This window comes from Impatiens glandulifera, chromosome 3 (genome assembly GCF_907164915.1).
Source record: "Impatiens glandulifera chromosome 3, dImpGla2.1, whole genome shotgun sequence".
Taxonomy (NCBI): domain Eukaryota; kingdom Viridiplantae; phylum Streptophyta; class Magnoliopsida; order Ericales; family Balsaminaceae; genus Impatiens; species Impatiens glandulifera.
The window spans coordinates 42777619-42921797 of NC_061864.1; the positions used below are offsets into that span (position 1 = coordinate 42777619).

At 34.3% G+C, this 144179-nt stretch overlaps 7 protein-coding genes across 9 annotated transcripts; 4 read left to right on the forward strand and 3 right to left on the reverse strand.

The window, feature by feature from the left end:
* The first annotated feature begins 42117 nt into the window (after positions 1-42117).
* On the forward strand, positions 42118-43863 carry LOC124931321 (soluble scavenger receptor cysteine-rich domain-containing protein SSC5D-like). Its single transcript, XM_047471756.1, has one exon. The coding sequence runs from the start codon at positions 42218-42220 to the stop codon at positions 43619-43621; it is 1404 nt and encodes a 467-aa protein (XP_047327712.1). The 5' UTR covers positions 42118-42217; the 3' UTR covers positions 43622-43863.
* A 265-nt stretch (positions 43864-44128) lies between these two features.
* LOC124930241 (glycine-rich domain-containing protein 1-like) lies at positions 44129-47601 on the reverse strand. Its single transcript, XM_047470599.1, has 7 exons — positions 47585-47601; positions 47356-47515; positions 46910-47030; positions 45459-46606; positions 45250-45385; positions 45024-45179; positions 44129-44944 (listed from the first exon to the last, which is right to left on the reverse strand). Exons 2-7 carry the CDS (start codon positions 47511-47513, stop codon positions 44129-44131), a joined length of 2535 nt encoding a protein of 844 aa, XP_047326555.1. The 5' UTR covers positions 47514-47515; positions 47585-47601.
* Positions 47602-69725: 22124 nt separating this feature from the next.
* LOC124931749 (CBL-interacting serine/threonine-protein kinase 8-like) lies at positions 69726-77851 on the forward strand. Its single transcript, XM_047472301.1, has 15 exons — positions 69726-69921; positions 70073-70294; positions 73861-73923; positions 74018-74089; positions 74163-74270; positions 74350-74424; positions 74509-74562; positions 75230-75355; positions 75436-75525; positions 75783-75905; positions 75991-76110; positions 76194-76310; positions 76402-76458; positions 77288-77368; positions 77447-77851. Exons 2-15 carry the CDS (start codon positions 70136-70138, stop codon positions 77552-77554), a joined length of 1353 nt encoding a protein of 450 aa, XP_047328257.1. The 5' UTR covers positions 69726-69921; positions 70073-70135; the 3' UTR covers positions 77555-77851.
* Positions 77852-85175: 7324 nt separating this feature from the next.
* Positions 85176-92683, reverse strand: LOC124930712 (serine hydroxymethyltransferase, mitochondrial-like). Of its 2 annotated transcripts, none has more exons than XM_047471056.1 (16): positions 92508-92683; positions 92331-92381; positions 92136-92222; positions 91860-91981; positions 91696-91772; positions 90728-90852; positions 90447-90539; positions 89745-89837; positions 89456-89653; positions 88519-88623; positions 88375-88440; positions 87861-87938; positions 87622-87733; positions 87423-87533; positions 87150-87318; positions 85176-85454 (listed from the first exon to the last, which is right to left on the reverse strand). In XM_047471056.1, exons 1-15 carry the CDS (start codon positions 92589-92591, stop codon positions 87173-87175), a joined length of 1548 nt encoding a protein of 515 aa, XP_047327012.1. In that variant the 5' UTR covers positions 92592-92683; the 3' UTR covers positions 85176-85454; positions 87150-87172. The 2 variants fall into 2 exon arrangements, with proteins under 2 accessions (XP_047327012.1, XP_047327013.1); XM_047471057.1 differs by having other exon boundaries at positions 85176-85457.
* A 14177-nt stretch (positions 92684-106860) lies between these two features.
* Positions 106861-107465, forward strand: LOC124930242 (protein FERTILITY RESTORER RF2, mitochondrial-like). The gene has a single exon (XM_047470600.1). The coding sequence runs from the start codon at positions 106944-106946 to the stop codon at positions 107463-107465; it is 522 nt and encodes a 173-aa protein (XP_047326556.1). The 5' UTR covers positions 106861-106943.
* An 8657-nt stretch (positions 107466-116122) lies between these two features.
* Positions 116123-118755, forward strand: LOC124931484 (pentatricopeptide repeat-containing protein At1g11290, chloroplastic). Its single transcript, XM_047471962.1, has one exon. It carries the CDS (start codon positions 116182-116184, stop codon positions 118627-118629), a length of 2448 nt encoding a protein of 815 aa, XP_047327918.1. The 5' UTR covers positions 116123-116181; the 3' UTR covers positions 118630-118755.
* A 1492-nt stretch (positions 118756-120247) lies between these two features.
* LOC124928737 (auxilin-related protein 1-like) lies at positions 120248-125792 on the reverse strand. Of its 2 annotated transcripts, none has more exons than XM_047468984.1 (8): positions 124972-125792; positions 123509-123818; positions 123326-123422; positions 123135-123232; positions 122023-122088; positions 121801-121890; positions 121451-121627; positions 120248-120534 (listed from the first exon to the last, which is right to left on the reverse strand). In XM_047468984.1, the coding sequence occupies exons 1-8, from the start codon at positions 125517-125519 to the stop codon at positions 120496-120498; spliced, it is 1425 nt and encodes a 474-aa protein (XP_047324940.1). In that variant the 5' UTR covers positions 125520-125792; the 3' UTR covers positions 120248-120495. The 2 variants fall into 2 exon arrangements, with proteins under 2 accessions (XP_047324940.1, XP_047324939.1); XM_047468983.1 differs by having other exon boundaries at positions 123326-123425.
* Between the last annotated feature and the right edge of the window lie 18387 nt (positions 125793-144179).

Here is a 144179-nt window from a genome sequence, read left to right on the forward strand (position 1 = left end):
TTCCTATAATCCAGTTCTGCATTCTCGGGCAAAGCACATTGAAATCAGGCATCATTTCATCCGAGAACACGTCAATCAGAAGCAAATTCGTCTTGAACATGTTTCTACAGATCAACAAACTACGACATTTTCACGAAACCTCTACCGGAAGCTAAGTTTTCTCATTTTAGAAACATGCTAGGTCTTGTTGATCTTGATTGACGTAATTATGTGCATAAATTGAGGGGGAACGTATTGTTCAAAACTCAACTGAACAGATATGAAAGACGGAGGTCTTAATTTGTCCTAAGGATTCAGAGTTCTAAGAAACACAGCTACTTAGACTCTCTTCTACCATTAGCAGTTTCACCTCTGTATGAAATCATTGTCTTGGTTATTTTAACATGCCATGTTAGACGTATACTTTTATTAGACGGACACGTCTAATAGATGTTAGACGTTTTTATGTCATGAACAAGAGGATGCTCACGTCTAATCAGACACGCGTGTCTCACGTGATGTTATAGCATAATTAGACGTATACGTCTAATAGACTGATTTTCAAAAAGAAATTGAAAATGTGAAAAGGAAAATAAAACGTCTAACTACTGATGTAATTAGACTCTTCATCTTCTGGCTTTTCGGACAGCTGTCTTTTAATTATTTCTGTTTGAGTCTCCTTTCCCGCCGAAAAATAAATCAGTCATTCTTCAAAAGAATTGAAGACACGTGTCTCTCAATATACAAGGAATGACTAATATTTCTGACAACTTTTGCTTGTACACTTAGTATTAAACGTTCTATTTCATGCTAACATTAAATGCTATGTTTATTGGGAACTGTCTTTTGAAATTCTTGACGGTAGGAGCAATCATTAGCTTTCTTCTACATGATTAAAACCCTGATATTGATAGGATCATTCACTCTAAGAAATAGAAGACCCTTGAAATCAATCTCTCTTTCTCTCTTTAGAAGTCGAATCGTTCAAACTCTTGTTCATCAAATCAAAATGCTGCCCTTTCGACCAAAATCGATTCAAGTGGACTTTCAATCCGTATCCACTCTTTAATCTCCGGGCATGCTTAGGATGTTCGAATCATTAAAAGATTCTGGGCTGAGAAGATTCCTCATCCCTCATGAAACCTATCATGAACAGCTAGCTTCTATCAAGATAGTGTTATTGCTGGAGCCGTAATGGGTCAGATGCTATGGATAACTGAAGAATCTTTTGGTGCATTTTTTCATCTCCCAAAAGAAGGTATTGATGATTTCTCAACCACCCCTCCTAGTCTAATGATCACGATGATGAAAGTCTTTTCCGATTCCCTTGAAGTAGATATTCATGGGAAGAAAAATCTCCTGAAGGTTGAATATGCGCTCTTAAGCGATATCATTTCGAAATCCCTTTTGTCTAAAGAAGCTTCTTACAAGTATTGTACAAAGGTCTTTCAAATCATGGTGGCTATCACTAGGGGAGTTCCGGTGAACTGGACAAGCCTCCTCTTCGGGAATCTTGTTAGAATGGTTGTCGCAAGGAAGAAGATTTTCGGCTTTTATGGCTCTCTCAACTCTTTTCTCTGTCATCATCTGAACGAACCCGGTAAGAGCTTTCCCCTTCCTTCTAAGATCCTGAACTACCAGAAAGTGGTAAATTACATTCAAAGGGTGGAAACGCTCAAGTCTAAGAAACGGAAAAGTAAAGACTCCAACTCCCCTCTAACTGTAGTATTAGAGATCTCTTAGGTTGAAGTCTATCCTCTCCAGAAGTCATGACCAGGAAAAAGAAGAAGAAGACTAGTGATTAAGATGTATTTTCGAAATTATTTTTGAATGTTTTTATAATATTTTGGTAAACTTATCTTGGTTACATTGAACAACGTTTTGAGTGTTTCTTCTGAAAACACTCATATGTGATTAACTTGGATGTTTTTGAATGATTACTTGCATTGTGTTTGTTTATTTGTATGATGAATGCATGTTTTGATATAGGTATGCATGTCTGCAATTTCTTCATCAAAAAGGGGGAAATTGTTGGGTCAAATTATTTTGACTAAGTGTTGAAATAATTTACTCTCTGATATTTTGATGATGAAATAACTTATGAGTTTCGATACAGGGTGTATTGAGACAATACGTTATAAGACTTGGATCTAATGAGGGTCATTAGACCGATTTTGATTTTCATTCGCATAAAATTAGACGCACAGTCTAACTCATCGGAGTTAGACGTGCAGTCTAATAGACGTGTAAATTAGACGGACGGTCTAATAGTTACACGAAATTAGACGTGAGTCTAATGGAATTAGGCGTAAGTCTAATATATTCGGAATTAGACGTACAGTCTAACTCATCGAAGTTAGACGTGTAGTCTAATAGATGTGTAAAGAACTAGACGCAAGTCTAATGAATACACAGAATTAGACGTGAGTCTAATGGAATTAGACGTAAGTCTAATATATTCGGAATTAGACGTGAGTCTAATGGAATTAGACGTAAGTCTAATATATTCGGAATTAGACGTGAGTCTAATGGAATTAGACGTAAGTCTAATATATTCGGAATTAGACGTACAGTTAGACGTGTAGTCTAATATATTTGTAATTAGACGGATAGTCTAATTAGTGAAAGTAAGACGTAAGTCTAACTCCTTCAGACAAGTCTGAGGTAGAACCGGAATTAGACGTGCAGTCTAACTCAGTGGAGTTAGACGTGCCGGTCTAATGGTTATTGAATAATTAGACGTGTAGTCTAATTAGTGAAAGTTAGATTTAAGTCTAACTCCTTCAGACAAGTCTGAGGTAGAACCGGAATTAGACGTGCAATCTAACTCAGTGGAGTTAGACGTGACGGTCTAATGGTTATTGAATAATTAGACGAGTGGTCTAATTAGTGAAAGTTAGACGTGCGTCTAACTCCTTCAGACATGTCTGAGGTAGAACCGGAATTAGACGTGTAGTCTAAGTCAGTGGAGTTAGACGTGCCGGTCTAATGGTTATTGAATAATTAGACGGGTAGTCTAATTAGTGAAAGTTAGACGTAAGTCTAACTCCTTCAGACAAGTCTGAGGTAGAACCGGAATTAGACGTGCAGTCTAACTCAGTGGAGTTAGTCGTGCCGGTCTAATGGTTATTGTAATTAAACGCAAGTCTAATTCTATTAGACCAGGAGGTCTAATAGACGTTTTTCTGTTAGAAGGAGTTGACTTATTTCATTAAACTGATTTTCACAATTCGTCTAACTGAAATACGTCTAATGCTCAGTTTAAGTAGTACGCTTAAATCTAGCATTTCTCCTACCCACGTGCTATAGCTGTACCCTACTTCAGCTCTACTTTTTTGTGAAGATTAGTACAGAAGCTATATGCATCCAATCAAGGAATGTCACGTAAGAGAATTTTCCTCACATTACCCGTTTTGCAAGTACATCCTTGATGGAATATTCGGCGCACTACCAGTTGTGTACAGCCACGATCCTTGTGCTCATAACCTGCTGTGTACAATGGAGGATTTCAATGGAAGAGTGTCACGTATCATTCTTGAAGATTCGACCGTTAGCTCCTGCTCAGTATTTAATCAATCCTAAGGACAACAAACAATCTGCCTTAACAACTTTGAACTTTTGCCTTACGAACAAGCAATCTGACTTTGCAGGGAGAGACTACTCAATCATCTTGCTTACTGAACTTATTCCGTGAAGCTTCTTTCTGATTGTACTATGTGTGAATCAAGAAAGAGAGAGCTAGAATCAAAACACTTTTAGCTGAGTGATATTCTTCATTATGTAATTGAACAGAACGTGTTCTGTTCAATAGTGAGCTAAGTGTGTGTAAACTGTATTTGATTCTCATCATATTATAGTGAATCCTTCCGGTGGTTGGAAGAAGGGGTGACGTAGAAGAGTTTCTCCGAACATCCATAAACAAACTGTTGTGTTCTTCATTTCTGTCATCTTTTCATATTTCATCTTGTGCTTCAAACCCAAGTAAACAATTCCGCCTTGAATCTGTTTCAAGTGTTTACAAAATTTTGCGTAAAATAGAAAGAGATATTAATCCCTAACAGGATTTCTATCAAACCGTTTTTCATAAGCCTTCATCCTTAGCCAGACCCCCGTCTCTAACGATAAAGCCGATCCTATCAGGGTTTTATCCACTATTCCAACAACAAAATCATGATCAAACAAGAAATTGGTTAGAGTGTTATACCAAGCTCTAGGAGCTTGTTTTAGACCATACAATGCTTTGTTAAGCCTATAAACATGATTTGGAAAAACATGATCTACGAAACTAGGGGTTGTTCAACATATACTTCTTCACTTAATTTTCCATTTAAAAATGCACTTTTCACATCCATTTGAAAAACTTTAAAGTTCTTAAATGATGCATATGCTAGGAAGATTCTGATTGCCTTTAGTCTTGCAACCGGTGCAAAAGACTCATCAAAATCAATACATTCCTCTTGTCTGTATCCTTGAGCAACTAAACGAGCTTTGTTTCTAATGACTAAGCCATCTTAACTAAGTTTGTTTCTAAATACCCATCTTGTTCCTATGACTGACCTGTCAGTTGGTCTAGGAGTAAGATACCACACTTTATTTCTATCAAATTGGTTTAACTCCTCTTGCATAACATTGATCAAATCTGGATCAACTATAGCTTCACCAATCTTCTTTGGTTCAATTTGAGAAATAAATGCAGAATTGGCCATTTCATCCATCAGTTTACGTCTTGTCCTTTGAGGAGAAAAAGGATTTCCGATTATCAGTTCTGGTGGATGGTTTTTGTTCCATCTGAAGTTGGAACCAAGGGGATTGGTCATCTGAACTGGTGACACCGCGACATCCAAACTCTCAACTTCTTGTTGAACAGGAGTTTGTACATCTGGTTGAGCTTCAACCGGATCAGCTACAGGATCAGATAGAGCCATCCGCTTGTCCAAGATTTCTTCTTCTTCTCTTACAGACTCAAGACTAGCCGCTTATAGTTTGTCAGCAAGATCAATGGGTTCATTGGATTTGCTCTCAACAGGCTCATCAAAAGCTACATGAAGGGATTCTTCAACAGTTTGTGTTCTTTTGTTGTATACTCTGTAAGACTTGCTTACTGATGAGTATCCCAACATGAATCCCTCATCTACTTTAGCATCAAAAGCAGTCAAATAAACTTTACATTGTTATGGATAACACTTACACCCAAATATCTTAAAATAAGAAACTATGGGAATTCTCCCATAATACAGTTCATGGGGAGTTTTATCAAAACGTTTGTTGATTATTGACAGATTTTTTGTATAGCAAGCAGTACTAATTGCTTCCGCCCAGAACCTCTGAGGAACATCTGATTCAGCAAGCATAAATCTCGCTGCTTCTTTCAGAGTTCTCACACTTCATTCAGCAATGCCGTTTTGCTGTGGAGTTTTGGCACTAGACAACTCGTGCCTAATTCCAGTCTCCTCAAGATAAGATGATAGGTATCTGTTAGTGAATTCATTTCCCTGATCACTTCTAATACATGTGATATTTAAAGATTTCTGATTTTGAATTCCTCTAAATATCTTAATCAAGTTTTCAGCAGTTTTATCTTTTGATGGTAAAAATGCAACCCATATAAAACGTGAAAAGTCATCGATAACAATTAAGGCTTTCCAATGGAAGAGTGCCACGTATCATTCTTGAAGATTCGACCGTTAGCTCCTGCTCAGTATTTAATCAATCCTAAGGACAACGGACAATCTGCCTTAACAAGTCTTACGAACAAGCAATCTGATTTTGCAAAGAGAGACTACTCAATCATCTTGTTTACTGAACTTATTCTGTGAAGCTTCTTTCTGATTGTACTGTGTGTGAATCAAGAGAGAGAGAGCTAGAATCAAAACACCATTAGCTGAGTGATATTCTTCATCTTGTAATTGAACAGAAAGTGTTCTGTTCAATAGTGAGCCAAGTGTGTAAATTGTATTTGATTCTCATTATATTATAGTGAATCCTTCCGGTGGTTGGAAGAAGGGGTGACGTATGAGAGTTTCTCCGAACATCCATAAGCAAACTGTTGTGTTCTTCATTTCTGTCATCTTTTCATATTTCATATTGTGCTTCAAACCCAAGTAAACAATTCCGCCTTGAATCTGTTTCAAGTGTTTACACAAGTTTGCGTAGAATAGAAAGAGATATTAATCCCTGACAGGATTTCTATCAAACCGTTTTTCATAAGCCTTTATCCTTAGCCAGACCCCGTCTCTATCGATAAAGCCAATCCTATCATATTATTATTATTATATATATGATTATTATTTAGGAAAATAAAATTTGTAATTTTATTATCAGTTTAATAAATCATATTAAATGTTATTATATATTTATATAATAAATATATTATATTATATTATAAATATATTATATAGTATTATTTTGTATATTATAAATAATTTTTATAATATTAATTAGGAAAAAAATAGTAATTATAAAATGAGAGATAAATTAGTAATTATTATTAAAGAAAATTTGGGAATTATTATTATTATTATTATAAATATTTGTAAAAGAGAAATTAAGATAGAAAATATATATATATATATATATATATATATATATATATATATTAGGTGAGAGAAAATAATTAATATAGAGTAGGAAAGAGAGAAAATTTAAAATTATTAATTATATTAGGTGACAGAATATATATATTATTAAAGAAATGAATGAGGAAGGGAAATTGTGAGAGAAAATTTTAAAGAGAATGACGTGGCGCATTCTGATTGGTCGAAAAAATAATAAAATTTCTATGATTATTATTTAGGAAAAAAGAAATTTATAATTTTATTGTAAGTTTAATAAATTATAAATATTTTATATAATATTATTTTGTATATTATAATTTTTTTTTATAATATTAATTAGAAAAAAAAATTAGTAATTATAGAAGGAGAGATAAATTAATAATTATTAATAGAGAAAATTTGGGGATTATTATTATTATTATAAATATTTGTAAAAGAAAAATTAAGAGAGAAAATAATTAATATAGAGTGTGAAAGAGAAAAATAATAAAAATTATTATTTATATTAGGTGAGAAAAAATATATATATTATTATATATATGATTAATATTTAGGAAAGAAATTTGTAATTTTATATGGTACAATGACTAGATTATAATTGATGATTAAGAGTAAATTAAAAATAGATAATAAAAAATAATTTATTTGAATTAAAAAAATTTAATAAGTAGAATAATTAAGTTATATATATATATATATATATCCATTAAACAAAGAAACAAAATAATAAACACAAAAAAAAAGTTTCTTATACAAAATTTATTTAGGATAACACAAAATCCATCAATTACATTAATAAGTTTGAGAATTAAATTATTAAATATTATCAATATCTTCAAGTTCTTCACAAAAGATTGACTTCAATCTTATGTATATTAAAAATAATCCCGCATTGGTTATCTCTAGAATCACAGAGAGAGAAAACTACAGCCGTGTTAATGAAAACCGTCTTCACCGGCCGACTCCATCCAAAATCCGTCTCATACAACTCAAAACGCATCAACCCACCAATGCCATACAATTTTGGACCGGCAAAGGCTAAATCTGCATCAGATAACCAGTTCTCTACCCCCTTCACAGATCCTTTAGCAAATCTTACAATCGCCTCTAGAATCGCAGTTAATGCCATCGCCATCACCAAACCTTCTCCCCTTTCAAAGATGCAACATTTATCGTTGCTATCTGAAACTTTACGCATTTTCCAATCCATGGGGACTCCGAGTTGAATATTCTCGGTTGTAATATCTTCCCCATCTACTTTAACTAGACAAATAAAATTTTTAAGAAAAGAAGAGTAAGAGAGGAGGAAGAAAATATTAGTGTTTCTTGATTGGTTGTTGCATTATAAGTAGAAAAATATTTGGGTGGAGAAGAAAATGAAAAGTCTGGTTTAATTAGTTTAATTGCAAGATTTTATAATTAATATTTAATACTAAATTAATGAGAATTCATGTTATTGTTGTTGGAGGTTTTATAATTAATATTTTATTATACGTTTTTGTTGGAGGTTTTATAATTGATATTTTATGAAAATTTTGAATTAATATTAATATAATTTAATTAAGAAAAATAGAGTAGGAGAATTATTGTGAATTTTTATTGTTAATTTAATAAATTATATTAAACGTTATTATATATAAATATAAAGAAATGTTTATTAATATATGATGAGTTTGTATATAAACCTCCATATTAATACAGTAAGCATTATTTTATACATTGTTATTATTAAATATAAAAATAAATATGTTATGTAATATAATATATTTTAATATAAAAATTATTAATAAAAAATAATTTATATTATTAGTGTGAAAAATAAATATAAATATCTATGGTAAAGAGAGAGAAAAAATACTGAAATATATATATATATATATATATATATATATATATATATATATATATATATATATATATATATATATATATATATATATATATATATATATATATATATATATATATATTAGGAAAGAAATTTATATATATATATATATATATATATATATATATATATATATTAGGAGAGAGAAATTAATTAAAATAAATAAATTAGGAAAGAGAAATTACATGATTTGTGGATGATTTTGGAAATAACGTATAGTACACCTCCAACATTTTAAATTAAGCGTCATTAGATATATATAGATGATGCTTAATTTTTAAAGTGTCCGGATTGACTAGTCGAGAGATGTGGTTATTCGAACTTGTAACATAACAAAACAAGTACAACCCTTTAACCAATTAGGCTAATAACACTTTATATTTTAAATTCAACACCAAATTTGATGAACGAGGGACATTTTAACAATATAAGTTCAACTTTTTAACTAATATATATATATATATAATGATTAACTAACTAATAATATTTTAAAAATTAAGACACTTTAAAAATTAAGCATCATTATATAGAGAGAGATTAGTTAGTTAAAAAGTTGAACTTATATAGTTAAAATTTCCCGCGTTCATCAAATTTGGTGTTGATTTTAAAATATGAAGAGTTATTAGCTTAGTTGGTTAAAGGATTGTAATTGTTTTGTTAGGTTACAAGTTCGAACCATACCTATAGCATTTTTAATTTTATTTTTAACCGTTTTAAGTTTATGGGCGAGTCAACCCACAATCCGATTCAAATATCCATTTACTCTCACATATATATCCAAATTAACCACAGTTCTCGACCCGGTAATCCGGATACTTTAAAAATTAAGTATCATTATATATATAGATTAGTTAGTTAAAAAGTTGAACTTATATTATTAAAATGTCCCGCGTTCATCAAATTTGGTGTTGAATTTAAAATATGAAGAGTTATTAGCTTAGTTGGTTAAATGAATGTACTTGTTTTGTTAGGTTGCAAGTTCGAACCATACCTATAGCATTTTTATTTTTATTTTTAACCATTTTAAGTTTATGAGCGGGTCAACCCACAATCCGACCCAAGTATCTATTACTCTCACATATATATTTAAATTAACCACAACTCTCAACCCGACAATTCAGACACTTTAAAAATTAAGCATCATTATATATATATATATTAGTTAGTTAAAAAGTTGAACTTATATTGTTAAAATATCCCGCGTTCATCAAATTTGGTATTGAATTTAAAATATGAAGAGTTATTAGCTTAGTTGGTTAAAAAGTTGTACTTGTTTTTGTTATGTTACAAGTTCGAACCATACCTATAGCATTTTTATTTTTATTTTTAACCGTTTTAAGTGTATGGACGAGTCAACCCACAATCCGATCCAAGTATCCATTTACTCTCACATATATATTCAAATTAACCACAACTCTCGACCCGGTAATCTGGACACTTTAAAAATTAAGCATCATTATACATATATAAATTATTATAGTTTGGTTGTCTCTAATGTAGACCCTTCATAAAATTAGAAATGCCATTAGGTATTCTTAATTTATATTCATAACAAATACACCACCATAAACTTAATTTTCACATTGGATCACATTATTTTAACTTATATTAAAGATGACATTTTTATAATTATATATTATACTAGTGACCCTATAAATTTCAACAGGAATAATTTAGATACTGTACTAAGACATAAGTATAATCATTTTAAGAAGAAATGATATTAGGTTTTGGATTTAAATTTAAAATAAAATTTATGTAACTTGTAATGATAAAATCAAAAAGGTCAAATTTATTTCGGAATAGAGACCGTCTATTTGGATGGGCGTGTGGGTCATAACGCCGATGCCATTTCCCACCCGTTACCAAGCATTTCTCAAAATAAATTTCTAAAATTTTTCTTTATTAGTTTTTTGAAAAATAAACTAAGTGGAAACACTTAAATAAATAGCCAAAAATATGTTTAACTATTGTTAAGCTCTATTTTGGTTCCTTATTTAAATTTAAGATGAGACGATTCTCAAGAGAGCCCATTTCTTGTTTCATTTTACTAGATTTGAGAGAATGTTAAGACACATGACTTAGCAAAGTAATCGATTAAAACATTTTTCTAAAAATTACTCGGGTTGAGTTTACCATTAAAATATTGTGTCTTTGATCGCGGGAGCATTCGAACGGAAGGTAAGACATGAGACTTAGACCAATTACGAGGTACGAACCACCCTTAAAGACGATGACAACCATTTAAATTTTAAATGGAGCGAAAAGATAGGCATACGAGGATAAAACCATATACACTAGAATTATTTGATTAAGGAGTTTCTATGCTAGCCGAAACTGCATTGTTCATTCACCAATGCTTCTAATCAAAATCGAAACTTAAACAATTAGAATACCTTATAAACGGAGAAATATAAACCCTATGCAATTTGAATATATAATCAGTTTGAATACCTAAATCAAACCTGTTGGGAAAAATTAAGCAAAGAATTAATTAACTTAAAAGAAAACTGTTGGGAAAATTAAGTAAAGAGTTAATTAAACGGAAATTATGAAATATTAAACAACTGAGTTTTGATGATGTTTAAATATGAATAAAGTTAAGTTGTCTAATTGTTTCTATGTAGGTGCATCAGATTTGGCTAACTTAGACGTGGTCTAAGTAGACTAATTAGACGTGTTACGTAGTTAGACGTTGAAGTCTAACAGATACGTAGTTAGACGTTGAGATTTTACTCTATTAGACGCGGTAATCTAATGGGTAACGTAGTTAGACGTTGGTGTCTAAATTCTTTAGACAAGTCCGAAGTGGTACGTAGTTAGACGTTGAAGTCTAACAAATATGTAGTTAGACGTTGAAGTCTAACAGATACGTAGTTAGACGTTGAGGTCTAACTCCATTAGACGCAATAGTCTAATGGGTAACGTAGTTAGAAGTTGGCATCTAACTCCTTCAGACAAGTCTGAAGTGGTATGTAGTTAGATGTTGAAGTCTAACAAATACATAGTTAATCGTTGAGGTCTAACTTCATTAGACGCGGTAGACTAATGGGTAACGTAGTTAGACGTTGGCGTCTAACTCCTTTAGAAAAGTCTGAAGGGATGTGTAGTTAGACATTGCAGTCTAACTCCATTATATGTGTCGGTCTAATGGAACACGCTATTAGACGTTGACGTCTAACTCCCTTAGACTATGTAGTCTAATGGAGCACATCTAATGCCTTGCTTCAGCAGTCATTTGAAGTTAGCATACATACTCACGATCAACTAGCTGTCTGTTACTCTGTTCCACTCACTCCTATGTTGTCTGAAAAACCAACTAATTGCATCTAATGAACGAAAGCCATGTACACAAATATCCTTCCAACGGTTTGTTCAATACATGACAATATCAGAGAGGATATTCGGCCACTACCAGTTCGGTACGGCCATGATCCATTTGCTCAAAGTCTATTATACTCTTGTCCTTTGGGAGGCCTTCCAATGGACGCTTACCACGTGTCCATAAAGAAGATTCGACCGTTAGTGTCCTACTACAAATAGATGCTCAAGGACAACAGCCGAATCACTGGTTACTTTGCTCTTCTCACTGTCTTACCGAATCACTCTTGTCTTACTGATTTTACATCTTCCAAGTTCAATAGAGAAAAATAAAAAATTGTCTAGTTGAGAGAATATTGTTCTTAATATTGTAAGTTGAACAAAGGTTGTTTTGTTCAACAGAGTGTTAGCTAGATCAATAAACTGTATTTGATTCAAAGAGTTTAGTGAAATCCTTCCGGTTGTGGAAGAAGGGGTGACATAGGAGGGTTTGCTCTGAACATCCATAAATAACTCCTTGTGTTCTTTACTTTCTATATTTCATCTGTCATTGGTTCAAAGCTTCAAATCCGACGAACACTTCTGCACTTGAAATCGTTTCAAGAGTTCAAAAGATTTATGAAGAATAGAAACAGATTTTAACTTCTAATAGAGTTATAAGTTGTTATCAATAGCCAGACCTTAGTCTCTAATGTTAGCACCGATCCTATCAATTAGTATCAGAGCCTTGTTTTCTATTCTCAAGCCTTTAAAGAACCAGAATCATGTCGAAAGATGCTAGCTCTTCCAAGATCCCCATGTTTTCGAAAGAAACTACATGGTGTGGAAGAAAAGAGTTCGTGTTCATCTTGCTTCCTTGCACGATGACATGTGGAGTGTTGTTACCAAAGGACCTATCAAGATTGAGAAAGACAAATCTGAATGAATAAGTGAAGATAAGAGGAAAAACAACCTCGACAACTTGGCCATGGAGATTTTGTACAGATCCCTTGATGACAGCATGTTCAACTTCATCATATGTTGCGAGTCTGCCAAAGAAATTTGGGACAGACTCACTCAACTCTGTGAAGGCAACGCGCAAACCAAAGAGAACAAGATTACAGTTGCCACCCAGCAGTTTGACAACTTTAAGATGTGTCTTGGAGAGACGATGATTGAGTTTGATGCAAGATTCAGTCAGATTATTACCACCCTATCTATTATGTGCAAGACCTATAGTAACATAGAAATTACTATAAAGGTCATACGAGCTTTGCCAAGGGAGTGGGACATCAAGACTATGACGATGAGGGAGTCCAAAGACCTTAATAAGATGGAGCTCTTCGACTTGCTTTTCGATCTGAAAGTTTATGAGTTCGAGTTAAACTCTAGGATTGAAGAGGAGCACCCCACATCCGCCATCATAACCAAGGCTTTGATGACTGCCGATGAGTCACTAGTTGCCACTAAAGTAACAATAGCTGCTCAGTAGCTCAGTAGCGACGCAATGACACTTTTCGTGAAGAAATTCGGCAAATCCATGAAGAAGAAGAGCAATTTTAACTCAAACTCCTCTAATAACACCAATGATGATAAAGCTAAATGTAAGGCTAATGTTAAATGATTTAACTTTGGTATTTTAGGTCATTACAAATCGGAGTGTAGAAAGCCGAAGTGTGATGAGAAGATGAAAGACAATGAAAATGAGTTGAAGGCCCTCATGGCAGTTGACAGCAAGGCCAAGAGGATGCAAAGTGACTCAGATTATTCATCATCCAGCGACAGTGATGATGAAGAGGTTGCTTTCTTCATGGAAAGAGAAGAGGAAGAGTCTGATGTATTAGATTTCTCTTCTATAAAAATTCTCACGAGATGAATTAGTGTCTACACTAAATGAAATGGTCTCGGAGTACAAAAAGCTATCAGAAATTAAAAATGAAACAAGTTTAAAATCTTAAAATGATTAATCTATTTTTTCTCAAACCTCCGAGCCAAAAGTTTTTGAAAACTTGAATGAGCTTTCATTTGAAAATGAGACGCTCAAGGAAAAGATTCAAACTCTTTCTTCTAAAAACCAACGTTTAACATATGTTGTTAGTTCTTGGACAAGGTCTGGAGAAGCTGTCAAATATCAGATTAGTCTGTTGAGGCCTGCTGGATGCAAATCCGATCTAGGATTTGATAGCGATGACTCAGACAAGTTCTATAAGAAGTTAAACTTAGCAACTAACAAACTTAAGCCAATAAGCTTTATCAAAGAGAGTTTAACTAAAAATGGAACTGATCCAAGATGTGTGGACCAAACTTTAAAGGATGAGATAACTTATGTTCTGCCAACTATTAGTTGGCTGAAACCTAGGTTAGAAGCAGCCAACAAGTCTGGCATATCAAAACCTGACAGGAAGTCAATGAGTTTTAAACAAAAATCATCCTTTAAAGTTAAGGGATCAGCTGCTAGTAGGAAGAAGTCTGCTAAACCTAAATCATATGCACTTATCACTACACAAAATGAAAAATCCATCAAGATAACTTAAATATGGATCCCTAAGGGACTGATTGATCGAGGACCCAAGTGAATGTGAGTACCAAAAGATGTAAATTCATTTTTGTGTAGGTAATACATGGTAGCTGCATGGAGAAAACGTGGAGCACATTCTTTTGAGAACATGCTCCACATTCTTTTGAGAACATGCTCCAGAAGATCAACAAGTGGCACATTTTCCATTTTCACGGACTAAGTGTTTCTTTCTTAAAAATATTTTTGGTCTTGAGGGCCTCAAAACATTCATTTATTCATTCTGTAAATATGCATAAATTGAAGGGAAAATTTAATGTTTAAATAGATGAACATAGACGAAAACTTTAATCAGTCTATTAGACGAGGACGTATAAAAGAAAAGCAAGTACTTAGACATACATCTGCTTACACAGTCTGTGCTTCTGACTTGAAATGTCTTGGTTTAAAACCTACGCGGTTAGACGTTGAAGTCTAATAGACATTTAGACGTTTAGACGTTTATGAGACTAGCGCAGTTAGACGCTAACGTCTAACCAAACACATGTCTAATACGTTCCGTCCATGTGTAATTAGACTTCTACGTCTAATAGACGCTTAGACTTTTATAAGATAAGCGTAATTAGACGTCTACGTCTAATAGATTCATGTGTCTAATAGACGTCTATTCAACTTAGATGCTAGAATGTAGAAGCAAAGGACACATCTAACTACGTGTGCAAATAGACGCTTCATCTTCGGACTAATTGAGGACGGTTGTCTTCTTGCATAGTTATCTAATTTTCCCGCTCAAACATTAAAGCAGTCATTTATTAATGACTTGAGACGCGTGTCATTCAATGTCAAGGAAAATGACTAATATACCATTTAATATGAAATTATTATCGGTTTAAACTCAGTTAATGATGAGTCTCTAGAGTCAGAAACAATGGGGGAACCCTTAAAGGAGACTGATTCCGAGAAGATTTCCTCTACTGAGGGGGAACAAGCTGACAAGGAGGAGTCTTCCTTATCCTCATCTTCGGAAGAAAACCCTATTCCATCTTCCCCTTCAACCCCGATCATAACACTAGTAGATGTTATTGACAAAGTTGCTGAATTACCTCTTCATTCTGAAGGTATTTCAGAACAAATTCATCAAGTATGTGATGATATCCTCAATAACTAAGAGCAATCAAAGGATCCCTCTTCTCACTCCAAAGATAAAGAACTAGAGCTTTCTTTATAAGTTAATGTGCATGTCAGCCCGATTCGTATTGCTCTAGCTTGCTCTTAGTCTGTGTCCTCTACTGCTCTAAGAAGCCTCTTCTAGAGGAGCAAAATTTTACGATTCCATGTTGGACGCAATGAGCTCAATTCAACAGAATATACAGGATATGCAATCCAAACTAGCCAATCTTGTGAAGGGCTCAATTTCTAGAAAGGAAGAGGTGGCTTCCATTCTTGCTTCTCAAAAGGAATTGGAGAAGACTATGAAGAGAAATACTTATGAAGTCAACATAGTTAACACTATGCACACGAAGTTTGAGAAGAATTTCTTCAATAGACAATCAGAGCAATTTGTTGAATCTAAATCTCTCACCCTAGAGCTTCATCAAGATGTTATATCAGCAATGGATCTTCTTAAAACTTAAATGATGGAGGTGTCTAATGCAATGAGTAGAGCTGAAGCTGAAAGAATGGAGCAAGCAGACTCATTTGCAAGGTCTATTCAAGTTGCTGAAGAAGTTGAGGCTGCTGCTGCTAAAGAGAAAGCCCTTATTGAAGCTGATAATGTTAAAAATGGGGAAGGTAACTCTAGAGGTGGTATCTCAAGAGGTGGAGCTGTTAGAGGAACCCGATCAAAATCTAAATGCAAAGATTCAAAAGAGATCGAAGCAGGTTGCAGACCAGCAAAGAAAGGTCCAGGTCATGAAGGCGACAAAGATGATGGAAGTGGAGGCTGTCGAGGTGCTATCACTCGATTTCACGACCTTGTAATGGGAAACTCTCTACTAGGAGAAGAAGCTGATCCAAACGTGAAAAAGGAAGGACCATAAATCTCTTTCTTTGCTTTTCATATTTTAAAACTTATGTTGGAATATTTTTGTGAACTACTTTGATTTCAATCGTATTTGATGGGTGTTTACATTGCTTTATTAAGATTGCATGGTTTTAACATCATCAAAAGAGGAAATTTTTGGATTAAATCATGAACTCATCGGATTTTGATAAATTAGATTAAATAATCAAAAGGGGGGAAATTGATGAGAAAAATTAAGCAAAAAATTAATTAACTTAGAAGAAAACTATTTGGAAAGTTAAGTAAAGAGTAATTAAATGGAAATTATGAAATATTAAACAACTGAGTTTTGATGATGTTTAAATATGAATAAAGCTAAGTTGTCTAATTGTTTCTATGCATGTGCATCAGATTTGGCTAACTTAGACGTGGTCTAAGAAGACTAATTAGACGTATTACGTAGTAAGACGTTGAAGTCTAACAGATACGTAGTTAGACGTTGTGGTCTAACTCCATTAGACGCGGTAGTATAATGGGTAACGTAGTTAGACATTGGCGTCTAACTCCTTCAGACAAGTCCGAAGTGGTACGTAGTTAGACGTTGAAGTCTAATAGATACGTAGTTAGACGTTGAAGTCTAATAGATACGTAGTTAGACGTTGAAGTCTAACATATATGTAATTAGACGTTGAGGTCTAACTCCATTAGACGCGGTAGTCTAATGGGTAACGTAGTTAGACATTGGCGTCTAACTCCTTCAGACAAGTCTGAAGTGGTGTGTAGTTAGACGTTGAAGTCTAATATTGTTAGATAAAATTAGACCGGTTCACAAAACTTAACACATAAACCTTTCATGCAGGAACAAGGAACCAGACCGGTCAAACAAATGAACCGGTTAAGAAGATTAACCGGTCAAGTTACTAAACCGACCAGGAACATTCGAAACATGACCGCACAAAGAAATGATCGGCCAAAGCTAAAAACCGGAAACACCAGACAGCCGATCAGCTAGAAGGCAAAGGAATAACCGGAAGCTGTGCGGTTAAACCAATTACACCGGAAGCCATCCGGTGAAAAGCCAAATGACCGACCAGCACAAGAAGTTACTTTGGGTATCTGTTAAGAATGATACCAAAGGAACAGACTGAACATTTCCATATCCATACAAGTCTGAGGAAAGTCTGTAGGCTGCAGAAGACAGTCCTACAGGATCTTTCCACTTTCAGGATAAATCAGAGGCAATCTTCCAAGTACAGACAACTGTCTAACCAACAGTTACCACATTGAGTAAAAGACAAACCTAGCAGGTTTGTCTTACACACCGGAAGAACAGACTGCAAAGTCTGTAGAGTTGACCGCCAGGTCTGAAAAGATGACCGCAGGTCTGAATCACTGAACCTCTGCTCAGCCAATCAAAATCAAGGAAGTGAAATATGATCGTTAGCATATTTCACCTATAAAAGGAGCATCTGAAGAGGAGTAAAGGTGGGACACAATATGGGACAAGTGAGATATATGAGACACAAGAGATTTCAAGAAAGACACAGTAAGCAAGTAACAAGAGTGTGTTCTCTCTCTAGAGAAGCTTAAGAGCTAAGTTGAAGTGTGTACTTACAATTTCGGTGTAAATTGTACGAGTGTTATCGAGCAGAAAATAAGTCTCGATCGGATTGTATTTGTATTCCTTAGTGAATATCCTTCTCGCGGTTTCGAGAGGAAGGGGTAACGTAGGAGTTTTATCTCCGAACATCCATAAAAATTTGTTTTGTTATTTACTTTCCGTCTGATTTACTTTATAACCGACCTGCACTAACCTATCTACACTGATTTAACCGACTCTACACCACCTAAACCGAATCACCAAGTTACAAAAACCGACCCATCAATTTCCAAACATGTCCTACTCAAAACTGGTTCTGCCTATCTTGTGAGTGTGCTGCTTCAACCTGAAACAAACCTCTTCCGCGTTTGAACCTAGTTCAAGGGTTTGTGACAGTTTGTGTAGTATTGAAACCCCGGTGTTAATCTCTAACCGGATTAATCACCACCCTTTGAGTGAGACGCGCTAACCGGCCCAACCCCGGTCCTCTAGCGACGACCTAGATCCTAACAATTGGTATCAGAGCAGTTAGTTTCAATACTCAAGCAAGCATGTCTTTCGATAGGCCTCCAATGCTAGAAGGTGATGATTTTGCCAACTGGAAGGCACGCATGCACCTACACTTAATCACCTTGGATGATGAGATGGATCTCATTCTGGCCGAAGGACCGATAATTATTGATAAGGACAGAAAGGAATGGACAGCTGAAGATAGGAGAAGAAATAACCTGGACAACCATGTTAGAAACCGGATCTCCAACAGTGTGGACAGAAACACATACTGCAAGATCAGAGACTACAAAACCGCAAAGGAAACATGGGACACGGTTATTCAGATTTTTGAGGGAAATGAAAGAACCAAGGAAAACAAGGTAATGGTAGCTACTCAGAAGTTTGAAAGCATCAAGATGAAACCGGGAGAAACAATGAGGGAATACAGTGACCGGTTCACTGGTGTGTTAGATGAGCTAGCAACTCTTGGCAAGAGATATGACAACAAGGAGGTCATCATGAAAGCTTTAAGATCTCTTCCAAGTGCGTGGGACATAAAAACAATGGTGATGAGGGAATCAAACTGCCTAAGTAAGATGAAACTACATGATGTATTCGAAGATCTTAAGGCATACGAGTTCGAAATGAGATCTAGGACTGAAGAAGAAGTCTCGGCCTCGACCTCGACTAGAGCACTGATCACATCCACAGAACCGGTCGCACCTGCACCTGCACCGATCAGAACTGCCGAACAGTTCACCGAGGATGCCATGGAAATGCTTGCACAGAAGTTTGGGAGGTTTATTAAAAGAAGCCAACCAACAAACTACAACTATGGTGATAAATCCAATGTAAGGTGTTATAACTGCAACTGTTTGTGACATTTCAAGTGGGAATGCAGAAAACAGAGGAGGGATGACCGGAAACCGGATTACCAAAATAACCGAAATAACTACCAACAACCCGGTGAAGGGAGTGAGGTTCATCAAGCACTGATAGCCGACGATGGAGGAAGTCTATGGGCTCACAGTGACAGTGATGATGAACTCACATGCCTCATGGCAAATGAAGAACAGGTATTTGACTCTCCCAGTGAAGAATTTACTAAAGATGAGTTATATAATGCATTGAATGATATGGTAGAAGAGTATAAGAACCTGCTAGCCATGTTACCTAAGCAACTCAATCTTAGAACCGATCCTATAGTACCCATTCTAACCGAACCAGAGATCATAGAACCTGATAAAGTCCCTACCTTAGAAACCTAGTTAGCACCTGAACCATCACTCAAGACCGAACAGTTTAGTGAACCAGTTAGAGAATTAACCGAGGAGGAAAATGCCCGACTCCAGTATAAGATGACCGCATATAAAAGATCTAGTGATATGGTGAACAAGATGTGTAGTTACAAAAGACATCCTACTTGCATGTTCGGTTTAGGATACATAAACGATAGATCCAAAAACCATAAACCCGTAGAAAGAGTAAGGTTCTCAAAGAACGACCTCCCTCTTATAAGTTTTATTAGAAGTTCCTTAACCGCTGAAGAGGAACTGACCGCATACTATACGGAAGAAAAACTAACCTATGTAGGTCCAACTGCCTCTGAGAAATGGCTTGACCCTGAGAAAAGAAAAGCCGACCTGCTCAAAAATAGGAGAGCCAATCATCGACCGCGTAGGACAAATTACAAATCACCCCCATTTAAGGCCTTCACAGGAAAACCGAAGTATCCAAAACTAAGTACCAAAAGGACGGTTAAGACCTTAGCAAAGAAAGCTGTCCGGTTTGTCAAAGTTTGGATGCCCAAGGGACTAACCGCATGTGGACCCAAGTGAATGTGGGTACCAAATAATTGTAAATATGTACATTTTGCAGGATATAAAGAAACGGTTAGGAAACTCTGAATGGTACTTGGACAGTGGTTGCTCCAGGCATATGACCGGGAACAACAACCTGCTAACCGACATCAAAATAGAAACCGGTGCACTAATCACTTTCGGTGACAACTCAAAAGGTAGAACTGTGGGCAAGGGTAAGATTGTCCATGGTAACCTAACAATTGATAATGTGCTCTTAGTAGAAAACCTACGTTTTAACTTGCTAAGTATTAATCAAATGTGTGATGCTGGATACACGGTAGAATTTCTTAAACATGAATGCTTAGTTAAGAACTCTCAAGGCACCATACTACTAACCGGAAATAGGCTAGGAAATATCTACAAGGTAGACTGGAAAACTAAGGTAGAATATCATGTATGCATGATAGCTAAGACTGATCAAACCTGATTATGGCATAAGAGACTAAACCATCTGAACATGAAAACCTTAAACTACATTCGCGGTAAAAAGCTAGTTGAAGGTATTCCTGACATAGTATTTAATAAGGATAAGGTTTGTTCAGCATGTCAAATGGGTAAACAGACTAAGTCAACCTTTAAAAGTAAAGGAAATATTTAATATAACTGATGCTTAGATCTCCTTCACATGGACTTATTTGGACCGATTCAGGTCATTAGCCTAGGAGGTATGCTTTACACCATGGTAGTTATTGATGATTACTCTAGATTTACATGGGTAATATTCTTACCATCCAAACGTGAAACCGCAGCAAACTTGATCATACTACTTAAACGTTTGCAAAATGAAAAATCAACCCGCATTAATAGCATTAGAAGTGATAGAGGTACCGAATTTACCAACAGCACTTTAACCGCATTTCTTGATGAATCCGGTATTAGACACGAGTTGTCTAGTGCTAGGACTCCTCAAAAAAATGGCCTGGCCGAGAGAAGAAACCGAACTCTCAAGGAAGCCGCACGGTCCATGATAGCCGATTCGGGTATTGCTCAAAAGTTTTGGGCTGAGACTATCAACACTGCATGTTATACACAAAAACGGTCTCTAATTAACAAGTTTCACAATAAAACACCGTATGAGGTATACTTTAATAGGGTTCCCAACCTTAAGTACCTTAAGATTTTCGGTTGTAAATTCTACATTCACATAAATGGCAAAACCTATCTTTCTTCTTTTGATGCAAAAACCGATACTGGGATCATGTTAGGTTACTCAGCAGTGAGTAAAGCATATAGAGTGTACAACAATAGAACCTTAACCATGGAGGAATCACTTCATGTTGTCTTCGACGAATCGGTCGAAAGCAATACTGCATCATGCCTTGATCTACACAACAGATTGGAAAATAACAATATCCATTCTGATGGTGAAGATGAAATTCCGGTTTTCAGGCGGTTTGTCCATGACCAAATGGGTAATGATGAAACCCACTCGGATCAAGTTGTCCCACAACAGGAAGCTGACACTTTGGTTCGAACCGAGGAAATCGGTCGGTCTGACAATCTCGTTCAGCCTACCGATATGTCTAGCCTTGATCATATAAACGGTAAATTGGTAGACACCCCTGAACCGAATTTCAAAAGAAACACCAAGCATCCTCCTGAGCAAATTATAGGTGACCCTTCAGAACCTGTTCGAACTAGGCGTCAAATTCGGGAGGAATACTTTAATTCCGCCTTTATATCCCAGATTGAGCCGAAAAGAATAGATGAAGCATTGTCAGATCCGGATTGGATCTTGGGAATGCAAGAAGAATTAAACCAGTTCGAGAGTAACAAAGTCTGGTACCTAGTCCCTAGACCGAAAGATCAACCGGTCATAGGAACAAGATGGTTATTTAGAAATAAACTCAATGAAGACGGTTTGGTCACGAGGAACAAAGCCAGATTAGTGGCACAAGGTTACAAACAGGAAGAAGGCATTGTTTTTGAAGAATCATTTGCCCCTGTAGCTAGGATTGAAGCTATTAGGATTTTTCTAGCATTTGCTGCATTCAAAAACTTTAAGGTTTTTCAAATGGATGTTAAAAGTGCATTTTTGAATGGTGACCTACGTGAAGAGGTGTATGTTGAACAACCACCCGGCTTCAAAAGTGCTGAATTTCCAAACCATGTATACCGGTTAAATAAAGCTTTATACGGTCTAAAGCAAGCACCTAGAGCCTGGTATGACACACTAACCGCATTTTTACTAGAACATGACTTCACCATCGGATCGGTGGACAAAACACTTTTCAAGTTTGAGAAAAAGGGACATATCTTACTTGTTCAAATTTATGTAGATAATATCATCTTCGGATCAACCGATCCTAAGTTATGTGATAAATTTTCAATCCTGATGACTAACAAGTTTGAAATGAGTATGATGGGAGAATTAAGTTTCTTCCTAGGTCTTCAGGTTAAACAACTTAAAGAAGGAACGTTCATAAGCCAACCCAAGTACACCAAGGAGCTTCTAAATAAATTTGGGATGGACACATGTTCCTCAGCGGCTACTCCAATGAGCTCATTGGTTAAATTGGACAAGGATGATGAGGGTCAATCTGTAGACCAGATCGCTTACCGGGGCATCATCGGTTCTCTCCTATACCTGACAGCAATTAGACCGGATATTCTATTCGCAGTCGGTGTGTGTGAAAGATTTCAATCCAATTCAAAACAATCCCACTACACAGCTGCAAAGAGGATCTTGAAATACCTAAAGGGGACACCTGATGTCGGCCTGTGGTACCCAAAGGATTCATCCTTTAACCTAACGAGCTATTCAGATGCAAACTACGCAGGTTGCAAGATCGATAGAAAAAGCACCAGCGGAACATGCCAATTCCTAGGTGACCGGCTTGTTTCATGGCATAGAAAGAAACAAACATCAGTGGCCACATCCACCGCAGAAGCTGAATACCTGGCGGCCGGAAGCTGTTGGTCACAACTTCTTTAGATCCAACAACAACTGAAGGATTTCGGTGTCACAGCCGAAGAGTCTCCGATCTTTTGTGACAACACAAGTGCCATAGCAATCACCTACAATCCAGATCTACACTTCAGAACCAAGCATATCGACATAAGGCACCACTTCATTCGGGAACATGTCATGCTGAAGCATATCCGGTTGGAATACGTACCAACAGATCAACAAGTAGTCGATATCTTCACCAAGCCTCTATAGGAAGCTAAGTTCTCTCAATTCAGACTTACACTCGGTTTAACCGATATTAGTCAGATCATCCCTAAGGATGTTTAAAAGGAAAATCGGTTCGGACAGACAAAACCGGTAGTTCCTCCTAAACTGTTGGATTTCAAATTTCCCAGAGTATCTATGGAAGAACCGCTTGGTTCATCAGTCAGAGTAAACCGACCGGTTATTTGGTGCATGCACCAAATAACCGCATCGGGACGAACAACTGATAACTGACCGGTTCGGAAATAGGTCATCTTAGATTATTTGAACTTCAAACAAAAGTGGAATAATTATCTATGTTTAAACTTATCTGTTCTGAAACATATCCTTTTCAAAGTAAAATGGTCGCACCTAAAAAGACGTGAAGATTTGGTATCTTTCATGGTCCAGGTCTATGACCAGCACCCCTAGGCTGTAGACATGCTTATTTTATGCAAAACCTTTTACCCTATAGATAATAGACATTATCACCTGTGATACCTGGATAATAGGGTTCTCTCTCCACTAGTATATAAGATGAACAAACCTTAATCAAAACAATCACAAGTCATAACTCAATCTCTCACTAAGACAAAAATGTCTCAGTTTCCAAACATCTTCCAAGTGGACTTCAAATCTGTAAAGAGTACTGAACACTATGATGTGTTCAAGATGATCAAATCACTTGAAGACACAGGTCTTCAATACTTTTTGGATGATAAGTATGTCATCTATCCAGAATCTGTTCTAGAATTCTTGTACAACGCAAGAGTTTTCAGAGGCACACCGCACTTTGACACCCATATCTAGTCCAAGGTGGGCGGTGTAGTATTCGACTTCACGGAGAATGACTTTGGGAGGTGCTTTGGGCTTCCAAAGCAAGGCCTAACTGATCTTAACGTTCCGGCCGACTTAAAGGCCGAGATCTCCCTAACCTTTGCCCGGTCTAACCAACCTGTCGATGACCATGGCACAAAGTCACTACTGAGGGCTGAATATCAGCTCCTCAATGACGTGATAGGTCGAAGCATCTTAGGGAGAGATGTGACGAATACTTACTGCACCGCATCCTTTAACATGATGGCTGCTATAACCACCGGGACACCGGTTAATTGGTCAAGGGTACTGTTCGACGTCCTAATCTGGATGATTGGCGTTCGAACAGTCGGCCTCGTTCCCCAACTGAGTTGTCTGCTTCTTGAGCTTGGCGTACCGACCTGTCCAGGCGAAGGTCTGAATCAAGCTCAAGTGCTAACCAAGGAAGTAACCGACTCCTTCTATGAGCGGTTTGAGAAGGATTGGAAGAGGAGGAACCGTCGCAACAACCCCAACGGTGCGGTCACCTCCAGCGGTTATTAGGTCACTCCTTCCTACACCCGGTCATTTTGCTGCACGCACCTGGTGTATATCTGTTCAACATCCTTCTGATCATTTCGGTTTTATCTATGTTCTTTTCGGTTTAGTCTAAGTCATCTTCGGTTTGTATCGGTTACTTTTCAGTATGTTGTTAATTAAAAGTAATATTTAATTAATGCAGTAACCCCCAACCACCTGAATAATCAATACCCAACTAACTTGGTTACTTTCCAACCAAATCCCACCTCGAGCTCCGCAATTAGTCAAAAGTAACCCCTTCCCAATGCGTTTTGAAAACATAAATATTCTCTTCCTTAATGAGACAAAACTGACATTCAATGCTAATATTTTCCCTCCAAAACCGAATCTATATAAAGGACTATCCTCTAATCAATTATACACATCCTAAACACAAAACTCTCTTGAACTCTCTCTCTCATTTAGCAAAAGTTAGAATCATGCCGAGTCAAACTTTAGGAAATTTCTTGAGCGTCGACTTCGATTCATGTATGGAACATTGGGACGGAGAAACAAAGGAGATGATGTTTGAATCTCTCATTAACACCGACCTTCGAACTTTTCTCGAAGAATCCGGTCTCATTCTTATTGAAGATATTAAGGCCTTCTTCAGAAGTGCTTGCATCAGAGGTAACTATATCATCTCAACGGTGAGAGACCATACTTTCTGGCTTGATGAAGCCGAATTTGCACAAATGTTCAACCTACCCACAAAAGGGTTTTTTGACTTCCCAACCCGGGTGGGAAGTGCGGTAACCGATCACGCACTGTTCTTCTCTGGAACCGATGTTCCGGTGGAAAACCATGGGTTAAAAACCCACATTGCTCATCACATCCAACTCCTTCTTGAGATTGTAACCCGATCTATCATATGTCAATCTCCGAACCAGCGCTACTCTAAGAAAACATACGACATGATGACCTATATTGTTAGCAACACGGATATCAATTGGTCAACGGTCATCTTTCAGAACCTAAAAACCATGGTGCTAACCAAGAAAGGTCTCGGTTATGCTCCTCATATCAGCCGGCTTATTCTCAAATACCGCCCAGAATTTGGACCGAGTACACCGGTATCTCCTTCGAACATTCTCGACTTAGATGGAGTGGAAGAAAAGCTTTCAAGGGTAGTTATCACATAAGTTATCTTTATTTCTTATGTATTTCCATTTCCAAACCGATCCATATATCGGTTTATATCCTGTACCTTTTCATTCAATGAAATTTTATTTCTGCTTAAATAACCAGGGCAACATAATAATCAGAATATCCATCTAAGTAACCGGTTAATGCCGTCAAGTAACCTCGTCTTTATCCAGTCAATATCAAAGAAACCGGATCTTCGCGGTCTCCAGAGGAACCGCTTAATCAAAAGTTGTAAACAACTCAGAACACTCATCTAAATAACCGGTTATATCGATAGACAAAACACCGCAGCATCGCGGTTTACATCTCACCTCATCAAAGGAGGGATTACGTCATCAAAGTCGAAATCGAAAATTTTGGAGGGAAACCTCCCGCTCAAACTACCCACCCCTTGGTTTACCGCCCATTGAATTGGCGCCTCTTTGATTACCGCCTTTTAATTCCCGCCGTTTGGATTGCCGCCTTTTGGCTTCCCGCCCATAGATTGGCGTCGTTTCGGCTTGGAGGGAAAACTCCCGCCAAATATTAATGGGACGGTTGGGTTTCCGAACCGCACCTATAAAAAGGGCCCTTGGCCATTTCATTTTACTCTTACGCGAAATAGCTTTCTCTCTCTAAGCTCTCAAACTCTCTCTCAGCGGTTATTTACTCTCGTGTTTTTCAAACCCTCTCAATCATCTAAGATGGGTCGCAATTCGGCTTTGTTCAAGCACATCATTCAGGTGGACTTTGAGGAAATCCGCCAAAACGGTTCAGCTCAAGCAAAGGAAGTTATTAACCGGATTTCCGAAGCCGGACTCGAGCATTTTCTGGGCGGTCCATTTGTTCTATACAGAGAAGCGGTCGAAGAATTCTTCGAAACCGCAACTCTCTCCGGTGACAAGATAACCGCAACTGTTAGAAGCACTCAGTTCGAGTTAACCGAAGAATCGGTTGCGGAGATCCTACGTCTTCCAACGAGTGGCCGCAATGCTTTGATGGAACTAGATCCAACAACATTCGAGGCGGCTTGCTAGATCCTCTCTGCAGACACGGAACCTGTGAAAGTATCCGGTAAGAAATCGACTCTACGACCGGAATACATACCGCTTTGTGACATCTTCACAAAGTCGGTTCAGGCGAGAGGTGGAAACTACGATAACCTAACGAAGGCCAAGATAGAGATGCTAATCGGTTTGCTGGAAGGAACGAAAGTCAACTGGGCAAAGGAAATCTTCCACAACCTGAAAGATATGGTGAAACCGGATTCAACCCGATCATGGGGATACGTCGTTCCCCTTAGTAAAATAATGTTCCACCTTAACATCAACACCGGCCCTAGTATCCTTCTCTCCTCAAGCAGGTTAATAAGATTCAAACATTTCCGGGAGAGGGAGCAGCCGGCCCCCGGCTCTACAAGTGGCCGAAAGAGGAAATCTACCGCCAAGAAACCGGCCCCGGCAAAAGACAAGTCCGGAGGCAAATCTAAGGAGAAGATAGTATTCATGGAACCGCCAACGCAGGATGAGGAAGAATCGGCTTCCACGTCTGACCGAACCGGCTCACAGAAAATCGATGAACATCCTTCCGATAGAGAAGGACCGAATGAAGAGGAACATTCGGGTACAAGTCCTAACAATACCGGTGCGGGCGCAAGCCTTGAGAACACCGGTGCAGACGACCGTGAGGAGGAAAAGACCTACTTTGAAAGCGACCAGAAGAAGGCCGAAATTATAGCGCGCCGGATCCTGGAGGATATTGAACTGCGAGTTCAAGCGGTTGCCGCATTATACCGGGAATGGCACGAGTACCGATGCGACAAATTGTATAAACACATTTTACCGGGCCTAACCGATGAACAATGCTTTAGAAGGATGAAGGAGATGGAGGAAAATGTCATAAGCCTCACAAACGCCGAAAATCCGAACAAAGCCATGGACCGACACGCAATCGTGAAACCGCGTGCTCGGCTACAAAAGCTAACCGTACGTATCCGAAAGCTTAGAGAGAGGTACGTTGCGGGAACACCGATGGCTAACTTACAGCTCTTAGTGTTAGAAAAGCTTGAGATAGCGAAAGGAAAATTCGCTGAAGAAATTGATCGGCTTGAAGCGGTGTACAGACAGCGAGAAAAACCGCACTCTTCAGCTCCTGAGACCAGTAACGGTCAGAACCGAAGTGAAACGCCTCCTCTAGCGAATCCACCTGTAAATGAAACCGACGAAAGGATAGAAGCTCCTTTCACCGAGCAACTTGTAACCGATCAAACTGGGGTTTCCGAACCGGGCGTCACAGAGGGAAGGATCAAGTCCCTTATTCAAGAGTTTGCCGACTCAACGGTTCAAACATGGAAGTAGAAAGTCAAGCAAGCCGTGCACCAAACACTCTTTCTCACCGAAAAGACGAGGGATGATCTCGTAAAGGCAGAGGACCGGATCACAATCATCGAAAACGAATACGGGGACGACGTAATTCTGCACAACGAGCATTATCAACAAACCGAGGACTTGGAAGATAAGACCTCAAAGATAAAAGATGACCTGGATCGGTTTGAAAGGGAAATCGAGCAACGATTCAAATAGGTCGATGAGGACCTAGAGCGGTCAAGAAATGAAGTCGGTTCGACACTTGACAGGGTCACAGACCTGGAAAAGAAGAATGCAAGCCTTGAAGGCCGCAACGACAAGCTGGAAACGATCTTAAGGCGCTAACCGAACAGGTGGCTGAGCTATTAAATGCAAAGCTCAATGCCGATACAGCGGTTGAGGAGGCAAACGCCCGAGCGGCTAAGGAAGTCCAAGATGCGCTGGACGAAGAAACTCGGAGAGAAAAGGAGGCAACGCGCCTATCTAAAGAGGAAATAGCCGAGCGCGAGCGACACTTAGCGGCTAATAACCCGGCACTTGCAAGGTCCATTGCAGCTCAAGAAGCGGAGGATGAAGATTGATAAGAAAAATTAAGTAAGTTAATTTTCAAAACGGACACACATTACGAGTTTTGAATATTTATTCTAAATAATCAAAAAGGGAGAAATTGATAGAAAATAATTGTTATAACTTATGAAAAGTTTAATGAATAGATAAAACTAAGTTCAAATATATATGTTAAACCGCTAAGTTATATCAAGTATATTAATTGGTTTAAATATAACAAGAAGCTGTTGTAGCGTAGTGGTAAAAACACCTCTGCCTGTCACACAGGTGACCAAGGATCAAATCTCACTGGCTGCAAATAATATTTAAAGTTTTGCTATTTCAGGGAAACTGAGCATTCGGTTGAAATATATATATCGTTCGGTTTGAAGTAAAAGGTTCTGGTCAAACTGGCTCAGTCAACCGGTTCGGTCAGTAAAGTTTAGTCAACCGGCTCGGAGTTCGGTCAACCGACACTTAATGCAGTCGCTCGGTCATAAATGAGTTCTGGTTTAATAAATGATCCGGTTGATTAAATGCAGCCGCTCTGGTAATAAATGTTCCGGTTATTAAATGAGCCGCTCAGTCATAAATATGTTCCGTTCATAAATGTTCTAGTTGATTAAATGTTGTCAAGCTCCGGTTATTAAATGAGTAATCCAAATCCAGAAGCAACCTCCAGGCAGCAGGTAGCTGTCAGGCATGCTTGTCTAAGATCACAAGCAAACAGGCGGCCGACTAAGCGCATGTCTGCCATGTGTCCAACATGCAAACCGGCTAAGCGCATGTCTTCCATGTGTCCAAATTGTATAAATAGAAGGCAAGGAAGAAGTAATCCAAGTATCGGAATAAAAGCATCAAATTGTCCAAAAAAACGTTTCTGAAAGTTATTAAGAGAGAGAAAGAAATCTATTGTTTCATTTACCGAAAGTTGTATTGTGTTGTGTTATTGTATTACATCACAGTGAGTGGTGTAACCGACGAGTAGCGATTAAGGCTCGTTCGGCATTGTGTGAGTGTTGTAACATTCAAGTTAGTGGAGATCTTTCTCATAATCTGAGAAGAAGGGGTGACGTAGGAGGGTTTGCTCCGAACATCCATAAAAATTTTGTCTCGTGTCTTTTATTTATTTCCCGCTTATTTACTCCAAAAACCGAAATACATTAACCGAAATATAATCCTACTCCAATAATCAAAACCGGTCCATTTCTCCATTATAACCGACTCCTCCTAAATACTCTACAAACCGAATCGTATTTGTTGCTTCAGATTGAAACAGACATTTCCGCACTTGAACTCGGTTCAAGAGTCTGTGACAATCTGTGTAGTGCTAAGAGCGGTTTTAGTCTCTAAACGGACTATCACCAAAGTGTTGTGTGTGTTGTAAGAGGTCACCCTTTCTGAAACCGGAAACACCCCGGTCCTCCAAGGGCGTCCCCGATCCTAACAAGTGGTATTAGAGCGAGGTTCTTAACACTCAAGCAACCGAATACCATCATGTCTTTCATCAACGAGCCCCCCATGTTCTGCATCGAAGAATATGTTGATTGGAAGATACGGATGGAAGTGCATTTGGCCTCACAAGACGATGACATGTGGTATGTTATTACCGATGGCCCGATAAAGATTGATAAGCCAAGATACAAATGGACGACGGAAGATAAGAAGATGAATAACTTGGATAATGTTGCCAAAAACATTTTGTTCAAGTCGTTGAACGAAAACATGTTTAGTAAGATCAAGTTGTGCTCTTCTACTAAAGAAATTTGGGAGAAGTTGATCCAACTGTGTGAGGGCAGCGACCAAATAAAGGAGAACCGGAAAGAGCAGAAGGCTCTAATAGCTACTGAAAGAAAGAGAACATGGGACGATAGCGATTCGGACGACTCATCATCCAGCGACGGCGATGATAAAGTTGATGCATGCTTCATGGCTGAGAAAGAATCTGAGGTATTCGACTTTTCTTCTGAAGAATTTACTAAAGAAGACTTAGTTATTGCACTCAACGACATGGTCGATGAGTTCAAAAAATTGTCTGTTTTAATACCGACCCAAACAAAATATGAAACCGGAAAGTCAAGTGGTACCGCTGGTGAGCCAAGCGGAACCGAGACTTACGAACCGGTTGGACTATCCTTAGAGAATGAGAAGCTCAAGGAGACAGTCCAATCGTTAACCGAAGAAAATGAGAGAATTAAATATGTCACGGCTTCTTGGAAGAGATCTAGTGAAGCGGTAAGCCAGATGTCTAATTACCAAAGACATCCCAAATGTAAATTTGATATTGGTTATAACAAATCCGCCACTCACAAGCATTTCAACGGGATGAAACTCACAAAAGACAATCTTCCTTTCATAAGATTTGTCAAGAGTTCATCAACCGAAAATGAGGAAGAATGTGATCTAAAACCGGAAAAAAAAATAAAATATGTAAGTCCAACTGACTCGGAAAAATGGCTTCATCCTGAGAGAATGAAAGCCAACCGGCCAGTAGGTAAACAAACCGATACACACCCACATAAAATTAAATTAAAAGTCACCACAAAATAAGGCACTCTTAAGACATAGAGATGTCAAGCCAAGCACCGGAAAAATAATTAGAACCATAGCTGGGAAAGTTATCCGACTTATTAAAGTCTGGATTCCCATGGGACTAATAAGCCACGGACCCAAAGAAAAATGGGGACCAGATTCTTTATTTTCTATAAATGCAGGTAAATCAAGACAGAAGCTTGGAAGAGACATCATGGCATCCGGACAGCCGGCTGCTGACGAACACATCACATGAAGGGAACAAGAATGAAGTGGCTAACATCCTCACAAAGCCACTTCTCGAGTCTAAGTTTTCTTCCCTTAGAAATATTTTAGGATTGTTAGATTACAAAATTTGAAGAAAATTTGTAAAAAAAAAAAAAAAAAAAAAAAAAACTCTCCTTAAACCAAACCGTTTTTCCAAAAACCGGCCAAACAAATATAAGCTCTTCAAAACCGGCCAAACAAATATAAGCTCTTTAAAACCGACCAAACAAATATAAGATTTTTAAAAACCGGCCACACATTACAAGTTTTGAATATTTATTCTAAATAATCAAAAAGGGAGAAATTGATAAGAAAAATTAAGTAAGTTAATTTTCAAACCGGCCACACATTACGAGTTTTGAATATTTATTCTAAATAATCAAAAAGGGAGAAATTGATAGAAAATAATTGTTATAACTTATGAAAAGTTTAATGAATAGATAAAACTAAGTTCAAATATATATGTTAAACTGCTAAGTTATATCAAGTATATATTAATTGGTTTAAATATAACAAGAAGTTGTTGTAGCGTAGTGGTAAAAACACATCTACCTGTCACACAGGTGACCAGGGATCAAATCTCACTGGCTGCAAATAATATTTAAAGTTTTGCTATTTCAGGGAAACTGAGCATTCGGTTGGAAATATATATATATATATATATATCGTTCGGTTTGAAGTAAAAGGCTCTGGTCAAACCGGTTCGGTAAGTAAAGTTCGGTCAACCGACACTTAATGCAGCCGCTCGGTCATAAATGAGTTCTGGTTTAATAAATGATCTGGTTGATTAAATGCAGCCGCTCTTGTAATAAATGTTCCGGTTATTAAATGAGTCGCTCAGTCATAAATATGTTCCGGTCATAAATGTTCCGGTTGATTAAATGCTGTCAAGCTCCGGTTATTAAATGAGTAATCCAAATCCAGAAGCAATCTCAAGGCAGCAGGTAGCTGTCAGGCATGCTTGTCCAAATCCAGAAGCAACCTCCAGGCAGCAGGTAGCTGTCATGCATGCTTGTCTAAGATCACAAGCAAACAGGCGGCCGATTAAGCGCATGTCTGCCATGTGTCCAACATGCAAACCGGCTAAGCGCATATCTGCCATGTGTCCAAATTGATCTGTCCAAGAGGGAAGGCGTGCAAGCCTCTTGATCATTACCGGTTTCCAGCGGCCAATCTCCTGGAGAGAGAAAATATGACCGTTGTCATATTTTTCATATAAATAGAAGGCAAGGAAGAAGTAATCCAAGTATCGGAATATCGGAATAAAAGCATCAAATTGTCCAAAAAAAACGTTTCTGAAAGTTATTAAGAGAGAGAAAGAAATCTATTGTTTCATTTACCGAAAGTTGTATTGTGTTGTGTTATTGTATTACATCATAGTGAGTGGTGTAACCGACGAGTAGCGATTAAGGCTCATTCGGCATTGTGTGAGTGTTGTAACATTCAAGTTAGTGGAGATCCTTCTCATAATCTGAGAAGAAGGGGTGACGTAGGAGGGTTTGCTCCGAACATCCATAAAAATTTTGTCTCGTGTCTTTTATTTATTTCCCGCTTATTTACTCCAAAAACCGAAATACATTAACCGAAATATAATCCTACTCCAATAATCAAAACCGGTCAATTTCTCCATTATAACCGACTCCTCCTAAATACTCTACAAACCGAATCGTATTTGTTGCTTCAGATTGAAACAGACATTTCCGCACTTGAACTCGGTTCAAGAGTCTGTGACAATCTGTGTAGTGTTAAGAGCGGTTTTAGTCTCTAACCGGACTATCACCAAAGTGTTGTGTGTGTTGTAAGAGGTCACCCTTTCTGAAACCGGAAACACCCCGGTCTTCCAAGGGCGTCCCCGATCCTAACAGAGCGGTTAAACACAGAAAGACAAAGACTCGCTGACTTTGCAAAGGCTCACAAGAAGAAAAAGGCGGCCCCTTCCTCTTCGGTTCCGGCAAAACGGAAAAGGAAAATATCAAAGAAGGCTCAAGTAGCCGGGATGCTGGAAAGGATCACTGAAATGATTATTGAAAATCAACCGGACCCGGCTACTCACACCGAAGATGAGGATGAAGAGCATCTGCAGCCGCGTTCTACAAGACAGTGAGTCTCCAATGCGGTTCCAATCAGCACGGTTGGTCAACCGCAAGTTGAAGGTTCATCCTCAAGACCGGATCAACCGGTTAAGGAAAAACCAACCAAGAATATGATGGACGGCTTCATGTTTTCCGAATCAGAATAGGGGATTTTCTTTTTTACTTTATGTTTCTTTCGGTCTATTTCGGTTATTTTTATATATATATAAAGCTATTTTTGAAACCGGCCTATACTTGCATTTCTACATAGTTTTGATAATTTTAATTAAAATAATCAAAAAGGGAGAAATTGATAAGATAAATTGATAAAAGATTAGATTTTTCCAAAATTCTTCTCAAAATTTTTCCAAATTTTTCGAAAAATTCTCCCAAGTCAGTTTCAAAAATCCGGTTAAATAAAGAACCGACATACGTTTGCAATCTTACATGATTTTGATAATTTTAAATAAAATAATCAAAAAGGGAGAAATTGTTAGATAAAATTAGACCGGTTCACAGAACTTAACACATAAACCTTTCATGCAGGAACAAGGAACCGGACCGGTCAAACAAATGAACCGGTTAAGAAGATTAACCGGTCAAGTTACTAAACCGACCAGGAACATTCGAAACATGACCGCACAAAGAAAGGATCGGCCAAAGCTAAAAACCGGAAACACCAGACAGCCGATCAGCTAGAAGGCAAAGGAATAATCGGAAGCTGTGCGGTTAAACCAATTACACCGGAAGCCATCCGGTGAAAAGCCAAATGACCGACCAGCACAAGAAGTTACTTTGGGTATCTGTTAAGAATGATACCAAAGGAACAGACTGAACATTTCCATATCCATACAAGTCTGAGGAAAGTCTGTAGGCTGCAGAAGACAGTCCTACAGGATCTTTCCACTTTCAGGATAAATCAGAGGCAATCTTCCAAGTACAGACAACTGTCTAACCAACAGTTACCACATTGAGTAAAAGACAAACCTAGCAGGTTTGTCTTACACACCGGAAGAACAGACTGCAAAGTCTGTAGAGTTGACCGCCAGGTCTGAAAAGATGACCGCATGTCTGAATCACTGAACCTCTGCTCAGCCAATCAAAATCAAGGAAGTGAAATATGACCGTTGGCATATTTCACCTATAAAAGGAGCAGCTGAAGAGGAGTAAAGGTGGGACACAATACGGGACAAGTGAGATATATGAGACACAAGAGATTTCAAGAAAGACACAGTAAGCAAGTAACAAGAGTGTGTTCTCTCTCTAGAGAAGTTTAAGAGCTAAGTTGAAGTGTGTACTTACAATTTCGGTGTAAATTGTACGAGTGTTATCGAGCAGAAAATAAGTCTCGATTGGATTGTATTTGTATTCCTTAGTGAATATCCTTCTCGCGGTTTCGAGAGGAAGGGGTGACGTAGGAGTTTTATCTCCGAACATCCATAAAAACCTGTCTTGTTATTTACTTTCCGTCTGATTTACTTTATAACCGACCTGCACTAACCTATCTACACTGATTTAACCGACTCTACACCACCTAAACCGAATCACCAAGTTACAAAAACCGACCCATCAATTTCCAAACCTGTCCTACTCAAAACCGGTTCTGCCTATCTTGTGAGTGTGCTGCTTCAACCTGAAACAAACCTCTTCCGCGCTTGAACCTAGTTCAAGGGTTTGTGACAGTTTGTGTAGTATTGAAACCCCGGTGTTAATCTCTAACCGGATTAATCACCACCCTTTGAGTGAGACGCGCTAACCGGCCCAACCCCGGTCCTCCAGCGGCGACCTAGATCCTAACAAATATATACGTAGTTAGATGTTGAGGTCTAACTCCATTAGACGCGGTAGTCTAATGGGTAACGTAGTTAGACGATGGCGTCTAACTCCTCTAGACAATTCTGAAAGGATGCGTAGTTAGACATTGCAGTCTAACTCCATTAGACGTGTCAGTCTAATGGAACACGCTATTAGACATTGACGTTTAACTCCCTTAGACTAGAAAGTCTAATGGAGCACGTTTAATGCCTCACTTCAGCAGCCGTTTGAAGTTAGCATACGTCTACCCACGATAAACTAATTGTTTGCTACTCTGCTCCACTCACTCATATGCAGTCTGATAAGCCAGCTAATTGCATCCAATGAGCGAAAGCCATGTATGCAAATGTCCTTCCAACGGTTTGTCCAGTACAAGACAATATCAGAGAGGATATTATGCGCACTACTAGTTCGGTACGACCATGATCCATTTGCTTAGAGTCTGTTGTACTCTTGTCCTTTGGGCGACCTTCCAATGGACGCTTGCCATGTGTCCATGAAGAAGATTCGATCGTTGGTGTCCTTCTACTACAAATAGATGCCCAAGGACAACGGCTGAATCACTGGTTACTTTGCTCTTCTCATTGTCTTACTGAATCATTCTTGCCTTACTGGTTTTACATCTTCCAAGTTCAAGAGAGAAAGAATAAAAAACTGTCTAACTGAGATAATATTGTTCTTAATATTGTAAGTTGAACAGAGGTTGTTCTATTCAACAGAGTGTTAGATAGATCAGTTAACTGTATTTGATTCAAAGATTTTAGTGAAATCCTTCTGGTTGCGGAAGAAGGGGTGACATAGGAGGGTTTGCTCCGAACATCCATAAATAACTCTCTATGTTTTTTATTTTATGTCTTTCATCTTTCATTGGTTCAAAGCTTCAAATCCGACGAACACTTCCGCACTTGAAATTGTTTCAAGAGTTTGAAGGATTTATGAAGAATATAAACAAATTTTAACTTTTAACAGAGTTAAAATCGAATCGTTTGTTATAAGTTGTTATCAATAGCCAGACCCTAGTCTCTATTGTTAGCACCGATCCTATCAAAACCCTAAATCAAAATTGAAGTCATGAAAGGGATAGTTGTTATCCGTCAGTCGTTAGAGGAGAGTCGTCGTTAGTCAAAGTCAAGTGAGGGAGAGCGTCATCGATAGATCGAAATCGCGCAAGTCTGGATGTAGTGTAGGTGGATATTGTAATGGAAGTCGCGCTAAAAGTTGTAGTGTAGGAAGTCAATTGGAGGAAGAGATTTTATATATATTATTAAAATTCACGTAAAATTAAATTTTACATAAAATTAATAAAAACAGTTAATATTTCACCGTTTCTTATTTTACTCTCTAAAAATCGTTTAGAGAAAGTCAAAAGATAAAAACGGTGAATATTTTACTGTTTCTCTCTAAAAATCGTTTAGTGAAAGTCAAAAGTCATTTTGTGTTAGGTGCCTATAATTGTCCTTAGCTTAGTGGCTTCTTTGCATCAGAGGGTGCCTCATTTTCTTTTCCATCATTTAGATTTGAGTTGGTATTATATTTTTTTAGGTACGACATCTTGTTTTGTCGGATCGGATTTTTCGTTCCAGATTATTATAATTCGAATAATACTCCCAACTTTTAGTGGATCGTTTGCTATTGATATTCGTCAATTGTCTTGATGATGATGATTTTTCAAGTCTATGTACATATTTGTAAATGGTCATTTGTAGATGGTCAGTTATGAAATGAGATGACATTTTTCGGCGTTGTTTATCAACCCACGAACAATGACAAATTTGACTGTCGTTCATAATTTTTTGTAGAGATTCTTCTGACATCTCTTACGATTTATTTGATTTATTTGTTCGCTTTACTCTACTTATTCTCTCATCATTATTATGGAAGTCAAGCATTCTAACTCTAAAAACATTTCAAGATTGTTAGATCTTCTATCTTAAAATTTTAATATTTAAAATTTTGTATTATTTAATATCTAAATTTTTATTTAGTTGTTTTTTATTTTTTAAAAAATTATTTTATATTATTTGTAAATTAATATTTTATATATAACTCTTTATTTGAATTGACGAGAATTAACTTTTTATATAAAAAAAAAAAAAAAAAAAAAAAAAAAAATGTCACATTTAAAACAATTCAATTAAGTAAATTAGAAAAGAGACCAACTTTACTTTCAAGAAAAATCATAAATTTCTAAAGTTTCGACCATTATGTAAAACAATTCAGATTCGAAACCTATAGTAAAATCGATAGTGTTTGTACCATATATAGAGAGATAAAATACCACTATGAGTTTTGACTCACTTTTCTCATTTTAATTTTTTTTATTTATTTATCAAATATATGGAAAAAAAAGAAGTTATATCAATAATTGAACTTCCACGTACTCATTAAATATGACACAAACTGTTCAACCTACTCATTAAATTCAAATAAGAATTTATTTATTTAATAGAATAATAAGAACAATGGATATTTTATTCTATCATGAAAACTTTACTTTGTGACGACATCATTATAGAACTTTAGATTTATTTAATTAATTATCTCAAATCCAACATCAAATAATTCAAAAAAAAAAAAAAAGAGTTCAAACCCTTACTTGAGTTTTTAGTATAGGCTATATCTAATAATTGAAACTTTTATTCTTAGTTAGAAAGTTTCATTGCAAATGTGCATAAACCTCACCTAACTTTTACAATTATATGTTATTTGGGATTAAATTAGAAATTAAATCCTTAACTAAATTTAAATTATACTTGAATATATATATATATATATATTTCTTTAAACTATAATTTTTTTAAATATAAAATATAGTGGAGATTGTCTTAATGTAGGAATGAAATTATTTATAGATTGTACTAAATTTATAATCAGCACAAAGGAAAATTTATCACCTATGTTTCTACATACTTTAAAACTAATAATAGCATTGTATTTTTATCCTAGTTGGGTACTTGGGTTAATATGGGATAAGTGCAACAAGATGTTATATAAGGGATATTAAATCATTTATTTATTTTTTAAAAGAAAATCATTTTCATTAAACCTTCTTGTCTCTCAAGTATGATACATTAAGGTGGAATTTTTTTTTTTTTTAAGAACTAACATAAACCGAATCCCCGTTTTAACTCAAAGTACTTTCAGATTAAATGACTCCCCACTTTAATTCAAAGTATTTTCAGGTGAAATTAAACTCGTGACTTTTTAGTCATTCTTACCGATCTGAGATGACTACCTTCATGGGTTACATTAGTACATAAATAATTTCAAATAATTCAAAAGTAACATAAAATATTTTTTACATAAAGAAAATAAACCAAAAAATATATTTATTAAACAATATTTAACTATTAAATCATTCAATTTATCATCTAAAATAATATACAAAATTTAACTTTTAAATTCAAAAATTTATTATAATAATTTTTTATTTATTTTGGTAAGAATATGTAATAAAAATGTGTTTGTAATGGATATACACTTTTTTTTGTTAAACATTTTTGTTAGATACTTACCTGTTTTGGACTTTGTTAGATAATATTGTTCTTAATATTGTAAGTTGAACAGAGGTTGTTCTGTTCAACAGAGTATTAGCTAGATCAGTAAACTGTATTTGATTCAAAGAGTTTAGTGAAATCCTTCCGGTTGTGGAAGAAGGGGTGACATAGGAGGGTTTGCTCCGAACATCCATAAACAACTCTCTATGTTCTTTACTTTCTGTCTTTCATCTATCATTGGTTCAAAGTTTCAAATCCGACGAACATTTCTGCACTTGAAATCGTTTCAAGAGTTTGAAGGATTTATGAAGAATATAAACATATTTTAACTTCTAACAGAGTTAAAATCGAATCGTTTGTTATAAGTTGTTATCAATAGCCAAACCCTAATCTTTATTGTTAGCACCGATCCTATCAAAACCCTAAATCAAAATCGAAGTCATGAAAGGGATAGTTGTTGTTCGTCAGTCGTTAGAGGAGAGTCGTTGTCGATCAAAGTCAAGAGAGGGAGAGCGTCATCGATAGATTGAAATCACGCAAGTCTGGATGTAGTGTAGGATATTGTAATGGAAGTTGCGCGAAAAGTTATAGTGTAGGAAGTCAATTGGAGGAAGAGCTTTTATATATATTATTCAAATTCACGTAAAATTAAATTTTACATGAAATTATTAAAAACAATTAATATTTCACCGTTTCTTATTTTACTCTCTAAAAATCGTTTAGAGAAACTCAAAAGATAAAAACTGTTAATATTTCACTGTTTCTCTCTAAAAATTGTTTAGTGAAAGTCAAAGTCATTTTGTTTTAGTCGCCTCTAATTGTCCATAGCTTAGTGGCTTTTTTGCATCAGAGGGTGCCTCATTTTTTTTTTCATTATTCAGATTTGAGTTGATGTTATATTTTTTTTGATACGACATCTTGATTAGTTGGATCGGATTTTTCGTTCCAGATTATTATAATTCGAATAATACTTCCAACTTTTAGTGGATCGTTTGCTATTGATATTCGTCAATTGTCTTGATGATGATGATTTTTCGAGTCTATGTACATCTTCTTCTCAGCAGCAAAGGAGATGAAGTTGTCAGATCTTAAGTTGTTTCTCTTTTATTCAATAAAGAGTTTTTTTAAGTTGATTTTTTATTTGGAGGTCCTCTTACAGGTATTCTCTCTTAATTTGTACAAGTTTATTATTATTTTGACCATATTTGTAGATGGTCAGTTATGACATGAGATAACATTTTCGGCGCTGTTTATCAACCCACGGATAATGACAAATTTGACTGTCGCTCATAATCTTTTGTAGAGATTCTTCTGACATCGTACGATTTATTTGATTTATTTGTTTATCTTACTCTACTTATTCTCTTATCATTGATTCATTATTATGGAACTCAACCGTTCTAACTCTAAAAATATTTTAAGATGGTTAGATTTTCTCACTTAGAATTTTAATATTTCAAATTTTTGTATTATTTAATATCTAAATTTTTATTTAGTTGTTTTTTATTTTTTTAAAAATTATTTTATATTATTTGTAAATTCATATTTTATATATAACTCTTTATTTGAATGGATGAGAATTAACTTTTATAAAAAAAATAATAATAATAATACTAAAGTTTCGACCATTATGTAAAACAATTCAGATTCGAAACCTATAGTATAGTGTTTGTACCATATATAGAGAGATAAAATACCACTATGAGTTTCGACTCACTTTTCTCATTTTAATTTTTTTTATTTATTTATCAAATATATGGAAAAAAAAGAAGTTATATCAATAATTGAACTTCCACGTACTCATTAAATATGACACAAACTGTTCAACCTACTCATTAAATTCGGATAAGAATTTATTTATTTAATAGAATAATAAGAACAATGGATATTTTATTCTATCATGAAAACTTTACTTTGTGACGACATCATTATAGAACTTTAGATTTATTTAATTAATTATCTCAAATCCAACATCAAATAATTCAAAAAAAAAAGTTCAAACCCTTACTTGAGTTTTTAGTATTACTTAGTTCGGATTGTTAGCATCTTCATCATCAACCTATATCTAATAATTGAAACCTTTATTCTTAGTTAGAAAGTTTCATTGCAAATGTGCATAAACCTCACCTAACTTTTACAATCATATGTTATCGGGGATTTTGTTAGAAATTAAATCCTTAACTAAATTTAAATTATACTTGAATATATATATATTTCTTTAAACTATAATTTTTTTAAAGATAAATATAGTGAAAATTTTGTTAATGTAGGAATGAATTTATTTATGGATTGTACTAAATTTATAATAAGCACAAAGGAAAATTTATTACCTATGTATCTAAATACTTTTAAAATAATAATAGTATTGTCTTTATACAAGGGATATTAAATAATTTATTTATTTTTTTAAAAGAAAATCATTTTCATTAAACCTTCTTGTTTCACAAGTATGATACATTAAGGTGGATTTTTTGATTTTTTTTTTAATATTTCTTTTAAGAGAATTAGTCTCATCACTGAGCTACATTGATGGGTTACATTAATGTATACATAAATCCACTTTTCTAGCCTAGTAGTAACATAAGGTGAATATCTCAGTCTCTTTGGGAGGTATTGAGTTCGAACTCGTAGGCGCAATGGTTAAGTCTATTTACGACTATGTGCTTAACCCCATTTTAGTCACATTTTTATCACATCTTCTTGTCTAGCAGCAACAAGAGGTGAATATCTCCAACCTCCGTGAGGTCCTAGATTCAAGCCTGTTAGGTGGCAAGTCCTGCGTCTGATGGTTAAGTTCGTTTGCGGGTTATGTGCTTAATTCACGGGAATTAATTACACTTCAAAAGAGACGTTCTAAAAAAAATGCAGAAATAATTCCAAATAATCCAAAAAAAACATAAAGTATATTTTACATAAAGAAAATAAATCAAAAAATATATTTAGTAAACCAAATTTAACTAATTTAATTTATCATCTAAAATAATATACAAAATTTAACTTTTAAATTCAAATTTTTATTATAATAATTTTTTTATTTATTTTGGTAAGAATATGTAATAAAAATGTGTTTGTAATGGATATACACTTTTTTTGGTTAAACATTTTTGTTAGATACCTACCTGCTTTGGACTTTGGTGCCTAATTTAGCTGTCATTTTCTTTCCTATGTTTCTCCATGTTCCAGGCGCTCTATCCATTTATATAAACTGAAAATGGCAGCATAGAAATTCTCAAAACCCTAACTTCTCTCTTTCGTGATCTCTCAACTCAACGATCATATGGAGAACTATCAGTATTCATATCCAGATTCCGTCAATTCATCGCCGCGTTCGCGTGACGTAGACGAGAACGCATCATGGGATGAACCTCCTTCGTCAAACAACTACAAGGTTAAGTTCTTATGTAGCTATGGCGGAAAGATTCATCCTCGTCCTCACGATAACCAGCTTACTTACGTCAGCGGCGACACTAAGATCTTGGGCGTCGAACGAAACATCAGATTCGCCACACTTCTAGCTAAGTTATCTTCTTTATGCGATTATGAAGTCTGTTTTAAGTATCAATTGCCTGAAGAAGATCTAGATGCTTTGATATCTGTAACGAATGATGAGGATTTGGAGCATATGATGGCGGAGTACGATCGACTTCATCGTGCTTCTGTAAAGCCGGCGAGGATGAGGCTTTTCCTCTTTCCGGTGAATCCGTCTGTACAAGGGGGATTTGGTACTGGAGAGACTAAATCTGAGCGTCAGTGGTTTGTAGATGCACTTAATTCAGTTCAGATCCAGTCTCCGACTGATGAATCTTCTCCGCAATCTGCGGCAGCAAGTAATCCAGACTTTCTGTTTGGTTTGGATAAAGGAGGACAACTTCCTCCATCCTCAGCTGCGGCTAAACTGCAAGATCCGCCGCCGGCGCCAGTAGTTCCGGAAGTGTCACCGAGAGAAACTCTTGCTACCGTTGAGAGACATGTTATCAGTGAGCCAGTCGTTTCGCCGGCTGAGATCCAGCGGCAGATGGAAGATTTGCAGCGGTTACAGCTCGCTAGCCAAGAAAAACCTATTTACCAGAGAAAAAGCGATGAATCAAACCCTTGGAATTATGGTTATGGAGGAGAGTATTCCCAGAAACCTCCAGATCAGCTTCCTCCGACTCAAACACCGGTACCTGTATCACTCCCCGCAACATACTGGCCGGAAAGACATATGAGCACAGCCACTTATCAAACCGCACCTCACCCCACAGTAACCGAACAACAACAACAACAACCGATGTACCTGATTCAAACACCGGCAGGCATCTTCCATTCTCCGGCGATGCGACCTGCAACCAGCCAGGTTAGTCAACCTTACTATGGTATGCAGAGGACGGTTCAAGATCTTTACAGGGATCAAACTGGATACAGTGCTGTTCAGCCACCATCATCAATTCAACTGCCAAAGGTGGGTGGTGGGGGTATGAGTTCGTATCCTGAAGCTTTCCAGATGGTAAGGCCACAACTGACAAATGAGCCTCCGAGTTATCCTCCGGCCATGTATGATGGAGCTGGACGGCAGGTGTATTACACAACGTCAGCTGGCCCAATGGGGACGCCATATCAGGCAATGTCAATGCAAACAATGCCACCAAACACAGAGGTAAACAAGATAGTTAGTAAGACTTCTGATCCTTACTCTGTTTGATTATAACACTTCGATTTCTTATAATAATATGGTAATTACATGATTTTGGTATGAGGGTCACCAATAATAGTAATAATAATAATCTCAAATCCTCTGAATTTGCCAATTATTTACCATATGTAAGCAATTAGCCTCCTTTATGTATCATAACAATCATATATGCTTTGATAATTACTGCTATTTAATGACTTCCACATGTATAATTACTTGTTTTCAGTCCTTATTTATTAAGAAAGTGGTTCAATTTCAGTTTCTTCATACCTAATGATTTGCCTGTCATATGTAGTCTATAGAGTTTCAGGAAAGAGCTATGTGTAGTTTATGTAAATCAACAAAGAAAGCATGAAAATGGTGGTTTGTTTATTTGTTGACTTAGTTTAATTAATTGTAGTTAACATACCCATATTAATTGAGTCAATATGAATTAAAAAGCAGCAGTTACATAATTAGAAGATCTGATCTTCTAGCTGTTGCTGTATTCACCACCATTTGTACTAACATTCCTTCTCATGCCGGCATACCACCCCCACATCCCCCACCGCAACCTCCACCACCCCCACATCCCCCACCGCAACCTCCACCGCCCCCACATCCACCACTGCCTATTGGTGTTCCTTCTTTCTTACCAATAATGGCCATGCATTCCCTTCCACGATCACCACTTCCAGTTATTGTTGCTCCACCACCACACCCCCCTCCACAACCACCACCACCTCCACAACCACCGCCACATCCCCCACCGCAACCTCCCCCACATCCACTGCCGCCAATTGGTGCTCCTTCTTTCTTACCAATAATGGCCATGCATTCCTCTCCACGATCACCACTGCCAGTTATTGTTGCTCCACCACCACACCCCCCTCCACAACCACTGCCACATCCCCCACCGCAACCTCCCCCACATCCACTGCCGCCAATTGGTGCTCCTTTCTTTCCAATAATGGGCATGTATTCTCCTCCACCACCACCGCCAGTTATTGTTGCTCCACCACCACACCCCCCTCCACAACCACCGCCACATCCCCCACCGCAACCTCCCCCACATCCACTGCCGCCAATTGTTGCTCCTTTCTTTCCAATAATGGGCATGTATTCTCCACCACCACCACCGCCAGTTATTGTTGCTCCACCACCACCACCTCCACAACCGCCGCCAACTGCAACTCTATCCCACCCTCCATAACCTCTCATGGCTTCTACACCGCATGAACGAGCAATTGACATCCTCTCCATATCTTTTATTCCCAAAGAATAACCTCTGCAGTTCTCAATTGTTGACAAGACTAGAGACATTGCAGACAACACCAACCATTCTTGTTCAACCTATATTCAATCTCGAAACATAATTAGAATGAAACCCTTGTCAAATAAAACAAGTATTATCCATTATTTTTATTATCACCTTTAAAGCACCAGAATTGAAGTCAATCATAGCCATTGCTTTTCCATAAGGATTCTCTTCAGAGAATTCAATCACTGTGATGCAATTCACATCATCCTTCTCCTTTCCAGTGTTCCTTACTTCATATTCCAGCCTTCTCCCATGAAAAATCCCCACCTGCTCCAATCAACTCGACAATTAAAGCTATTGTATATAACTAGAGATTAACTATTCTCAAAAAACTCACTTTCTTGTCCCCAATTAGGAGAAATGTGAGTTCATTATCACCATAACCGTTTATAAGAGGCTGCAGCAACAATTTGGAACCCATCAGAGACCATTCCTCATTGACAACCTCTGTTGCCGGTTGTTCTGTCTTATCTCTGTTTAGCCAGACAACAATCACAAACACCATAAAAATGATGATAATTAATCTAATTTTAACACTACTATTACCTCTTTTGGATATTGATGATTTTATTGCCCATCCCATCCACTACACCCGTTGAATCCTTCGTTTCCTCGACATGAAAAACAAACGGTGCTTTAACTGGAGGGGTTAAAGAAATCGCCACTCTGATGCTAACTGGCGAAGACAATAGACTGTTTGAAGTAGAAGACTTCAACTCTAAACACGTTTCCATAAAGAGCTCCAGTTCATCTAGCGAAATCGAACCAACTCCCAGGCTTTCGGTTGAACTAGTGGGGTTTTTAGCAACGATCTCGATTATCAACTCTCCGTTTGGTTCGCATGTGAATGCCGTGACTTTCTTCCCTTTACATCCCGATGGTAACGTTCTTCTTGAATTGAAAAACATGTCATTCTGTTTCTTACTAATGGATACACAGAAATGGTCTTCCTTTCCAATTGGCAGGTTCTTGATCTCAACAATCTCCAGTATAACCTCCACTTTCTCTTTCTGTTGGAGTTGGATAGTGTTCTCAAACTTAATAGATGGAAAAACAAGTGTCTTCTTTTCATTTAAGCTCAAATTAGAAGCAAAATTCTCAGTTAACTGAGAAGGTGGACTTCCCCTATACATAGCCCCAGCTCTCCAATACCTTTTACCAAATGTTTGTTCCCATTCCTGGGTGGTTTCGACAAAACCCGTGTCCAATTTTTGTCCCTTCGACCTATCAGAGTCAGTGTCATCGTGTCCCAACACGTTCCCTATAATCGCCATCATGTCATTGCGGTATGAAATGGGATTGAGCTGGTGGGCATGCCATATTAGGTCGATATCGTAAGTGGGGACTCGGAATTTCATCGTGCTATTTAATTTGTCTGTCTTGATTAAGTGCAAAAATGCCTTGTACCTTTCAACCGAGGCTTCCAGATAGTGATCATCGTTCATGCATGGTCTTGATACTTGGTAATAGAAGGGAGATTGTCTATTGACAGCTGAAATCAAGTCATAGTTTGTTGTTCCTATTTGTAAAGCTTCCATGATCTGATCATCTTTCAGATGAAGCTCAAATGGTTCATTTGGATATGCTGTTCTCCAGATGTCTTTTGTTTGTTCAGATGCAAGAAATGAAGATGTGACGTTACGATTATCGAGAATCCTCCCGTATTCCTTCCTACAATCGGCTGCGTAACGTACCTGAGAAATTCCGACAACAATAGTTAGTTGTGACCAGTATAATACCTCGGGGATTAAGCATAAACAAACAGATTTTGTTGGTATTTTTTAGTTGATTTTGATTGATTAATTGTTTTACTTACAAAATATGAATTATTTGATATATATTGCAAGATTTTAAAAAAAGTATCAAATTAACTTAATGTCTTATATTTTTTTTTATCTGATTAGAATCTTCATAAATAGAATATAATCATCATACATAGTAAAGTTTATTCAAATTTATTAAAAATAATCCAAATCCCAATGTCTAAAGAATCTCACCGGGTTGAGCCTATGGCAGTGCCAGATCCATTCACAGTCAAGAGGAACAGCCAATGAGAATTTTCCAATCTCTTCTTCATCCACAAATTTGGCTAACAATGGAAGCCAGAATTTCTTATACCTGCATCAAATTAATCAAGTGATTAAACAAGCTCAAAGTTAATTAAATGAACAAATTATTATATTATTTACTACAATAACTAATTTTATTTTGTCAAAAATCAAACATAAGAAAAGTTATATACAACTTAAAGAATCACTTTTTTAATCTACTTTTTAAACTAATTTTTATTTATTTAATTTAATTGTATCTTTCATACTAAAATAAAACACAATTACTTTAACTTTTGATTTTGATTATTTTAAAAAAATAATTGTGATAGTAAATGTAACAAAATACTAGTTTTCAAATAATTTTAATATACTAGTATTGAACCGATGTGCACCTATATATGGCACGGTCTAAGTCCGGACCAGCATAGAGGTGACGGTTCTTATCGACTTCGGCGAGGAACCGCAGTTGCATTTTGGCTGAGGCCACAAGGTCTTGGCTCATGACTATCTTTTGTGCTTGGGCCCATTCCAATTCTTGCTTCATCTCCATTTCTGCCAAAATGATCAATAAAACAAGATAAAAGAGAGAAATAAAATGAGAGATTTGTGAATTCTATTTACCTTTAGCAGTAGGGTTACTGATGTTGGTAGTTTTGGTGCTGAGTTCTTCCTTAAGGTCCCTTCTTGTTGCTTTATATATACAAGAATTGGCCACTTTTGATTTTTTTTTTTTTAATATATTAATATTAGCTGTAACAGTTATCATGTTATAACTTTTACCTTTTTTGTTTCATTTTACTTTTTATCTTTTTCTCTCATTTTTTTTTTTCCTTTTTTGATTTTTTTGTTTGTTTGTACAATTGTAAGTTACAGTAATAGTACTCATCCAAGGACAGTACGTGATAAATAGTACTATATTTTATTCCAGGACGTACATGATGAATGGTACTATGACAAATAATGTGGAGGATGGATGGGTGAATAAAAAACCCACTATTTTAATGCAACGGTTTGAAAGGTTATTAAAATTTTAGCTGTTTTTATTCTAAAACTTAAATATCAATAATTTTATTCATAAAAATACCTAAATTACCATCAATTTAATATTTTATATTAATAAAAATTCATTTTAATATATATATATATAATACTTTTTACATTTTATTTTTTTTAATATAAATTAATTCTAAAATTTTATTTTTTTATTAATTACTTTAAATACAAAAATAAAACATAATATAAATCCAACCATAATATACCATATTATAAATTTTAAATAATTTAAATAAATAAACTTCTTTAGAAGAGAATTTCACAATGGAAATGAGTGTTACTTGGCTGAAGGTGGCTACCTGATCTAGCTAGCATGCGTTTAGTATAATTAATTATACTAGCATGGATCGAATAAATAAGAATATATATAAAATATTATTTATCTATAAATATTTTAAATAAAATTAATATTATTAAAATCAAATTATTTTAAAATTAGTTTTATTTTGTAAAAATTAAGTTTAATCTTTATCTTAATATTAATATATATTTTATACACTCGGCACTCACTTAACCCTCAATTGATCCTCATATTGTGACTCACACTTTTTTCATATGTATTTTTTTATCCTATCGGCAAACCACCTAGTGATCTTAATCTTGTGACTCACATTTTTTCATATGCCTCTGTCACTCGACAAACCACTCACCAATCTTAGTCAACCTCTCTTTTACTCTCACTTCAACAAAATAATAATCAATCTCAATTGATCACATATCTCTTATCCAACGTCAAACCAACCACTAACCACCACCCGACATTCATCTCGTGACCTTACACTTTCAAATTTTCATCATACCAACCACTAATTTCGACCTCACACATTCAAATGCTCGTCAAACCAATCTTAGTCAACCTCTCTTTTACTCTCACATCAACAAATCAACAACCAATCCCAATTGATCACAATCCTCTTATCCAACATCAAACAAATCACTAACCATCACCCAACATTCATCTTGTGACCTCACACTTTCAAATGCTCGTCATACCAACCACTAATTATGACCTCACACTCGACAAACCACCCACCACCTGACCTCCATCTCGTGACCTCATACTTTCAAATTCTCACCAAACCAACCACTAATTCCGACCTCACACTCGACAAACCATCCACCACTGACTTTTCATCTCGTGAAATCACACTTTCAAATGCTCATTATACCAACCACTAATTTCGACCTCAGAATTGGTAAATCACATAGTGACCATAATATTGTGACTCACACTTTTTCATATGCCTTTATCCCTCGACAAACCACTCACAAATCTTAGTCAACCTCTCTTTTACTCTCACTTAATAAATCAATGATCAATCTCAATTGATCACATACCTCTTATCCAACGTCAAACCAACCACTAACCACTACCCGAAATTCATCTTGTGACCTTACACATTCAAATGCTTGTCATACCAACCACTAATTCCGACCTCACACATTCAAATGCTCGTCAAACCAATCTTAGTTAACCTCTCTTTTACGCCCACTTCAATAAATCAATAATCAATCCCAATTGATCACATACCTCTTATCCAATGTCAAACAAACCACTAACCATCACCCGACATTCATCTCGTGACCTCACACTTTTAAATGCTCGTCATACCAACCACTAATTCTGACCTTACACTCGACAAACCACCCACCACTCGACCTCCATCTCGTGACCTCACACTTTTAAATGCTCGTCAAACCAACCACTAATTCCGACCTCACACTCGAAAAACCACCCACCACCCGACCTCCATCTCGTGACCTCACACTTTCAAATTCTCGTTATACCAACCACTAATTCCGACCTTACACTCGACAAACAACCCACCACCCGACCTCACACTTTCACATGCTCGTTATTCAAACCAACCACTAATTTCAACCTCACACTTTATGAATCGCCAAAATATAAATTTGCATGTTTTGATATTCGAACCCTAGTCTTAAGCATGAAATGTGAACACTTAAACTGCTAGACCGCTTATAATGGTTGAAATAATTTTATTATTTTGTGTTTGTATATATATTTTGTATTTAATATTTATTACCACTTAGTTAATTTTTATATTAACATAAAAATTATTTATACTTTTATATATATATATATATATATGAGAAATGATAAACTCAACGAAATATTAGCAAAAGTAAGGCCACGAATTCTACGTGGCCTTGCCACATGGGTAGGAGAGAGGGAAAAAATTAAAAAAATATAAATAGTATTAAAAAAACGTTTTAGTGCCGAGTTCCCCCTCTTTCTTCTTTTCATTTTTCATTTCTGACAATCGTTCTCTTTCTTCTCTAGAGATTTGGCTCTCCGGCATCCGCGATTTCTTCTCTTTTCTTCATCGTCGTCCGATTGAAAATGGTAAGTTTTGAAGCTCTCCTCCGTGTATCTTCACTTCATTTAGGGTAGGTCCATGTTCATACTACTCTTCTTTTTAGGCTGGTGTTGGTCTAGGTACATCGCTCAACAAGACTCCAAGATCTCTAAGGACTCCAATGTAAATAAGAAATCTTATCTTTTTAGAAACGAATTTATTTAATACAGATGATTTTGAACTCCATGCAAATACTTTTATGCCTAAAAATGTATGCAATTCGTGGTTTAGGGTTTAACATAGAAATGTTTTTGATATCCATATATTGTGTCCCTAAAAGTTTAATTGGCTGCATATTGTGTCCCGAAAGTATGATTTTGGGACAAAAAACCATCATATTGTGTCCTGAAACCACCCATTTCAGGACGAGAAACAATCATTTAAAAAAAAGAAATGATGGTTTCGCGACCCAAAATGGGTGGTTTCAGGACCCAAAAGGGTGGTTTCGGGACCCCATAATGTGGTTTCAGGACACAATATGATGGTTTCTTGTCCTGAAATCGTGATTTCGGGACATTTATTTGTTTATCTACTTCATGGTTTTTAAATGCTTATTTTTTGTTTTTGTAGAGCAAATAAACGTAAAAAGAATGCGACCCAAGAAACTAAAGTAGCCCCCCACAACTTATTTTTAACGAGGACCTCGTCTTTTGGCCTTTTCAATCTTCTTCAACTGTTGTCTAATGAATAAAAAGAGGTTGTGAAGTCAATAGGCTTTGGCTCTCTTCTATCACTATCGTTTTTAAAATGCCCCGACGCAATCTTTCGTTATCTCATAAAACATTTTGAACCCAGTAAATGTGCATTCATCCTAAAGAGTGGCGAGGAAGTAAAAATCGAAGAAGATGATATTAAAATCGTATTGGGTCTCCCTAGAGGGGAGATAAACATTGTAGAATACAAGCATAACGAGACCAATGACAAGTGGAAGGCCTTTAGGACTCGATGAGGTAACCTTGTTGATGGTGCTCCTATAGTGACCGGTATGCCAATGAAAATCATGGAGAATAAAGTAGCTGACAACAATTTCAAAATAGACTTCGTATTATTTATTGTCAGTTGCTTTCTCTAGTGTGATCAACTAGGTCAACTAACCAGGTATATCTCAAAACTTACATATATGTAAGGTATATGCATTGATTATTTTTTTTAGAACGCTGGGTTCCGCTGCTCCTAAGGAGTGCGACTAATCCCCGCGGGTTAAGCACATAGCCCGCAAACACACTTAACCATTTAACCAGGTGCAAAACTTGCCGCCTGACGGGCTCGAACCTAGGACCTCATGGAGGCTTGGGGAATATATGCATTGTTAATAATCCTCAAATCTGTTTTTTTCACTTGTAGGTTTAGAATTCTGAAATCTATTTCAGATGTTGATAATATCAAAAAGTTTAATTAGTGCAAATTTGTACTTGAAGGATTAGTTCAATCATGTGAAAAAGGAAGGCACATGAAAATCGACATTTTAAGGACCACAAACGTTCCTTATTGTAAATTATCACTAATTTATTTCTGTGGTTGTAAATGTAAATGGTTTTAACATATGTATGTTTTTAGCTGTGCTACGTGTATAGAGTGAGCAACCCGGAACTATGAGTTGATGAACATCGATTTCCTATACTGTCATGTTGGAATGACAAGAAGTTGAAGTTTATGTTGGATATAGAGTGGGCAAATGGAGGATTCGGACGTGGAAGCAATATTGGACGCATTCCACTATCACCTCTTCAAAACGAGGAGATAGATGGGGATGAGGGGGAGTACGAAGAGACATATAGGGATGGGGGGGGCGAACGAGGAGGCATATAGGGATTGGGGGGCGAACAAGGAGGCATATAGGGATGGGGGCGAACGAGGAGGTAAATAGGGATGGGGAGAACGAGGATACATATGGGGTTACTTGAGCCTTAGAAGGAAATGCCTAAGAAGGAAGCATCTAAGAAGGAAACACCTAAGAATGCAGCACCTCTGAACACAACAGCACCTCGAAACACAACAGCACCTCGGAACGCACCACGTTCGAATTTTACAAAGAATTTGTATTGCATTTCTCAATGTATATATAGTGATGATAAAGCCACCAAAAATTTGGCATATTTAAGTGTCGGTTGGGATACCTCGCCATTGTATGACAACGTTATCCACATCTTATACACATTCATGGACAATGATAAATATTTTAAGGATGTCATGAACAAGTACTTCAAAGATCGAATACCCACGGTAGAAAATGAAGATGTAAATATAAATGAAAAAACACCCGAAGTGGGGGTACACGAACCCGAAGTGGGGGTACCAAAAGGGGGAGTACTCGAAATGGAAAATTGTTTACAAATGGTGGTTAGTATTGTAAAAAGACCAGAATTGGTGGCTAAAGAAAAAGTCAGAAAAAATCCCCTATTGAATGCGAAAATTCTGGCACGCTTTCAATCTCCATATATGATGAAGAATAAGCAAAAAAATCAACCTTACTTTGACTCTGCCCAAGTAGATTATCGAGATGAAATCATTTTGGGATTCATTTTGCAAATGAAGATGGTGAGAGTACGAGGTAATTAATGATGTTTATATTTTTTAGTTAGTTTAATGGTGTTTTCGGGTCCTAAAAGGGTGGTTTCGGGACCTAAAAGGGTGGTTTTGGGACCTAAAATGGTGGTTTAAGGACCCAAAAGGGTTGTTTTGGGACCCAAAAGGGTGGTTTCGGGACCTGAAAGGGTGGTTTCAGGACTTGAATTGGGTGTTAATCATCCTTAAATGGTGGTTTTTATTTGTTTTTCTTCATTATGTGGTTTTAGGAAGGAACTGTTGTATGAAACCGAGCATACCAAGATCAACATAGGGCATTTTCAATCAATGAAAAATGGATGTCATGTTGAAAGTGATATTATTGATGTGTGGGCACACGTTACGTGTAATAATAGTAAACAATGTTCCTAGGGGAAAATTGTTTTTTCGACAATGGTTTCTGTAAGTCACTATATATCTTTCATTGTTGTTTAAACCAATAGTCTAATTGTGATGTTGATTTCACTTGTAGGGCTTTTATAGAGATTCAGAAACTTTTAATGAACAAGTTATTGAAGAAATGAGACTATTCCTAATAACACCCGAATAAATAAAAAATACTAATCTTGTAAGTCCAATATTTTAATATCATCTGAATCTTGCTCATATATATCATCTGAATCTTGGTCATATTTATGTAGATATTTTTCCCAATTTTATACGAAGTCACTATTATGTTGTTTGGATCAATATGCAAAATAGAGTAATCGAAATCATCGACAAACTCCCACTGCCCAAAAAAATGACATGGGAAGATAAATATGTCAACACTCGGAAACTGGTAATGTTGAAGTGTTTGTATGAACGTGTTTGTATGTTAAAGTGTTTTCAAATATCTGTTTATTAACTTCATTGATAAAACAGATAGAAACCTTCGTGGAGTTCTTCAAAACCATCGACCTGAAAATCGCAACCAAAATTGCTAAATTCTCATTCAAAGTTTTGGAATTAGCTTGGCAAGACAATTCAAATACCACGGATTGGGCAATATACTGTATGAGACATATTCAAACTTATTTGGGCGATGGAAGGTGGGATTGTGTTATAACCAAAACAAATGTAAGTTACATATTTCACATTTTGATTGTTTTATAATTCTTTAATAACTACTGAATTATCATTTTTTTAGACATGGGGAATGCTTGAAGCTTTACGAGTAAAATTATGTGCGTTCATTGTTAGGTTAACTTTAAACAAAATTTTGAACAATATCTTTAAGAGATATTTAGAAATTATAAAAAAAAAGATTGTCCTAAAACGTATAGGTTGTATTTATATAAGTAGTACGTTGTGGTACATTGTGGTTATAATTATAGTCGATTATCTAGTCCTCAATTATATTCGATTTTATAGTCTTCAATTATATTCGATTTTTTAGTCTTCAATTCTTTTCGATTTTGTGACAAAATGTTAAAAAAATCACCCTTTCGGGATGAGAAACCACGATTTCGAGACAAGAAACCATCATTTCTTACCCCAAAACTATAATTTGGGGACAAGAAGCCATCATTTCTTGTTCCGAAACCATAATTTCGGGACAAGAAACCACACTTTCGGGACGAGAAACCATGATTTCAGGATAAGAAATCATTATTTCTTGTCCCGAAATCATGATTTCGGGACAAGAAACCACACTTTTGGATCTTGAAAGCACCATTTCAGGATAAGAAACCATCATTTCTTGTCCCGAAACTATGATTTCGAGACAAGAAACCACACTTCGGGTCCCGAAATCACCCTTTTGGGACAAGAAACCATCAATTCTTTTCTCGAAACCATAATTTATGGACAAGAAACCATCATTTCTTGTCCCGAAAACATGATTTTGGGACAACAAACCATCATTTCTTGTCCCGAAACCATCATTTCAGGTCTTGAAACCACCCTTTTAGGACCTGAAACCATCATTTCGGGACAAGAAACCATCATTTCGGGACGATAAACCATCATTTCGGGTCCCAAAACCACCCTTTTGGGACGATAAACCACCCTTTCGGGGCACATTCATTATGACAAACTTAAAAATATTCCAAATTACAACATGATCATATAAGTACTATCTTTGTTGAATGTTATCCCCAGACGCATTATCTTCGACATATATTTGAGAGGACAAAAGTGATGTGAAGGATAATTGAGTCGAAAGTGGATCATTCTATTATTATTGTTGTTGTGTTGAATCCAACACTATAGATGTTGTGGCTGTATTTCCCTTTTTTTTATCTCGACGACTTCTTGGGGATTTTCTCAATTAAAGATTGTTTCCTCTTTGTTGGTGGTCGTCCTCGACTTCTAACTTTATTAGAAGAGTGTATCAAAATGGATGTAGCGGGAGATGAAGATGGAGATGCTTCTGTGCTTTTGTCTTTAGATGCTTATGTGCTTCCATGATTAAGTGACATAAACTGTTGCATCAAGCCTTTTATTCTGTTCATCTAAAAAGAACAATTGTCTTCAGATTTTACTCCAACTTGTTAAACCTCTTGCATCAATCGAGTTAGACTATTATGCCGTTTTTTTTCACAAACATATTTGAATCATAAATGTTGGTGATATTTTGATACCCACGCTTAATATCTTTACGCCATCAGTCCATTATATAATACATTGGTACCTCATTCACCCTCATTTTTTTCAACACATCTATGATATGCCTACACAAAATACCTCTGAACTCAAACAATCGACATTGACATTTAACATTGCAGTCCATTTCGGTATAATGCACTTTGTAAGGAACATCTCTTACATGTTCTCCATTAACCCCCAAAATGATTTTCTCAACTCTAAATATACAAGTTGTCCCTTCCTCTTCAATGAAAGAGATGTCGCACAACATCAACCCTCTAACTTCTTTTTGAACCAATCTAAATATATCTAGAGTGTAAAAGTTTTGGTATTGCCTTTCAAAGGCAAATCCACTGACAATTGGTATCAAAGAATTAAACGATTGAAAATCCAATTTCTTTTCTCTCTCGATACTTCTCAACATAGCCCTATCATATTGCTCGACGAATTGTTTGAGGGATATTTTGGACTGCACGTAATAATCAAAGAAGGCGTTCATACTTTCACTCCATTGAGATGTTGACATCCCGACTCAAAATTGTCTTTTCACATAAATAGGTATCCATTTAGATCTTTCCAAAAATAAAGATTTCAACCAGACATTATCTTCCCGTTGATAATCTTCTATTAGTCTAATTCAATCCTCTTCGCATTGTTGAATATTTATAGAGTTGTAAACTATGTTTTTTAGCTTCTTCTTTATTAGATGGTATTCAATATGGCTTCCAAGTTTTATAGAAAGTTTCTTCATTATATGCCACAAACAAAATCGATGGTGAGTTTTAGGAAATACATTCTCAATTGCAATCGCCATGGATCGACATTGGTATGTGATTATGGCATTTGGAGGTTGATCATCCATACATTCCAATCAAGTTCTAAACAACCAAGTGAAAGAATTTGAATCTTCACTTGACAATAAGCCACATCCAAGTAAATGGATTGACCATGATGATTAACCCCGACAAACAGAGCGAACGACATGTCATAGCGATTTGTCAAATAGGTTGTATCGAAAAAGATAACATCGTGAAATTCTTCAAAGGCTACACCTACCATCTTCCCAAAACACGTTTTTAATTCGGGGTTCCTCATCCAAATCAATAAGGTAGAAGAATTTTGAGTTCTTGGTTTGCATTTTTAAAAAATAATTAGTGAGTGCTTCAGCATCCCCACTTCCTAACCTCAACCTTTCGTGCTTCTGAAATGTAATTTCTACATGTTCTCTAATCGAAAGACATGTTTTCATACCCTCCAGATTCCACTACAAGGGATTGAAATGTTTTGGCAACATTTATTCCAACTTCATCATTTGTATCCAATCTTCTCTTTACATTTCCGTCTATTACTTTGTATGATCTAACATGGCGTATCCTCTTTAGGCTTAATGTATGGTTGTGCTCAAGACAAATACTTGTTATCACATATTCCCTTTCATTCCGAACAATAACATTAATCTTTGCTTTATAATTTGTCTTTGTTATTGGTCTAGGCTAATGAAACTTATTTTTGACCTTCGATTCTTTCATAAAATTCTTGGCACAACCAATTCTGAAGTATTTTCTCTTACCACCTATATTTTTGCTCATTAACTTGGTAATGTCGACTCTAGTTAAGTGGGCGTATGATGAGTAGAATTCAAAAAGTTGTTCTTCGGAGGAAAATGTCATTCCAACACTGGGAATGTCACTGCAAAAAATAAGTGTAACTATAAGAAATATGTCCTGAAACCACGATTTCGGGTCCCGAAACCATTATTTCGGATTCCGAAACCAATATTTAAGGTCCCGAAACCAATATTTTGGGTCCTGACTAACATTTCGGATCCTGAAACGACCCTCTTGGGTCCTGAAACCAGCATTTTTTAGTCCAGAAACAACCCTTTCAGGTCTTAAAACCATCATTTCCCGAAACTATTCTTTTAGGTCTCGAAATGATGGTTTCGAGACCTGAAAGAGTGGTTTCGGGACATTTTGAGACATTGAAATGTACATTTTTTATAACTACAATCGGGTACTTTTCGGGTTCAACAAGGGTGAATTTGTTCAGGTTTAGTGCTTCATCTACTGTGTTGTTCAAGTTCGATGCTTCATTAGTGCTAGTTTCTTGACAGTTTAAATAGTTCGTCATCATACATAAACGAACCGAAATAAATCCCTAAACCCTAAATAACTAGATCTTTAAAAACTAAATAACTAGACCTATAAAAACTAAAAACAAAATAACTAAATCTTTAAAAACGATACCATGGGGTTTCACCGAAGAGGTTTCAGGGAGAGAAATAAATGACGTCGTAGAAGTTTCAGAGAGAGAAATAAATGAAGTTGGAGAAGTTTCAGAGAGAAATAAATGAAGCCAGAAATAAATGAAGCCGGATTGGTGAATATATTTTTTAATTTTTTTTCCTCTCTCCTACTCACGTGGCAAGGCCACACATAGGATTCATGGTCTTGATTTCGCTAACAATTCGTTGATTATATATATATATATATATATATATATATATATATGATGAGAGAAAAAATATATGATAAAAGATAAAATATATTTATATAAAATTAATGATAAAAAATAATATAATATATATATAAGGTAACAAATAAATATAAAATTATGAAGGTAGGTGCATATATAACAAACAAAAATTGTTTATATATATAAAATAAATATAAAATTATGAAGGTAGGTGCAATTATAACAAAAAAAAAAATTGTTTATATCTTGAATTAATATTAATATATTGATAATTTTTAAATAATATATGGTAAGGAAATTATATATATATATATATATATATATATATATATAAAATGTATGGTAACAGAAAATAAAATTTAATTAAGAAAATAAAATATGAGGAAGGAGAAAGAAAATACGGATGATGTGAATTATATACGATATATAATGAGTGAAAAAATTAATTAAGAGATATAAAAATATATATATATCTAATAATGTTTAATCTAAAATTTTAGAAGTTTACTACAAGCACAATCATCAATTCTCTCTCCTAAAATAATACATATTCTCTTCTAAAATAATTATTATTTATCCCTTTTAATTAATTTTTTTTGTTTTTTATTACTATCTTTTACAATATATATATAATTATGCTTAATTTTTAAAGTGTTCGGATTGCCGGGTGGATACTTGAGGTTGAATTATGGGTTGACCCGCCCATAAACTTAAAACAGTTTAAAATAAAATTAAAAAATATATATGTATGTTTCGAACTCGCAATCTAACAAAACAAAAATAATATATATTTGTTTCGAACTCGCAACCTAACAAAATAAGTACAACCCTTTAACCAACTAGACTAATAATACTTTATATTTTAAATTTAACACTAAATTAGATGAATGCGGGATATTTTAACAATAAAAGTTCAACTTTTTAACTAAATAATCTCTCTCTCTATATATATAATGATGCTTAATTTGTAAAGTGTCCGGATTGTCGGGTCGAGAACTGTGGCTAATTTGAATATATATGTGAGAGTAAATGGATAATTGGGTCGGATTGTGGATTGAACCGCCCATAAACTTAAATCGGTTTAAAATAAAATTAAAAATGTTATATGTATGTTACGAACTCGCAACCTAACCAAACAAGTACAACATTTTAACCAACTAGATTAATAACACTTTATATTTTAAATTCAACACCAAATTAGATGAACGCGGGACATTTTAACAATATAAGTTCAACTTTTTAACTAACTAATATATATATATATAATGATGCTTAATTTTTAAAGTGTTCGGATTGCCAGGTCGAGAGCTGTGGTTAATTTGGATATATATGTGAGAGTAATGAAACTTGGGTCGGATTGTGGGTTGACCCGCCCATAAACTTAAAACGGTTTAAAATAAAGTTATAAATGCTATATATATGTTTCAAACTCGCAACCTAATAAAACAAGTATAACTCTTTAACTAACTGGACTAATAACATTTTATATTTTAAATTCAACACTAAATTAGATTAACGCGGTATATTTTAACAATATATTTTTATCCATATGAATGCACGAGAATCTCACTAGTATATAATAATATATTACTTTTTATATTTTACTTAATCTAAAATTTTGAAAGTTTACTACGCTTCATTCTTAATCCTTCGTTCTCTCCTCAAATTATAATAATTATTATTATATATATAGAGAGAGAAATGATTAGGTGAGGGAATTTTGTGAGGAAATTTGGTGAGAGAATGATGTGGCATAATCTTATTCGCTGAAAAAATTAAATAATTTCTCTCTTTTCTCTCTTTTCTCCCACTTTTATATTTTCCAACAATGAAGTGATGCCACGTCATTCCCTCACCAAATTCCCTCACTAAATTCCCTCACTCTATCACTCCTCATATATATATTTATTATATAAGAGAGTAAATAAAAAATAAAAGAAAATTAATTAGGAGAAAGAAAATATATTTTTTTCAAAAGAAAATAGTTATTATTTTATGAGAGAATGAATGATTGTGGATTGAAGTAATAAACCTCAAAAAAAAAATATTATTAGATATATTATATTTAATTTTTTATATCTCTTAATTAATTTTCTCTCATTATATATAAATTATATACACTCTTTTTTATTATTAAAAGAAAAAATATATTTAAGAAAAATAAAAGTTTATATATATAAATATATATATATATAATAAGAGATAAAATATAAAAAATAATATATTATTATTATATATGGTAGAAGAGAGTAAATAAAAAACAAACAAAAAAAAATTAATTGGGAGAAAGAAATAATAATTATTTTGAAAGAGAATACTTATTATTTTAGAAGAGAGAATAAATGATTATGAATGGTGTATAGTAAACTCCAAAATTTTTGATTAAGCATTATTATATATATATATATATATATATATATATATATATATATATATATATAGATTTTTATATTTCTTAATTAATTTTTTGTCTCAATATATATATATATATATATATATATATATATATATATATATATATATATATATATATATATATATATATATAGATTTTTATATTTCTTAATTAATTTTTTCTCTCATTTTATATAAATTATATATATTCTTTTTTATTATTAAAAAATAAAATATATTTAAGAAAAATAAAGTTTATATATATATAATAATGAGAGATAAAATATAAAAAAGTAATATATTATTATTGTTATTATTATTATATAAATTGTAGAAAAGAGTAAATAAAACACAAAATAAAATTAATTAAGAAAGAGAAATAATAATTATTTTAAGATAAATGATATAGGGAACGAATCTACCTAGCATGTCAAGGAGGAAAAAAATACATCCTCTCTCTCTAGCAAACCCTCATCTAATTTCTCGTTCATTATCAAACAAAACCCTCCTTCTTCTTCTTCCGTTTTCTTCACCCCTGACACGCCGTTTAACTTCTTCTCCTTCAGTTCTTTAGATTCGTCTTTATCCTCGCTGTTTAGTTTCTTACAATATTCTTTTGTTCGTTTTAAAAGATCACTAATTTTGGAGATCTGTGTTTTGTTTAGATTCGTCTTCGTCACTGTCTGTTTAGCTTCTTCTTCTAATGGTATATCTTCTCTTCCATCCTACTTTACTTTTTCTTTGTTTTTTTCTTTGTTTGTTTCATTATTCTTCTGTTTGTTTCAAGAGATTCATATTTTTTTGTTGTTTTGTGATTGTTATGTGTAGAAACCAATAACCGGGGATATAAATAGGTATATATTTTTGATGTTTATGTAGTTAGACTGTTAATATTCTATTGTTTTCAAGAACCTGTGTAAAACTGTTAATATTTTTGTTGGCTTGTGTTGTCATATGTTTTATTCTATGTTGTCCCGTGTCTTAAACTATGATGTCTCGTGTCTTAAATTATGATGTCCTGTATTTTTATACGCTGTTGGCATGTGTTGTAAATATTTAAGTCCTCGAAATGTTTATATTCTATTGTCACTTGTATTATTGTAATATGTTGTTCCGTGTTTTAAACTATATTTTCATGTGTTTTCATTCGTTTTATCCAATATGTTGTCTTATATCACTGTAATATGTTGTTCATGTATTGTCATGTATTCTTTGTGCTGATTTCTCTTTTTTGTATTCTTGTGCATCCCTATGGATGAACCATCATCACCATGTACTAAAGACAAAATTCCCAAGGTTAGGATTACGTTTGTTTCTGAAAATGTCCTTCGGGAATTTTATAGATTGTATGCCCAATTAATGGGTTTTGGAGTCAGAAAGTTGGGAACGAAGAATGGACTAGATGGCAAGCAGAAAATTCTCTCTATTGGATGTGCAAAGAGTGGTTTGTTTACGATAAGGGGAAGAATATATTTCAACTTACACCTTCCACCAAGACCGATTGTAAGGCCAGGATCAACGCTCTTGTGAGGAATGATTTTGATTTTTAGATTAGCAGTGTCATTCTTCAGCATAACTATCCGTTGATTTTTAGATTACCCATGGTCTTACCCTTCTTGTTGTCACCAAAAGCAATCTTAGGTCTAGAGCAATCTGATATATCAGTAAGAAGCCGTCTGTTTCCTGTCATATGCATGGAACATCCGCTGCCAAGATACCATACAAATTCTCCAGCCCTTCGTTTATTTGTACCTACATAAATAAATATTTACAATCTTTTTGTACCCACTTTCAATTGGGTCCTCGATCAATCAGTCCCTTAGGAATCCATATTTGAGTTATTCTAATGGATTTCTCATTTTGTGCTGTGATTAGTGCGTATGTTTTTGACTTAGCATACGACTTTCTGCTAGTCACTGATCCCTTAGCTTTTGAAGAAGACTTTCTTTTAAAACTCTTTGACTTAGAGTCAGGTTTTAGATTTCCAGACTTGTTAGTTGTTTCTAACTTATCCTTAAGCCAGCTAACAGTCGGCGGAACATAAACTATTTCATTTTTGAAGACTAATTCTTCATGAATAGGATCAGATTCAATGTCAGTCATACTTCCTTTGACAAAGCTTATTGGCTTAAACTTGTCAGTTGATGAGTTGGACTTTTTGCATGACAAGTTAGGGTCATTTCTATCATATCCCAATCCGGATCTAGATCTAGCAGGTTTCAACATACTAATATGATGTTTGACATCATCTCTAGACCTTGTCCATGCCCTGACTATATAGTTTAATATTTTGTTTTCAGATGAAAGAATTTGAATCTGTTCTTTGAGCATCTCATTCTCAGATGATATCTCTGCTATGTTTTCGTCAAAAACGTTTGATTCAGATTCTTTGTTGGAGGAAAGAGTAGTTGATTCATATTTCTGTTTCATTTCATAAAAGAGTTAGTTAACTTCTTATACTCAATGGCCATTTCATTGAGTGCATTAGTTAACTCTTTGTTTGTAAATTCTGGTGCAGAGATATCATTTACCTTGGATTGGTCATCTGCCATCAGACATGTAACAGCTTCATTCTCTTTTTCAGCAGGAGACTCCTCTGAATCGCTATCAGCCAAATTAGATTTGTTTTCATTTCACATGAACGCTTTCTGGTTCTTCTTTGCTTGAATACCTCTACCGTAGATATGATTAAGCTTATCTCATATCTCTTTAGTAGAGGAACATGACTTAATTTCATAGAACACGTTCATGTTGATCGACTAATACAGGATATTCCTAGCAACATTATCCAGGTTGTTGGTCATCTTATATTCAGTAGTCCACTCACTTCTTGGCTTCGAAATCTTTATGGGGCCATCAGTGATAACACTCCACATATCACAGTCAAGAGCATCTAGGTGAGCTTGCATTCTCATCATCCAATATTCGCAGTTGTCCCTTGACAGAATGGGAATTTCATTGATGATAGACATGCTTCAGGTTCTTGATACTTGAGAATAGAAACAAGGCTCTAATATCAATTAATAGGATCGGCTTTATCAATTGAGACTAGGGTCTGGCTATTGATGAAGGCTTATGAAAAACGGGTTGAAACAAATCTTGTTAAGGATTTAATTCACTTTCTATTCTACGCAAACTTTTGTAAACACTTGAAACAGATTCAAGGCGGAATTGTTTACTTGGGTTTGAAGCTCAAGATGAAAAATGAAAAGATGACAGAAATGAAAGAACACAGCCGTTTGTTTATGGATGTTCGGAGAAACTCTCTTACGTTACCTCTTCTTCCAACCACCGGAAGGATTCACTATAATATGATTAGAATCAAATACAGTTTGCACACACTTAGCTCAATATTGAACAGAACACACTCTGTTCAATTTACAAGATGAAGAATATCACTCAGCTAAAGGTGTTTTTGATTCTAGCTCTCTCTTGATTCACACACAGTACAATCAGGAAAACAGCTTCACAGGATCAGTATTGAAAGGCTGTATTTCTCTCTCTGAAATATCAGCAAGCAAGATTATTTGTTCGTTTTTGTTAGGCAGATTGTGAAAAACTAGTGCTTCGTCCGTTGTCCTTAGGGGTGTTCATCGGTTCGGTTTTCGGGTTATTCGAGTTTTCGGTTCGGGTTCTTCGAATTTTTATTTTTTTTAAGCAAATTCGAAAACCGAACCGATTTGAATAAATTCGAATTCGATTTATTCGAATTCGGTGAATTCGAATTCGGTTCGAATTCGGTCGGATATTCGGTTTAGACCAAATATAGAACATCACCTACCCATAAGATAATTTTTTTAAAAAGAGTTAACAAAATAAATAAGTTGTTAAAGGGATCTTATCTACTTAAATTATAAAAAAATATAAATCACGCAAACTTAGCTTAACGCTAATATATATTCGATAATTAAACGACGAAAGTAAAATAGTGTCGCCGACGACAATATATGGCGGTTGAGACGTGTTGACAACAAGAGAAATGGGAAAATGAATTAGGGATTATGGATTTAATGTAGGGATTTAGTAGGAGATTCATGATAATTTAATATAAATATGTAATAAGTTATATAATATATAATAAAAATAAATAATAAAAATGAATTCGGTTTTCGGTTTGGTTTTCGAGTTAAAACCTAAACTCGAAAACCAAACCGAAAACCGTATTTGAATTCGAATCGGTTTAAAATTCGATTCGAAAACCGAAAATGTATTTCGAATTCGGTTTATTCGAATTCGGTGAATTCGAATTCGGTCGGATATTCGGTTCAGACCAAATATTGAACACCCCTAGTTGTCCTTAAGATCTGATAAATACTGGGCAGAGACTAACGGTCGAATCTTCTAGAATGATACGTGGCACTCTTCCATTGGAAAGCCTCCATTGTACACAGCAGGTTCTGAGCACAAGGATCGTGGCCGTACACCACTGGTAGTGCGCCGAATATTCCATCAGAGATGTACCTGCAAAACAAGTAATATGAGGAAAATTCTCTTACGTGGCATTCGTTGGTTGGTTGTATATAGATGTTGTACTAATCTTCACTAGAAAGTAGAGCAGGAGTAGGGTACAGCTATAACACGTGGGTAGGCGGGTGCTAGCTTCAAGCATACTGCTAAGCTTAGCATTAAACGTATTTCAGTTTAACGACCTCGTCTAATGAAATTAAACATCCCCGTCTAATAACATAATCTATTAGACCGCCTGGTCTAATAGGATTAGACTTACGTCTAATTATAATCACTTCAGACTAATCTGAAGGAGTTAGACTTACGTCTAACTTTCACCAATTAGACTACACTTCTAATTGTTACAAACCATTAGACTGCACGTCTAACTCCGCTGAGTTAGACTACACGTCTAATTTCGGTTCTACCTCAGACTTGTCTGAAGGAGTTAGACTTACGTCTAACTTTCACCAATTAGACTACACGTCTAATTGTTACAAATCATTAGACTGCACGTCTAACTCCGGTTCTACCTCAGACTTGTCTGAAGGAGTTAGACTTATGTCTAACTTTAACTAATTAGACTACACGTCTAATTGTTACAAACCATTAGACTGCACGTCTAACTCCGCTGAGTTAGACTGCACGTCTAATTCCGGTTCTACCTCAGACTTGTCTGAATGAGTTTGACTTACGTCTAATTTTCACCATCCAATAGACTACACGTCTAACTCTGCTGAGTTATATTGCACGTCTAATTCCAAAAATATATTAGACTGCACGTCTAATTCCAAAAATATATTAGATTGCACGTCTAACTCTGCTGAGTTAGACTACACGTCTAATTCCGTATACATTAGACTACACGTCTAATTCCGAGATCTATTAGACTGCACGTCTAACTCCACGAGTTAGACTGCACGTCTAATTCCGAGATCTATTAGACTGCACGTCTAACTCCACTGAGTTAAACTACACGTCTAATTTTGTATACATTAGACTGTACGTCTAACTGCGCTGAGTTAGACTGCACGTCTAATTCTATGCATTCATTAGACTGCACGTCTAACTCCGCTGAGTTAGACTGCACGTCTAATTTTATGCATCTAATGCCAAAAATCAGTCTGATGGGCCTTATTAGAGCCAAGTCTTATTGAAATATGATTTCGATAAACCTGCATCAAAACGCATAAATCATTTCATCGTCAAAATCCCAATGGTTAAATTATTTCGATACGTAGTCAAAATAATTTGACCCAACATACTAGAATAATATCAGTAACGTTCGTTTCTATAACAAATGATAACGACGATTAAAGTCGTTACAGAAGGTTATCAGTAACGATTATTGGACCTTTCAGTGACGGTTTTTGCCCTTATTAATGGTCATTTTTCTACAAGTGTGAGGAAGCTTCCCCGCGAGCCCCGACTCCAGCAGCTCCCTGGACCACGAAACCACGCATACAATTGTAGAAGATGATACAAAAAATGAGTTACACAAGCCGGGTGGAGGACCATGGTGTCGAACAGGTCGCTTCATTGGAAGACAATGTAGCAGTCGCGGTAAAAGTTAGTTGCAAGAGAAATTGCGGCTTGTGCCTTAGTTATAGGCTTATCTGGATGGAACAGCCTGGTGTAGCCCATTTTTTAAGAATTTGCTCAAAAACTAAAGTTAAATTAAAGTTCATTAAATTAAGGTATAGAGAAACTTACCAAATGCAAGAGCTATGATTCCTTGTTCTCCCGCTGCCACATCAACAACAATAGCAGGCCAAGCATTTGAGTTGATCTTGTTAGTGTCTATGAAACCAAAGAGCTGCTATCGGATATGTTCATAAAAAAAAGGAAGTCAGGTACAACTTATTATACATAGTGAATAAAAAAAATTTTGCTTGATGTAGCACAATGAAGTAGAGCTTAATGGAAAATTAGAATTCCCAATTTTTTTTTTGTTTATTTTCCGTGTAGGAGGCTAACTGTTATGACTCTCCACTTTAATCAATGTGCTTTAAGTGGAAATCAGATTTGAGACATCACCATTTGAGCTACCATACATATAATAAAAAAATGTCTTCTATTTTAGTACATATATGTTAGATCAAATTAGCTAATTAACTTAGGATAATTAACCAAGGATTATAAAATTACCAGGTTTTGAATATTTATTTTAAATAATCAAAAGGGAGAAATTGTTAAGTAAAAATAGAAAATTAATTTTTAGTATTAATTAACTATTAAATAAGAACTTAATTGTGTTAATCTTGTGCAGATTAAAGAAAACCGGAAGAAAAAAATGACCGGTATTTGCTTAAAGTTAGTCTTCATAAAAAATTCGGTATTATCTGCAGAATCAGCTATATCTGCAAAATTGGTATTTTGTGAAGACACGCAACCGATTTTATACATAATCAACATTTTATAAACCGACATTATTTAAAGGCGTAATCGGCATTTCATGAAGACCGGTAGTTTGTAGAATTGGCATTTTACAAATGCGTAGTCGGTTTTATCCGAAGTTGATATTTTGTAACGCATAAACGGTTTTATCCGAAGTCAATATTTTGTAACGCATAGCCGGTTTTATTCGAAGTCGCTATTTTGTAACGCGTAGCCAGTTTTATCCGAAGTCGGTATTTTGTAACGCGTAACCGGTTTTATCCGAAGTCGGTATTTTGTAATGTGTTGTCGGTTTTATCCAAAGTCGGTATTTTTGTAAAGCATAGTCGGTAGTCTGCATTTCGGTATTTTATTAAAGCGGACTCGGCATTCTTATCACATCGGTTTTATATCATGACACAGAGCCGGTATTTTGCAAAATACATGTTCGGTTCTATTTTCCGGTATTATATAACTTCGGTTATATAAAAAGAGTTCCCGGTATTTTATTGAAATCGTTTTTTCAATAAAATCGGTATTTTCCTTAGAAGCGTTTCTCGTACTTTTCTTGCTTCTCACAACCTATCAGCCTCGGTATTATATAAGCACATTTCGGGTAGTTGCAAATATTAGTTGTATATGGACTCGTCATTTTATTTCCATTTTAGTGCAAAGACTGATGAAGACTTTTTTGGCAGCAACAAAGATATGATAAAAGAATCAAAGACAAGTGAAAACTTCTGAGATTTACGCTACTCGTAAATCATGATCCAATTAATGATAATTTAGCTTATTATCATCCAAGTACATACAAGATCAAAGAATATCTCATCCGATGTACTATCTTGGAGTTCAACCAATCAAAATCAAGACAGATGTCTTATGAAGCAAAATATGTCCGTTGAGCAGTAAAATATGTCCGTTGATATTTGCCTACTTAAGAAGACAGAGGACAAGCTTCATACCGACTTTTCTGAACAATCCTCTTGTTAAGTATTTAAGCGATCAACTCTCTCAAGCTCAAAAAGTTTCATAAGCTTTCAAGTGTGTTAGAGTTCTAAAGTTGCATTACAATTCTACTTATTTTGTGTGAGTTTGTTAGCATTGTAAATTGACAGAATTTGTTTATGTTCAACAGATCGTGTGTGATAGGAGTTCGAAAACAGGCAGTAACTAAGTTCTGGTTGTTCGACTGGATTGTGTTCAATGGTTGTATTCAATCAAATCTTTTAGTGAATATATTCTTCTATTAATTCATTTTATAATTATATATTTATATTTATATATTTATTTTATATTTTATTTGTTACCTTAATTTTTTTAATCTTATTTGTTACTTAATTATTAATTGTTTTATTTTTGAACTGGTCAAAGTTAAGCTCAAGTTGAGCTTTAATCAAGCGATTCACAAGCGATTTGACTCATTTGCACACCTACCTTACTTTCACTTTCGTTATTTTTTCGACCATATGAAAAATTATGGCAAGTGATTTTTGGAAGAAAGACTACAGTTTTAAACTATATAGTTCGCGATGTTAATGTAAAGTTATTAAAGGTCGTAATAGTGTCATTTGTTGGAGTACTCTATAATTTAGAAATAAAAACCAATATTGTCATGTGAACATAATTTTGTAAGGACTTCAAACAATGTTTGTGAATAAATGTGTGATATTAAAACAATTTATTTATCAAGTGCACACAAGTATGTATATCCAAAAATAAAACTAACACATTTTGTTTGATAAATTTTATCGTGCTTTTATTAGTAATTTTTTTTTAAACTCATTTTTATAAAGATAATAATTTGAACATTAAAAATGTTAAAACTATTTTTCTAATATGAATATATTGATTTAGATGAATATGTGTACACCGTCTATATAATATATAAGATTTTTTATATTTACGTAAAACAATAATAGTAAAAATAAATACTAGTTGCATTCCTAATTCTCCATACTTGGGAATTTGAGCAGATGACCCTAAAAATAGGGTAAAATACGGAAAGTGAGGGTGGATAATTTAAATAGCGCTGGTGATCCTCTTTTTTTAATGACGATTGTACCATTGCGTAACGCAACCGGAATTTTTTTTTATTTTTTTTCCGTCTCGCGATTGCGTAACGCAACTGGGTTGCGTGACGCGATTGCGTAACGCAACTAGGGCATTTTTGTCCAAAAAATTTCATAATTAAAATTTTTTGAAAAATAAAAAAATAAAAAATTGCGTCACGCAACGCAACTGGGGAATTTTCGTCCAAAAACAGTAAAAGGGGTCACAAGCGCTATTTAAATTATCCACACTCACTTTCCGCATTTCAACCTATTTCAAATTTCCTACGTACCTTACTTCAATTACTTCTTTTTCTTTTTTTAAAACATTTTTACACTCTTTAGTCTTTCCATTGCCTAATAAGAAGAGAAGGATAAGTTAACAACCATTTCAAAAAATATTAAAAACATTGGATTCCACCTCATTCTAGTAGAAGTGCTTTCAATTGTTTCAATCCCACTCCAAAACCCTAATCTTGTCTGCATCTACTTACCAAAGCCCCACAATTGATGAACTGTGACCCTCTTTTGTTCGCATTCCATTTCGTTCTTATCTTTCTTCCTCAACCACAACCAAGAGAAAGAAGGGTCAAGTAACTTGCTATTTCCTTCTTATTGACTCTTGCAAATTCTCTCCTTAGCCGAAAAGGTAAAGTATTTCTTCAATTTTGAAAGTAGGCGAAGTTTTTCAATTTGGGTTTGTCAAAAAGAAAAGGAAAAAGTAAAAGGTGCTAAAAGCTGGCTGTATCTTAATTCTTCTTAGTGAGTGCTTTTTCTGAGTTTTGATTGTTTATTTTTAGGGCTGGAAAGAGAATAGAATGTAGAGAACCGATTGAGTGAAGAAGTTAGAGGGAAGGAGGAATATGGTGGTTAGGAAAGTAGGAAAGTATGAGATTGGCCGGACGATAGGGGAGGGAACCTTTGCCAAGGTGAAGTTCGCCCAGAATACTGAGACTGGCGAGAGTGTGGCTATGAAAGTTCTCGATCGGAACACAATTATCAAGCATAAGATGGTGGATCAGGTATGCATCTCTCTATTAGAAATTGTTTTGTTTGATTGACTGATTGTGAGAATTCAATTAGCATAATCCTGAAAATATTCATGTTTATACTTTGTTAATGAAATTCTAGGCCATCAAATTCAAGAAGACCTTTGCCTTTTCCAAATTAATTGTGTTTATTGTAAGTCTGATATAGTAGTAGAAAACACATTTCATGATCTGGTCTCTAGTATTTCTACATACAATCTTCACGTGAAATTGCTAATTGAAAGAGAAGAGAGCTATCCATTTGTAAACACTTTTTGTTTCTGGATCTGGATTTGAATCTGGTTCTAAATATGAAATGGTAGAATTTTGAGCTTTTGAGAGTGAGAAAGTTATTATTCAAATATTAACTTTTGATTTATATGAGGTTATATAAATTAATAATAATAAAAGTAAAACATTTACCTAACAAAAAAAGAGTAAAGCAATTACAAAAACCAATATGTTAAGTATAAACAAACCAATATGTTGTGTGAATGTAACGTGTATCAATTCCAAAGAAAAGAGAGGGAGAGAATCACACCCAGGGTAATAGATATTGAACACACGGATGGACTTGTCATCTTTACTATTAAAAATAGGAGGCCTTTTTTCGGAGAACCTTTTAGGTACCTCAGGATCGTGAAAACTATGTTCATATGATCTATAAAGGACAATTTATGAATTGGCTAACAACGTTCTATGCAAAACCAGTGTCGGGACGAATATCAAATAAGTACAAGTCACCCTAAGAGTTGCTGCCAGTTGAAGTATCGTCTTTTTTGTTTCCAAGTTTGTGGAACATGTCCATGCGTGTGTCGTCAAGCTTACATTCAAGAATTCACCCTTCCTTTAAAAGTCTATGGTGTAATCGGTGTCGTCAAGCTTACATTCATGAAATTCACCCTTCCTTTAAAAGTCTATGGTGTACTCCTTTGGGACAAGATGATCCCCTTCTTTGATTGGGCAAGTTCTTTTCCTAGGAAGAACATGGGGGGATGTCATCAACGTAAACAATGAGAATTGTTGTCTCATTTGGATCCATCTTAACGAATATAGTGTGATTGACTTGACATTAAGAGAAGTCGTTCTTGATGATAGAAACTGAGAATTTTTTAAACCATGTCTTTGGTGGTTGTTTGTGGCCGCAGACAGACTTTGTTGAGTGAAGCACTAATACCAAGAGGCACCCGTTCATGTAGACTTCTTCTTTGAGGTCTCCATTTAGGAAGGCATTTTTACGTCGAGTCGGTGAAATTCCCTATCTTTGTTAGTCGTAAGAGATAGGAGTATTCGTATGGGTTTTGCAACAGGTGCAATGGTTTCTAAGTAGTCTATTAGGAAAAAACTTTGGCGATTAGAGGAGTTATATTAACCTTTCAAACGATCTGTCGGAGTTGTGTTTTGTCTTGAAGATTCATTTACATCCGATGAGTTTTTTTCCTTGGAACTCACAAATGGACCAATTGATTCTTTAGAAGTGTCAATTTCCTCAATAACGACACATTTTCATTCCGGTCTTCAAGGGCTACATGGATGGATCTATGTATTACGACGTTGTCGTAGTCAACCATGCATGCCCCATATGACTCTGATTGACATTTGTATAAAACAAATTTCGAGATCGGGTGATTTGTGCATGACCTGACACCTTCTTTTAGAGCGTAAGTCAAAAAGAGGAATATCATGATTAGCTTCCATGCATGAAATTTTCGTTTGACTCGCCTGAGGAGGATTCATTAACGGATGAAAGTTGTGTTCTTCGTCGAATGTAGACTTTTAATTTTAACTCTTTTTTCGGAGAAGGTGAGGTTGATGAGGAAGTGATTGTTGGTTCAGATGTAGGTTGGTTGAAGATAATGTTGTTGTGGGTAAAAGTATGAAGGTAAAAGGGATGATGTCGGGAGGACCACCATATTGAAGATTGTTGACATTCTCTCTCTCAATGCGGTGGCAGAATGGTTGATCTTCATAGAATGAGACATCTATGGAGTAAAAGGTCTTTTTTGGAGTGAGGGCAGTAACATTTGTCCCCTTCCTGATTTGGTGTATACTTGAGGAAGATGTATTTTGTGGCTCTGAGGGTCAAGTTTGTTTCAGTTGTGAATGTGGACAGAGTAGATGCATCCAAAAATCTTTGTGGCAGCGTGTTTGGAATCGAGAAAGATTTTTTAAGAGGGTTTCGATCGGGCTTTGGAAGTGAAGTATGCGGTTAATGTGGTAAGCAGCGATGGATATGGCATTACATCAATATATTTTGGGAGAATTAGAGTTGAATATGTGAGATCAGGTTACCTCGAGGAGGTGACGTTTTTTTTCCGGCGATTCCATTTTGATGGGAGTATCAACACAAGAGCTTAGATGGATGATGCTTTTGGATTTTAGGAAGTCGCCGATATTGGAAGAGAAGAATTCACGTCCGTTCTCGGTTTGTAATTGATGAGGGTCATGAGTTGTCGATGCAGGTTCTGCCGAGAAAGAGAGATGGCAGTTTGATGATACTGCTGAAATAGATGAAGTGGGGGCAAATATCTGTTGGAAAACGCAGATTAAAACTGAAAAAATACCGAGAGCTTAAGGACGTTGATACCATGTAAGTGTGTGAGAAAGTGATAATATGTTTCAAATATTAACTTGTGATTTAGATGAACAATTGATTAAAATAGAAATTGATTACAATAGAAGTAAAGTAATAAAGTAATGACAATAATGAGTGTAATTGTAAGTAAGGTGTATCAATTCCAAGGAGGAGAGACATAATTCTACAGAAATCGTGCAAAATTTTCTTGATCTGTGTCTAACTAAATTATGTATCCAATGGTGACATCTATATGAGATATTTGGAGGGGAAAAGTGTTTCCAAATGGACTAAATAGTTTTGGGTGGAATTGCTGATATGCATGTGATGTTCAGACTGAGCCGGACCTGGTGGCCTTTGGACTGCGCATTCCCCTGATGTAGAAAAAAAAAATCTTATTATATGTTTTCTCTAACGTCTTGCTACCCTAACTTAAATGTAAATAAATAATAATTCCCTATTAATAATTTATAAAAAGAAAGAAAAAATACACTAAATTTTAGTAAAAAGTTAACATTTTTGGCTTAAAAGCTCTGATGGGCTGCCGTGGGATGGATCTGTCCTAGCCTAAGGGCTGGCTCTCATGTTCTATAAGTTGGACTGATATTCTTTTAAATGAGTTTATTTTATTAAAGGCATACCTTAAGAAATATATTTAATAAACTAATCTTAGTAAGATTCTAATAAAAGACACGATAAGTATCAATATATTAATAAGAATTTAACTTAAATGAATGCAGTTTGATTTATTGATAAACAATTTGAAACACTATAATCTTACTATATTCATTAAATGTGTACATTGGAGTCAACATTTTCTTCCACTTAATTGTTTTGTCTTTCCGAACTCCATTTTATTTATCATTTTTTTTCTTTTTGGAAATAAAAAAGAACATTGAGACAAATATTCATTCATACCACCTGCATGTCTATATCCTTATGTTCAAATTTGAATTATACAAACCCTAATTGTCTCATCTTGCAGATTAAGATGGAGATAACAATAATGAAGGTTGTTAGACATCCAAATATTGTTCGTCTGCATGAGGCATGTCTCAAACTTCATACAAACACTTTCTATTGGATGTAATCTCTTCTTTATAATATGTTCTTCAACCTAATATAGCAATTTCCTTGACTAGGTTCTGGCGAGCCGCACTAAAATCTATATAATATTGGAATATATCACGGGTGGTGAATTGTTTGATAAAATAGTAAGTTCCAAATTTTTTACACTTTCTTGTGTGCACAAATTTGATGCTCTTTACAATTTATCTTTCTATCAAGGTTCATCATCGACGGCTTAGTGAAGGTGAATCTAGGAGATACTTCCAGCAGCTCATTGATGCTGTGGACTACTGCCATACTAAGGGAGTATATCATAGGGATCTGAAGGTGCACATTATCCACCATCTGATAATTCATATCGGTATTTGTTTTTCTGGATTCTTATCCCTTTTCTTTTTGCTTGCAGCCTGAAAATCTCTTGGTAGATTCCTTAGGAAATCTAAAGATTTCAGATTTTGGACTCAGTGCATTTCCTGGAGAAGTAAGATTTTTGATTATGACTATTTTACTGGCACCAAATGTGGAAATTAGAGTATTGTTTCTTGGTATTGATTTTCTTTTTCAGGGAGTGAGCCTCCTTCGGACAACTTGTGGAACTCCTAACTATGTAGCACCGGAGGTGATTACAAGTATCTTTTTTCCGTAAGATAATGAGTATTTTGTTTCCATATATTGCATATTGCTTGCCTGCTAAAACTGAAAATCAAGTTCTTTTACTTTATGATATGTTTTGTATTCAAATGTCTGTTTGTTTAAATTTATTTTTGTTTTGCTTATGTTTGTATTCTAAGCATGTTTGATTCTTTAAACACTCTTGTTTTGTTATGTTTCTTTGGGTTTTAATAAATGGCATAAGCCATTTTCTCAGAAATAACCGGAAAATCAAGTATTGAATATATTATTACAACAAAACCTCCCTCGTTTTATTAATATTTGGCCAAATGAGACATTAGTGTTTTTGCACAAGAGAACCAAGAGGTTCTGAAATATGAAAAACAAAGACATGGAAAAAAGAAAAACATCGACCACCCAATTAGTTGATTCAGAATGTGAATTTCTTCACCCTTTTTATTGCATGAGACATGAGTGATACATTTTGCATCTGATTCAATGATCACTATGTCTAATTGTAGAAGGCCATCTTATATTATCAACTGAATGAATGTTAAGCATTCTAAGGACAAATGTTACATCTATTTGTAAAACAGACAAAATATATTCAAAATAAGTAGAAATGAAGTTATAAAAAAAATCATGTTTTCTTCTCCCTTATTGTTTCTCATTAGGTACTGAGTCACAAGGGTTACAATGGTGCTGTTGCGGATATTTGGTCTTGTGGAGTCATCCTATTTGTTCTGTTGGCTGGATATCTTCCATTTGATGAGATTGATCTCACTAATTTGTATAGTAAGGCAAGAATTGTTATTATCAGCATGGTGTTATTGTTCTGTTCCAGAAGTTATTCTCTAATTAAGATAAATTTTTTATGCAGATAGATAAAGCTGATTTCTCATTTCCTTCATGGTTTCCAGTAGACGCAAAATCTTTAATCCAGCAGATATTGGATCCAAATCCTGAAACTGTAAGTGCTGTTTCTGAATTATGGAAATTACATGACATCTTATATTTGCTTTATTTATCTTTCTGTATCAAATTACTAAATTTGTTAGTTAAGAGACAGATTGAGAAATTTATTGGTTATTTCTCATCTGGATACAAAAACATGAATTATAATTGTTTCCAAAATTTATCATAGTTGTATTATTCATGCTTCTTTCATCTATTGGGTATGTAAATAGAACTTTTGTTATGCATATAGAATATAATGATATTGTGCAGCGTATGAGAATCGAGGAGATAAGAAATGATGAATGGTTCAAGAGAAATTATACTCCTGTCAAACCTATTGACTATGAAGATGTTACCCTTGATGACATAAACGCAGCTTTCGATGATCATGAGGTGTGTATAATATTTGAATTGCTTACCGGCCTGCTTTTTCCCATCAATTTTCCAAAAGTGATTGTTTTTTTGTGATACTTGGCAGGGAGAACAGATTGTTGATCATACCAGGAATGAAGATGAGGGACCTTTGACCCTTAATGCATTTGATCTGATAATTCTTTCCCAGGGTTTGAACCTTTCATCCATGTTTGATCGTGGCCAGGTTCACTTTATTGTTCTTCAAATGGAAAACCTCGTATGGCTTAAATTTTCTGATATTATCTCGTGTATGTCTTTATATCACAGGACTCCGTGAAGCATCACACACGGTTTGTTTCACAGAAACCGGCAAAGGTAGTTTTATCTACAATGGAAGTTGTCGCACAATCTATGGGATACAAAACCCACATACGCAATTTCAAGGTAAATGCTCTATTAAAAGTATAGATAAAATATGTAATGTATTTTGTTTTTTTAATATTAACTAGTTTTTTCCATATATATTATTTTACAGATGAGAGTGGAAGGCTTATCAGTGAATAAAACTTCACATTTCTCTGTCATCTTAGAAGTAAGTTTCTACATCCATCCTAAAATTCCTTGTCTAATAAAACAATTATTAAGCCTATTTGGAAATGCGTGTTTTTGTCAACATCACTAAATCATTTTGAAATTTGTCAAAGTTAAAATTTGAAAGAAAAAAATTGTTTGATATAAGATTGATTTTTATATATTGATTCAAACTATTGTTTTATCATGATTTAGATTATAATGTAATTTTTTTGTTTCATTTAGTATAAAGATTAATTTTTGTATGATGATCCAATTTTTAAAATTTATTTGTTACAATGAGTTTTTTTTTTCATATATATAATAATTGGATCCATTCTATTTTTGAAGAGGTAAAATATATTTTTCATCCATCCACAATTCATGTCAAAGTCACATGAACCATGGTAAGATATCCCGTAAAAATAATGAGAAGTAGCAGTTAGCAGTTATCGCAAGAGTGGTCATAAGTTAAACTGAAAGAGATGTGTCATGCCTAAACAAACATCAGAATGGGAATATAGCCCCATAAAAATGAGAAACTCAAATCACTTAAATTGCAAGAGTGAGATAGCTGAAGATTGGATCTTATATTGTACATCTATTTGATTCAAATTATTTTTGGATCATGATTTATATTATAGTGTGATTTTTGGCTTTATTTGATATATGTATATGTATATATATATATCCCAATTTTTGGAATACTAGTTGGATCCGATCATGTAGATTATAGTGTGAATTTTGAACTGATATGGTATAAAAATTAATTTCTTGAGCATGATCCAAAAGGCTAAAATATTGAGAATTTAAATTTTGCTTAATAAAAAATTACTGATTTTCTGAAACAGATATTTCAAGTTGCCCCAACATTTTTATTAGTTGATATTGAAAAATCAGCTGGTGATGGTGGAACTGAAGAGTACCTTGAGGTTTGTATCATCTATTGTATACTCTGTTATTTTTTGATAGTTGGGAACTTATAATAATAATAATAACTATTGCTCTAGTTTTACAAGAACTTCTGCAACAATCTGGAGGATATCATCTGGAAGCCACCAAGTGGTCATGATATTTCCACTTCTAGGGTTTGCAAGACCAGGAGCAAAAGGAGTTGATTTTTCAAAACGGCTAATTTTATGCCTCGTTTGGTGTCGTATTGGGTGTTTTAAGACTTGACCCATCGTCTTATACTCTTCCACCTCCGAGAGAGAGAGATGTTTATCGAGTTCCAATCTCATTTGGAAAGTGTTTTTTTTTTCAAATTCATTTGTTGTATTTTAATCCATTAAAAGTTTGTCAAATTTGTAGTTGTAATTTGTAACTGATTTCTTTATTTGGTGAAAAAGTGTGACTACATGATATTATAATTTTCAATATTCTGTTTGTTTTTTTGACAAAGATATTATTTTGTTTGTAAAAGTGTTATTTATTAGAAGAATAATTTTTCTGTTTTTTTTTTGTTTTTTTTAGTTAAGATATTCTATAATTAAAGTTAGATTACAACAGGTTGGATTTAATGTGGTGGATCATAGTTTTTTTTTTTCTTTTCAAAAGCACTTTTAGACATTGTTTCTCACAAGCAGCAAGGATAGCTTAAGAACGGTGGATGGTTTGATCACTTGGGACATGTTTGATGGGTTTTTTTTGTTTCATGATAAATTGAAATGATTGAAAACAGTTTAACTATTTGGGTAGAATAATGAAATAAATTTAAAGTTGTGTTTGCCAAAGAAATTTTTGTCAATAAGCTTTTATTATGATATTTGGTAGATTTAATAAGTATATATATTATGTTGTATAACCTTATACCAGTTTAATTCTTTTAAAATAAGGTTATGTTATAGATTGTCACTATAAAATCAAACAAAAAAAACAAGAGGGAAAATGAATGAAAGCCAAATGAAGATAATGAAAACACTTTTCATTAAAGAATCAACGAATATTAAGAAAAATATATATATATTCATAGATTATTTTATAAAAAGAAGTTTTAGGCATATAAAAAGTGGAACATGTTCTTTAGAAATGAGTAATCCTAAATGAAAAAGAAAGACCCAAAATTATGTGATATATTGCTAAGGCCATACCCGAAAACCTCGGTCCCTGGCAATGAACTAAAGCACTCTTATTATATAGATTCTAATTCTATCACAACTTTATTTTTGACAAACAAATCGGCATAGTTTTAAAATACGCGGTCCGAACGGTCCGGATTTTGTCTTCAAAACAATTACTTTTCGAATCGGTCAGAATCTGGTCCGACCAGACGGTTCAACCGAAAAATCAAACCAGTTATTTCCGATTAAAAAATGTTATATTATAAAGTTATATTATTTAATTTCTTTTATTTACAGAGTTTCATACGAATCTCTTTCTTTCCTTAGAACATCTCCAACCGAAAAACCCATTTTTGAACTCATTTTGGTGTAAATGTCACATTAAAACAGTAATTATTCTCCAACCGAAAAAACTCATCCTCAAACTCAAAAGAATATTCTTATAATATTCTTCTTTACATAAATTTTTATAACTTTTAATATTACCTAATATATTTTACAAATTTATAAATTACACCACAATATTATAATATCATCCAATTATTTTAAACTTAATTATAAATTAATTATAAAAATTCATTAATAAATTTTTATAATTATATTTATAATTATATATATATATATTAAAGTAAAATATTTTTTTTAACATTATTATAAATTTATGTTATATAAAAAATATTATATAAATGAATTAAATTATATACATAAATTATATAAATAAATTTAATATAAAATATAGGATAAAAATACAAATAAAACATATAAATAAATTAAAATATAAATAACTTATATAAATTAATTATATAAATAAATTTAATATATAAAATTAATGAAATAAAAGTAAAAAGACTGAAATGTAAAAAAAAATAAAAAATTATGCATTTGGCTACCGTACAAAAGAATATTTGCTGTGCTTTGGAAAGAGGAAATGAGAAATCTCATTTTGCGTTTTCATTTGGAGTTCGGTTGAATGATAAATCCCATTTTGGATTTGGGTTTCCAATTCCATCATTTGGAGTTCGGTTGAATGATAAATCCCATTTTGGATTTGGGTTTCCAATTCCATTGGAGATGGTCTTATACAGAGAGCTTTTCTCCTGTTCTTCCTTTTGTTCGAAAGAAGAAAGCTTTAATCATATTCTCTCTTTCTACGGCTTAATCATACATAGATTATGATTAAGAATCTCTTCTAGATCTTCTATTCTTCAGATCTATAGATGTTCTTCAACTTGGAACGGTAGGATTTGGATACTTCAAAACTTAGATTACAATTATAGAGAGAGAACAAGTGATTGTAAGTCTCATTCGTTTGGGTTTAGAAGAAAATAAGTGTTAATTTAATGTGTTTGAGTTTAGAGGAGAATAAGTGCTAAGAATTTTGAATTGGTTATTTCCTCTCTACATACTGGGAGCCATTACTGAATTTTGGTGAAGAAATAGGATTGATTTACAAGTAATCTTGATGAAATCATTGTTAAGGGTGCGTTTATGAGTGGAATTGGAATTGGAATTGAAATTGAAATTGAAATTGAAATTGAAATTGAAATTGAAATTGAAATTGGAATTGGAATTGGAATTCTAATTCAATTCAATTCCTATGTTTAGAAAAATTATAGAATTGTTCAATTACAATTAATATGTTTGGGAAAATGATAGAATTGTAATTCAATACTAATTCCTATGTTTGTAAAATAAAATATCGGTTCAAAATATTAACTTTTTAAATATGTTTTCACGTTTTTGGCACGTTTAATACGTTTATGACATGTTTAACACGTTTTTGACATGTTTAACACATTTTTACACGTTTTTGGCACGTTTAAACACATTTTTAACACATTTTCACACTTAAAACACATTTTCACACGTTTAACATGTTTTTCACGTTTTTGGTATGCTTAACACGTTTTTGACATTTTTAATACGTTTAACATGTTTTTCACACGTTTTAACAAGTTTAACACGTTTTGACACGTTTTTAACATGTTTAATATGTTTTTCACACGTTTAACATGTTTTTCACGTTTTCGTACGTTTAACACGTTTTTGGCATGTCTAACACGTTTTACACATTTTTGACACGTTTAACACGTTTTTTCACGTTTTGGCACATTTAACACGTTTTTCACACGTTTAACATGTTTTTCACACGATAAACATGTTTTTCACGTTTTTCACGTTTTCATACGTTTTTCACACGTTTTAACACATTTTTCACGTTTTTCACACGTTTTTCATGTTTTTCACATGTTTTTCACGTTTTCACATGTTTCAATACGTTTTTCACGTTTTTCACACGTTTTAACAAGTATAACACGTTTTTCACGTTTTTACACGTTTTTCACACTTTAACACACGTTTTTCACGTTTTTCACACGTTTTAACAAGTTTAACACGTTTTTCACACGTTTTCACACATTTTAACAAGTTGAACACATTTTTCACATTTTTGGCACATTTTTAACATGTTTAATACGTTTTTCACACGTTTAACATGTTTTTCACGTTTGACACGTTTTTGGCATGTCTAACACGTTTTACACATTTTGACATGTTTAATACGTTTTTTCCCGTTTTGGCACATTTAACACGTTTTTCATATGTTTAACACGTTTTCACACGTTTTTCACATTTAACACGTTTTTCACACGTTTAACATGTTTTTCATGTTTTTGGTACGTTAAACACTTTTTGGCATTTCTAACACGTTTTTCACACGTTTTACACATTTTTGACACATTTAATATGTTTTTCACGTTTTTCACATGTTTTTCACACGTTTTAACACATTTTCATGTTTTTCACACGATTTACACGTCTTTCACATGGTTTTTACGTTTTTAACATGTTTTTTACACATTTTTCACGTTTTTAACACGTTTTCACTTTTTTTTGGCACATTTAACACATTTTTGACATTTTTAATATGCTTAACATGTTTTCATATGTTTTGATAGGTTTAAAACGTGTTAAACATGTCAAAAACGTAAAAACGTGTTAAACGTATCAAAAATGTGTTAAACATGCCAAATAAGTGAAAAACTTGTTAAACGTGCCAAAACGTGAAAAATGTGTTAAACATGTTAAAAACGTGTTAAATGTGTTAAAAATGTGTCAAACGTTTCAAAAACGTAAAAACATGTGAAACGTGTTAACAACGTATTAAACGTGTTTAATGTGTTAAAAATGTTTTAAACGTATTAAAAACATTTTAAACGTGTTAAAAACGTGAATATATGTCAAAAACATGTTAAACGTGACAAAACGTGAAAAACGTATTAAACGTGTCAAAATGTGGTAAACGTGTCAAAAACATAAACAAATGTGTTAAATATGTCAAAAACGTGAAAAAGTATTAAACGTGCCAAAACGTAAAAAAATGTGTTAAATATGTCAAAAACGTGAAAACATGTTAAACGTGTCAGAAACGTGTTAAACATGTGAAAAACTTGTTAAACGTGTCAAAACGTGTAAAATGTACCAAAGTTTAAAAAAAATGCGTTAAATGTGTCAAAAACGTGTTAAACGTGTTAAAAACATGAAAATCATGTTAAACGTGTCAAAAACGTGTTAAACGTGTCAAGGACATGAAAAATGTGTTAAATGTTTCAGAAACATGTTAAACGTGTCAAGGACGTGAAAAACGTGATAAATGTGTCAAAACGTGTTAAACATGTCAAAAACGTGTTAAATGTTCTAAAAACGTGTTAAACGTGTCAAAAACGTGTTAAACGTATTAAAAATGTGAAAATCATGTTAAACGTGTCAAAACGTGTTAAACGTGTCAAGGACGTGTTAAATGTGTCAAGGACGTGAAAAACGTATTAAATGTGTCAAAAACGTGTTAAACGTGTCAAGGACGTGAAAACGTGTTAAATGTGTCAATACGTGTTAAACGTGCCAAAAACGTGTTAAACGTGCCAAAAACGTATTAAACGTGCCAAAAACGTATTAAACGTGTCAAAACGTATTAAACGTGTTAAAAACGTGAAAATCATGTTAAACATGTTAAACGTGTCAAGGACGTGTTAAATGTGTCAATGACGTGTTAAACATGTCAAGGACGTGAAAAACGTGTCAAGAACGTGAAAAACGTGTTATATTTGTCAAAACGTGTTAAACGTGCTAAAAACGTGTTTAATGTGCCAAAAACGTGTTAAACGTGTCAAAAACGTGTTAAATGTATTAAAAATGTGAAAATCATGTTAAACGTGTCAAAAACATGTTAAATGTGTCAAGGACGTGTTAAACATGTCAAGGACGTGAAAAACGTGTTAAATGTGTTAAAACGTGTTAAACGTGTCAAAAACGTGTTAAACGTGTCAAAAACGTGTTAAACATGTTAAAAACGTGAAAATCGTGTTAAACGTGTTAAACGTGTCAAGGACGTGTTAAACATGTCAATGACGTGAAAAACGTGTTAAATGTGTCAAAAACATGTTAAACGTGTCAAGGACGTGAAAAACGTGTTAAATGTGTCAAAATGTGTTAAACGTGTCAAAAATGTGTTAAACGTGCCAAAAACATGTAAAACGTGTCAAAAACGTGTTAAACGTATTAAAAAAGTGAAAAACGTGTTAAACGTGTCAAAAACGTGTTAAACGTGTCGATGACGTAAAAAACGTGTTAAATGTGTCAAAAATATGTTAAACGTGCCAAAATATGAAAATATGTTAAACGTGTGAAAAACGTGTTAAACGTGTTAAAAAATGTTAAACGTGTTTAATGTGTGAAAAACGTGTTAATTTGGAATTACGATTCCGACCTAAAAAGATTGAAATTGAGAACTATCAAATTACATTATATTGAATTTCATTCGAATTCTAATTCGAATTCCAATTCTTAATATTAAAGTGTCTAACAAACATAAGAATTGGAATTGGACTCTCCAATTTCAATTCCAATGCCAATTCCAGGATTATCAAACACACCCTAAGTGTTTATTAGGAGTTCAGGTAGAATATCTGCTGAAGATGAAAAACCTAATGAGATAATTATAAATGATTTAGTTACAATATTATTTATTGTTTTGATGGTACCGAATTATAGATATTTGGTGTGATTGTTTTTTTGATTGCAGGGAATTATGAATATTTGTTATTTTAGTTTTAGGGAATTATGAATATTTGTTATTTTAGTTTTAAGGAATTATGAATATTTGGTATAATATTAATTTAATTAATAATTATTGAGTTTAATTAATATTAATTTGATTATTTTTTATATGCCTAAATGAATTATATATACAATTTATGTATTAATTTATTGAAAAAAAAATCGGTTCAACCAATGGTTTAATCGGTTGAACCGACCGAAGTACACCAAAAAAATCGGGTTGATAACCAAAACGGTTTTCAAAACTATACAAATCGGCCGCCTCTGTCAAGATTTCGGCAAAATAAAATAATGTATCAAATATAACGTCACTTTGAGTAATTTTAGATATCTAATGCACATATGTCAAACCTTACGACACAAAAAAATAACTTTAAAATAACTAATTACAAAAACAAATATAAACATAACACCAAAATAACAATTTTAAACAAAAATATATTAATGTTTTAACGTCTTAAATAAAGTAAGAGTTCATAACTATAAAAAAAAATCGTAAATTCGTACTTTCTCAAAATGTAAATTACACTTATTAAATATTAACTAATAAAAGTTATAATCTTAACTAAAAATATAAACATCAAAATTTACCTACTTTAATATGTTTAAATTAATTTATCGGTAGGTCAAAATACCAAAAGTTAACAACAAGGTGAAGAGTTCAGAAATTCTAAAGAATAATTCTTTTTATCAAATTAGAATGAGTTCGTATAAAGAAAAAAAAATCAAAATGAGAATAGGCAGTATTCATTAACCTCTTCAGTTCATTCCATGAAACATCAAGTTGGTATAGAAATAAAAATCCTGATTAAAATAATTATGATTTGATACAATTTGTAATCTCTGTTTTTCGTATGTTCGATTGCTACTAATTAGGTTTTTAGGATCGTTTGATTGTCATCTTTTAATCATAACTAGAGTTTGTCTAGTTTTGATTCTTGACCAAATCACTTTTAAAATTTTAATGAAATGATTTTAACCATTTTCCAAAAAAAAAAATACTGACAGAAATTGGTTTATTTATCTACACTCTATGATCTATATCGATTTATTTATCTACACTCTATATCCAACCCTAATGAATGGGTTTATAATATATCAAAACCCTTTTTAATATTGGTCATCCAGCATAAACGGTTGACAGTTGAGTTGGTCATCCCTAACTAATGTGGTTTTAATACCTGATAGAGTTGTTTGTACCCATCAAGAAAGTGAGACATCTTCTGAAAAGAGTCTCAGTTAAGGCAGAAGCAATATACAATAGCATTTGATTCAAAATCAGGAAACAAAATGAAATCTTTATCAATTCTTACCCTAAAAGATCAATGTCATCAAGTTTAAAATCATTGTTATGAAAATAGTTAAATTAGTTATTGGGATAAAGGGATCCTGGTAACTAGCAACTACACAAATGTATTTAACAAAACAAAGGTCTTTAAAACATTGTCATTGTTGATAATACTGTATAAACTAGAAATGAAAAAACAAATCTGAAGTGAAAAATCAAAGTTCAATTTTGATTTTCAACCAATGTGAAAAAGAAGCTACTATTGCATTACTTAAGGGAAGGCAACATACATATAAGGACAATACAACAAATATATGGTCTGAGGAAAATCAAGGCAAATAAATATAAACATTATTATCATCCAAAACCAGATTTCATAAATCATGGCTACAGAAAATTTTAAAAGATAGATTTCATTTTCCCCTTTTCCTCCACCAGAAAATTCTTATCCCTAATAAAGGAACCCATGGATAAATACTTGGGATTATTAGCAAACCTGATTTCCGAAAACCAGAAAACTAGATATGGTGGTAACTGCCCAAATTGTCCACACTTCTGCTGTCCAATGAACACAACAAAACGAGGCACAAATGAAAAAATGCTTTAACAGTATAAACGATACTTCATTCATTAATAACTAATCTATTTTATAAGGCATAATTGTAGAAGCACAAAAAAACATTGACTTTAATAAAAAGGAGTCAAAAGAACCCCTAGCATGATTCTAGCTCAGTAAAGGTTGATGTTGCTCTATTTCAAAAGTTCTTATAACAGTTAAAGAGAATAGCGTGCCTAATATCTGTGATGTGGAAATATTTGAAAATTTTGATATGAAAGGAAGAACTTTGTCACTCTCCTCGTTGAAAAAATAGAGTCTCTTCATTATTCTCATAATTTTGTAAATAGTTGAAGTATCAAAAACAAAAATATATCAATCCACTCTTCTCTTCATTATTCTACATGTTAATAGAGTGTGGTTTACAATCTTGAGCCACAATCAATAGTTTTTTTCTGTCTCCGCCAATGGCCAGAGTAGCTGCGTCAACTCTTCTCTCATGCCAACAAAGTTTTTGTCAGTTGCTCCTGCTATTTGTTAGATTGATGTTTGTATTTGACCTTAGAGCTCTGGTTTGTCTTTATGGTTATTTTATTTACAATTTTCTTTAAAAATAAAAAGAAAAAAGAAAGTTTGTTATATCTTGTTGCCCGTATCTCTGGAAGACGAAATTGTGCCGTTTGTGGCTGTTTTCATTCGTGGTTTTTTTCAACCGCCAATTATTCTTTATTTTTTACTATGTTTAACCTATGTTGTGATTTGTAGTAACCGTTTGGATGGGTATGCGGTGTAGGTCTCTATGGTGCAGTATTTGTCAAGCTTTAGGATGTCCGAGTTGCTAAATTGGGGACAATGAGAAGGCACTCCAAGAAAGTTGACTTAAATTTTCAACTTACTTTTCGTTTTTCTTCATTTCATTTATTTGTTTCTAACATTTTTCTTTCACATGTACCTTTTTATTTTCAATAGATCTAGCACAATAAAATAGTTGAGAGAAGTGGGCAGAAAGAGCAGAACTACCAAAACATGAGGCAATAAATGAACCTGGAGATGATATCATGTTCATAACAACTAGGGGTGAGTATTGTTTGGGTAAACCTCAACTTGTTCATAACAACTTTTTTGGAGTTTGGGCAATTTATTTTGGATTAGTTTTAGCTTGTGTAGAAAAAAAACTGTAGTATACAATATAACCCAAAAAAGACCCAATTGAATACAAAACTCTTGTTGTCCTAGTGGGTGGGAAGCTATTGGGGGTACTTACATGTTCTTGTTAACCAGGGTTCTTGACACCTGGACCCGGGTAGTCTTCAATTTATAAAATGTAATATTTTGGAACCCTGGTCCCAGGTAGTCTTCATTTTATAAATGTAATGATTATTCGTTTATCATTAAACCTTAGGCCTTGTTTGGTTTCAAATACATATATTTGTCATGATGAATCATTAGTTTAAGTTACAAGAGAAACCTAATGTGAATTATTTATAAGTTCAGATAATACATATATTTGGCATGATGAATCATTTACTAAGGAATAAGTTAGTCCCAATTAAAAACACTTTTTTTGTTTATGTATCTTGATCCAGATACAAAAACAAAAATAATTTTTTTAATGTGTGTAATTAATTTTAGTTTCCAAACTTTTTGTAACTGGATCCAAATGTAGAATAAAAAATAGAGTGTTTCCAGCATACCTTTAAAGGAAGGTCCACTTGGTTTAATTCTTGTATCTCATTGTTTCTTTCTCAAAACCAATTGTAGGGAATTGTTTGGCATATTCTTCAACATCATTGCGTAGCTTAGAAATATCATTGGTATAAGCATCTGATTTCATTGCTGACACAAAGTCCTTCAACTTTGTACCTAAACATTAGAAGAAACCCCAAGCATGGTAAGCTCGAAAATGGATATCTTAAAACCATAGTTTTTCAAATTAGTGGTATATGGAAAACCAAAATCTAGAGTACCATTAGCATCAGACTTGATCTTTAAGGCCAACTTTACAGCAGAATCGAAAAACTCGGCAACTTTGACGAAATCGTCCTCAGCAAATCCCCTAGATGTAAGAGCAGGAGTTCCTGAATCATCAAAGGATAAAATCCTAAGCCATCATAGGTCTTTAGCACAAATTGCTAATGAAAATGATCAGAAAATAATAAGCTTTACCCATTCGAATACCACCAGGTACCATTGCAGACACATCCCCAGGAACGGTATTCTTATTTGCTGCAATATGTACTGATTCCAGAACCTTCTCAACTCTTGAGCCATCAATGCTCTTCAACATAAGTTTTTTCATGGGAATTAAAAATCATATATATGTGGCTGAACATTAGAAAGTAATTAATGAACTAGATATGGTCAAACCATGAAGCACATAAAGGAATAAAGGAAACCATATTTACCTTGTTTCTTAAATTAACTAAGACTAAGTGATTATCAGTCCCGCCTGAAACAAGGTCGTAGCCTCTATTGATCAAACTCTGCACAATTAGTAAATATGGAAGATAAGCATCTTCTTCTCGACATATCCGAGAAAAATATTGATGTTAAGACCAGCCTATTAGTGATATAAAAAATAAAGCCACACAGAATCTATAAATTAGATCACAAAATAGCACTTTGGATGGACAGATGGTTTGCAATCCAGAATGTTTTCTGATTGACCGCTCGAGAGCAAAGATCTTCTGAGAGTTTCTAGCTATCTCTGCTGGGGTATTGTGGATCTCTTGTAGGAGCTCAGCGTTCCCTTGCGGTCTTTTGGCATTGTCATTTTTCCTTCTGGTTGTTTTCTATTTTCACTTTTGATTGTGTTTGGACTTTTGTTTTTGCTTTTTCTGTTACTTATACAACCTTTTTTTATGCAATGACCATTAAAAAAAAGAAGAAGATAGTTTTGAGACATCAATTTAAATTTACCTCAGCAAATTTTGAGCAATTACTGAGGACCTGTTCCTGGTAGGCCTTGTATTCTGGAGTCATAGCCTGTAGGTAAACAATTACTGAGGGAATCATAATGAGGCATCATGTAGACATTGAAAGAACATTCTGAACGATTTAAACCTGTTTAAGTGCTACGGCCAAGCCAGAAATTGTATGATTATGTGGTCCACCTTGGAGACCAGGAAAGACCGCTTGGTTTATTTTGTCTTCATAGTCATATATAACCTATAGATAGAACAAATACCATGAAATATATTGCATCATCTTTTCAAATGAAAGTCTAGTAAAGGTCTATGATTGGTTCGGACAGCATTGGAATTGGGGCCCAATTCCAAATATTTTGTTTGTTTGATGACTTAAAATAAGGGGGGAAAATTGAAAGGATAAAACATTTACAGTAGTCAATCATTTTGTGAAGACCACAAAATTTATGGTAAGAACCATCAAAGACAGTTCAAGTATAAGTTATGACCTGAGAAGTTATAAATTCAAATCATAACAGAACTCAGAAGGTACATCAAAAGAAAAAATCAACAAAATAGAATACAAAGGTCCATCTCAGGGCGCCCATTGATCAAAGGTCGCAAATCCCAAGTTCTAGTGTCTCTTCTCCAATCATAATTCATTCTGAAGGAATTTTGTAAGCCTCCATTTTGGTCTTAAACTTTCTACTTCTCACAACTTATAAGGACTTGAAATTATAATCAATGAAATGAAATGAAATTGAATGTATAATTTTAAAGTTTCAATTCATCCTTCTCAATTCGAAATTCCACTTTGATTTCTCCAAACATAAGAATTGAATTGTAATTCAATTCAAATTCTTATAAAATTGGAATTATGATTCTAATTCCAATTATACACATCCAAACATAGCCTTAGTGCAGTTAGGAGGTGACAATAAACTATGCAACAATTGCAACCTAAAATTATGATATTAAATATTATCATCTAATGTGAATAATTTTAACTATATAGAAGGTGGCTTAACATTATGGAAGAATCTAATGTAGCTGAATTTCTCCAAGGACCCAATGTTTTCGAGAAAATGACTCACCTCTTGCCCTTGTTTATTGATCTCCTTTACACCCTTCCTGAAGAATATCATTGCTCCTCGAGGACCACGAAGTGATTTATGTGTTGTTGTTGTCACAATATCTGCATACTCGAAAGGAGATGGAATAACACCAGCAGCAACTAACCCACTTATATGGGCCATATCTGCTAACAAAACAGCTTTCTGCTTATCACAAACCTGCAAAAGAATCAACAAAAAATGAAAAGGTTAAGACACTTTGAGAAAGAAACAAGGGAGGGATGAAATTATCTGTCAGATAACAACTTACCTTGCGAATTCGAGCATAGTCATAAAGCCTAGCATAGGCACTAGCACCAGCAACGATTAATTTTGGCCTGAAAAGTGCAGCACTTTTTTCCATCTACAATAATAGGAGTAGTCTTTTTCTAAGATTTCAATGATTAGAAGTTAACCTTGAAAATTATTATAAATGACCAATTCAACAACTTGATGGTTGAGTTGTTCAAAAATAACAAAAAAACTTATGGTGCGTTTGATGAAACAAAAAAACTAAGGGCTATATGCTCATTTAGTTTTAAATGATGAATAAACCAAATAAAAATATCTAAAATTTTAAGTACTTGGTAGGTAAGTTGATTTGATAAAATGTGGAACGGTAAAATATTTAAACACTATTTTATCCTTACAATCACGGAATTAAATTAATTTTAAAGGTTAATGTAGTCTTTTGAACACTCTAACTAGATTACCAAAAGCCATTCAAATAAGCACTTAGCAATTTAGATTAAGTGATAAGTTGTTATCAAACAGAACCTAAGGTGTAGACATTGTTTGTATTATTAGAAGTTGTTTTTGAAACTTATAATACAAACTTTGGCATTTATATATATATATATATATATATATATATATATATATATAATGAAAAGCTAGTAAAAGGAAAGGTAAATATAGTAAATATCTTCTGCTTCTATTAGAATAACTCAAACATAAAGATAGCAGCCCATACCTGCTCATAATCAATATACCCAGTGCTCTCATCTAATCTGTATGGCATTGTCTCAAAGAAAATGGAGACAGCAGATATTTTTTTGGTATCAGTCTGCAAAACAAAGCATATATATAAGGGGAACATACAAACATAATTTCTCCATTATCTTAGTATGTCATTAGCTTAAATATCAATCTAAACAGGAAACAAATGTTCAGCTTAAATATAAAGACATGCTAACATCATGGTGTTTAGTAGAAACAGCGTGCAACCATATTAATACTGAATGGAAAAAGCACCTGATAGCCATGTGAAAGATGTCCACCATGAGGCAGGTCAAGAGCCATAATTCTCTCATGAGGTTTCAATAAAGCAGTGTAAGCTTGAAAGTTAGCAGGAGAACCAGATAGTGACTGCACATTGACTGCAAAAGGGCCAAATCACTCAAAATTAATCTAAAACTTGTTTGATGTAGGATTATTTGGAAATAATCTGTTTGTTTTTTGAAAAACTTGTTTGATGTAAAAAAGGATTGTTTGGATAAATTGACCAAAATATTTTTAGTGTTTAATATTTAAACTGTTATAAAGGATAAAATGAGTGTAATTTGATATTTTGATTGATAATTTGAGTGATAGGATTGAGGAAGTGATGGATGATGGGAAATAGTTTATTTGGAAATAATCCTAAATAATTCACATCAAACAAGCTCTTAAGTTCCTAATAAAAGATGTGAAATTATCCATCTCTAATGAATTATGTCTGGTTGGATGGTGGAAGAAATCTAGGCTTGGATATAGCTTAAGAAGAAGTTCAAAAAAGCAAGGTTATTAGTGGTGATTTCCCGTCTTTTTATATCCACTAGAAGCTCAAATACCAGCAATTCTATAGTTACTAGTGAATAAGGAAGAGTTTTACAATTCTCTTGAGAGGGGCTTCAACTCGAGGAGTTACTCAGGCTTTTGAAGCAAAAAGTTCCTCCAATGGATGATTGCCATTAAGAATCAACTTATTTGAATAAGACTAATATCTGTCTAATTTAGCCAGCTTGGAGCAGATGTACTAAATTAGCAACATCTTGTAGTCCTCACATAGAAAAAAAGTAGTTTAGACTAAACAAGAAAAACATGTGTCACGCACGGAAAGCACAGACCTAGTTTACAAGATGATGTGATGTAAACGAATATCTAAAGAGAATTTCAAAGCACTATTGATAAATAGACTAGAAATTTTTGAAACAAAAGTAATTCAATCATGCTGCATTTACCCCCCCACTTTGCAGGATCAAGCCCAAATGCCTCTAATGCTCGCTTTTGACATAGGGACTCAGCCATGTCAATGTACCTTTAGACATGCAAAAACCTCATATCAATTAAGTAACATCATCAAACAGTTGGAAATTTTGGACAAAGGAAGACAAATAGTGTATACTCGTTGCCTCCATAGTATCTAGCACCAGGATATCCTTCACTGTATTTGTTGGTCATTACTGATCCAACTGCTTCCATTACCGATGCTGATGTGAAATTCTCAGAAGGTATAAGTTCAAGTCCCTAAAGAAGAAACATATAAGTTTATTCATTAATCAAGATAGTAATACCAACCATCAACTAAAGGATAAAACTCAAAGTTCCGAACTAAAACTGATACATCAAGAAAACAACATATTTTATAAAATGTGTACATGGTGATTACAGATGAATTTACCTTCCATTGCCTAGCTTTCTCAAGCTCGATAATGTCAGCTATTTCGGGATCTATCTCTTCTAAAGGAGCATTCAACTGCTTGATCCACTGTCAATTGAACTCATCACACGTACGTTTTAGAAACATTTCTAATCCAAAACACACAATAAAAAACGAGATCCAGCATCATTGTTAGTAAGAAGGAAAGTTGATTACGGTGATCCGAGATTGCTCTCTGTCGCGAACTGCTTCACTCGGCAAAGACGACTGTGTTATGGATCGGATCACCAAATGAACGATTGTTCCATAAACAAACAAAAGAAGAGCTATAAGAATATTACTCAATTGGATTTCAGATAGAAAAAAAGTACTTTATTTGGTAGATATGCGCACCATGTAATAGAGACAACCGCCATGAGAGTGAGGTCTAAGAGGCTTGTTGACGAAAGAACAGAACCTGCGAATCGCCATTGCCATCTCTTTCTTCAGGTTAAGCTACTCTCTCTCTCTCTCTCTCTCTCAACATACATACATATATATATATATATTATATGATTCTCTAGCTTTGTTTTTGCGTTGGGTGGACAGTCGTGGTTTCTGGTAGGTGGCCATGGAGGGTTTTTAGAGAGTAAGATTTTCTTTTTCTTTTTTTTCAAAAAAGTGTTAATATAACATTTTATCATAACTTCACTTAAATATTTTTATCACTTTTTTTTTTAGAAAAAATATAATCATTTTATTATAAAAATTAAAAAACAAATGTTTATTAATAAACTTTTATAAAACTATAAGGTACATACAATTAGTGGAATTTAAATTTCAATTATATAAGAATTTATATATATATATATAATGATGTTTAATTTTGAAAGTGTCTAGATTCACGGGTCGAGAGCTGAGGTTAATTTAGATAAATATGTGAGAGTAAATTGATATTTGGGTCGGATTGTGGGTTGACCCGCCCATAAATTTAAAACGGTTATAAATAAAATTAAAAATATTATATTTATGTTTCAAACTTGCAACTTAACAAAAACAATTACAACTCTTTAACCAACTAGGCTAATAACACTTCATATTTTAAATTCAACATCAAATATGATGAATGCGGAAAAATTTAATAATATAAGTTTAACTTTTTAACTAACTAATATATATATATATATATAATGATGCTTAATTTTGAAAGTGTCCGAAATGTCGGGTCGAGAACTGTGGTTAATTTGAATATATATGTGAGAGTAAATGGATAATTGAGTCGGATTGTGGGTTGACCCGTCCTTAAACTTAAAACGGTTAAAAATAAAATAAAAAATGTTATATGTATGTTTCGAACTTGCAACATAACAAAAATATAAGATTCTTAATTTTAAAAATGTCTTGATTGTCGGGTCGAAATCTATAGTTAATTTGGATATATATGTGAGAGTAAATGGATAATTGGGTCGGATTATGGGTTGACCCGCCCATAAACTTAAAATGGTTAATAATAAAATTAAAAATGTTATATGCATGTTTCAAACTTACAACCTAACAAAATAAGAACAACTCTTTAACCAACTAGGCTAATAACACTTTATATTTAAATTTAACACAAAATATAATGAACGCAGAACATTTTAACAATATAAGTTTAACATTTTAACTAACTAATCGATATATATATATATATAATAATGTTTAATTTTTATAGTGTCCGGATTGCCGGGTCGAGATTGTGATTAATTTGGATATATATGTGAGAGTAATGAATACTTGGGTTGAATTGTGGGTTGACCCGCCCTTAAATTTAAAACGGTTAAAAATAAAATAAAAATATTATATGTATGTTTTGAACTTGCAACTTAAAAAAAACAAGTACAACCCTTTAACCAACTAGGTTAATAACACTTTATATTTTGAAAGTGTCTAGATTGTCGGTCAAGACCTATGGTTAATTTGGATATATATGTGAGAGTAAATTGATACTTAGGTCGGATTGTGGGTTGACCCGCCCATCAATTTAAACGGTTAAAAATAAAATTAAAAATGTTATATGCATGTTTCGAATTTGCAACTTAACAAAACAAGTACAACCATTTAACCAACTAGGCTATTAACATTTTATATTTAAATTCAACACCAAATATGATGAACGCAAACATTTGAACAATATAAGTTTAACTTTTTAACTAACTAATCTATATATATATATATAATGATGTTTAATTTTGATAGTGTCCGGATTGCCGGGTCGAAAACTGTGGTTAATTTGGATATATATGTGAGAGTAAATGAATACTTGGGTTGGATTGTGGGTTGATCCGCCCTTAAACTTAAAACGGTTAAAAAAAATGTTATATGTATGTTTCGAACTTGTAACTTAACAAAACAAGTACAACCCTTTAACCAACTAGGCTAATAACACTTTATATTTTGAAAGTGTTTAGATTACCAGGTCGAGAGCTGTGGTTAATTTGGATATATATGTGAGAGTAAATGGATACTTGGGTCGGATTGTGGGTTGACATGCCCATAAACTTAAAACGGTTAAAAATAAAATTAAAAATGTTATATGTATGTTTCGAACTTACAACCTAACAAAACAAGTACAACTTTTTAACCAACTAGACTAATAACACTTTATATTTAAATTCAATATCAAATATGATGAACGCGGAACATTTTAACAATATAACTTTAACTTTTTAACTAACTAATATATATATATAATGATGCTTAATTTTGAAAGTGTCTGAATTGTCGGGTCGAGAGCTGTGGTTAATTTGGATATATATATGTGAGAGTAAATGAATAATTTGGGTCAGATTGTGGCTTGACCCGCCCTTATACTTAAAACGGTTAAAATTAAAATAAAAAATGATATATGTATGTTTCGAACTTGCAACCTAACAAAAACAAGTACAACCCTTTAATCAACTAAGCTAATAACACTTTATATTTTAAATTTAACACCAAATATGATGAACACGGGATATTTGAACAATATAAGTTCAACTTTTTAATTAAATAATCTATATATCTATATATATATATAATAATGTTTAATTTTTAAAGTGTCTGTATTGCCAGATCAAGAGTTGTGTTTAATTTGGATATGTATTTAAAAGTAAATATATATTTGGGTTGGGTCGGGTCGTGGGTTGACCCGTCCACCCATAAATTTGAAAAACTAAATAAAAATGATATATACACAAGTTTTAAACTTGCAACCTCATAATATAAGTTTAACATTTTATCTAACTAAGATAATACCACTTTATATTTTAAAATCAACTTCAAAATTATGAACGTATGACATTTCTAATAATATAACTTTAACATTTTAAATAATTAAACTAATAATATTTTAAATTCGTTTATAGAATTTGTTATATATATATATATATATAACATTCTATATATAACTGTTAGGCATATCAATTATATATTCACACATAAATTTATAAAAAAAAATCAACAATCTTTAATGGTGTAATGGTTAAGTGTTCATTCTATATAATAAAGATTGAGGGTTCAAATTTCACTCGGTGCAAATTTGTTATAATTATAAAGAGAGATTAAAGAATATGTTGGTTAGTTGACGGAAGTGAGTGCAAATAATATTATTGTTTGTCGTAAATGAATTGATAAAGCTTGGTGTTAGAAAATAAACCGTTAAGTCATATCAAGTATATTAATTGGTTTAAATATAACAAGAAGGTGTTGTAGCGTAGTGGTAAACATCCATGTCTGTCACACATGTGACCAGGGATCAAATCTCATCGACAGCAAATAATATTTAAAGTTTTGCTATTTCAGGGAAGCTGAGCAAAATCCGAAATTTACCTATAGGCAAGATCGGTTCGACAATGTATACCGGCTCAGTCAACCGGAGTTCGGTCAACCGGTTCGGTCAAGAAGTTAGAAATCCGGACAGGTTCAAGTTCAGGACCGATTAAGTTGTAAACCGAAAGAACGGTCAAGAAATCTAACCGATTGAATATCAAACCGGCCAGAAGAAGCTATGAAAAACCTAAAGTCATCCGGAACCGGCTAAAGAAACCAAACCGGTCAAGATACCAAACCGATCAAGAGTATTCGGAACGTGACCGCACAAAAAGGATCGGCCAAAGCTCAAAACCGGAATCATCAGGAACAAGGAACCGGACCGGATGAACAAGAGAACCGACTAAAGAAAACAAACTGGTCAAAGCTACCAAACCGATCAAGAGTATTCGGTACGTGACCGCACAGAGAAAGGATCGGCCAAAGCTCAAAACCAGAACCATCAAACAACCGATCATCCACAAGACAAGAATAACCGGAAGAAGTCCGGTTACTTCACTACCAAAAGATATTCGGCCAAGTCAAGAGGCCGACTAGTACAAGAAGACACTTTGGGTATCTGTTGAGAATGATACCAAAGGAACAGACTGAATACTTCCATATCCATGCAAGTCTGAGGAAAGACTGTAGGCTGCAGAAAACAGTACTACCGGATCCTTCTACTTCGGGATAAGCCAGAAAGGAAATCTTCAAAGTACAGACAACTGTCCAAGCAGACAGTGCCTACATTGAGTAAAAGACAAACCCAGCAGGTTTGCCTTACAGACCGGCAGGTCTGAAACAGGATACCAGGTCTGAGACGACCGGCAGGTCTGAGACACTGAATCACTGCACCTCTGATCAGCCAATCAGATTCAAGACTTTGAAATATGACCGTTGGCATATTTCACCTATAAAAGGAGGCAGTTGCAGAAGAGTAAATGTGGGACATTAAGTGAGACAAGTGAAGCGTTGAGAGCATTTATTACAAGTGATAACAGTGTGGTATTCTAAGAAAGCCTAAGTGCTAAATTCTAAGTGTGTGCTACAATTTCGGTGTAAATTGTAAGAGTGTTATCGAGCAGGAAATAAGTCTCGATCGAATTGTACTTGTATTCCTTAGTGAATATCCTTCTCGCGGTTTCGAGAGGAAGGGGTGACGTAGGAGTTTTATCTCCGAACATCCATAAAATCTGTTGTGTTATTTACTTTCTGTTGGCTTCATTACATAACCGACTAACTTAACCATACCGCTCCAAACCAACTCCATACTGACCATACCGAATATCCAGATAACCGAAACCGACCCACCATTCTTCAAATCTCCATCATCCGAAACCGACTCCGCCTATCATACACGTGTACCGCTTCAACTTGAAAGCAAACCTCTTCCGCGCTTGAACCTAGTTCAAGGGTTTGTGACAGGTTGTGTAGTATTGAAACCCCGGCGTTAATCTCTAACCGGATTAACCACCACCCTACGAGTGAGAACCGCTAACCGGTTCAACCCCCGGTCCACCAGCGGCGACCTAGATCCTAACAATTGGTATCAGAGCAGGCAGTTTCAATACTCAAGCAAACATGTATCAGGATAGGCCTCCAATGCTAGAAGGTGAAGACTTTGCCAACTGGAAGGCACGGATGTATCTACATCTAATCACCTTGGATGATGAAATGGAGTCCATTCTAACCGAAGGACCGATATTCATTGATAAAGATAGAAAAGAATGGACGGCTGAAGATAGTAGAAGGAACAATCTGGACAACCATGCAAGAAACCGGATCTCCAACAGCGTAGATAGAAACACATATTGCAAGATCAGAGATTGCAAAACTACGAAGGAGACATGGAACACGGTCATCCAGATCTTCGAGGGAAATGAAAGAACCAAGGAAAACAAGTGGGAATGCAGAAAACCGAGGAGAGATGACCGGAAACTGGACAATCAAAATAACCGAAATAACTATCAACAAACCGGTGAAGGAAGTGAGGTACCGAAAGCACTAATAGCCGACGATGGTGGAAGTTTGTGGGCTCGCAGTGACAGCGATGATGAGCTCACGTGCCTCATGGCAAATGAGGAACAGGTATTTGATTCCCCCTATGATGAATTTACTAAAGATGAGTTATATGAAGCATTGAATGACATGGTCGAAGAATATAAGAACCTACTGGCCATGCTACCTAAGCACCTCAACATTAGAACCGATCCCATAATACCCACTCCGACAGAACCAGAGGTACTTATCATAACCGAACCGGAAGTCATACAACCTGATGATACTCCTACTCTAGAAACCGAGTTAGATCCCAAGACCGAACAATCTAGTGAACCTACTAGGGAACTGACCAAGGAAGAAGAGGAGACCGCATACTATAGGGAAGAGAAGCTAAAATACGATTATGTTGGTCCAACCGACTCATGGCTTGACCCTGAGAAAAGAAAAGCCGAAATCCTCAGATATAAGAAAAACTTCCCTGAACCGCGTAGGTCAAACCACAGATCACCGAATCAAAGACCACCATTTAGGACATTTGAAGGAAAACCGAAATACACGAGACCGAGCGCCAAAAGGACAGTTAAAACCCTAGCAAAGAAAGCTATCCGATTTATTAAAGTTTGGATACCCAAGGGACTAATCAACCGCGGACCCAAAGAAAAATGGGAACCAGATTTTCTATTGTCTATGAATGTAGGTAAATCAAGACAAAGGCTTGGAAAAGACAACATTGCATTCGGACAGCCGGCTGCTGACAGACACATCACATGAAGGGAACAAGCATGAAGTGGCTAACATCCTCACAAAGCCACTTCTCGAGTCTAAGTTTTCTTCCCTTAGAAATATTTTAGAATTATTAGATTAAACCGGCCAAACAAACATAAGATTTTTAAACCAGCCTACTTCTTACTTCTTGCATGGTTTTGAATATCTATTCTAAATAATCAAAAAGGGAGAAATTGTTAGATAAAAGATAAAGACTCTTCTAAAACCTTTCTCAAAATTTTCTCCCAAAACCTTTCGAAAAATTCTCTAAGTCTTTTTCAAAAACCGGACAAACAAAAACAACCGGCCTACGGTTGCAAACTTACATGATTTTGATAATTTTAAATAAAATAATCAAAAAGGGAGAAATTGTTAGATAAAAGATAAAGACTCTTCCAAAACTTCTCTCCCAAAATTTTTCGAAAATTCTCCCAAGTCAAAATCCGGCCAAACAAAACAACCGGCCTACGGTTGCAAACTTACATGATTTTGATAATTTTAAATAAAATAATCAAAAAGGAAGAAATTGTTAGAAAATAAACCGTTAAGTCATATCAAGTATATTAATTGGTTTAAATATAACAAGAAGGTGTTGTAGCGTAGTGGTAAACACCCATGTCTGTCACACATGTGACCAGGGATCAAATCTCATCGACAGCAAATAATATTTAAAGTTTTGCTATTTCAGGGAAGCTGAGCAAAATCCGAAATTTACCTATAGGCAAGATCGGTTCGATAATGTATACCGGCTCAGTCAACCGGAGTTCGGTCAACCGGTTCGGTCAAGAAGTTAGAAATCCGGACAGGTTCAAGTTCAGGACCGATTAAGTTGTAAACCGAAAGAACGGTCAAGAAATCTAACCGATTGAATATCAAACTGGCCAGAAGAAGCTATGAAAAACCTAAAGTCATCCGGAACCGGCTAAAGAAACCAAACCGGTCAAGATACCAAACCGATCAAGAGTATTCGGAACGTGACCGCACAAAGAGGATCGGCCAAAGCTCAAAACCGGAATCATCAGGAACAAGGAACCGGACCGGATGAACAAGAGAACCGACTAAAGAAAACAAACTAGTCAAAGCTACCAAACCGATCAAGAGTATTCGGTACGTGACCGCACAGAGAAAGGATCGGCCAAAGCTCAAAACCAGAACCATCAAACAACCGATCATCCACAAGACAAGAATAACCGGAAGAAGTCCGGTTACTTCACTACCAAAAGATATTCGGCCAAGTCAAGAGGCCGACTAGTACAAGAAGACACTTTGGGTATCTGTTGAGAATGATACCAAAGGAACAGACTGAATACTTCCATATCCATGCAAGTCTGAGGAAAGACTGTAGGCTGCAGAAAACAGTACTACCGGATCCTTCTACTTCGGGATAAGCCAGAAAGGAAATCTTCAAAGTACAGACAACTGTCCAAGCAGACAGTGCCTACATTGAGTAAAAGACAAACCCAGCAGGTTTGCCTTACAGACCGGCAGGTCTGAAACAGGATACCAGGTCTGAGACGACCGGCAGGTCTGAGACACTGAATCACTGCACCTCTGATCAGCCAATCAGATTCAAGACTTTGAAATATGACCGTTGGCATATTTCACCTATAAAAGGAGGCAGTTGCAGAAGAGTAAATGTGGGACATTAAGTGAGACAAGTGAAGCGTTGAGAGCATTTATTACAAGTGATAACAGTGTGGTATTCTAAGAAAGCCTAAGTGCTAAATTCTAAGTGTGTGCTACAATTTCGGTGTAAATTGTAAGAGTGTTATCGAGCAGGAAATAAGTCTCGATCGAATTGTACTTGTATTCCTTAGTGAATATCCTTCTCGCGGTTTCGAGAGGAAGGGGTGACGTAGGAGTTTTATCTCCGAACATCCATAAAATCTGTTGTGTTATTTACTTTCTGTTGGCTTCATTACATAACCGACTAACTTAACCATACCGCTCCAAACCAACTCCATACTGACCATACCGAATATCCAGATAACCGAAACCGACCCACCATTCTTCAAATCTCCATCATCCGAAACCGACTCCGCCTATCATACACGTGTACCGCTTCAACTTGAAAGCAAACCTCTTCCGCGCTTGAACCTAGTTCAAGGGTTTGTGACAGGTTGTGTAGTATTGAAACCCCGGTGTTAATCTCTAACCGGATTAACCACCACCCTACGAGTGAGAACCGCTAACCGGTTCAACCCCCGGTCCACCAGCGGCGACCTAGATCCTAACACTTGGTAAAGAGGAGATAGATGGTTGGGTAATATATAATATGTTGGCTAACGAAAGTAAGTTTGTAATTGGTGAAAATAAGATTGTTGGTTGACCGAAGTGAGTTGATAAATATTGGTAAAGAAGAAATAGTTGGCTAATAAAGAATATGTTGCTTGATTGACGAAATGAGTCGGTAAGTAGGTAATGATAAAATTGTTATTTTATTTTTAATCGTACAAATGTACGAAAACCTCGCTAGTTGTCATTAATTACAATTCAATTGGAAAACTATACCATTGTCGTTCAATCTCAATTCCTATGTTTATAAAATAGAATATAATAAAAATAATTTTAATATATATTATTTATTTTATTAAAGAGAAATGATTGGAAGAAGGAATTTGAGATAGAGAATTATTTGCTGAAAAATCAAACTAGTTAAGTAGCGTTAGTCAAGCAGTTGTACATCGCCAATTGAACTAATTAAGCAGTTCCACTTGAACTAGTTAAGAAGTTCCACTTGAACTAATTAAGCCGCGCCAGTTCAACCATTTAAATAGCGCCAGTTGAACTAGTTAAACAACGCCAGTTGAATTAGTTAAGCAGCGCTAGTTCAACCAGTTGTACAACGCTAGTTGAATTAGTTATGCAACCAGTTGTACATCACCAATTTAACCAATTTATATTTTACATACTAAATATTTTAATAAATATTATTCTTTTCATTTCATTAATTTTTTTTACTAAGGTCTACTTTGTTTTATATTTTACATTATTGATTAGTTTAGTAAAAATAATATTATAATTAGTTTATTAATTATATAATCTTTTGTTAAGATTTGTATCTCCCAAATACGACTTGTTTGAAACAATCTGTAAAAATGCAAAAAAGAAGAACACAAGAAGACATAGATTTATAGTGTTTCACTTAAATTGAGTTACGTCCACTTCAGTCACCACCAGATTTTACTATGAAGAAGAAGAAATAAAGAGTTTTTTTGTCTCACACTTTATCTCTCTAGAATTCAGTCTTAACAATGTAAACCCTTAATAATCATATATTTATAGGGTAAATATTCAGGTAATAAACCTAAATAACTTTGGTCAGGCCCAAGCCCAAGCCCAAAACCAAAAAGAAAACCCAATAAACTCTAATTAATAATGTAGAGTTTATTATAAGTGTAGTCTCCATAACTCAACAATCTCCCACTTGGAGACTAACTTCATCATCTCTCGATCGATAGTGGCTTTCCATCCGGTGTCTTAACGAAGAAGACCAACTGAAGTTGCACACAACTTCAGTTTCTCATTTGTCACAACTTTCGTCAACATATTAGTTGGATTCTCACTCTCGGGAATCTTCTCAAGAGCTAATACTCCATCTTCTAAAGCTGACCGGATGAAATGATAACGAACTTGTATATGCTTCGTCCTGCCATGATAAACGAGATTCTTTGCCAAATGAATGACACTCTGACTATCGCATTGCAACACACTTCCCTCGTAGTCTTGACCTAATTCTAGCAAAAAGGGTTGTAACCACATCATCTCCTTAGCAGCCTCTATCACAACAACATACTCTGCCTCACAACTAGAAAGAGTAACAATCTTCTGCAATTTTGAAACCCAACTGATTATAGTACCTCCTAGAGTATAAATGTACCATGTTGTGCTCTTCCTACTATCAACATCACCATCATTATTAGCATCAACATATCCTTTCAAACTCATATTAGACTTTCGAAAACACAAAGCGAGACCCGTACTTCCTCTTAAGTATCGTAGTATCCACTTTACTGCTTCCCAATGCTGTCTACCCGAGTTGCTCATGAACCTGCAAACAACTCTCACTACATGTGTTATGTCTGGTCTTGTGCAAACCATCGCATACATAATACAACCAATGACAGAGGCATACAAAACAGTGGTCATGTAATTTTTTTCCTCCTCTATTGAAGGCGACTGGTCTTTAGATAGTCTGAAGTGACTAGCTAAGGGGGTAGTAACTGGTTTTGCATCATACAAGTTAAACCTGATAAGAATTTTCTTCACATATTCTTCTTGTGAAAGCTTGAGAACTTCTTCATCCCTGAAAATTCTCATCCCAATGATTTGTTTTGCAGCACCCAAATCCTTCATTGCAAACTTTTCAGACAACTCTTTCTTGAGCTTGTTAATATCATACAAGCTTTCCTCAGCAATCAACATATCATCAACGTAGAGGAGTAGAATAATATACGATTTATCAAACCTCTTGATATAGCAGCAATGATTAGCTTCACACCTTAGAAAATTATTATTTTTTATGAAACTATCAAACTTCTTGTACCATTGTCTTGGAGCCTGTTTCAAACCATACAGACTTTTATGAAGGTTACACACAACCTCATCTTTTCCTTTAATTTCAAATCCTTCTAGTTGTCGCATATAAATCTCTTCATCTAAATCACCATGCAGAAAAGAAGTTTTGACATCCATTTATTGAAGATGAAGGTCTTCTTTCACAACCAAACTCAAAATAGTTCTGATTGTCATCAATTTAACTACTGGAGAGAAGATCTCATTGTAGTCAATACCTTCTTTTTGTTGAAATTCTTTCACAACCAATTTTTCCTTATACCTCATGATTTTATCATGTTCTTTAATCCTGAAGATCCATTTGTTGTGAAGTGCTTTCTTTCCCTTTGGTAGCTCAGTGAGCTCCCAAATCTGATTCAACATCAAAGAGTCCATCTCATCTTTTATCGCAGACTCCCACTTAACCGATTCATCAGATTGTATTGCTTCCTCATAGCATTCAGGTTCACCTCTATCTGTCAACAATATATAGTTCAGAGATGGAGACAACCTCTCGACTGGTTTTTGATTCCTTGATGGTCTTCTCAACTGTATAATCGGCGTTTTCTGATTTGCCTTTGTGGCCACGTTCTCAACGATTTCATCTTCAACAACACATTGTTCTTCTTCAACATTCGGTATATATTCATCTGAAAATTCTCTCAAATCGACTGTACCAGTCTCTTCAAACTTGGAATCACCATCTGATGTCTTCCCAACACAATCTTTGTAAAGAACCTGTTCATTGAAGATAACATTTCTGCAACGAATGATCTTCCGAATTTGATTATCCCAGAAACTATAACCAAACTCGATATCACCATAACCAATAAAAAACATTTATTAGACTTTGGATCAAACTTGCTCCTATCACATTCATTAATATGAACATATGATAAACAACCAAACACTTTCAAATAAGAAAGGTTTACCTATTTATTGCTCTAGGCTTCTTCAGGAATTCTGAATTCAAGAGGAACAAAGGGTCCCCTATTTATCAAGTAGGAAACAGTATTTATAGCTTCTGCCTAGAAGGTTTTAGGCAGTCCTGCATGCAATCTCATGCTTCTAGCACGCTCGTTCAATGTTTGATTCATTCGTTCAACTACTCCATTCTCTTGAGGCGTTCGGGGAACAGTCTTCACCATACTAATCTCATTCACAACACAATACTCTTTAAAATCTGAATTGATATATTTACCTCCGTTGTCGGATCTCAAGCACTTAACTTTCTAATTTATTTCATTTTCAACCAAAGCCTTCCATTTCTTGAAAATAGAAATTACTTTAGACTTGTGTTTCATAAAATATACACATACCTTTCTTGTTGAATCATCTATAAACGTCACGTAGTATTGTGATCCGCCAATAAAAGAAACAGGTACAGGTCCCCACACATCAGTGTGTACTAACTCTAGCCTTTCTTTCTTGAGCTCCTTCCCAATCTTTAAGAAACTCACCCGTTTCTGTTTTCTAAGAATGCAATTTTCACATAACTGATGTTCAACAGATTTCAATTCTGGAATCTGTCCATTCTTCAAAAGAATTTTCATCCCTTTTTCGCTCATATGGCCCAACCTGCAATGCCACAACTCACTATTTTTCGAGTCATCAACTACAGCAGCAACTGTTTCTATGCAAGTTGAAGTCGTGTATAACATTCCAGTTTTGTGACCTCGAGCAACAATTATTGTTCCTTTAGTCAACTTCCATGCACCATTTCCACAAATGAAATTGTGACCTTCTTCATCAAGTTGTGTAACAGAAATCAGATTGCGCATTAAACTTGGAATGTGTCTCACCTTATTAATCTTCCAAACAGAACCATTTTCCATCTTCAATTTGATGTCCCTCATGCCAACAATATCCAGTGGCCCACCATCTGCAAGATATACTTTCCCATAGTTTCTAGCCACATAATTCTCCATTAATTCTTTGTGAGCAGTGGTGTGGAAAGACGCTCCTGAGTCAAAACCCATGAATCTATCAGGCTATCAACAGACAAAAGTAACGCATTAGTGACAGATTCTATAACAACGTTGGCTGCATCATTTTTATCATCACTATTTTTCTTTGGTGCTTTGCAGTTCCTCTTTAAATGACCTTGTTTACCATAATTCCAGCACTCAAATGTCTGTCCAGACTTGGACTGACTCCTCCTACTCCTTGACATATATTTGTTCTTACCACAGTTGAAATTTTTATCATTACCTCTATCCCTATTTTCCACATTCAGAGCAGAACCTTTGAATGTTTCACCAGAATCAATTTTATGAACCTCTTCAGCAAAAATACGATCTCTAACTTCAACAAATTTCAGTTTAGCATTTCCAACTGAATTACTAATTGTTGCCCTCATAGGTTCCCAACTATTTGGTAGAGATGCTAACAAAATCAGGGCACTAACTTCATCCCCAAAATCAATCTTAACAGATAGAAATTGATTCACAATTGTATTGAATTCACTCAAATGAGTAGTGACAGAAGTACCATCAACCATTCTTAAGTAAAAGAGTCTTTTCATTAAGTGTACCTTGTTGTTAGCAGATTGTTTCTCATACATATTAGAAATAGCTTTCATCAGACCCATGATGGTCTTCTCCTTTACTACATTGTGAGCAACCGTCTTGGCTAGCGTCAATCGGACAACTCCCAAAACCTGTCTATCAGGGAGTTTCCATTCAGCTTCATCCATCTTCTCTGGTTTCTCACTCAAAGGAACATGAAGTTTCTTTCTATAGAGATAATCTTTAATCTACATTCTTTAGAAGGCATAATTTGTCCCATCAAATCTTCCAATCTCATGTCATATATTGTTCTCACTTGCCATCATTTCCAATGCTCAGATCTAGCCTAACTACTCTGATAAAAGTTGTTATGATTTGTATCTCCCAAATCCGACATGTTTGAAACAATTTGTAAAAATGCAAGAAAGAAGAACACAACAAGACACAGATTATAGTGGTTCACTCAAATTGAGCTACGTCCACTTAAGTCACCACCAGATTTTACTATGAAGACGAAGAAGGAATACTGAGTTTTTTGCCTCACACTTTATCTCTTTAGAATTTAGTTTTAACAATGTAAACCCTTAATAATCACATATTTATAGGGTAAACATTCAGGTAATAAACCTAAATAACTTTGGTCAGGCCCAAGCCCAAAACCAAAAAGAAAACACAATAAACTTTAATTAACAATGTAGAGTTTATTATAAGTGTAGGCTTCATAACTCAACATCTTTTGAGCGCAAATAGCCTTGTCTTTAATAGGGCTTCCCGACTCATGAGGAAAAAAAAGAAATGCATCTTGTTTTTATTTAAAGATGGGGAATGGAAAAAAAGATAAGAAAAACTGTATAATTAATTAATTAATGTATAGGAGAATGTGAAAAAAGAGAAAGGGTAAATAGGGAAAAAAACATAAATTATTATTTTAATATTAAATTAGTACCGGCTGTTTGTAATAATTACTTTTGATTCTTTAAAAAACCCTAATCCGATCGTCTCTTCCACGGCGAACTCACTCACTAGTTGTTGTCTTTCTCTTCCTCTTCTCCTTGGAAAGTCCGTCGTGTTACTCGCCGCTTGAAGACAAGTCGTCGTCCGTAAAAGAAGGAAAAAATTGATCTTCTCTCCATTCAATTGATCTTTAGTTTCACCTATCAAAGGCGATTCTTTCTTCTTCTTTTTTTGCTTAAGGATGTTATCTTTCACAGCAACTACTTTTGCTAACCCTATCACAACTCTATCATCACCTAATCATTGTCAAGGACAGTCCAATCCTAATTGTTATCTTTACTTTGAGCTTAGACCACTCCCAACTAAGTTCCAAACTTTATTGCAAGTAAAACAGCCCATCAGAAGATATCTTACTCGTTTCAAGTCAGTTTATGTGATATGCGCTTTTACAGTATTGAAAGCAAGATGTGCAACTGAGCAAACACAAACTGTTACTCGTCGGTCATCAACCTTTACCGTTGCTCCTATTCAAGGAAATGAAAAGTCACCAGATCTAGATGATGGTAGATCTGAATTTCCACCTCGTGATGGTGATGGTGATGGTGATGGTGATGGTGATGGTGATGGTGATGGAGGAGGTGGCGGTGAAGGAGGAGGTGGATGGAAAGACGGGTTTTTCTTTTTTGACTTCCTTGTCTTTCTAGGACTGTTAAACAATAAAGAAAGTGAAGGGGACTACGGAGATTCTAGGAGAAGAAGATGAACAAAATAAGGTCTTTTAATGATCAATATTGTTGGGATTTTCTTATTTTTCATAAATTTTGTAAGTTAGATAGAAAGATCTTATTTTCTTCATCTTCTTCTCCTAGAATCTTCATAATTTTCTTCCAATTTTTTTTATCTTTTAATAGTCAGTATAAGGCAAGAAACTCGAAAAAGAAAAACCCATTATTTATTTGGGTTTATATTTTTTTATTTAATTTTGTTTAATTAATAGTTTTAAAATATATGTGAATATAAATATCTAACTTAAAGATATTATTTGTAATTAAATTTTTTTATTAGTTTAACTTATAATATTGGGGAAGGAATTACTAGTTGTCTCAAGAAAGAATTGAAATTTTGTGTCAAATGGACAACATGCATTACGCGAGGTTGCATCTTGATTTGTTATTTTTGTTTACATATAGGAATTATTGTGTGGTAATTCTCATAATGTTATGTGAATCTTTTAGATCAAAATGTTTGAGTCTACCAAAATGTTATCATTGAATTTCATCAACTAAGACAACCAGGACACTAACTGATTACTTTGACCAGTGGAGGGAGTTACGATCATTGGTCATTTCTAAGAATGTTCCTCAAAACGAATGATATTGTATTCAAAGTTTCTTGGGTTGTTTGTGTGATGAATTAAAAGAGGCATTGAAACTGCTAGAACCTGAAACATTAAACTTAGCTCCATTACCGAATAATATCAGAATCACATGACAAACGATTGAAGATTCGATTAGAACAAATCATCCAAAACCATCCTGGACAGATAATACAGGAGGTTACTCTAATTTGGAACAATCAATTAGAAATGTAAATTGGGCATTGATACGAGAAAAGAAACAGTAAGCCCTTTGATTCAAATGTGATGAGAAATATACCCCAGGTCACATATGTGCTAATCGACAACTATTTAATATCGAACTTGATGACGAATTAGAGGAACAGTTGAAACTTGGGGAAAGTGAAGAGGATGATTCGTTTCGTTTATAAGGTTTTAAGGAGGAGGTAAGTAGAGATCACATAGAGGCCAAAGTAATGGTAAAACAATAAGAGAAAAGTAAGCTTAACCTACAAGCTGACTTTTAAGGAATGGGGATTGTCATGTCCCTCTAAATCAATTTCACTTAGAATATTTCAGTTAGACACAGTTAGTATATTTCAGTTAGTTAGTTAGTTAGAACTCCTTAGTATAAATAGATAGATTACTAGTGGTTTGGATATGGAATTTGGATGTAAAACACATTATCTTTCTTCTTATAATAGAATACCTTGAGTAATTGCTCTTGCTCTTAGAAAACCGAAAAGAATTGAAGACTAAAAAATACCAGAAATTTACATAATTAAAACCTACATGTCCTATTTGTTTAACGCAAGTTCATCTAGTTGTACAGCGCAGGCTCAACAAGTTGTACTATATAACGCCAATGCAACTAGTTGAGTAGCGCCAATTCAAGTTGTACATTGTGCTATATAGAAAGATTATATTAGTTTTTCATTATCATTTTATAAAACTCAACTAAAATATAATATAATGTAATGTAATGTATGAATTGTAATCTAATGTCATTTTAATACTGATCTGTAATGGTTTTTTAAACTGAAATGTAAATTCTGAAAAACTGAAATGTGATGCTCGATAAACTTAAGTGTACTATCTGATTAACTGAAGTGTAATTCTTGAACAACTGAAGTGTATTGTCTGATAAACTGAAGTGTAATGTCATAATATTCAACTGTAATTTATTTTACACTAAACATTAACGTTTTATAAAACTCAACCAAAATGTAATGTAATGTATATCCCGAATATATCTTTTCCTAATTTGTATGAACATGTTTGTATATATATTATATAGATAGATTATATTAGATTAGTTCTTTCATTCTAGTGCACCAGTTCAACAAGTTGTATAGCGCCAGTTAAACTAGTTAAGCAACCCTATTTCAACCAGTTGTACAACGCCAATTGAACTAGTTATGCAGCACCAGTTCAACCAGTTGTACAATGCCAATTTAACCGATTTATATTTTAAATACTAAATATTTTAATAAAAAATTATTCTTTTCATTCCATTAATTTTTTTACTAAGGTCTAGATTGTTTTATATTTTACAATATTGATTAATTTAATAAAAATAATATTATAATTCGTTTTTAATTATTCAATCTTTTGGGCATAGGCAGCCTTGTCTCTAACAGGGTGCATCTTGTTTTTTATTTAAAAATGGGGAACGTAAAAAAAGATAAGAAAAACTGTATAATTAATTAATGTATAGGAGAATGTAAAAAAAGAGAAAAGGTAAATAGGGAAAAAAAGAGAAATTATTATTTTAATATTAAATCGTCTCTTCCACGGCGCATTCACTTACTATTTGTTGTCTTTCTCTTCCTCTTCTCCCTGGAAAGTCCGTCGTGTTACTCGCCGATTGAAGACAAGACGCCGTCCGCAAAAGAAGGAACAATTTGATCTTCTCTCCATTTAACTGTTCTTTAGTTTCACCTATCAAAGGCGATTCTTTCTTCTTCTATTTTGCTTAAGGATGTCTTCTTTCACAACAACTACTTTTCCTAACTCTATCACAACTCTATCATCACATATTCATTCTCAAGGATAGTACAACCCTAATTATTATCTTCCTTTTGGGCTTAGACCACTCCCAACTAAGTTCCAGACTTTATTGCAAGTAAAACAGCCCATCAGAAAGGCAAGAAAAGGTGGGTTTTTCTTTTTCGGGTTCCTTGCCTTTCTTGGTCTATTGAAGGAAAGAAAGTCAAGAGGACTACGGAGATTCTAGGAGAAGAAGATGAACAAAATACAATCTTTCTATCTTATGATCAAAGTTGTTGGGGGCTTTTCTTATTTTTTATAAATTTTGTGATTTAAATAGAAAGACATATCTTTAGATTCAAATATTTTTCAGAACTATTTTGTATTATAAATTTTTAATCATGATCAGTAATAAAATAAATAAATTTTGATACATTCTTCTGTCTAATGATTCCTTTATTTTACGCTTATATATTTATATTTTGAGGTTATAAGTTACCTCATTAGCTTAAATTCTCCTCAGTAGCCATTTCTTTCTAATAAAAGTTGTCAACATTATAGATGTACAACCAGTTCAATTATAGCCGATTTTTATAGAAATGTTGTCCAACTGTAATCAAAATATAAAAATAAATCACATTATGGTTAAAAGAATGAGATGAAGTCAACTAGTTGGATTGGCGTTGTACAACTAGTTGTTTTGGTGTTATACAACAATTGTTTCGAGACCGAAATGATGGTTTAAGTGCCCCAAATGATGGTTTCTCATCCTGAAATAAGAGTTTCGGGATCCGAAATGATGGTTTCTAATCCCGAAATTGTGATTTCATGACGTTTTTTCGTTAAGATTGTGATTTCGGTAACACCTTATTATTTTTGTGTATCGATATTGTTAATGTCACATTATCATGAAGACTAGAAAACCGAAAAAATTGAAGACTAAAAAATACCAAAAATTTACATAGTTAAAATCCTACATGTCCTATTTGTACAGTGCAAGTTCATCTAGTTGTATAACGCAGGCTCAACAAGTTGTACGGTATAACGCCAATGCAACTAGTTGTTCAATTAATTGAACATCGCCAATTCAAGTTGTACATTGTGCTATATAGAAAGATTATATTAGCTTTTCATTAACGTTTTATAAAACTTAACTAAAAACAAATGAATTACTTTAAATTTGATGCATAAAAAAGTATCTAGTAAAAATAAATAAACAAATAAATAAATTTACAAGTCTAATTTCAAAATTAGAAGGTATTTAAAAAGAAATATGTAATATATTCCTATAAAATTTATCCAAAATAATTAAAAATATCTAAAAATATCATCCACAATCATCACGAGGCATCCTTATGATTGCTAGGAGCTAGCATTATGATTTGCATCCTTATGATTGCTAGGAGCTAGCATTATGATTTTGAAAGAGGAAGAAGAAGATACGCTCACACAGATCAGAAACAGAGTTTCTTTCTTAATGAGTTGTTTGATTATCTCACCATCTTTGTTCTCTAATTCACCATCATCATCACCACCAAGTCTACCCATTTCACATTCACTCAGTTCTCGAGTCTACATTCCTGCAGGGGCGGAGCCAAGTACAAGCCGGCCCGGGCTGTAGCCCGGGTAGCCTTAGATATCATGTATGCATCCATCAATATCGACGGTAAATTACCATCGTTATTGATTGTTTCCCGTCGCTAAAAAGCATTAATGACAGTAACCTTAGTTTATTTTGTTTGTTTATTTGATATTATTATAAAACTAGCCCGGGTAAATTTTTTTGTTAAAAGATTAACCCGGGTAGGTTTCAAATCCTGGCTCCGCCTCTACATTCCTGCCCATATATACAAGCACCCTTGCGCCCTTCTCCTCGAGCACTACACTTCCATGAAAGAGCTTAACCAATTCTTTCCCTTGATCATAAAAAATGGTCTTTATAGCGAACATCTCTTTCAGACTAAGCTTATCGGTCTGTTCAACAAATTCGGAAGACCCATCGATGCCGCTCGAATATTCGACCCATAGAAGGGAAAGTAGACGCAATATATCGCTCAATTCTTAAAGTGTATACTTGAAACTCTTCTTTAAATGAGGCTTTATCATTCTTCGTGAGAATGAAAGCTGATGGTATTAATCATGTCGTGTATGATTTCGCTTACCTTGTGCGGACAATTCTGATGTTAGAAGAGGGAGAGAAGTTCAAGCCCAGCTAGGGACGAATCTATGTAAGGGTTCGGTTGGGTTAAAGCCCACCCCGAATTTTTTTTTATGGTAGAAATATGACATTACCCTTAATTTCTTTAAAAAAAATTAATATAATTCATTGTTTTTTTATTTAATTATTAAAAAAATGATAAAATTTTACCTCTGTATATTTATTTTTTTCAAAATTTTCTCGTTATTAGTTTAAGCCCATCCTAAATTTTTTTAAAGCTTACCCCAGTTCGAAATCTTGGGTCCGTCCCTGAGCCCAGCTGATTGTCAATGACAGGTACGCCGATGATGTGTTCATAACAACCGGGGTTGTGAAATTGTATGCAAAATGTGGGCTTATTTACGAGGCTTACAAGATGTTCGACAGAATGCCACAAAAAATATTTTTGGAAACACAATAAAAATTATGTTCGTTATTTTTATTTTTAGGAATTTGGGGATATTTTTTTAATTATTTTAAGTCATAAATTATACATAATTTATGTTTAAAATCATAATTAAATAATTTTCAACCCTTTTTTTTGGGTTTATTTTGGATAAAATAAATATAATATTTTACTTCAAATTATTTTTTAATTTTTATTTAATTTATTTAATTAGGGTTTAATTATTACAACAATTAATCCTAATTTGATTTTTAATGTCTTTTTAAGTTATTTTAAATTTAAAAATTAAGTATTATTTTAATATTATTATAAATTAATAATAGTAATTACAAATAAGGTTCGTCAAATTTTCATGATTACGATATGATATAACATTTATTTTAAATAATTTTATTTATTATTTTATTTATTTATTTTGGACCTAACACTTAATTAATTTGATTAATTAGTAAAATAATTAAGCATAATTAATTATTTAAAATATATTTTTGATTATAAAATTAATTATTTTAATATTATAAATTGAAGTATAGATTTTTAATATTTACTGAATTATTTTTTTTATTATTAAAGTGACACTTGACTTTTAAAAATTAAGAAAAAATATTGTGTGTGTAAGAACACATTTTCAGAAAATTCTAATTTAGTTAAGTGTATCAGTGACTATCAAGAAATGACATTAGTAATATGTTATATGTGTCCATTCAGAAGCAGTTGGATCTAATTAGATATTCTTCTTCAAAAATTTTTAAAAATCTTGTTACGGGTATTATGATTATTTTTGATAAAAAAACTTAAAAGGTATTGATATATATGAATAAAATAAAAAATAATAATTTAAAATATATGATATTTTAATATTTTGGTGAATGAAATGAGTGATGTGATGGTTGAGAATTGATTCATTAAAAAATTAATTTTAAATAATTTTTTTTTTTTAAATTCAAAAAGAACAAAGTCTTGATAAAATATTAATTTTTCTCTCTTTTTTCTTATGTATTTTGAACCAGGAACAGCTAGGGGAATTTATTGTGGGAGATCCACTCCTTATTCAATTTATTGTGGGAGATCTCCTAATTTCAAGAAGAACTCAAATTCACTTACCTAAGCCGCCTGATTTCTTTTTTTTCTTTTTCTTGTGATAGATTTTTTTAATTCTGAAATAATATATACACTAATCGTTTAGTGAAATTTAGAACTATTTTATTTTTTAAAATTTTTAACAATGTTTTTTACTATTTTATTTTATGTATTTCTTATAAATAATGAATTTAGTGAAATTTAATAACAATAAATAATAGAATAATAATTATTAATAAAAGTTTGATAAAAACTTTATTTGAAAATCTGTAATATATAATATGTTTCAATATTTTAGATAAAATAGTAATATATTTTTATATTAATTGTTTTGAAAATTTATATATTTAAAAACATTACATTAAAAAATGTAATTAAATCAATATAATAATTGTTGGTTTTTTAAATTCTTTATGGGTTAACAGTTTTAAATAATTGTTTTTTTTAATTAATATATATACTAAAAAACATTACACTAAAAAATATAATTAAATTATTATATTAATTATTTAAAAAATTAATTGAATCTTAAAAAAATATATTTAATAAATATATAATTAAATTATTAATATTAAATTTTCAAATATAAAATATTTTATTAATATAATTTACAAATATAATTTTATATAGTTATATATTAAAATTTTAATTATTTTAATTCTGAAATATTTTATATATATATATATCAGTAATTTATTTTTCATTTTTATAAATTTTTAACTTTTTATCATAATAACAATTTCCTCTTATTGTTTTATATATTTTTAATTATTTTTATCATTTTAATTTTAAGCCATTTTTTATTAATAGTTCTATATATCTTAATTATAATTTTATTTTTATAATATTTTAAATATAGTATATTTTGTAAATTAAAAATAAATAAACAAATTAGTGAAATTTTATACAAATTTAATAATAAATACTAATAATAATAAATAAAGATTTATTTCAAAATTTGTCTTAAAACTGAATATAATATATTTGAATATTTTCATAAAATAATAATATATTATTATTTTTATATTAATTATTTGTAAAATATATATATATATTAAAAAAAGTATTCGTTTAATTTTTTTTTTAAAATTACGTAATTTATATGTTTATATTATTTAATATTAACTTTACATAATTAAATTTCAAATAAAATTGTGTTATAATAAGATAAAAAAACAATATAATTAATAAAATAGTTATAATGAAATACGAACAATATATTATCATATAGTGAAATTAAATCAATAATAATAAATAAATAAAGTTTATATTAAATTTATTTTGATTTTATTTATCAATTTATATTATAAAATTTTATTTTTTCAAAATTGTTGCTTATTAAAAAATGATAATTTAAATCTTGCTTTTAAAATTATAGGAATTTAAATAGTGGATATATAATTTATTCTTATAAAAAATCATTTTAAATATTTAAAAATATCATATATAAAGAACAAAACATTTTTCATGATTTTATATTTGTACTATATAAACATATTTGTATACATATTCACAATATTACTTTTTTTTTTTTATCAAATCAACTTACTTAACATCAGTGGAAAATACTAGTGTCACTATTTTCGTTGAAACATTTATGGATGTGAGTTTGGAGTGTTAAGACCTTTGTTTTAGAAGATAGTGCTAGAAATGGGAAACTTGCATACTTCTTAATTGCAGGCTTTGATTATGTCCACTCCTTTATTACTGATGATTGATGATGCTGTAGAAATCATTGATAAACTATTATCAAATAATTCACTTTTATTATACATATAATTATTTAATAACCAAATCTTCTTATTAGAAAGAGAATGGATAAAATAAGAATAATATAAAACAGATACTTCATATTTTATTTTAGATTAATTAGTTAGGATATTAATAACTTTAATTCCATATACTTTTAAATGAATTATTTTAATAATTTATCAATTTAAATGAGATAATTTATATACATATCTATCTCTAGATGAGATTAATATATATATTGGTATTTTACAGCTATTTCATAGATTTACACGATTATCACGACACCACGACACGATAAACTCGTGGATGTGAGTCTTACTGAAATTATTAAAAATAATACGAGTTCAACACATAGTTAAATCAGACTAACATATGTCCAAATTACACATTAAAATAAGAGAAACTATAACAAACTTTTTTTAAATTTCAATTTATAGTAAAAACAAATGAATTACTTAAAAATTAATGCATAAGAAAAGGTATCTACAAAAAAAAAAAAAAAAAAAAAAAATTTACAAGTTTAATTTCAAAATTAAAAGATATTTATAAACAAATATGTAATTTATTCTTATAAAATTTATCCAAAATATCTAAAAATATCATCCACAATCATTATCATTATGAGGCATCCTTATACCTTAGATTGTTAGGAGCTAGCATTATCATTTGGAAAGAGGAAGAAGAAGATACAGAAACAGAGCACCTTTCTACCTTTCTTAATGAGAAGTTTGATTGTCTCACCATCTTCAGCTACTTTCTCCACTTCACCATCATCATCACCACCAAGTCTACCCTTTTCACATTCACTCAGCTCTCGAGTCTACATTCCTGCCCATGTATACAAGCACCCCTGCGCCCTTCTCCTCGAACACTGCACTTCCATGAAAGAGCTCAACCAATTCCTTCCCCTGATCATAAAAAATGGCCTTTATAGCGAACATCTCTTCCAGACTAAGCTTATCGGTCTGTTCAACAAATTCGGAAGACCCATCGATGCAGCTCGAGTATTCGACCCTATGGAAGGGAAAGTAGACGCAGTATATCGCTCAATGCTTAAAGGGTATACTCGAAACTCTTCTTTGAATGAGGCTTTATCATTCTTCGTGAGAATGAAAGCTGATGGTATTAATCATGTCGTGTATGATTTCGCTTACCTTTTGAAGGCTTGTGCGGACAATTCTGATGTTAGAAGAGGGAGAGAAGTTCAAGCCCAGCTGATTGTTAATGGGTACGCCGAGGATGTGTTTATAACAACAGCGGTTGTGAATTTGTATGCAAAATGTGGGCTTATTTATGAGGCCTACAAGATGTTCGACAGAATGCCACAAAGGGATTTGGTCTGTTGGAATACGATTATTGCAGGTCATGCTCAAAATGGATTCGCGGAGAAGGCTTTGGGATTGGTGTCTAGAATGCAAGAGGAGGGAAACAAGCCTGATTTCATCACTATTGTCTCCATTTTGCCTGCAGTTGCAAACACTCAGTCAGTTTGGATTGGGAAATCTATTCATGGGTATGTTATAAGAGCTGGCTTTGAATCCATGGTGAATGTGTTAACTGCTTTAGTTGATATGTACTCAAAATGCGGTTATTTCGGAGTTGCCCGATTGATTTTCGACCATATGCCAAATAGAAATGCTGTTTCTTGGAATTCCATGATCGATGGGTATACTCAAAACGGCGATTCTGAGCAGGCATTGCTTCTCTTCGAGAGGATGATGGACCAAGGGCTTAAGCCTACAAACGTCACAATCATGCATGCTTTACATGCTTGTGCTGATTTAGGCGATATAAACAGGGGAGAATCCGTTCACAAATTGGCCGACGAACTAGGATTGTCATCCGACGTTTCCATCACGAACTCCTTGATTTCCATGTATTGTAAGAACAAACGAGCCGATCTCGCGTCCAAACTCTTTGATAAAATGCCTATGAAAACACTCGTTTCGTGGAATGCCATGATATTAGGCCATGCCCAAAACGGAAACTCGATCGAAGCTTTAACTGCCTTCTACAAAATGCACGAGGATAATATACGCCCCGATTCGTTCACGATGGTGGGCGTAATCCCCGCCCTAGCCGAACTATCCGTTCCTAGGCTCGCAAAGTGGATCCATGGGCTCTCCGTAAGGACCCGATTGGATAAGAATGACCACGTAACAACCGCCCTTGTAGACATGTACGCGAAATGTGGAGCCATCCGCACTGCGAGAAGGCTATTCGACGCAATCGACGATCACCCGCATGTGACTACGTGGAACGCGATGATCGACGGTTACGGGACCCACGGGCTTGGGAAAGAAGCTGTTGAGGTTTTCGAAGAAATGCTGAACGGGCCCACGAAGCCCAACGACGTGACATTTCTATGCATAATATCGGCTTGCAGTCATTCAGGCATGGTGGACGAGGGTCGACGTTTCTTCTCCATGATGGAGCAAGATTACGGTCTTACACCTTCGAAAGATCACTACGGGGCAATAGTTGATCTTTTGGGTCGAGCAGGGCAACTCAGCGAAGCGTGGGGTTTCATTCAGAGCATGCCCATCGAGCCTGAAATAAACGTGTTCGGGGCTATGTTAGGTGCTTGTAAGATACACAAAAACATCGATTTTGGGGAGATGGCAGCTAAGAAATTGTTCGAACTTCATCCTAACGAAGGTGGTTATCATGTATTGCTCGCGAACATATACGCGGGGGCTTCCATGTGGGATAAAGTGTCGGAAGTTAGAACTACAATGAAGCGAAAAGGTCTTCTAAAAACACCCGGTTGTAGTTTAGTGGATGTACAAAACGAGGTTCACACTTTCTATTCGGGGAGTACTAACCATCCTCAATCGAGTATGGTATATGCTTATTTAGGAAAGCTTATTGATAGGATTAAGGTCCTCGGTTATTTGCCAGACACTAATCAGATCCATGATGTGGAAGAGGATGTGCAAATGCAATTGCTCGGTACACATAGTGAGAAGCTTGCCATCGCGTTTGCAATTTTGAATACTAAACCGGGTAGTACTATCCATATTAGGAAGAATCTTCGAGTTTGTACCGATTGTCATAATGCGACTAAGTACATATCGCTTGACACGGGACGGGAAATTATAGTTCGCGATATGCATAGGTTTCACCATTTTAAGAATGGGGAATGCTCATGTGGAGATTATTGGTAAAATTTATGGATTTTTCACTTGCCAATTGCCATTCACATTGTATACATGATTCTCATTATCTATTGTTACAAATGGTCAGCTTTCTTGCAATACAATGATCATGTCCCGAGACAAAGCTCCCCACTCATTTAGGTGATGATTCTTTTTTTTTTTTTTTTTAAGTTTTGTTTGTAAATAATCATTCAAATTATTTTTTGGATCATGTTATTTTTTATTTCATTTATAAAAATCTTGATGTGATTTAACCAAATTCATATTATTTTATAAGAGGAAAGCTTAACTTATGAAAACAGAGGATGTAGCACAAATTAGATTAGACCAAAAGATTTCATGAATATAAAAAATAATTGTTCAAAAATTAATAACCAATTAAAATATTGTAGATCATTATAACTATCATAAGTTAAAATTATTATCCCATTAAAATTTATTTAACAAGAATTTAATTATTTAAAAAAGACTTTGGAGGCTAGTAGATGTTAAATTAGCGTTTTCATTTTGTTCTACATTATCGTGAGATGACAGTATTAGAGTCTCCTTTATGAGAGGATATGTACCAAAGGCGGAGTCATCCTTCAAAAGTTTAAACAAAAATTATATAAAGAATATATGTACACCCATGACGAAATTTTTAAAATACACTAATTTTAAATGTTGAATTTTAAATGTTGAATGAGCTTGTGGGACATCCAAGAGGATAGCAGATCCTCCCTTCCTTTAGAGAATAACTGAAATTTAGTGGGTTATATTTGAGCGTATCAGTAGATGTTGAAAGGTTTGGATTGAGGCGGTAAAAATGGCTGACCTAAATCGTTTGTTATCAACGACTTTAACATGACTAGTCCAAAAGTTAGTAATAAACAAAATTCAAACAATTCCATTAAAACCAAAAATACAACTCTGTCAATTCCATTCGTATTATTCATAACACCATCATTAGAACAATTTCTAAGGTTAATTTATAAATCTTTTTTGAAAAACTCGTAACTTTTTAAAGATCTTTTTTGAAAAACTCGTAACTTTTTAAAGATTTTGCACATAGAGCTCTTTGACGATTAGGAAGAGCATTTCTTTACTTTTGACCTTCCTAAAGTTGTATTGTGGCAACTGCTAATAGGATGTATCGATAGCAATGCGGCATGAGGTATATATATAATTCATGTAAACTCTATGGGATGACGACTTAACTTGTCCCTGAATACTTGGTCTTATGATTCAACAAATTGTCTTTTCATAATTATATTTTTTCTGCAACGACTCTTATGTTGTAATATTTCATCGACAATTTAAAAAAAATATATATTTAAAAGAATGATAAGCTTATTTTGAATTTACAAAGATAGATTCACTTTATTTTTTATAAAAACACAAAATTAAAATAATTTGAAAATTCATAAAATCACAAAAATCACTAAATTTAAAATATGTTAAGAGTTACCTTATTCTATAATAATAAGACTTTAAGAGTCTAACTTGAAATTTTAATTACCATAATCCTCACCCCTATATCTAGAAAAAAAAACAAGTGACTGAATTGGGTTACAGCTAAATAGAGATATAGTCAGGACCCAAGAGAGGAAGAAGAATCCAAAAGTATGTTTATCAAACAGGTTAATCATAACTGACATTCAAACCAGTTTTATTAAGTGTCAACAACCATCAGAATTCAGAGGTCATGAAAAGTTGATGAAATAATAATGCAAATGTAGACAAAGAATGATAAAAAAAGAATGCCATAATTTACACTCATACATAAGTAACATAACATTGACAAATTGATAGGAAAAACAATGGTATTTTATATTATACATACCTTCATTCCTTTAAGCTATAACTCATTCTCCTCAAAGATATTACTATATGAATCTATCTCAGCTCCTCCAAATTGAATTTCTTCCAAGCTTCCTGTTAATTAATGAAAATTTCTTAGCAATCTAAGTAGCTAGCTTGCTTATCACCATTCATCTTCAATGACAACAATAATAGAAAGTCTCGATTAACAAAAAAAATAAAGGAGACCAAAAAGAAATTCAACGTTTACATCAAATATAATTGGATTATGTTGAAATAAATGTTTCTTGATGAAGTGGCGGTTCAAAGGGGCCATTTATTTTTTTGGAGCTCTAAGCTGATTTTGTTCTTTTCATTTAGACATTGTTTGATGGGTGTTATTTAAGATTATTTCCAAATAACCTACTATCCAATAAATCATCACTTCTTTAATCAAATCATTAAAATCATAAACCAAAAATACTAAAATACCTTTTATTTTTTAGAATTTATAACCTTACAAAACCCGATTATTTGGATAGGATGATCAAACGGGGTTTGTTTGGAAATAATACTAGGTTATTCAAATAACCCGATATCAAACAAGGTCTTATTGTTTATAATGTGCATGCCTAGGCTTTTCCTTTAAATCATGGTTGTATTGCTATAAGTCACAATTCGCGACATCTTTATTAGTACAAAGTTTTAACTTAAGAAAAAGTATATGGAAGATGGTTGCTTACTTGAGAGCTCAACATAAACAAGCACTTAGATACAGGCATGTAACATCTAAAAACGCTTTCTCCTATTTGGCAACTTAGTGGAAATTTTTAAAACAATTTCCTCAACCTCTATTACCACAAAAAAAATATTATATATGAAGTAATAGAGCGGTTAGAATTTCCTAGCAAATGTTATGTACTAAATCATCATGACTACAAAGAATATGACCCTAACCCTAAGGATTCGCCTCATAATAGAGCTGTTAGAATTTCCTAGCAATCATGACTACAAGTATCTGAGAGAAATATGAACATTATAGACAAAATACCTTCAGAAGATCAAAAACCTTCTCAGCTGTGTACTTTTGATGAAGGCTAGCTCCTTTCTGCTGAACCTTATCAGGATGAACACATAATGTTGCTTTGTAGTAAACCTTTTTGACAGATACAGAAGTTATCAAATCTGTTAAAGGAACCGGCTTCCAACCACATTCAGGCCACAGAATCTGTAATAGCAAGAAGACATGCATCTTTAAAATATCAAATATAATAGAAAGAAAAAAATGGTTTATATTCAGAAAAAAAAGGAAAAATAAAATGGGGACTAGTTTTCTATTTCAGAATGCACACATGATGACCAAGATGCAAACAATTTTTTTATACAAACAGCGGTACTCACAAGCTGCAATGAGGATAACAGTGCCCGCAAGTTGCCTTCCTTCCCTGTTGCCCATCGTTTTATATCATCATCCAGACCTCCAGCAATCCTCTGAAAATTAGGAGATCAAGAGTGAAAAAAGGCTGAGAGAAAGATAGAATATAATGACTTCTACAACTGAGTTTTTGTTTTTCAGGATTGATTTTAATCTCATAGTTCTGATTTATGATGGAAGATACTTACATGCCTCTCTTCTTGTTCAAACTGAGTTTGATGGTCACGTTTATTCTTTTCTTCCAAGGCTTTTGCCTGAACAGAAACAAGGAAATTGAGATAACATATATTTAATTTTTTTTTTGAGAAAAGGAAATAAAAAATGAGATTACATACATCTCTTATAAGACATATAAACTTCAAAATGAACCATTGGACATTAAAATGACTCACACTTGATTGATTAAACAGTTTAAAACTATCTTTAGATTGAACACTATAAGTTACTATAAAACTATAAAATGAACTATTGGATCTAATAATAAACGACTCAAACTTGATAGATCAAGTTTAAAACTATATTAGGCCTTGTTTGAACTTGTTTTATGTACAAGTGGATTTGTTTGGATAAAATGACCAAAATCCTTGGTATTTAATATTTTAAAATGTTATGAAAAAAAAGTAAGGGTATTTAAGTATTTTAGACCATGAATTTAATTATGAGATTGAAAAAGTGATGTTTGATGGAATGGAGGATTATTTGGAAATAATCCCAAATAGTCCACATCATAAAAGCTCTTAGATTCTCTAGGACACAGATAAAGTTTTATAAGCGCAGTACCCTGCTATAGTCAGATAGGACATAGCAATACATGATATGGATGAGAAGGTCAATTCAAATGTGCATGATAGTAACTACCAATTAATCACATTCCTAATTTCCTATTAGTAACTTTTCCTCAAAGGTGGAACTGCATGATAGCATCTAAATAAATAAGATCTTTCTTTTATCTTGGCTTTTTTTCCAAAAAAAACTTGCTTGATGTAAAAAGTGTTTTATTTGGTTAAAATGATCAAATATCCTTAGTCGTTAATATTTTAAAATGTTATTAAAAATAAATTAAGGGTATTTAGGTATTTTAGTTGAAGGTTTGAATGATTTGATGGAAGAATTGATTGATGATTGGATAGTATCCAAATGAACCACGTCAAATCAGCCCTCGCTGCAAATGCATGTTCAACTCAATGCTGCATTTGCACAATTAGCAACAAGTTTTCTCTAGAATAAATGGAGTTCACAAATCTACCATCTAACACAACAACCAAGCATAGAAAGCAAGGAGGGTGAGGGGAACATGTACCATTCTCTCCTGGGTCCTCATATGATGATTTAGTCTGGCTTTACGTCTCTCTACACTTTCTCCCTCAACTTCCTGAAATTCTTCAGCAGAAGGGCCATCTTTTGCATGTCGGAGAAACATGATAGGAAATCAAATCAAGGATACCCAAAATGTGCATTTAGCTATAAACTTTTTATGAATAATGAGATTACCTCCAAACAAAAGGGAGAAATCATCAACTACATTCGGTGTTGACATCTTTTTAGTTGTTGCTGTTATAGGAGGAGTCGGTTTTGCTCCAGTAGCTTTCTTCTGAAACAATGTACCACAAACAGGATCCTTATGATAGAGGAATAAAAAAATTCAAAAAGTTACAACTTTACAAGTTTTTATACCTTCATCACCAAGTCGGGCTTAGAACCATTGTTGGATTTCAAATCCTTTTTGAAAAAGATATCCAGATTATCTGCTGCTGTCCCACTTCCCCAATTATCCTGCTTGGGGTAATCAGAACTCCCATTTGGCCTACTCCAAACTTTTGCACTGGCAAAGTCTTCCAGTTCATCAGCTGTTGATAAAACTGCTGAAGATTTATATGCCTTGGAAGAAGATGTCTTGAGGATTATAAATGGATCTTCCAGTAAAGAAGTTGGTTCCGCATTCATATGTTGTGGTAATGAAGACCAACTTTCCTCCGATTTTTCCCTGAATGATTTGATAAAGGTAAACAAAGAATCAACAAAATAACAGTCCCTTCGCACGTTAACCCGATTTTGATTCTCAACGTTGACATCGTTTGATTTACCCATAAAATAGCAAAACAGTAATATTGAAATAATTTTATAAAAAAGTAATTAAGGTGATAGACAAATCACAAGAAAAAGTAGAAAAAAAAATAATTAAAATGTTAGCAAAAAAACAAACGGCAAAAGAGGAAAGAAAACAATTGGATAAAAGCAAAATACCAATTTTATGGATAATAAAAATAAAAACGACTAAACATGAGGCCCTAGATTCCTCTACCAACACAGTCAACTTCATTTGTTAGATCAACTTCCATTGAGTCTCTGCACCTATACTTTTTCTATTTTTGGTTTCAGAATCTTTATTTAGATTTGATTCCCCAAAACAGAATATTCCTCTCTCGTTCAATTTGCTAAGCTTCCATGTGATCAATAACATTCCTGATGGTCCAATAATCAATTTATGGTTCATAACTGCATCTTAGTTCTTGATCTTCTCAAATATTGTTCATATTACTAGACAAAATAAATGGACTAATGCAACTCCTAGTCCCCTCACATATTTGATATATTAAAGGTTATAGCTTACTCTTGTGTTTTAATCAATCAAGTCAAATATCTATTCTTCTATATCATTAGTAGAATCTTATGATAACCTCTATATACATTTACTATCCAGACTAGCTCAAAGAATCATTGGCTGAATTCAACATCCTTTTTTCAAATCACATAATCAAGAATTTAGAAACCTGAACTAGAGTGACGGCAACAATGACGAGACTTAAGCTTCCACTATTACAATTCAAATTAAATTCAGGCAGCACTTCAACCAAATATACTGAAATAAATGATATGGCAACACCATTTTTTGAGTGATATTCCTTATCCCCAAATATAAACCACATCTATCATCATATTCTAGCATTTTCAAATCTCCAGGCTAGAAGTATCATCAAGCCATGTATGTTTTGATTAGACCAGAAAAGTAACATTCCTGCTTCCCATCTAATTCAAAGCCAACATAAGACAATGGTTCTTCTACAAAAAGATATTTTGAACTGACAAGATTAAATAAAGACATGTAATATATAGAAAAAAAATGTTAATTTACTTACCTTTCATTCCTTGTAGAACCACTACCATTACTGAAACCCGGCAGTAAATCATCATCTAAGACCGTCACTGGAACCTTTTTGGAGGCATTAGTAGCAGATCCCAAACCAAAACTACCAAACAAGTCATCAATGGGAGCTGTCTGATTCTTAGGTACAGAATTCAACCCAAAAACATCATCTTCGTCAACAAACGATGGTTTCTTTGACGCCGGCATTCCACTGAAGATATCATTCGAACCATACACATCATCGGATACCGAATTCTTCGTAGCAAAGTCGAAATCGAATCCGTCATCACTTGAAGACTTAATCGATCCGCCGAAAATATCATTAAATCCACCATAACTTTGGGTCTGCCGACCATGGTTAGATCCGAAAAACCCATCTAAGTCGACATTAAACGACCCATTACTTGAGTTTGAAGTATAGGCTTGTTTGAGATTATTAACCGAAGATGTTTTAGTTTTGCTCTTCAAATCAGCCAAAGGCGCCGACTTTCCACCTGCTCTAAATCCGATGCTCTCAACCAAAACACCAAATTCGTCCATTTCAGAATCGTTGTAAGAAGCGGGTGATAGAGAAATTGATTGAATTGAAAGGTGAGAAAAGATTAGCAGAAAGTGTGAACAAGAAGAAAGATGAAGGATTTTGAGAATTATTTGGTTTCTCTGTTGTTCACACTTTCCTATCTGTCTTCTCGGTGGAATGTCGGTGCGACCAATAGACGGCGCGTTGTTTTCAACCGTTGAGTGTCGCCGCCTTCCTTTGCTTAGTTGCCTCTTACGTGGGTTCAACTAAACACTTTCATTTTCTTTCTCTACCCTTTTCTTTCAAAAAAGAACTGTCTCCTCAACAATAAGTCTTGTTTGATATTTGATTATTCAATATTCTTTGAGTTATTTAAAAATTTTCAAAAAAATATAATAAAAAATATCTTAATATTTTTTAAAAATGATTTATTTAATAAAAAATTGTTTATTACAACGGAAGAAAAATAAGTTATATAAAAATTCAATATATTAAAATAATTAATTAATTCAAAATTTTTCAAAAATATCAAAAAGATCTTCAAGAAGATAAAAAAAATCTCTACATGAAACCACACATTTTTTTGAATATAATCTCCGATATCGTCATGATAATGACATAGTGAATAATTATTAATTGTATACTTTCGTTGTTAAAAGTTCTGTGATTTTTTTCCAACCAGATAGTCCATAAAATAATTTATAGGAATCAAGTTTCACATTTTTAATCGCCTCAATCAATACCTCAAAAGTCACTACTGAAATAACTAATTGTATTCCCGTCAAGACTCCGTAACATTTTTAAATATTATAAAATAAATATATTAATATTTATTTTTAATTGATAATTTGAATTTTAAGTTAAAAAGACTTTAAAAAGACAAGAATTTTGATTTGAATTTCAAAATATTATTGATATCATTTTAGATGTAAAATATATTTAATATCTTTTGTCTTGATTATTATTTATTTTATGTATTAAAGAGACTAACAAAATTATATAATTTGTTATGATATTTTATTTTGAAAACATAAAATTATAATCATTGATACACACATTTCACATAAAAATTGAATTTTTTTTATTATTATTATAATAGATATACAAGTGAGGTGAGAATAAAAATCATGTAATTTTTGTAAAACTTGATATAAAGAACTTTTATGAATCTTTAAATTGTTTTAGAGTTTGTTTGGTTATAATTTATTTAAATAATAATTTTTATTTGGTGAATTTATTTTTATGTAAAATTACTTCTTTGGTATAATTTATAAAAAAAAGAATGTTTTAAAATTTTAATTAATAAATTTATGATTTAATTATGTTCACTTATGAAATAATTTTAAAAAATCTATCCAACAAATTTTAATCATCAAATATAATTAAAAATATGTCAAATATTTTAGTTACAATCAAAATTTTCTTTTCATTATTCATCTTCAATTAGGTTGAAACAAAAACAATCCAAACACAATTCTCAAAGCAATTCCTTCATAATGAAAAGATATTTGATAATTGATATTAAAGTTTGGTTGGTTTTTGTTTAATTACTTTATAAAGTCAAAATTGTCATACCAATCAAGGGTTAGTTCCATCCTAACCCCAATCAAGTTATAGTTGAAAGTCAAAGTCAAGATGAATCTTCAACGACTAATCAAGGGTTCAATAGGGTTTAATCACTCTTGCCCTATGGTGGATCATGTTTGGGTTCACTTGGCTTGAATCCATTTAATTATTATTTTTTTTTATAATTTTAATTTAATTCATTATCTATCTATCTAAGATTATTGATTCATTGATCAATCTTACACAAGTTCATCACCCAAGTGTCACCTAATAATCAAATTTTCCCTGGGAAATATAAAGGGTAAGATCTTATTGCGGAAAATATTTGAAGCCACTTTACATAATTGAAAAGTAATTCACTCTCTTTTCATAATATATAATTTCTCTTTTTATTTTATTTTTTCTTTCATCCTAATATATATATAATTATAAGGAGGTTGCATCTAAAAATAATTACTTATATATATATTATATAATTTATTTATTTTATAATTTATATAAATATATTATATATATAACCTATTTAAAAATGAAATATAAAAGGTAAGATCCTAGGCGGAAAATAATATTTGAAGCCACACTACATAATTGAAAAGTAATTCACTCTCTTTACATAATATATAATTTCTCTTTTTATTTTATTTTTTCTTTCATCCTAATATATATATATATAATTATAAGGAGGTTGCATTTAAAAATAATTACTTATATATATTATATAATTTATTTATTTTATAATTTATATAAATATATTATATATATAACCTATTTAAAAATGAAATATAAAAGGTAAGATCCTAGGGCGGAAAATATTTGAAGCCACACTACATAATTGAAAAGTAATTCACTCTCTTTTCATGATATATAATTTCTCTTTTTATTTTATTTTTTCTTTCATCCTAATATATATATAATTATAAGGAGGTTGCATCTAAAAATAATTACTTATATATATATATTATATAATTTATTTATTTTATAATTTATATAAATATATTATATATATAACCTATTTAAAAATGAAATATAAAAGGTAAGATCCTAGGGCGGAAAGTAATTCACTCTCTTTTCATAATATATAATTTCTCTTTTTATTTTATTTTTTTCTTTCATCCTAATATATATATAATTATAAGGAGGTTGCATATAAAAATAATTACTTATATATATATATATTATATAATTTATTTAAATATATTATATATATAACCTATTTAAAAATGAAATATAAAAGGTAAGATCCTAGGGTCGAAAATATTTGAAGCCACACTACATAATTGAAAAGTAATTACTCTCTTTTCATAATATATAATTTCTCTTTTTATTTTATTTTTTCTTTCATCCTAATATATATATATATATATATATATATATATATATATATATATATATATATATATATATATATATATATATATATATATATATATATAATTATAAGGAGGTTGCATCTAAAAATAATTAGATATATATATATATATTATATAATTTATTTATTTTATAATTTATATAAATATATTATATATATAACCTATTTAAAAATGAATTATAAAAGGTAAGATCCTAGGGCGGAAAATATTTGAAGCCACACTACATAATTGAAAAGTAATTCACTCTCTTTTCATAATATATAATTTCTCTTTTTATTTTATTTTTTCTTTCATCCTAATATATATATAATTATAAGGAGGTTGCATCTAAAAATAATTACTTATATATATTATATAATTTATTTATTTTATAATTTATATAAATATATTATATATATAACCTATTTAAAAATTAATTTTACAATGTATTTAAATATGATATATATAATTAAAATATTAATTTTTTTCCTATTCTTAGAATTTCACCCACCTTTTATAATATTAATTTCTCTTTTTTAATTATTTATTTTATTTTATTTTATTTCTCATCATACTAATATTTTTGAGGAGCGTGGAGAGAAATTGAAGAAGTAAGGTTGTAGTTTAAGTATAAAGAGAAAAAAAAACATATTTATTCAGGCAATCCAATTACGTCAAAGTCAAATCAATGAAAGAATATTTATATTATATATTTTAGATTTATGTATATAATATACTTTTATTTATAAAAAAATTATATAATTATTCAAAATTTAACCTACAATATATATATATATATATAAACTTATAAAATTATTTCAACAGTTTTAATTAATTTAGATGTTCACATTTTATATTTAACATTAAACCAAGATACTTAAATCAGAGTTTGAATCTTTAAAAGTAATTATTATATAAATCAGGGTGGTTTAAGTATCTTGGTTTAATGTTTAAATATGAAATGTGAACATCGAAATTAATTAAAATGGTTGAAATAATTTTATAAGTTATATATATATATATATATCCTTCAAGCCAAATTCACATCGACATATATATATATATATACATATATATATATATATATACATATATATATATATATACATATATATATATATATACATATATATATATATATACATATATATATATATATATACATATATATATATACATATATATATATATACATACATATATATATATGGATGTGAATTTGGGTTGAAGGATAACATATACTAATATATGTGAGAAGTACTCGTGCGAATAATGGTAGATGAAGAGAAAACGAGAATATCGTCTTGAGTAACGCAAACATTGGTAAAAAAACCTATATAAGGATTCATTCATGAAGGGTGAGTTAGGGCTTAAGATCATGACGAAATGTGTAATTTAATGGTTCGTCCATTGAAGGAACGCCGCTTGAATAACGCAAACATTAGTGAGAAAACCTAAGCATTTATTTACATAGGGAATGTTAGTTTGAGTAACGAGTTTGTCCCAAAGGGAATGTCGTCTTGAGTAAAGCAAACATTGATGAGAAAATATTAAGGTTCGTCCATGGAGTGTGAGTCAGGGCCTAAGATCATGCCAAAAGGTGTGGTTCATCCATAGAATAAATATCGACTTGAGTAACACAAATATTGGTGAGAAAACATAAGGGTTCGTCCACAGAGGGTGAATTAAAGCTTAAGATTATACCGAAAGATGTAATCGAATGTTTAAGAATGCATTCTTAAAAATTGCAAGGTTCGTCTAGAAAGGGTGAGTCAATGCCTAAGATCATGCCAAAAGGCGTAGTCGAATGTTTAAAAATATCATTCTTGACGATAATAAATGGTGGGAATTGAGAATGACGAGGGTTAATAATACATCATTGAAAGATAATGTCTGATGATATATATGAGTGCGAATTTAAAAATTAATAATGAATTATTAATTATTTATGTTTGGATTGGTGCTACAAATAGAGACTAGGGTCTAACTATTGTTAGCAGCTAACGATAAATTCTTCAATAATAATCTTGTGAGAGATTAGTATCTGTTTCTATTCTTCACAAATCCTCCAAACTCTTGAAACAAATTCAAGTGCGAAAGTGTTCGTTGGATTTGAAGCTTTGAACGACCGAATGTAAATGACAGAAAGTAATGAACACAAGGAGTTTTATGGATGTTCGGAGATAAAACTCTTACGTCACCCCTTCTTCCACAACCGGAAGGATATCCACTAAATACTTATAATCGAATACAACTCACTAAGCTAGCTAAATCTTTGTTGAACAAAACAACCTCTATTCAACTTACAATGTTCTCACAACTAGATAATAATTGAATATCTCTCTTGATCTTGAAGGATGTAAGAAGTCAGTAAGAGCAAGAGTAAGATTTTGAATCAGGTAACCGAGTGTTCGAGAGTTCTCTTTATTCAAGTAAGTAGTTCTGTTATCAAATTAGACAGTGATTCACCCGTTGTCCTTGAGCATCTATTTGTAGTAGAAGGACACCAACGGTCGAATCTTCTTTATGGACACATGGCATGTGTCCGTTGGAAAGCCGCATATAGTACCAGAGTACAACAGACTTTGAGCAATTGGAACGTTGTCGTACCGAACTAGTAGTGCGCCAAATATCCTCTATATTGTCTTGTACTAGACATACAGTTGGAAGGATATTTGTGTACGTGGCGTTCATTCATTTGAAATAATTAGCTGTCTTGTCAGACTACATAGAAGTGAGTGGAGTAGGAGTAACATATAGCTAGTTGATCGTGGTTAGACGTATTCTTTCTTCAGACGACTGCTAAAGCAAGGCATTAAACATGCTCCTTTAGACCTCGTCTAAAGGAGTTAGACGTCCTTGTCTAACTACGCATCCCTTTAGACCTCGTCTAACAACACATCCATTTAAACCTCGTCTAAAGGAGTTAGACATCCTCGTCTAACTACGCATCCCTTTAGACTTCGTCTAAAGGAGTTAGACGTCCACGTCTAACTACGCATCCTTTTAGACCTCGTCTAAAGGATTTAGACATCCTCATCTAACTATATATCCCTTCAGACCGCGTCTAAAGAAGTTAGACGACCTCGTCTAACTATGCTTCTCTTTAGACCGCATCTAAATGAGATAAATATCCTCGTCTAACTACACATCCCTTTAGACAGTATCTAAAGGAGTTAGACGACCTCATCTAACTACGCATCCCTTTAGATAGTGTCTAAAGGAGTTAAACTACCACGTCTAACTACGCTTCCCTTTAGACCGCGTCTAAAGAAGTTAGACGTCCTCGTCTAATTATGCATCCCTTTAGACTGCGTCTAAAGGAGTTAGAAGATCGCGTCTAAAGAAGTTAGACGAGCTCGTCTAACTACGCATCCCTTTAGACAACGTCTAAAGGAGTTATACTACCATGTCTAACTACGCTTCCCTTTAGACCTCGTCTAAAGAAATTAGACTACCACATCTAACTACGTCTAAGATAGTCTGCTTTAGACCACGTCTAAAGTAGAATAATCTCATAGATGCACCTATACAAAACAAATAGACAACTTAACTTTATTCATAACTAAGTTTTAACAAAGATCATCAAAATAAAGTTAGTATAAAATAAGCTTATTCTCTAGTTTATTTTAGTCAAAATAATTTGACCCAACTGTTAGGATCTAGGTAGCCGCTGGAGGACCGGGGTTGGACCGGTTAGCGGTTCTTGCTCGAAGGGTGGTGGTTAATCTGGTTAGAGATTAACACCGGGGTTTCAATACTACACAAACTGTCACAAACCCTTGAACTAGGTTCAAGCGCGAAAGAGGTTTGTTTCTAATTGAAGCAGCACACTTGTGTGATAGGCAGAACCGGTTTCGGATGATGAAGGTTAAAGAAAATGATGGGTCGGTTTCGGTAACTTGGTGATTCGGCTTTTAGTAGGTTAGAGCGGTACGGATCGGTTAGATAATAGAATCGGCAGAAAGTAAATGACAAAACAGATTTTATGGATGTTCGGAGATAAAACTCCTACGTCACCCCTTCCTCTCGAAGCCGCGAGAAGGATATTCACTAAGGAATACAAGTACAATCCGATCAAGACTTATTTCCTGCTTGATAACATTCTTACAATTTGCACCGAAATTGTAACACACACACTTCAACTTTAGCACTTAGGCTTTCTCTAGATATAGAATACACTGTTTTCACTTGTAAATTAAATGCTCTTAGAATCTCTCTTGTTATCCCGCTTGTCCCGCATTTACTCTTCTTCAATTGCCCCCTTTTATAGATGAAATATGCCAACGGTCATATTTCACTTTCTTGAATCTGATTGGCTGAGCAGAGGTTCAGTGATTCAGTGATTCAGACCCTGCGGTCGTCTTTTCAGACCTGACGGTCAATCTCAGACCTGGCGGTCAATCTCAGACCTGGCGGTCAATCTCAGACCTGGCGGTATGTTCTTCCGGTGTGTAAGACAAACCTGCTAGGTTTGTCTTTTACTCAATGTGGACACTGTCTGTTAGACAGTTGTCTGTACTTGGAAGATCTTCTTTCTGACTTATCCCGAAGTGGAAAGATTCTGTAGGACTGTCTTCTGCAGCCTGCAGACTTTCCTCAGACTTGTATGGATATGGAAGTGTTCAGTCTGTTCCTTTGGTATCATTCTCAACAGATTCCCGAATTGTCTTCTTGTACTGGTCGGTCATTAGACTTAACCGGATGGCTTCCGGTGTGATTGGTATAACCAGACTTCTTCCGGTTATTCCTCTGCCTTGTGGCTGATCGGCTGTCTGATGTTTCCGGTTTTAAGCTTTAGCCGATCCTTTCTTTGTGCGGTCATGTTCCAAGTGTTCCTGGTCGGTTTTGTGACTTGACCGGCTAGTTTTCTTTAGCCGGTTCTTTTGTTTGACCGGTTCGGTTCCTTGTTCCTGCATGGAAGGTTTATTTAAGTTAGGTTTATGTGAACCGGTCTAATTTTATCTAACACCAACAATTTCCCATTTTTTGATGATGTTAAAACTTAGTTAGAAGATTAGAAAAATAGACACAATCGATAGACAACAAAAGTTCATATATATATATTTGCAAAATATCTGGGGAAGATAAACAACTTAATAGAGATTGTTCAAAAGCTACAAAAAGTTGGGTCTATTCTTATCCCTTTCTACCCTTGATTCCCCCGAGGCCTTAGGCCACTTTTGTTCCCCTTTTTTTACATCATCGGGAGCGACAGAGTCCTAATATGCTCTTTGAGCTCTTAGGAACGTCTGCTATCTTCTTTTAAGCTTCAGTCTTCCTATCCTAAGAACATAGTCAAGAACTCTTTGGTTGTTTAGGACTTTCGAGGGTTTGAATTGGACACCATGTCCAATATCTATGAGGAGCAGCATACCCAAATGGTTTCTTTGGAGAATAGATCATCTTCGCTAAGTTGTTGAATAAAATCTTCGACCAGTTGATGGCTACACCCCTAGTTATAGCCACCATTATTTCAAATACCTTATTGCAGTAGATGTAGGAGGATCCCTTGGCCAGAAGAGACTTGGAGATGATGTTGTTGAGTAGGACAAACTCAACTTTTAGGCAAGAGCTCTTCCCGTGAGGTTCAAAGGGCATGAGATGCCCTTCGAAAGAGTTGTCTGAGAAGATGAGTTTCATCTCAGACAGAATTTCATCAGAGGAGGAAGAGAACTCAGATATCTCTTCCGATGGAAGCTTGAAGAAAAGAGCGAATTTTTCCTCACTAAAATAGATACTTTTACCGTGAATATTTGCACAGATGAACTTATTGTTGAAGAATCCTGCAGTCTCAAAGAATTCACGAACCACCTGTTCGTGAAAAAATGCAATGAGCGCTCAGAAACTTCTTCAACCCAAAAGTTTCAAGAGATTTGAACATAGTGACCATTTCTGGAATTACTAAAGAAGAGACAGATGCAAAGTCTATTTAAAGAGATTTTTTTGCGTGAGAGTCCATTCCGATATGGTGTTTGAGAACTTGTGATTCAAACTACTAAGTGACACAAGAAGATTTCTTAGAGAGAGAAGGCGAAGATGCAGAATCACAAGAGGGATATTAAATCTCTTCGAATATGAACTTTACTTTTATAGAGAGAGACTAACTTATGACTATTAAAGTCATTGAGTAGATAAACCGTCAAAAATGTAGAAACATGTTTCCAAGAGACTCATCATTTAAAAAATGCGGCATTTAAAGATGATCATAAAAATTTATCATTAATGTAAAGGCGTGAAGAAGAGGGATAGCATAAATTTTATTCATATTTTTAACATTGAGAGACACGTGTCTTCAAGTTATTAGAAGAATGACTGTTCAATTTTTGGCGGAAAGCGTACATAGACAACTCATGTGACGGTGGACAGCTGTCCCACTCGTCCGAAGATGAGAAGTCTAAAGAAATACGTAGTTAGACGTCTAATTTGTTATCTGCATTCCTTGCATCTAAGTTTGGTAGACGTCTGTTTAGACGTGGGTGTCTAACTTCGCTCGTCTCACAGACGTCTAACAAATGTCTGCCTAAAACATAAATGTCTAGCCAATCTAAAAGCGCAAGTTGCTTAAACGAGTATACGTCTAAGTAGGTATTTTCTTTAGACGACTGATCTATTAGACCAATTGAGACCTCCGTCTACACACGTCTGTCTAGTTAATTTTAAACAATAAATTCCCCCTCAATTTGTGCATGATCAGTTCAATTAAATTAGTTAAGATCTACAATCCTAAAATATTTATAAAGTGAGAAAACTTAGTCTCGAGAAGTGGCTTCGTGAACACGTCTTCCACTTGTTGATATGTTGGGACATATTCAAGGCGAATATGCTTTTAACTGACATGCTCTCGGATGAAATGATGTCTTATTTCGATATGCTTTATCCGAGAGTGTAGCATTGGGTTGTAGGTTATTTCAATTGCACTTGTGTTGTCGTAGAAATTCAGAGACTCTTCTGCCTCAATTCCATAATCCCTTAGGTGTTGTTGAACCCACAAAAGCTGAGAGTAGCAACTCCCTACTGCAAGATATTCGGCTTCAGCTGTAGACGTGGCAACAAATGTCTGATTCTTGCTGAACCAGGAGATCAGACGATCACCAAGGATCTGGAAAGTTCCACTAGTGTTTTTTCGATCAATCTTGCACCCTGCATAATCTGCATCTGAAAAACTAGTTAGATTAAAACTAGAATCCTTCGGATACCACAGTCCTACATGTTGAGTTCCCTTTAAATATTTCAAAATACGCTTTGCAGCCACATAATGAGATTATTTAGGATCAACCTAGAATCTTTCACAAATGCCCGACAGTAAATATAATGTTTGGCCAACTGGCAGTAAGATAGAGTAAAGAGCCAATGATTCCTCTATAGGCAATGATGTCTACACTTTGTCCATCTTCATCTTTGTCTAGCTTGTTGTAAAAACTCATTGGAGTGGCTGTAACCGAGCAACTTTCCATTCCAAACTTCTTTAACAGCTCCCTAGTGTATTTGGATTGGTTGATGAAAGTTCCTTTTTCAAGTTGACAAACTTGAAGACCGAGGAAGAAGGTTAATTCTCCCATCATGCTTATCTCGAATTTATCCTGCATTAGCCTGACAAATTTTTCACATAATTTGGGGTTAGTTGACCCAAATAGGATATCATAAACATAGTCTTGAACAAGTAGAATATGAGAGTCTTTAACAAATCTTAACAGAGTTTTGTCAATTGTGCCAATAACAAAGTCATGATCAAACAAAAATTTAGTCAAAGTGTCATACCAAGCTCTTGGAGCTTGCTTCAAACCATATAAATCTTTGTCAAGTTTAAAAACATGATTTGGTAAAGAGTGATCTAGAAAACCAGGAGGTTATTCAACATATACATCTTCATTCAAAGTACCATTTAAAAATGCATTTTTCACATCCATTTGAAAAACTTTAAAATTCTTAAAAGATGCATTAGCTAGGAAGATTCTAATTGTCTCAAGTCTAGCTACAGGTACAAATGACTCCTCAAATATTCTTGAACTATCAATCGGGCTTTGTTTGTCACAACTAAGTCATCTTCACTAAGCTTATTTAAAAAAACCCATATTGTTCCAATGACCGATTGATCAGTCGACCTTGGAGTTAGATGCTAAACTTTATTTCTCTCAAATTTGTTTAACTCCTCTTGCATTGCATTGATCCAATCTGGATCAAGAACTACTTCATCGATTTTCTTTGGCTCAATTTGAGAAATAAAAGCGGAGTTTTCCATTTCATCCAATATTTGACGTCTTGTCCTAAGAAGAGAGTTAGGATTACCAATTATCAATTCAAGTGGATGATTTCTAATCCATCTAAAGTTTGATCCTAAAGGATTAGACGTCTAATCAGATGGCCCCGCGACGTCTGAACTGTCAACAATCTGTTGACTGGAAGTTTGGACGTCTGATTGATTCTCAACCGGATCAGCCACTTGATCAGATGAACAATTCCTTTTGACATGAACTTCATCTTCACTATCAGATTCAAGACTTGTCGCTTCTAATCTGTTAGAAATGTCAATGGGATCGATATAACTGTTTTCAACAAATTCATCACAAACAACATGATAGGATTCCTCAATAGTTTGTGTTCGATTATTGTACACTCTGAAAGCCTTACTAACTGAAGAGTAGCCTAACATGATTCTAGCATCTGCTTTAGCATAAAAAATGGTCAAACAATCTTTCTCATTGTTATAAATGAAACACTTGCACCTGAAGATTTGAAAGTAAGAAACTGTAGGAATTCTTCCATAAAATAGTTCATAAGGTGTTTTGTCAAAGTGTTTATTAATTATTGACCAATTTTGTGTATAGCATGTTGTATTTATGGCTTCTGCCCAAAACTTATGAGGAACACCTGAGTCGGCAATCATAGATCTCGTTGCTTTCTTCAATGTTCTGACTCTTTTCTCAGCAATGCCATTTTCTGTGGAGTTCTTGCACTAGACAACTCGTGTCTAATATCAAACTCCTCGAGATAGGAAGTTAGGTGTCTTTTGGTGAACTCGGTTCCCCGATCACTTCTAATCGTGATAATACTTAAAGATTTTTGATTTTGAAGTCTTCTAAGGATCTTAATCAAATTCTTAGCTGTCTGGTCCTTAGATTGCAAAAACATAACCCATATAAATCTTGAAAAATCATCAATAATGATAAGGGTAAATCTCATTCTTCTTAAGTTCTTTACAGGAATTGGACCGAAAAGATCCATATGCAAAAGTTCAAGCACCGGTTGGACTGAGAACTTTTACTTTTGAACGATGATTTGCTTTGCTTGCCTAACTGGCAAGCAGAACAAACATTGTCCTTTGAAAACTTCAAATTAGGTAAACTAAAAACCAAATTATGCGAACAAATGTTGTTAATGGTTTTAAAATTAAGATGATTTAATCTCTTATGCCATAGCCAGTTTTGATCAAGTTTGACAATCATACCTATTGAATTAGATATCTTATTTTTTCAGTTTATTTTGTAAGAGTTTCCTACCCTACTTCTGGTCAGTAGAGTGTTACCTTGCTAATCCTTAACCAGACATGCATGCATTTGAAAATCGACAAAAAATCTATTATCACATAATTGGCTAATACTAATTAGGTTATAACACAATTCTTCAACAAGTAGCACATTGTTGATAGTTAGATTACCATGGATAATCTTACATTTAACCATATTCTTACCCTTTCTATTATCCCCAAAAGTGATCTTAAGCCCTAAACAGTCTATAATTTTATTTAGAAGCCATCTATCTCTAGTCATGTGTCTAGAGCATCCACTATCTAGATACCAAACAGATTCCTCCAAGCAGTTAATCTGATATACCTACATAAAAACATATTTACAATCTTTTGGTTACCCACATTCACTTGGGTCCTAGGTCAATATTTGAGTTATTCTAATGGATTTCCCTTCAATTTGTCCTTAGGAATCTATATTTGAATTATTATAATGGATTTCCCTTTTTATATTGTGATAAGTGCGTATGATTTAGGCTTAGTAGACGTCTTCCTGCTAGCAGCTGATCCCTTAACTTTAGATGATGATTTTATTTAAAACTCCTTGATTTCTTGTCAGGTTTTGATATGCCAAACTTGCTGACTACTTCCTTCCTAGGTTTCAGCCAACTTACAGTTGGTAGAACATAAATAATTTCATCCTTTAAGGTTAAGTCCTTACAAGTTGGATCAGTTCGTTAATCGGTTAAACTCCATTTGACAAAGTTTATTAGCTTAAACTTGTCTGTTGCTGAGTTTAACTTCTTACAAGACTTGTCTGAGTTGGCATTGTCAAATCTTAAACCGAATTTGCATCTGGTAGGCCTTAGCATATAAATTTTCTGTCTGATAGCATCTCTAGACCTTGTCCAAGAACTGACTATAAATGTTAAACGTTGGTCTCATATTTTGATTTCATTTCATTAAATGAATCTGATAACTTCATGTACTCAATGACTATGTTATTGAGTGCAACAGTTAACTTATCTCTTATAAACTCTTTTAAAGAGAAGTCGAATACCTTGGATTGGTCGTCTGCCATCAAGCATGTGACAGCTTCGTTATCGCTATTGCTAGATGAGTATCGCTGGATGAGTCATCTAAGTCGCTATCGGCTCACTTGGACTTTCTTTCAACGCTCATAAGAACCTTCTTCTCTTTTCGATTCTCCTTTTTTTGATCGTTACAACCATATATTTGAATCAACTTCTCCCAAATTTCCTTAGCGGAGGAGCATGACTTGATCTCACTGAATATATTCATGTCGATAAACTTGTATAGAATATCTTTGGCGACATTATCTAGGTTGTTCATCATTTTATCTTCAGTTGTCCATTTACATCTTGGCTTCTCAATTTTTATAGGACCATTAGTAATGACATACCACATGTTGCAATCGAGGGATACCAAATGCGTTTGCATTCTCATCATCCAATAATCGTAGTTTTCTTTTGAGAGCAAAGGAATGTGGTTGACGACATACATGTTTCAGATTCTTGTTGGTGCTTGAGAATAGAAAACTAGGCTCTAATACTACTTGTTTGGATCGGTACTACCAGACTAAGGTCTAACTATTGTTAGCAGTTAACGATAAATTCTTCGACAATAATCCTGTGAGGGATTAGTATCTGTTTCTATTATTCACAAATCGTCCAAACTCTTAAAATGGATTCAAGTGCGGAAGTGTTTGTCGGATTTGAAGCTTTGAACGATCGAATATAAATGACAGAAAGTAAAGAACACAAGGAGTTTTATGGATGTTCGGAGATAAAACTCCTACGTCACCCCTTCTTCCACAACCGGAAGTGTTAGGATCTAGGTAGCCGCTAGAGGACCGGGGGTTGGACCGGTTAGCGGTTCTCACTCAAAGGGTGGTGGTTAATCCGGTTAGAGATTAACACCGGGGTTTCAATACTACACAACCTGTCACAAACCCTTGAACCAGGTTCAAGCGCGGAAGAGGTTTGCTTTCAGGTTGAAGCAGCACACTTGTTTGATGGACAAGGCCGGTTTTGGATGATGGAAGTTTTGAAGATGGTGGGTCGGTTTCGGTGGTCTGGAAATTCGGTATGGATAGTATAGAGTCGGTTTAGAGCGGTGTAGTTGAGTTAATCGGTTAGATAATGGAGCCGGCAGAAAGTAAATGACAAGACAGATTTTATGGATGTTCGGAGATAAAACTCCTACGTCACCCCTTCCTCTCGAAACCGCGAGAAGGATATTCACTAAGGAATACAAGTACAATCCGATCGAGACTTATTTCTTGCTCGATAATACTTTTACAATTTACACCGAAATTGTAATACACACTTTAACTTTAGCACTTAGGCTTTCTTAGAATAACACAATCTTATCACTTGTAGTAAATGCTCTTAGCGTTTCACTTATCCCACTATGTGTCCCGCATTTAATCTTCTTCAACTGCCCCTTTTATAGGTGAAATATGCCAACGGTCATATTTCACTGCCTTGAATCTGATTGGCTGAGCAGAGGTGCAGTGATTCAGTGTTTCAGAGATTCAGACCTGCGGTCGTTTCCTCAGACCTGATGGTCAACCTCAGACCTGGCATTCTGTCTCAGACCTGGCGGTCTGTTCTTCCGATATGTAAGACAAACCTGCCGGGTTTGTCTTTTACTTAATGTAGGCACTGTCTGTTGGACAGTTGTCTGTACTTGGAAGATCTTCTTTCTGACTTATCCCGAAGTGGAAAGATCCGGTAGTACTGTCTTCTGCAGCCTACAGTCTTTCCTCAGACTTGCATGGATATGGAAGTGTTCAGTTTGTTCCTTTGGTATCATTCTCAATAGATACCCGAATTGTCTTCTTGTACTGGTCGACCGCTGGACTTAGCCGAATGGCTTTTGGTATGAGTGATGTAACCGGACTTCTTCCGGTTATTCCTCTGCCTTGTGGCTGATCGGTTCTTTAATGATTCCGGTTTTAAGCTTTGGCCGATCCTTTCTTTGTGCGGTCATGTTCCGAGTATTCTTGATCGGTTTGGTAGCTTGACCGGCTAGTTTTCATAGCCGGTTCTTTTGTTTATCCGGTCTGGTTCCTTGTTCCTGCATGGAAAGTTTATTTAAGTTAGGTTTATTTGAACCGGTCTGATTTTATCTAACAATTTCTCCCTTTTTGATTATTTTATTTAAAATTATCAAAATCATGTAAGTTTGCAACCGTAGGCCGGTTGTTTTGTTTGTCCGGATTTTTGAAACTGACTTAGGAGAATTTTTCGAAAAATTTTGAGAAAAATTTTGGAAGAGTCTTTATCTTTTATCTTATCAATTTCTCCCTTTTTGATTATTTTATTTAAAATTATCAAAACTAAGTAGAGATGCAAGAGATGGCCGGTTTCAAAAATAACTTTATATATAGTATAGATAACCGAAAATAACATGATATGTAAAAACACTAAGATAAGTAGAGGAAAGAGAGCCCCTATTCCGAGTCCGAGAAGTCATATATGCTCTTTTTCTTCTTCGGTTGCTGTCGACTGGTCGGTTCGGAAGGTCGTCGTTTTGTAGACCGGGACTGCAATTGTTCTTCGACTTCCTCTTCGACTTGGTCGGCCTGCTGCGATGCACTCGTGATGACCGTTTCAGTGATCTCATTGAGCAGCTCGGCTATTTGAACTTTCTTAGGGGCCTCCCTCTTTCGCTTTTTCGGCGCTGAAGCGGAGGCGGCCGCCTTTTTCTTCTTGTTTTCAGCTGCGAATTCTTCCAGCCTCCGTGTTTGCCTTTCCAACCGCTCAGCATCCTCCACAGCTTGAGCGGCTGCTTTCTTTGTAAGTCTTGGGAATATGGCCTCTGCCCTTTTAATTCGCGCGGCTTCCTCTTCCTTTTCGGTAAGTTGAGATGAACGTGGTGCCTCTTTCTCTTTACTTACTTCGGCATCCAGCGCATCTTGGACCCTCTTAGCCACTTGAGCATCAGCCGCTACAGCCGCGGCGTCCGCGTTCACCTTTACCCTTAGCATTTCGGCAACTTGTTCGGAAAGCGCCTTCAGTTCGGCCACGAGATCCACATTTTTCTTCTCGAGTTCGGAGACTCGATCGAGTGTTGTACCCACCAGGTCATCACTCATCGATGTCAACCGTTGATCGGTCTCTCTTTCAAGCCGGTCGAAGTCTCCCTTTAACTCGGAGGTCAAATTCTCCAAGATTTCGGTTCGCTTAACATATTTTCCGCGCAGAGTCGCCTCTTCCTGTAGATCTTCGTCGACTTCTGAGATTCGGTCCCGATTGGAATTCAAGAGAAACCATGTGGTGTCGGCGAACTTGAGTGCCAAGCCAGTGATTCTTTGGACTCTATCCTTGAATGGCTGAACCGCGGAGTCTTCAAACTCTTGAATGCGGTTATCAATCCGTTTTGCGGTTGAGTCTTCAAGCCTTTGGAGTCGGCCCTCAACCCATTCTTTTGTGAAGTCTGATGTGGAGACTTCAGGTTGTGGAGGAGGTGATTGCCCGGTGACATTGGGATCGGCTCTTTCATCGGATTCTTTGGATGCCGCATTCTCCCTTGGAGGTGTTGGGTAGTGATCCGGAGACGTATCGATCCGGGGAGCAGTATAAACCAGTATTTTCATTGGGCTGCATATTGCCTCTAGCCGTTCGATTTCTTGAGTAAGTTCCCCTTTGGCTTTTTCAAGCCTTTCTAACACCCGCGGTGCTAAGGTGTCTTCCGGTCCGACCGTTTTGAGCTCCTCCGTAATTTTCCGGATGCGTGTTGTTAGCTTCCGTAGTTGGACTTTCGGTTTTAAGAGGCAGGTTCGGTGTTGTACCTCTTGAAGTGTGTTGGAGTTTGTAAGGTTCATGATCAAGTCTTCCACCTCCTCCAATCTTTGGATGCACTCCACGTCTGTGTGGCCCGGTAGGATTTCTCTATACGGTGTGCCGTACCGGTGGTCGTGCCATTCCAGGTATAATTCTTCGATTGACTCGGCTCACTTTTTGACGCCCTGAAGGAGTTTCAGAGATATCCTATCGGCCTCTGCTTCTTCGGCCTCCTCCTTCTCTTTGTCGCCGCCTTCATCATCGGCTTCTTTATCACTTTTATCATCCTCTTCTCCACCCTCGGTGGTGTCAGGATTGGCGTTATCAGGGCTCTAGGCCGAACGCTCGTCGTCATAGACCGATCTATCATCCTCGGTCTTCTCCGTGTCGGTTCTCTTAGAGAAGGAAGCCGACTCCTCATCCTCGGTTTGCTGCGGCGGTTCCGAGAAATTTACTGTCTCCTTTCTTTTAGTTTCAGCCTTTGCTTTGGCTGGGGCCGCTTTCTTGTCGGCTTTCTTCTTTCGGCCATCTGTAGAACCAGGAGCCGGCTGTTTCCTTTCTAAGAATTGCTTCGATCTGATGAGGCATCGATTTGCGACCACGACGCCGGGACCGATGTCGATATTGTGGTGAAGGAAGATCTTACCGAGAGGAACGACGTATCCCCACGACCGGTTTGAATCCGGTTTCACCATATCCATTAGGTTGCTGAACACCGCTTTTGCCCAGTTTACCTTTCTTCCCTCTATCAGGCCGATCAGCATCCTGATTTTGTCCCTTGTGAGGTTGCTGAAGTTTCCTCCCCTCGCCAGAATCGCCCTTGCGAAGATGTCACATATTGGGATATACTCCGGCTTCAACATTTGTTTGCTGCCGGATACTTTGATCGGCTCTTTAGTTGCCGGTAGGATCTGGCAAGCCGCCTCAAAGGTTTTCTGCTCTATGTCCGCCGTTGCGTCCTGGCCGGTTGTCGGAAGGCGCAGGCTCTCTGCCACCGATGCCTCGGTGAGCTCTATTTCAGAACCGCATACAGTCGCAGTGATTTTGTCGTTGGAGATGGTTGCGGTTTTGAAGAATTCTTCGACCGCATCTTTGTATATAACATGAGGACCGCCAAGGAAATATTCCAGACCGGTTTTGACTATCCGGTCAAGAACCTCCTTTGCCTCGGACGTGCCTTTCAACCGGATTTCCTTGAAATCCACCTGAGATAGGTGCCTAAACAAAGCCGAAGCACGCCCCATCTTAGAATTTGAGAGAGTTTGAGAGATAACCACTTCAAAGAGTTAGATAGCTTAGAGAGAGAAAACAGATTCGCATGAGAATGAAATAAAATGACCGAGAGTCCCTTTTATAGATGCGGTTTGGAAGCCCAACCGTCCCATCAATATTGGGCGGGAATTTTCCCTCCAAATTGAAAGAAGCGGCAAACCATGGGCGGGAGAGAATGGGCGCCAAACAGAGGGCGCCAAATCAAGGGGCGGCAGT

Coding starts and splice junctions, on each gene's coding strand:
- LOC124931321 (XM_047471756.1), top strand. CDS start 42,218: ATGGAGAACTATCAGTATTCATATCCAGATTCCGTCAATTCATCGCCG.
- LOC124930241 (XM_047470599.1), bottom strand. CDS start 47,513: ATGGAGATGAAGCAAGAATTGGAATGGGCCCAAGCACAAAAGATAGTC. Junction 45,386..45,458: donor ATCATCAATATCCAAAAGAG/GTAATAGTAGTG, acceptor CTGGCTAAACAG/AGATAAGACAGAACAACCGG. Junction 44,945..45,023: donor TCAATTCTGGTGCTTTAAAG/GTGATAATAAAA, acceptor GATTGAATATAG/GTTGAACAAGAATGGTTGGT.
- LOC124931749 (XM_047472301.1), top strand. CDS start 70,136: ATGGTGGTTAGGAAAGTAGGAAAGTATGAGATTGGCCGGACGATAGGG. Junction 70,295..73,860: donor AGCATAAGATGGTGGATCAG/GTATGCATCTCT, acceptor CTCATCTTGCAG/ATTAAGATGGAGATAACAAT. Junction 75,526..75,782: donor TGGATCCAAATCCTGAAACT/GTAAGTGCTGTT, acceptor GATATTGTGCAG/CGTATGAGAATCGAGGAGAT.
- LOC124930712 (XM_047471056.1), bottom strand. CDS start 92,591: ATGGCAATGGCGATTCGCAGGTTCTGTTCTTTCGTCAACAAGCCTCTT. Junction 89,838..90,446: donor GGTATATTGATTATGAGCAG/GTATGGGCTGCT, acceptor CTATTATTGTAG/ATGGAAAAAAGTGCTGCACT. Junction 87,939..88,374: donor ATTGCTCAAAATTTGCTGAG/GTAAATTTAAAT, acceptor CTAATTGTGCAG/AGTTTGATCAATAGAGGCTA.
- LOC124930242 (XM_047470600.1), top strand. CDS start 106,944: ATGTTATCTTTCACAGCAACTACTTTTGCTAACCCTATCACAACTCTA.
- LOC124931484 (XM_047471962.1), top strand. CDS start 116,182: ATGAGAAGTTTGATTGTCTCACCATCTTCAGCTACTTTCTCCACTTCA.
- LOC124928737 (XM_047468983.1), bottom strand. CDS start 125,519: ATGGACGAATTTGGTGTTTTGGTTGAGAGCATCGGATTTAGAGCAGGT. Junction 123,819..124,971: donor GGTTCTACAAGGAATGAAAG/GTAAGTAAATTA, acceptor CAAATCATTCAG/GGAAAAATCGGAGGAAAGTT. Junction 123,233..123,325: donor TTTCTCCCTTTTGTTTGGAG/GTAATCTCATTA, acceptor GACATGCAAAAG/ATGGCCCTTCTGCTGAAGAA.